This window comes from Hyla sarda, chromosome 2, assembly GCF_029499605.1.
Source record: "Hyla sarda isolate aHylSar1 chromosome 2, aHylSar1.hap1, whole genome shotgun sequence".
Classification (NCBI taxonomy): Eukaryota; Metazoa; Chordata; class Amphibia; order Anura; family Hylidae; genus Hyla; species Hyla sarda.
This window is the reverse complement of record NC_079190.1, coordinates 53,011,863-53,143,142: the sequence shown is the minus strand read 5'-3', so window position 1 is coordinate 53,143,142 and position 131,280 is coordinate 53,011,863. Positions and strand designations below refer to the sequence as shown.

Here is a 131,280-nt window from a genome sequence, read left to right as displayed (position 1 = left end):
ATAGTGATTAGTTGTACAGGGCGGTGTTATTATAGTAGTATAGTTGTACAGGGGGTGTATATATAGTGTAGTTGTACAGGGTGTATATATAGTGTAGTTGTACAGGGGTGTATATATAGTTATAGTTGTACAGGGTGTATATATAGTGTAGTTGTACAGGGTGTATATAGTGTTAGTTGTACAGGGTGTATATATAGGTAGTTGTACAGGGGTGTATATAGTGTAGGTTGTACAGGGGTTGTGTAATATAGTTAGTAGTTGTACAGGGGGTGTATATATAGTGTAGTTGTACAGGGTGTATATAGTGTAGTTGTACAGGGGTGTATATAGTGTAGTTGTACAGGGGGTGTATAGATATAGTATAGTTGTACAGGGGGTGTATATATAGTGTAGTTGTACAGGGTGTATATAGTGTAGTTGTACAGGGTGAATATACATTATAGTTGTACAGGGTGTATATAGTGTAGTTGTACAGGGGTGTATATAGTTGTAGTTGTACAGGGGTGTATAGTATAGTATATAGTAGTTGTACAGGGGTGTATATAGTGTAGTTGTACAGGGGAGTCGTGTGTGTATATAGTAATAGTTGTACAGGGGGTGTATATATAGTGTAGTTGTACAGGGGTGTATATATAGTGTAGTTGTACAGGGTGTATATATAGTGTAGTTGTACAGGGTGTATATATAGTGTAATTGTACAGGGGTGTATATATAGTGTAGTTGTACAGGGTGTATATAGTGTAGTTGTACAGGGGTGTATATATAGTGTAGTTGTACAGGGTGTATATATAGTGTAGTTGTACAGGGTGTATATATAGTGTAGTTGTACAGGGTGTATATATAGTGTAGTTGTACAGGGTGTATATATAGTGTAGTTGTACAGGGGTGTATATATAGTGTAGTTGTACAGGGTGTATTATAGTGTAGTTGTACAGGGTGTATATAGAGTGTAGTTGTACAGGTGTATATAGTGTAGTTGTACAGGTAGTATATATAGTGTAGTTGTACAGGGGTGTATATATAGTGTAGTTGTACAGGGTGTATATAGTGTAGTTGTACAGGGTGTATATAGTGTAGTTGTACAGGGTGTATATAGTGTAGTTGTACAGGGGTGTATATATAGTGTAGTTGTACAGGGTGTATATATAGTGTAGTTGTACAGGTGTATATATAGTGTAATTGTACAGGGGTGTATATTATAGTGTAGTTGTACAGGGTGTATATAGTGTAGTTGTACAGGGGTGTATATATAGTGTAGTTGTACAGGGTGTATATATAGTGTAGTTGTACAGGGTGTATATATAGTGTAGTTGTACAGGGTGTATAGTATAGTGTAGTTGTACAGGGTGTATATAGTGTAGTTGTACAGGGTGTATATATATTATAGTTGTACAGGGTGTATATAGTGTAGTTGTACAGGGGGTGTATATAGTGTAGTTGTACAGGGGGTGTATATATAGTATAGTTGTACAGGGGGTGTATATATAGTGTAGTTGTACAGGGTGTATATATAGTGTAGTTGTACAGGGTGTATATATAGTGTAGTTGTACAGGGTGTATATATAGTGTAGTTGTACAGGGTGTATATAGTGTAGTTGTACAGGGTGTATATAGTGTAGTTGTACAGGGGGTGTATATAGTGTAGTTGTACAGGGGGTGTATATAGTGTAGTTGTACAGGGGTGTATATATAGTATAGTTGTACAGGGGGTGTATATATAGTGTAGTTGTACAGGGGGTATATAGTGTAGTTGTACAGGGTGTATATATATTATAGTTGTACAGGGGTGTATATAGTGTAGTTGTACAGGGGTGTGTGTATATAGTATAGTTGTACAGGGGGTGTATATATAGTATAGTTGTACAGGGGGTGTATATATAGTGTAGTTGTACAGGGTGTATATAGTGTAGTTGTACAGGGTGTATATAGTGTAGTTGTACAGGGTGTATATATAGTATAGTTGTACAGGGTGTATATATAGTGTAGTTGTACAGGGTGTATATAGTGTAGTTGTACAGGGGGTGTATATAGTGTAGTTGTACAGGGGGTGTATATATAGTATAGTTGTACAGGGGGTGATATATATAGTGTAGTTGTACAGGGTGTATATATAGTGTAGTTGTACAGGGTGTATATATAGTGTAGCTGTACAGGGTGTATATAGTGTAGTTGTACAGGGTGTATATAGTGTAGTTGTACAGGGGGTGTATATAGTGTAGTTGTACAGGGGGTGTATATATAGTATAGTTGTACAGGGGGTGTATATATAGTGTAGTTGTACAGGGTGTATATAGTGTAGTTGTACAGGGTGTATATATATTTTAGTTGTACAGGTGTATATATATTATAGTTGTACAGGGTGTATATATATTATAGTTGTACAGGGGGTGTATATATTATAGTGTTACAGGGTGTATATATATTATAGTTGTACAGGGGGTGTATATATTATAGTGTTACAGGGTGTATATATATTATAGTTGTACAGGGGTGTATATATTATAGTTGTACAGGGTGTATATATAGTGTAGTTGTACAGGGGTGTATATAGTGAAGTTGTACAGGGGTGTATATATAGTGTAGTTTGTACAGGGTGTATATATATCTATAGTTGTACAGGGGGTGTATATATTATAGTTGTACAGGGTGTATATATATTATAGTTGTACAGGGGTGTATATATTATAGTTGTACAGGGTGTATATATATTATAGTTGTACAGGGGTGTATATAGTGTAGTTGTACAGGGGTGTATATATAGTGTAGTTGTACAGGGTGTATATAGTGTAGTTGTACAGGGTGTATATAGTGTAGTTGTACAGGGTGTATATAGTGTAGTTGTACAGGGTGTATATATAGTGTAGTTGTACAGGGGTGTATATATAGTGTAGTTGTACAGGGTGTATATAGTGTAGTTGTACAGGGTGTATATAGTGTAGTTGTACAGGGTGTATATAGTGTAGTTGTACAGGGTGGGTGTATATAGTGTAGTTGTACAGGGGTGTATATATAGTGTAGTTGTACAGGGTGTATATATAGTGTAGTTGTACAGGGTGTATATATAGTGTAATTGTACAGGGGTGTATATATAGTGTAGTTGTACAGGGTGTATATAGTGTAGTTGTACAGGGGTGTATATATAGTGTAGTTGTACAGGGTGTATATATAGTGTAGTTGTACAGGGTGTATATATATTATAGTTGTACAGGGGGTGTATATATTATAGTTGTACAGGGTGTATATATATTATAGTTGTACAGGGTGTATATAGTGTAGTTGTACAGGGGTGTATATATAGTGTAGTTGTACAGGGTGTATATAGTGTAGTTGTACAGGGTGTATATAGTGTAGTTGTACAGGGTGTATATAGTGTAGTTGTACAGGGTGTATATATAGTGTAGTTGTACAGGGGTGTATATATAGTGTAGTTGTACAGGGTGTATATAGTGTAGTTGTACAGGGTGTATATAGTGTAGTTGTACAGGGTGTATATAGTGTAGTTGTACAGGGGTGTATATATAGTGTAGTTGTACAGGGTGTATATATAGTGTAGTTGTACAGGGTGTATATATAGTGTAGTTGTACAGGGGTGTATATATAGTGTAGTTGTACAGGGTGTATATAGTGTAGTTGTACAGGGGTGTATATATAGTGTAGTTGTACAGGGTGTATATATAGTGTAGTTGTACAGGGTGTATATATAGTGTAGTTGTACAGGGTGTATATATAGTGTAGTTGTACAGGGTGTATATAGTGTAGTTGTACAGGGTGTATATATATTATAGTTGTACAGGGGTGTATATAGTGTAGTTGTACAGGGGGTGTATATAGTGTAGTTGTACAGGGGGTGTATATATAGTATAGTTGTACAGGGGGTGTATATATAGTGTAGTTGTACAGGGTGTATATATAGTGTAGTTGTACAGGGTGTATATATAGTGTAGTTGTACAGGGTGTATATATAGTGTAGTTGTACAGGGGTGTATATAGTGTAGTTGTACAGGGTGTATATAGTGTAGTTGTACAGGGGTGTATATAGTGTAGTTGTACAGGGGGTGTATATAGTGTAGTTGTACAGGGGTGTATATATAGTATAGTTGTACAGGGGGTGTATATATAGTGTAGTTGTACAGGGTGTATATAGTGTAGTTGTACAGGGTGTATATATATTATAGTTGTACAGGGTGTATATAGTGTAGTTGTACAGGGGTGTGTATATAGTATAGTTGTACAGGGGGTGTATATATAGTATAGTTGTACAGGGGGTGTATATATAGTGTAGTTGTACAGGGTGTATATAGTGTAGTTGTACAGGGTGTATATAGTGTAGTTGTACAGGGTGTATATATAGTATAGTTGTACAGGGTGTATATATAGTGTAGTTGTACAGGGTGTATATAGTGTAGTTGTACAGGGGGTGTATATAGTGTAGTTGTACAGGGGGTGTATATATAGTATAGTTGTACAGGGGGTGTATATATAGTGTAGTTGTACAGGGTGTATATATAGTGTAGTTGTACAGGGTGTATATATAGTGTAGCTGTACAGGGTGTATATAGTGTAGTTGTACAGGGTGTATATAGTGTAGTTGTACAGGGGGTGTATATAGTGTAGTTGTACAGGGGGTGTATATATAGTATAGTTGTACAGGGGGTGTATATATAGTGTAGTTGTACAGGGTGTATATAGTGTAGTTGTACAGGGTGTATATATATTATAGTTGTACAGGGTGTATATAGTGTAGTTGTACAGGGTGTATATAGTGTAGTTGTACAGGGTGTATATATAGTATAGTTGTACAGGGTGTATATATAGTGTAGTTGTACAGGGTGTATATAGTGTAGTTGTACAGGGGGTGTATATAGTGTAGTTGTACAGGGGGTGTATATATAGTATAGTTGTACAGGGGGTGTATATATAGTGTAGTTGTACAGGGTGTATATATAGTGTAGTTGTACAGGGTGTATATATAGTGTAGCTGTACAGGGTGTATATAGTGTAGTTGTACAGGGTGTATATAGTGTAGTTGTACAGGGGGTGTATATAGTGTAGTTGTACAGGGGGTGTATATATAGTATAGTTGTACAGGGGGTGTATATATAGTGTAGTTGTACAGGGTGTATATAGTGTAGTTGTACAGGGTGTATATAGTGTAGTTGTACAGGGTGTATATAGTGTAGTTGTACAGGGTGTATATAGTGTAGTTGTACAGGGTGTATATATAGTGTAGTTGTACAGGGGTGTATATATAGTGTAGTTGTACAGGGTGTATATAGTGTAGTTGTACAGGGTGTATATAGTGTAGTTGTACAGGGTGTATATAGTGTAGTTGTACAGGGGTGTATATATAGTGTAGTTGTACAGGGTGTATATATAGTGTAGTTGTACAGGGTGTATATATAGTGTAATTGTACAGGGGTGTATATATAGTGTAGTTGTACAGGGTGTATATAGTGTAGTTGTACAGGGGTGTATATATAGTGTAGTTGTACAGGGTGTATATATAGTGTAGTTGTACAGGGTGTATATATAGTGTAGTTGTACAGGGTGTATATATAGTGTAGTTGTACAGGGTGTATATAGTGTAGTTGTACAGGGTGTATATATATTATAGTTGTACAGGGTGTATATAGTGTAGTTGTACAGGGGGTGTATATAGTGTAGTTGTACAGGGGGTGTATATATAGTATAGTTGTACAGGGGGTGTATATATAGTGTAGTTGTACAGGGTGTATATATAGTGTAGTTGTACAGGGTGTATATATAGTGTAGTTGTACAGGGTGTATATATAGTGTAGTTGTACAGGGTGTATATAGTGTAGTTGTACAGGGTGTATATAGTGTAGTTGTACAGGGGGTGTATATAGTGTAGTTGTACAGGGGGTGTATATAGTGTAGTTGTACAGGGGTGTATATATAGTATAGTTGTACAGGGGGTGTATATATAGTGTAGTTGTACAGGGGGTATATAGTGTAGTTGTACAGGGTGTATATATATTATAGTTGTACAGGGTGTATATAGTGTAGTTGTACAGGGGTGTGTGTATATAGTATAGTTGTACAGGGGGTGTATATATAGTATAGTTGTACAGGGGGTGTATATATAGTGTAGTTGTACAGGGTGTATATAGTGTAGTTGTACAGGGTGTATATAGTGTAGTTGTACAGGGTGTATATATAGTATAGTTGTACAGGGTGTATATATAGTGTAGTTGTACAGGGTGTATATAGTGTAGTTGTACAGGGGGTGTATATAGTGTAGTTGTACAGGGGGTGTATATATAGTATAGTTGTACAGGGGGTGTATATATAGTGTAGTTGTACAGGGTGTATATATAGTGTAGTTGTACAGGGTGTATATATAGTGTAGCTGTACAGGGTGTATATAGTGTAGTTGTACAGGGTGTATATAGTGTAGTTGTACAGGGGGTGTATATAGTGTAGTTGTACAGGGGGTGTATATATAGTATAGTTGTACAGGGGGTGTATATATAGTGTAGTTGTACAGGGTGTATATAGTGTAGTTGTACAGGGTGTATATATATTATAGTTGTACAGGGTGTATATAGTGTAGTTGTACAGGGTGTATATAGTGTAGTTGTACAGGGTGTATATATAGTATAGTTGTACAGGGTGTATATATAGTGTAGTTGTACAGGGTGTATATAGTGTAGTTGTACAGGGGGTGTATATAGTGTAGTTGTACAGGGGGTGTATATATAGTATAGTTGTACAGGGGGTGTATATATAGTGTAGTTGTACAGGGTGTATATATAGTGTAGTTGTACAGGGTGTATATATAGTGTAGCTGTACAGGGTGTATATAGTGTAGTTGTACAGGGTGTATATAGTGTAGTTGTACAGGGGGTGTATATAGTGTAGTTGTACAGGGGGTGTATATATAGTATAGTTGTACAGGGGGTGTATATATAGTGTAGTTGTACAGGGTGTATATAGTGTAGTTGTACAGGGTGTATATAGTGTAGTTGTACAGGGTGTATATAGTGTAGTTGTACAGGGTGTATATAGTGTAGTTGTACAGGGTGTATATATAGTGTAGTTGTACAGGGGTGTATATATAGTGTAGTTGTACAGGGTGTATATAGTGTAGTTGTACAGGGTGTATATAGTGTAGTTGTACAGGGTGTATATAGTGTAGTTGTACAGGGGTGTATATATAGTGTAGTTGTACAGGGTGTATATATAGTGTAGTTGTACAGGGTGTATATATAGTGTAATTGTACAGGGGTGTATATATAGTGTAGTTGTACAGGGTGTATATAGTGTAGTTGTACAGGGGTGTATATATAGTGTAGTTGTACAGGGTGTATATATAGTGTAGTTGTACAGGGTGTATATATAGTGTAGTTGTACAGGGTGTATATATAGTGTAGTTGTACAGGGTGTATATAGTGTAGTTGTACAGGGTGTATATATATTATAGTTGTACAGGGTGTATATAGTGTAGTTGTACAGGGGGTGTATATAGTGTAGTTGTACAGGGGGTGTATATATAGTATAGTTGTACAGGGGGTGTATATATAGTGTAGTTGTACAGGGTGTATATATAGTGTAGTTGTACAGGGTGTATATATAGTGTAGTTGTACAGGGTGTATATATAGTGTAGTTGTACAGGGTGTATATAGTGTAGTTGTACAGGGTGTATATAGTGTAGTTGTACAGGGGGTGTATATAGTGTAGTTGTACAGGGGGTGTATATAGTGTAGTTGTACAGGGGTGTATATATAGTATAGTTGTACAGGGGGTGTATATATAGTGTAGTTGTACAGGGGGTATATAGTGTAGTTGTACAGGGTGTATATATATTATAGTTGTACAGGGTGTATATAGTGTAGTTGTACAGGGGTGTGTGTATATAGTATAGTTGTACAGGGGGTGTATATATAGTATAGTTGTACAGGGGGTGTATATATAGTGTAGTTGTACAGGGTGTATATAGTGTAGTTGTACAGGGTGTATATAGTGTAGTTGTACAGGGTGTATATATAGTATAGTTGTACAGGGTGTATATATAGTGTAGTTGTACAGGGTGTATATAGTGTAGTTGTACAGGGGGTGTATATAGTGTAGTTGTACAGGGGGTGTATATATAGTATAGTTGTACAGGGGGTGTATATATAGTGTAGTTGTACAGGGTGTATATATAGTGTAGTTGTACAGGGTGTATATATAGTGTAGCTGTACAGGGTGTATATAGTGTAGTTGTACAGGGTGTATATAGTGTAGTTGTACAGGGGGTGTATATAGTGTAGTTGTACAGGGGGTGTATATATAGTATAGTTGTACAGGGGGTGTATATATAGTGTAGTTGTACAGGGTGTATATAGTGTAGTTGTACAGGGTGTATATATATTATAGTTGTACAGGGTGTATATAGTGTAGTTGTACAGGGTGTATATAGTGTAGTTGTACAGGGTGTATATATAGTATAGTTGTACAGGGTGTATATATAGTGTAGTTGTACAGGGTGTATATAGTGTAGTTGTACAGGGGGTGTATATAGTGTAGTTGTACAGGGGGTGTATATATAGTATAGTTGTACAGGGGGTGTATATATAGTGTAGTTGTACAGGGTGTATATATAGTGTAGTTGTACAGGGTGTATATATAGTGTAGCTGTACAGGGTGTATATAGTGTAGTTGTACAGGGGTGTATATATAGTGTAGTTGTACAGGGTGTATATATAGTGTAGCTGTACAGGGTGTATATAGTGTAGTTGTACAGGGGGTGTATATAGTGTAGTTGTACAGGGGGTGTATATATAGTGTAGTTGTACAGGGGGTGTATATATAGTGTAGTTGTACAGGGTGTATATAGTGTAGTTGTACAGGGTGTATATATATTATAGTTGTACAGGGTGTATATAGTGTAGTTGTACAGGGTGTATATAGTGTAGTTGTACAGGGTGTATATAGTGTAGTTGTACAGGGGGTGTATATATAGTGTAGTTGTACAGGGGGTGTATATATAGTGTAGTTGTACAGGGTGTATATAGTGTAGTTGTACAGGGTGTATATATATTATAGTTGTACAGGGTGTATATAGTGTAGTTGTACAGGGTGTATATAGTGTAGTTGTACAGGGTGTATATATATTATAGTTGTACAGGGTGTATATATATTATAGTTGTACAGGGTGTATATATATTATAGTTGTACAGGGGGTGTATATATTATAGTGTTACAGGGTGTATATATATTATAGTTGTACAGGGGGTATATATAGTGTAGTTGTACAGGGTGTATATAGTGAAGTTGTACAGGGGTGTATATATAGTGTAGTTGTACAGGGTGTATATATATTATAGTTGTACAGGGGGTGTATATATTATAGTTGTACAGGGTGTATATATATTATAGTTGTACAGGGTGTATATAGTGTAGTTGTACAGGGGTGTGTGTATATATATATATATATATATATATATATATATATATATATATATATATATATATATATAGTGCTGTCGCACACGACTCCCTCATACACTGTAGCTGCACAGGGGCCTCTGCCCACACTCTATGACCACATTCACACTGTAGGGCACACGGTGCGGTTCTGCCCCCGCACACACATGTACGGTCCCCGCCTTCCCGGTTGTCGGGGCTCCGCCCAGGCTGGTCGTGCCCGCGGGTGTCGGGAGTGCGCGGCTCCGGCCTGTCTGCTGGCAGTGATAGGGGTGAAGATGGCGCCGGGCGGATGGAAATCCTAATGACAGTCTCCAGGATCGCTTCTATCTGTACCATGGTGGGTGACCGGGGCCGGGCAGCAAGCTGTGCGGGGACAGGGCTGGGTGCAGGCGGGCAGTGCTGCGGAGAAGGGAGGGACGGAGTGCGGGCTCTGCGGGCTGGGGCTGTACGAGAGGCCGGGGATGCAGTGCGGCCTAGGGTAGCTGCCAGGCTGTGGGCAGTAATGTGAACGTGTGCGGAGCCTCCTGCCCTGTGACCACAGTTGGCACCCCGGGCCCCCAGGTAGGAGGCGGCAGGTGCCCACCTGTATGTGTATGACAGCGGCTGGCTGCAGTACACAGTGCATGCGGTTTTAGGAAGACAGCTGCGGTTTATGGTCACAGGTGCAGCAGGATAAGGTAAATGCACCAAAATGACACCCAATATGCAGTGCTTCCCAACCTGTGGGTGCAAAACTACAACTCCCAGCATGCATGACAGCCTCCAGATGTTATGGGCACGATGGTGAGTCAATGCCACCTTAAGCTAAGGCAGTGTTGTCCAACAAGTGTGCCTCCAGCTGTTGCAAAACTACAACTCCCAGCATGCATGACAGCCTCCAGATCTTATGGGCACAATGGTGAGTCAATGCCACCTTAAGCTAGGGCAGTGTTTTCCAACCAGTGTGCCTCCAGCTGTTGCAAAACTACAACTCCCAGCATGTATGACAGCCTCCAGATGTTATGGGCACGATGGTGAGTCAATGCCACCTTAAGCTAGGGCAGTGTTGTCCAACAAGTGTGCCTCCAGCTGTTGCAAAACTACAACTCCCAGCATGTATGACAGCCTCCAGATGTTATGGGCACGATGGTGAGTCAATGCCACCTTAAGCTAGGGCAGTGTTTTCCAACCAGTGTGCCTCCAGCTGTTGCAAAACTACAACTCCCAGCATGCATGACAGCCTCCAGATGTTATGGGCACGATGGTGAGTCAATGCCACCTTAAGCTAGGGCAGTGTTGTCCAACAAGTGTGCCTCCAGCTGTTGCAAAATTACAACTCCCAGCATGCATGACAGCCTCCAGATCTTATGGGCACGATGGGGAGTCAATGCCACCTTAAGCTAGGGCAGTGTTTTCCAACCAGTGTGCCTCCAGCTGTTGCAAAACTACAATACCCAGCATGCATGACAGCCTCCAGATGTTATGGGCACGATGGTGAGTCAATGCCACCTTAAGCTAGGGCAGTGTTTCCCAACAAGTGTGCCTCCAGCTGTTGCAAAACTACAACTCCCAGCATGCCCGGACAGCCAACGGCTGTCCGGCCATGATGGGAGTTGTAGTTTTGCAACAGCTGGAGGCACACATGTTGGGAAACACTGGGATAGGACTACCTGGTAACTGATCGTGCGGCATGAAGATCACCTTTTGGGGTAGAAAAATCGCATCTAATGATGGTCAGTGGGGTTTGCCTTGTGATTTGCGCCATGATGCAATCGCAGCGGCCCAAAAAAATTTAACCACGCTGTTGTGTGCGCCAAAAAAAAAAAACACCTGTTACCCTATAAAAATAACAATAAAAAATAAGATATGTCAATGGGAAATGGCCTAAGCCATATGGCGCGCGTTAACTTGTGGACCGCAATAACGTGGTGTGAATGCACCATTACAGCCAGACCGCAACTTTAATAAAGTCACATGATGGCGATGTTGCAAACAGGTCGCACAAATGTTTTGATTGCGACCATGGATTGCTGTCTCGTAACACTTGCCGCCATGTAGCCCTAGTGCGCTTCTTCCCGTTCGGTCTAATGATCAAATCTTTTGACATGTCTCTGGGATGTCAAAAGTTGTATTTTAAATGACGGGGACACTTTAAAGGGGTTATCCAGGAAAAAACTTTTTTTTTTATATATATATATATATATATATATATATAGTCAACTGGCTCCAGAAATGTAAACAATTTGTAAATTACTTCTATTAAAAAATCTTAATCCTTTCAGTACTTATGAGCTTCTGAAGTTAAGGTTGTTCTTTTCTGTCTAAATCCTCTCTGATGACACCTGTCTCGGGAAACGCCCAGTTTAGAAGCAAATCCCCATAGCAAACCTCTTCTAAATTGGGCGTTTCCCGAGACAGGTGTCATCAGAGAGGATTTAGACAGAAAAGAACAACCTTAACTTCAGAAGCTCATAAGTACTGAAAGGATTAAGATTTTTTAATAGAAGTAATTTACAAATCTGTTTAACTTTCTGGCACCAGTTGATTTAAAAAAAAGTTTTTCACCAGAGTACCCCTTTAAGTTTTATGGATTTTTGTTAGAGCAACTTTTTGGGTTTGGAGAATCAGTTGCGTGGCATTGCGCCTGTGCGCGCACCCAAAATAGCCCATTGTGATTATTGATGTATTATACACTCTGTCTCCCATTGCAACACACCACTAGGTTTTGGTTGTTCAAAGGCGCTTTGCGGTTTTAGGCTGCATTCACATCTCGTTTTTGCAATACGGTTCCCGTATCCGGTTTCAGTGAAAAAAACTTATGGAACCGTATGTATAGGCATTTCATTGAAAACTGTAGCATCCGGTTCTGTACGTTTTGCATCACTGACTGTTTTATCCTTTTTTTTTCCTGTACACAAAACCGTAGTCTACTACGGTTTCATGTCCGGGTGAAAAACCGGATACAACCCGTATTTTATTTTTTTTTTAAATGGTGGTCTATGGGAACCGTACAGAACCGTATGTGCGTAGAGTTCCATCTGGTTTGCACAATACGGTTTTGCAGTTTGCACAAACTTCTTCCCACAAATAGAACAAGAAGAACTTTTATTTAATTAAGGACAAACATAAAACCGTATCCGTTTTTTTTTCTAAAAACATATTAAACCGTATGCAACTGGGCATCCATTTTCAAACCGTAGAGAGGTCTATACAGTTGTAGACGGTTCGGTCTGGTTTTGAGATATGCGCTTTTTGTTGTTGTGTTTTTTTTTTTTTTTTTTTTTAACAAAAAACCTGATACGGGAACCGTATTGCAAAAATGAGATGTGAATGCAGCCTTAAGGGATAATCCAGGATTAGAGAAAACTGAGCTCACTACTGTCCCCAATTAGTGTGATATTGTAACTCTGTTCCATTGAAGTAAATGGAGTCAAGTTGTAATAACACACACATCCTGAGGACATATGTGGCGCTGCTTTTGGATGAAGCTTTGTCTTTCTATTCCTGGATAACCCCCTTTTTGGCTGTCTTCACACGTTGTGTCTTATTACCTCATGAGTTTTTACTTCAAATGGCCAAAATTGTTGTAAAATGACAATGGTAATTTGTGGTAAAACACAACAAAAATGCATATGTTAGGCGCAACGTGTGAGTACATCCTAAAAGGGGGGTTTTAAAACGATAACGTCCAGCAAAACTACAATTCCTAGCATGTCCGGGCCTACCGGGAGTTGTAGTTTTGCAACAGTTGGAGGCACACAGGTTGGAAAGCACTAGGATAGGGGATATCTTGATTATTGGCAGTGCGACTGCTTGGATCCCCATGCTATGAGTAAGGATGACTGGATCCGAAACACGTCAGTGGGGGTGCGTTTCTTCTGTGTTATATATACCCATGATTGTCCTGTTTCACGTTGCAAAGATGTTCGCATCCCCAGGCTGAATGGATCCTGTTCTCACAGCAGCTGTGTTACCAATGTAAACCTTCCTTTTGTAGGGATATCTGTCTGCATGTCACCATTTCCCGACAATCTTCCAAGTGCAAAATGTTCAGCTAAATATATAAAGGGGTATTCTGGTGAAAACATATCAACTGGTGCCAGAAAGTTAAACAGATTTGTAAATAATTTCTATTTAAACATCTTAATCCTTCCAGTACTTATCAGCTGCTGTATGCTCCAGAGGAAGTTGTGTAGTTCTTTCCAGTCTGACCAGAGTGCTCTCTGCTGACACCTCTGTCCGTGTCAGGAATTGTTCAGAGTAGGATAGGTTTGCAATGGGGATTTGCTCCTACTCTGGACAGTTCCTGACATGGGTGTCAGCAGAGAGCACTGTGGACACTGTGTTTCCACCAGAGTACCCCATTAAAGGAGAACTCCGGCGCGCACTTTTCTCATTTTATCCCGTCCGGGCTGCAAAATAAAAGAAAACACACTTTCTCTTACCTGCCAACGAGCCCCGGTGCTCCGGTACACTCCGGTACAGGTGTTCGGTCCCCGGGCTGTATGCTTCTTACTTCCTGTTAGTCCGGCACGTCACATGGAGCTTCAGCCTATCACCGGCCGCAGCGATGTCCCGCCTCACCTGGTGATAGGCTGAAGCTCCATGTGATGTGCCGGGCTAACCGGAAGTAAGATGAATACAGCCCGGGGACCGAACACCTGTACCGGAGCTCCGCGGGCTCGTTGGCAGGTAAGAGAAAGTGTGTTTTCTTTTATTTTGCAGCCCGGACGGGATAAAAGGAAAAAAGTGCGCACCGGACTAACTCCTTTAAGAGGAATATTAAATTGAGGGTCAGCTGGAACCAGACAAAAAAAACCCCAAAAAACGAGATCCCCTATAACCATGGGATAACTAATAAAGTGGGTCTGAAGTTTCTATTTTCTTATTGACTCCTAGCGAACTGCTGACATCTGCATTTTTTGCCACACTAAAATAAGTGAAAACATATATGGGGGGGTTTATGAAAACCTGTGTAGAGGAAAGGTTGACCAGTTGCCCGTAGCAACCAATCAGATTGCTGCTTAATTTTTTTAAAAGGCCTCTGAAGAATGAAAGAAGCGATCTGATTGGTTGCTATGGGCAACTGGTCAACCTTTCCTCTGCACAGGTTTTAATAAATCTCCCCCATAGTCTTAGGGCCCATGTACACTACAGAATTTCTGAACGAAATCCAGCCCAAAAATTTGACTTGGAAATGGTTTTCTTTTGCACCGTGGACACAATGGAATTTCCACAGTGGACACATCTATGGGCCAAATTCCGGTTCCAGCTTCACTCGAAGGAATTGACATTTCTGAGCGGTCCTAGCACCGGCATGTTCTGCCCACACCTGCTGTCTGCGGAATGTCTGCCTGGAAAACGTCATCATGTGAATCTAAAAGGATTATCCAGGAATGGAAGAACAGAATTCCAAAAACCCCACCACATCTGTCCTCAGGTTGTGTGTGGTATTAGGCTGGCCTAAACCGTATCCGAAACCGTAGTCATAGAGAATGCATTGTAAACCGTATTCCAAATGTTGTGTACGGTTGCATCCGTTTTGCCTCGGATACGGTTTTGCCGATTTTTCAACCGTAGGCAAAAACGCTGTCGACCACGTTTTTGCCTCCGGTTGGAAAACCGTATGCGAACCGTATGCGGTTGTTTTAACATTGTTGTCTATGAGAACCGTACGCAGAATTTCAGAATACGGTGGCACACGGTTTTTCTAATCTGTTTTTGGAGTTGACACATGCGCAGATTGGAATTTCAATAGAACAAAAGTAACTTTATTAAATTGCTGGAAAATTTATTCCAACAAAATAGCAAAACCGTTGGCAAAAACTGATGCAAACGGATAGAACCGTACGGGGAAAAACCGTATACGTTTTAAATTGGAGTCATACGGTTGTATACAGTTGCATACGGTTTTTGCCATACGTTTTTTAGCGGAAAACAGTCTACGGTAACCGTATTTGAAAAACGTGGTGTGAACCCAGCCTTACAGCTTGGCACCATTCACTTCAACGGAACGGAGCTGCAGAACCACACACAACCTGAGGACAAGGGTGGTGCGTTTCTATGTTGTTGAAGAAATCAGCTTTGTTTTTAAAGGGGTACTCCGCTGCTGTTCCGAACAATGGCGCCGGGAGCTTGTGATGTCATAGCCCAGCCCCTGCAATGTGAGTCTATGGGAGGGGGCGTGACGGCTGTCACGCCCCCTCCCATAGACTTGCATTGAGGGGGCGGGGCTATGACATCATGAAAGGGCGGGGCTATGACGTCACGAGCTGCCGACTCCAGCGTTTAGAATAGGTTGTTCCAAACGCTGAGCAGCGGAGTACCCCTTTAAGGCTGTGTTCACGCGATGGAATTTTTATGCGGAATTCCGCATGGACATTTTTGCAGTAGCAGAGTCCCATTGAGTTTATTCTTTCTGCGGGGTCCGCAAGGAAATGCATTGCTGTCCTAGAGCCCGCATATTCTGTCAGGCGCTTCACTGTCGGTGAATTATCCCTACCAGAACAAATAATGTACAGTAGGTAGATGTGAACAAAGTTTTTAAAATGTTTATTTTTTTATATATTTTTTTATTAATTTTTTTAAATGCAGTACGATTTTTGGTTGTTTTTCCTATTACAAATCATATCATATTCTTTTATCATGTAATCAAAGGATTTCTCTTCAAGGCGGGGTTCACACTTTGTATTTCACTGAGTAAAAATGCAGCAAAAGTGTTTTATTTTTATTTTTTAATGTATTTTTTATTTTATTTTATTTTTTACAAAACGTTACGTTCACACCAGCCTAAAGCTACGACACCTTGTAACCTGACGGTTTTTGTAAGGCTGCGTTCACACGGCCGTCTAGACCCGTCCCGTTCTTCTCCTGTCAAAAATAAAAACTGACTTTACAAAAAAAAACGACAATAACTGATGCAAACGGATGTTATCCATTTGGATCAGTTTGTATCCGTTATTGTTCAGTTAATAAACCAAAAAATATATCAATTTTTTTTTTGTTTTGCGCATGCTCAGAAGTAAAAATGGATCAAAAAAACGGATGCAAACGGGTGACATTAAAGGCTCATCCGTTATCCATAGACTTTAATGTAAAATTTACTGTATCAGTATTTTTTAAATTTATTTATTTATTTTTTTGGCGGAAGAAAAAATACTGCACGTGCCGTTTTTTCTGCCGTCAAAAAAAAATGGAAATGAGTGCAGACGGGTACAAACGGATGTAAACGGATTGTAAAAAAAAATCCCATTGACATGAATGGGATTTTTTTTTAAAGCCGTTTTTAATTCGTTTACAGCCTGCAAGAACGGAACCGGATAAAAAAAAAATAAAAAAGCGGGGACAGACGGCCGTGTGAACGCACCCTAAGTCCTCTGTGTGGCCTGTCAGTCGGGTTCATTCATACAGTACACATGGTTACACCGTGACTGGCGTGGGGGTGTAAGACCTAACACCGCTGAGGGAGCAGTTAGTGCAAAGGTCACTGGTGATACAATACTCGCCCCCTCCCGTCTGTGTGTTCTTGTGATTCAGGTGTCACAAGGTGTCATTATATACACTGGGACGAATGTTTGAGGAGTGCTACATCAGCCGATTTCTGCCCTTTCATTATACATTACAATCTATTAAACACATGCATGCTCCTCTTGGCTGAGTGTGTGTGTGTTCTGAATGGGAAGAGGCGGTTACTGGACACCCCTGGCCGCGGCTTATGTCCAGGGAGAATGAAAGAATTGTTTATGATGAATTCAACCCAATTCTTTCCATTGGACACTCTCGTATGAATTAGATCAGTGTTTCCCAACGAGTGTGCCTCCAGCTGTTGCAAAACTACAACTCCCAGCATGCGGGCATGCTGGGAGTTGTAGTTTTGCAACAGCTGGAGGCACACTCGTTGGGAAACACTGCATTAGATGGTTGGCTGAATGTAATGTGAGTGGCCATTTTTGTTAGCACTTATTCACACTGATGTTCCAGAACATTTTTGGACATGTCATAGTCCTGTCAAAAGTTTTGATCCCTCAGGGTCTGGGTGCTGAGACCCTCATGGATCAATAGAAGGAGTCGGGAGGAGAGCTCAGCTAAAGGCTTCTCCCCGCCCCTCCCCCCCCCCCACTTCTTTCTTTTTGCTGCAGCAGAGAGGTTCTATAGACCATGGAGCCCGCCTCCTGTGAGGAGAGTGACGGGGAGAAGCCTTTAGCTGAGCGCTTCTCCCGACTCCTTCTATTGATCCATGAGGGATCAAAACTTTTGACAGGACTATGACATGTCCAAAAATGTTCTTAAATTCTAGTAACACTTTAAGGGTCCATTCACACGGGTGGATTACCTGCAAAATTTCCGAAGCATATTTGCTGTCAAATATCCGCAGTATATTTTCCTACCATTGACTTCAATGGGTCCGAAGGAAAATCTTCAAATCTGCCTCTACTGAGGATTTTCTGCTGACCCATTGAAATTAATGGTAGTAAAATACGCTGCAGAAATTCCGCAGGTAATCCGTCCGTGTGAACGCACCCTAAAGGGGTATTCCAGGATTTTTTTTATGTGACTATGCTACAGGGGCTGTAAAGTTAGTGTAGTTCATAATATAGTGTCTGTACCTGTGTGTGATGGGGGTCTCGCAATTCTTCTGTTATTATCGCCCCAATATTTATTTTTAAGAGCCTCCAAAATTACTCACGTCTTGGGATTTCCCAGGTTGCGGTGCGTCAAGACTAGGGATCGACCGATTATCGGCCGATATTCACGATTTTGAACATTATCGGTATCGGCAATTACCTTGCCGATATGCAGATATTGCCCCGCCCCCCGGCCAGAGACCGCCGCCCCATTGCCTCCCCCATCCCCGGTTTTATAATTACCTGTTCCCGGGGTCCGCGCTACTTCTGGCTCCTGCGGCGTCCTGCGCTATTGCTGTGCGCTGCACAATGACAAGTGACGTCCTCAACGCGACATCACAGTCAGTGCGCACAGTGACCGCTCAGGATGCCGCCGGAGCCAGAAGTATCGCGAACCCCGGGAACAGGTAATTATAATACCGGGGATGGGGGAGGCAATGGGGCAGCGGCAGGGGGAGAGAAGCGGGTGGCGGCGGTGTCTGGACAGAGGATAGGCAGGGGGAGCAGCGGTGGTGGTTGGACTAGGGATATCCCCAGGACATGCAGGGGGAGAGAAGCAGGCGATGGTCTCTGGCCCCGGCAAAAGCTGCTGCAGTTCTTTTGATTTAAAGCGCCTGCTTTAAATCAGTGATCTGCAGCGGCTTCTGCGGGGCCGGGTGGGGGGGGGGGAAATAGCCGCATCGGCCCTAAAAAAAAAATCAATATCGGTCGATCCCTAGTCGAGACCTGACATCACTAGTCAGTTGTGCAAAGGGATCCTGTCTGCTTCAATGGGTGGAGCGACCGCTGGGTGGGAGAGAGTTAATTTTGCAACAGCGGTAGGCGTAATCAACGAGTATGGACCCTATGACTATAATGCGTGGTCCCAATGCCTGTGATAACCATAGATATTATAAGACCAGAAAAAGTCACGAGAAGTATATCTCTATTAAATGCAATGGAGGACAATCTAAGACTTCACTTTTAATAGATCATATAAAGCCATAATGACAAAATAAATTGTGTAACTATCCACATCCCCAACACACACAAAACGGTGGAATCTGCATATGTCACAGAGAGAGACAGGACTGAATGGGTCAGTAGTGTCAGATGTGACCGGGGCCATGATAGATATACGGGAGGGTTTCAAAAAGTGATAACCTAGGATGAATGCCCCTTGATGATCAGATATTGATTATGATCACAGATAGAATGCACTTTCCCTTGTTCTATCACTAAGTACCCCTCCCCAGCTGTCCCTGCCTATTGAGTGACCCACCTCCTTAACAGGGTGGCCTCAACAACGGTGCCGTTCCCTGAATTACGGTAGTTTAAGTGAGGGATAAAACAACAAACCAGACAGACAACAACACGAGATAATTCAGTCCATGTCACCTGCGACATAATATATAATAAAATACACCGATTAACAAAGCTTGACTCTCAGATATCAATAAAAATCGATAACACAGTCAGTCATGATGATGAACAATTCCTGTTCCGACGTGTTTCCCCTGTCTAATTTCCAATGGGTTCATCAGGGAACCAAATTTAACCACAAAGTGTAGTAGGGCTGCAGCTAACGATTATTTTAATAATTGATTAGTTGCCGATTATTTTATCGATTAATCGGAAAAAATATCAAAATGCCAAAGGGGATCAGCTGATACTACTTGAAAAATTATGTACAATGGCCATATTAAAAGTTTCTAACATGTGATGTGACCAAACAGCAGCAATTTTGGATTTTGTTTTACGTTTACGCCGGTTGCTATACAGGATTATTATTAATGATCCTGTTCAGAAACCAGTGTAAATTTTATGCTGCCGCATGGGTAACTGTCTGAACTATTAAAATAAAATGTTAATGATTCTCTAATGTTTTTAATAGTTCAGTCATTCGGCAGTATCAAATATGTAAAAAAAAAATATATATAAATATTTATATATTTTACTTTTTTTCTATAGCAATAGGAAATGGGGGAGCAAATTTTTATTGATGGAGCGATTTATTTACAAATGCTCTGCACGTATCCCCCATGTGTATAGCAGTGTATGTACTACACATGGGGGTATGTGCAGATCATTTGCACCCTAGTGTCTGTCTGTATTACTAAAGAGTCTGTACTACAGACATGGGTCGGGTGCAATGCTCTGCATTCTGCACATTTGGGATCGACCGATTATCGGTATGGTCGATATTATCAGCCGATAATCACGATTTTGGGCATGACAGGTATCGGCAATTACCTTGCCGATAAGCCGATAATGCCCCGCACCGTGACTGCCCCGCGACCGCCCCCGAACCACCGCACCGCGTCACACTCCCCACTGTAGTGCTGGGCGGTATACCGGTATGAACCGGATACCGTTTTGTTTTTTTCTCCCACGGTATGGATTTTTGCCCATACCGCTATACCGGTCGGGCCCCTCCCCCACCCTCCGAGTCAATAAAAAAAAATTAAACTTACCTGTAATGGGGGTGGTCCGGGCCATCCATCCTTCCTGTAGTGTCCGGCGGCATTCCGGGTGGAGGGTGAACCGGTCCGGGCTGTCCTTCGGGGGTCCTCTTCTCCACTCCGGGCAGGCTCCGGCCTAGTACGCTGCATAGACGCTGCTACGCCATGACGTCAGGAGCGTCGCCGCGCAGCGGCGTCTATGCAGCGTTACTAGGCCGGAGCCTGCCGGAGTGGAGAAGAGGACCGCCGGAGAAGAAGGGCAGCCCGGACCGGTTCACCCTCCACCCGGAATGCCGCCGGACACTACAGGAAGGATGGATGGCCCGGACCACCCTCCCCGGACGGTCCCTGCAGCAACTGGGAAGGTGAGTCAGGGTTCTGGGATGGACAGGGGTCTGTATAATATACTATACCTACAGTAGGCCCTCCAGCTGTTGAGGCCCTCCAGCTGTTGCAAAACTACAACTCATGTACTGGGTTCTTTTCATATGGTTGCATTCCTTGTCTTACCCCTCATAGACTTATCGGGGGAGATTTATCAAAGGATTTAGACTGTTTTTTCCTGTCTTAATTTGTCGCACAGAAAGTCGCAGTCTAAATATGTGCGACTTTTTTGCGACTTGTGCTCTAGAGGACTTTTAGGACATGATGCATTCTCGGCAAATGCATTGGAAAATGCATTGGTGCTGAATTTATCAATAGCGACTTTTCAGCGTCAAGTCGCATCGGCTGGAAGTACGCCGAAATGTCAGACCATGCTGGGGCAGGTTTAAAGGGGTACTCCGGTGAAACCCTTTTTTATTTTAAATCAACTGGTGGCAGAAAGTTAAACATTTGTAAATTACTTCTATTAAAAAAATCTTAATCCTTCCTGCACTTATTAGCTGCTGAATGCTACAGAGGAAATTCCTTTCTTTTTGGAACACTGATGACATCACGAGCACAGTGCTCTCTGCTGACATCTCTGTCCATTTTAGCAACCATGCATAGCAGATGTATGCTACGGGCAGCATGGTGGCTCAGTGGTTAGCACTGCTGCCTTGCAGTGCTGGGGACTTGGGTTCAAATCCCACTAAGGACAACAATAAATAAAGCGTTAGTATTATTATTTTAATAACGTCAGCAGAGAGAACTGTGGTCGTGATGTCATCAGAGAGCATTCCAAAAAGAAAAGAATTTCCTCTGTAGTATTCAGCAGCTAATAAGTACAGGAAGAATTAAGATTTTTTTAATAGTAGTAATTTACAAATATGTTTAACTTTCTGCCACCAGTTGATTTTAAAGAAAAAAGGTTTTCACCGGAGTACCCCTTTAATTACAGTCTAAAGAATAGATCCCAAAGTCTGTGTGCAGAATTTATCAAGAGCCGTGCGCCTTTTGATAAATTAGGCACACAATAGACCGGCCTATCCCTCTGTAGTTTGGTCTATATTGATGCGGGACATAGACAACTTTGATAAATCGCCTTCATTGGGATTCAAACTAGCCACTAATTCCTATCTATTTGGCTAGTGATCTGTATTCTTATTGTGCAGTGGTCTTTGATTTAGAACCAATGTGGCCATCGCTGTCATTTTTTGCAACTAAATACCTTTGACCTATAATAGTGGGTCTAGATTTATATTGGTGGGCGGTGGGGTGACGACATATCAGATTATATTTTATTTTGTTATCCACTAACGGTGACAATAATCTTATTATATTGATACCCTGATACATTGCATTCAGGCTACATCTATGTTCATTAAACTATATACATTGCGGCCATACTGCATTCGGCAATACTATATCATACTACACTTTGTTGTTAAATCTGGCACCGTTGTTGAGGCCACCCTGTTAAGGAGGTGGGGCCCTCAAAAGGCAGGGACAGCTGGGGAGGGGTACTTAGTGATAGAGGGCACTTTCCCTTGTTCTATCTGTGATCATAATCAATATCTGATCATCAAGGGGAATTCATCCTAGGTCAGTGGTCTCCAACTTGTGGACCTCCAGATGTTTCAAAACTACAACTCCCAGCATGCCCGGACAGTAGTTTTCTACTCACCTCCCCTCAGTGGGAAGGATGGGTGAGCTGGTCCGGGCCAGCTGGGAGTTGGAGTGAGTGAGCCAGTCCAGAGCCCGATGGCTGTCCGGGCATGCTGGGAGTTGTAGTTTTGCAACATCTGGAGGTCCACAGGTTGAAGACCACTGAGAAGGGATTGACAGGCGGAGAGTTCACTCGAGTATAAGCCGAGGGGGCCGTCTTCAGCACGAAAAATCGTGCTGAAAAACTAGGCTTATACTCGAGTATATACGGTATCTTTAAGTGATCAAAAATGTCCCATGCAATTTACATTACACATGAGAGGAAATGTTCTCTATTGGGACCTGTCCGAGAAGTGAAGGGCTATAAATGTCAGCTCGGTGTACGCCAGTATATGGGAAGCTTTCCTATACCCAAGAGTGCGGCCCATAAATGACTAAGTAATGGCCTCCTCCACCCATGGCATCTGTATGTAGCGCTTATCCTGGACACTACCCCTGCTCTGTAAGCGCTGAATACACTTTCCAACATTACAGAAAAATCCAGGAGGACAAAGCAAGGGGGGCAGGGTAGGAATACATAACCTTCCTGGCCAGTAAAAGCTCCGTTCACCCTTGTTCGCACTTGGTTCACCTCCTTGGTCAGCTGTTTTTCGTGTCTGCTGCTTTACAGCCTGGAATGTGGCTGTGAATATTTACAAACTCTGTGTTCTAACCAATGATTCAGGGGTCAGCAGGCCTTGGTGCACGAGCAGCAGGGCTTTTTTCCCGTGCAAACCTGCTGTAGATTGTACCGTACATCATTGGGGTTTTGCTGTAGATTGTACCGTACATCATTGGGGTTTTGCTGTAGATTGTACCGTACATCATTGGGGTTTTGCTGTAGATTGTACCGTACATCATTGGGGTTTTGCTGTAGATTGTACCGTACATCATTGGGGTTTTGCTGTAGATTGTACCGTACATCATTGGGGTTTTGCTGTAGATTGTACCGTACATCATTGGGGTTTTGCTGTAGATTGTACCGTACATCATTGGGGTTTTGCTGTAGATTTCACCGTACATCATTGGGGTCTTGCTGTAGATTGTACCGTACGTCATTGGGGTCTTGCTGTAGATTGTACCGTACATCATTTGGGTCTTGCTGTAGATTGTACCGTACGTCATTGGGGTCTTGCTGTAGACTGTACCGTACGTCATTGGGGTTCCCGATGAATTCCTGACCATTACCGCCCTTTCCCGCAGTGTGAGTGTTCTGCTACCGCAACATGTGTGTCAGATGCCACCAGCTCCTACAAACATTCAGGGCTAATAATGGTGGGCATTGCAGATATGCCATTCAGGAGTTGGGGGAGATTGTCATTGATTTCTTTAACAAGTACGAGCAGGAAATTCTGGAGGCAGCTGTCAGAATTGTGAATACAGCTGTGGATGAGAATCCACTATAATACACGATGATACTGCAATCTAGAAAAAGCCATGTGTGTCCATGTGTTGTATGTTATGCTTGGTTGGATAAGCCAACGGCTGTGTGGGCATGTTGGGAGTAGTAGTTTTGCAACATCTGGAGGTCCACAGTTTGAGTCAATGTTTACGGCAGCTTGTAATCTGTGACTAGATAAGATGTGCAGCGCCTCTCATGTCTGTGGTCACTGGGTATAATCTGTCATAAGGTTAAAGGGGTACTGCCTTGGAAAATGTATTATTTTTAAATCAACTGGTGCCAGAAAGTTAAACAGATTTGTAAATTACTTCTATAAAAAAATCTTAATCCTTTCAGTACTTATGAGCTTCTGAAGTTAAGGTTGTTCTTTTCTGTCTAAGTGCTCTCTGATGACACGTGCCTCGGGAAACGCCCAGTTTAGAAGCAAATCCCCATAGCAAACCTCTTCTAAACTGGGCGTTTCCCGAGACACATGTCATCAGAGAGCACTTAGACAGAAAAGAACAACCTTAACTTCAGAAGCTCATAAGTACTGAAAGGATTAAGATTTTTTTATAGAAGTAATTTACATATCTGTTTAACTTTCTGGAGCCAGTTGAGATATATAAAAAAAAAATTCCTGGAATACCCCTTTAATCCTTCCTGTACTTATCAGCTGTTCTATGCTCCACAGGAAGTTCTTTTCTTTTTGAATTTCCTTTCTGTCTGGCCACAGTGCTCTCTGCTGATACCTCTGTCCATAGTAGGAGCACATCCCCCATAGCAAACCTCTCCTGCTCCGGACAGTTCCTGACATGGACAGAGGTGTCAGCAGAGAGCATTGTGGTCAGACAGAAAGAAAATTCAAAAAGAAAAGAACTTCCTCTGGAGCATACAGCAGCTAAGTACTGGAAGGATTAAGATTTTTAAATAGAAGTAATTTACAAATCTGTTTGACTTTCTGGCATCAGTGGATTAAAAATAAAATGATTTCCAGTGGAGTACCCCTTTTAACCATTAGAGATGAGCGAACTTACAGTAAATTCGATTCGTCACGAACTTCTCGGCTCGGCAGTTGATGACTTTTCCTGCATAAATTAGTTCAGCTTTCAGGTGCTCCCGTGGGCTGGAAAAGGTGGATACAGTCCTAGGAGACTCTTTCATACACACACATACACAATAGTGCTGGGCGGTTTGGCCTAAAATTAATATCACGGTAATTTTTTTTTATTATCGCGGTATATTTGTAAATTACTTCTATTAAAAAATATTAATTCTTCAAGGACTTATCAGCTGCGGTTATGATCCACAGGAAGTTCTCTTCTTTTTGAATTTCCTTTCTGTCTGAACACAGTGCTCTCTGCTGACACCTCTATTTATTTTAGGAACTGTCCAAAGCAGGAGAGGTTTTCTATGGGGATTTGCTCCTACACTGGACAGAGGTGTCAGTAGAGAGCACTGTGGTCAGACTGTATCCACCTAGGACTGTATCCACCTTTTCCAGCCCACGGGAGCACCTGAAAGCTGAACTAATTTATGCAGGATAAGTCATCAACTGCCGAGCCGAGAAGTTTGTGACGAATCGAATTTACTGTAAGTTCGCTCATCTCTTCCCCTAATGTCTGTGCATCTCCCTCGTATAATATGTGGCTTTCCAAAGTAGAGATGTTAGTAGAGTTTCTATTGACCCAAGAAGTAGCGAAGGCGTCTGTATCCATCACACCTGTAACATTGTGTTAGATACATTGATGCCCTGTGTGCCCGCTGTCACTGGTAATAACTGTGCACAGAACAGCAGTCCCTGGCATGACTGAAGTAGGGCACGGTTGATGGTCTTGAATTCTCTCGCTCTGACAGTCACATGGCATCGGGGAAATCATTTGTGGAAGCAGAATATTGATTGTACATTGCCCTGCGTCTCAGCCGGTGGGCACCGTCCCAGCGCGGGGATCATTTTAGTTCCTTGCATTGTGATGCCGGTTATTTGCGGTGGTAACATATTTCTGTGCAGGGTTTAATAGGTCTTTGTCTGCAGAAGATCCGGGGCTCCGGACCTAGCAGGAGGCTTCACTGCTACAGTCTACACCAGTGTCTTCCAACCAGGGTGCCTCCAGCTGTTGCAAAACTACAACTCCCAGCATGCCCAGACAGCCTTCGGCTGTCTGGGCATGCTGGGAGTTGTAGTTTTGCAACAGCTGGAGGCACCCTGGTTGGGAAACACTGGTCTACAGGAAGCTGTCAGATGAGTAAATGATATTGTATATTGGCATGGTTATTTAAAGGGATTCTCCACCATAAGGTGATTTTAGTACATACCTGGCAGACAGTAATGGACATGCTTAGGAAGGATCTGCGCTTGTCTTGGGGATAAATGGCTATGTTGTGAGATTACCATAACACTGTGGATAGCTTTTTGTGAACTGGTATTTCCTCTTAGATTTTTCTTTTTTTGCCTACAAATCCCATAATTCCATTTTCCTCCCTCACACACATCAGCCACCCCACCCATTGAAACATAAATGAGCTGCATCCATTCAAAAGACCTGTGGTTTTCAATCAGGGTGCCTACAGCTGTTGCATTAGTTGCAGATTGATCTCTCTCCCACCAAGCGATCCCTCCACCCATTGAAGCAGACAGGCTCCCTGTCATCAGCTGACTAGTGAGTCAGGTCTCGGCCGCATTGCAATTGTTGCATTGTAGCACCATTTACCGCTCAGTTTAGCTACCCAAAGTGCGCAAAGTGTAGATGACGGGGGACAGCGCTTTTGTTCTAGTGATTGTGAGGATCTCACCACCAACACAAACTTTTCACAGGTCAGAAATTTGTTGAAATGATAGGTACTGCGATCTCCATGTGCTTAAAGTGGTACTCCGCTGTCCCAGCGTTCGGACCATTTTGTTCCAAACGCTGGGTGCGGGCGACGGGGGTTGTGACATCAAGGCCACGCTCCTCGTGACGCCCCCTCAATGCAAGTCTATGGATGGGGGCATGACTGCTGCCACGATCCCTCCCATAGACTTGCACCCGCACCCAGCATCCTAAATTAATGTCGGGTGCTGCACAGAGATCGCGGGGGTCCCCTTTGGATAAGATGTCAAAGAGCGGAGTACCCCTTTTATAGCGGAGTAAACATTTTATTTCTTTTTTTTTTAAATCCACTAGTCCCAGAAAGTTAAACAGATTTCTAAATTACTTCTATTGAAAAATCTTAATCCTTCCAGTACTTATCAGCTGCTTTTATCATTCACAGGAAGTTCTTTTCTTTTTGAATTTCCTTTCTGCCTGACCACAGTGCTCTCTGCTGACACCTCTGTCCATTTTAGGAACTGTCCAGAGCCGGAGAGGTTTTCTAATGGGGATTTGCTCCTACCCTGACAGTTCCTAAAATGGACAGAGGTGTCAGCAGAGAGCACTGTGGTCAGGCAGAAAGGAAATTCCAAAAGAAAAGAACTTCCTGTGGATCAGAACAGCAGCTGATAAGTACCGGAAGGATTAAGATTTTTCAATAGAAGTCATTTACAAATCTTTTTTTTTTTGTTTTTTTTTATCAACTGGTGCCAGAAAGTTAAATAAAAAATAAATGTTTTCCAGTGAAGTACCCCTTTAATGCAATCCTTGTTGCATCTGTTAAAGGGGTTGTGCGCTGCCCTAATTTTCAGAGCTCTGCTCACAGCGTCCGGAAGTTCATTACTCCGAACGCTGTGTGCGGGCTTCCGTGTTCGCGGCCGCCGGGCGTGACGTCACGCCCGGCCGCTCGCCCGCCCCCTCGTGACGTCGCGCCCGCCCCCTCGTGACGTCGCGCCCGCCCCCTCGTGACGTCGCGCCCGCCCCCTCGTGACGTCGCGCCCGCCCCCTCGTGACGTCGCGCCCGCCCCCTCTACCAAAGTCTATGGGAAGGGGGTGGGACAGTGGTCGCGCACCCTTCCCATAGACTTTCGTTGAGGGGGCGGGCGAGACGTCGCGAGGGCCCGGCGGCTGCGAACACGGAAGCCCGCACACAGCGCTCGGAGTAATGAACTTCCGGACGCTGTGAGCGGAGCTCCGAAAGTCAGGGCAGCGCACAACCCCTTTAAGGACATTGGTTCTACTTAGCCAATAGTTTCCAAACTGTGACCTCCAGATGTTGCAAAACTACAACTCCTAGCATGCCCGGACAGCCGAAGGCTGTCCGGGCATGCTGGGAGTTGTAGTTTTGCAACAGCTGGAAGCACACGGGTTCGAACCTACCATAACAGTTTGCTTGGTCTATCCTAAATAAAGATACCTGGGGTGCCATCCCTTCCCAGGAAACTGCGCTCGCCCATTGCTCTCTATAAGTGGCGTCACTGACACAGTAATAAGGGTAATGGGCAAGGAGGAGTTGGTCCTGTTTACCGTCTGACGATTCCCGATGTCGCAGCTATAATTTTTTTTTAAGTCCCACCCATCTGCATTTTCACTAAAATCTCTTAATAGACATTTCTAGGTCTCAGCAAGATTAAAAAAAGGAAACGGAACCTTTTTTTTATGCTTGTTAATCCCATGAGCTTGAGTGGAATCATAACCATGTAACCAAGAAAACTATGTAACCAAGGCCCATCAACACGTCTGCGCCGGATCAGTCCGCCACCACCCCCCCCCCCCCCCCCCGGCCCTTACGAGATCACCTGCGTGTTCTATGAGATTTGCACAAATTCCTCTAGAGCGGTTTCTTTAATCTTTCTATTTTCTTTTATTCTTGAGATTTTTTTTTTTTTTTTTTCTATTTTCATGCGTGAATTAAAAGCTAGAATTTGACAAGATGGGAAAAAAAAAAAGAAAATTTAATTACAGGGTATGTTTACACGTGCATATTTTGCTGAAGATTTTCTGCAGCGGATTTTGCTACCCATTGAAATCAAAATGTGTAGCAAAATCTGCAGCAATATACAGAGCGAAATATGAACGTCATAAAATCGGATGCAAATTTAGCATAGAAGGCTGAAATATGGGGCTCAGCCCCCAGATGTGTGGGTGATCCGGCAGAGTTAGGCTAGGTTCACACGGCCGGCAGTAGCCGTTTCCATCTGACATCCGACCCGTTACATCGGGTACATTTTTTTTTTTTTTTAAATCAACTGGTGCCAGAAAGTTAAACAGATTTGTAAATTACTTCTTTTAAAAAATCTTAATCCTTCCAGTACCTATTAGCTGCTGAATAGTACAGAGGAAATACTTTTCTTTTTGGAACACAGTGCTCTCTGCTGACATCTCTGTCCATTTTAAGAACTGTCCAGAGTAGGAGAAAATCCCATAGAAAACATATGCTGTTCTGGACAGTTCCTAAAATGGACAGAGATGTCAGCAGAGAGCACTGTGCTCCAAAAAGAAAATAATTTCCTCTGTAGTATTCAGCAGCTAATAAGTACTAGAAGGATTAAGATTTTTTAATAGAAGTAATTTTCAAATCTGTTTAACTTTCTGGTGCCAGTTGATTACCCCTTTAAATAGGAACACAGAATGTGTCGGCAGATAAGAACCATTTGGCCCGTCTAGTCTGCCCAATAATCTGAATCCTATGAATAGTCCCTGTCCCTATCTTATATGAATGATAGCCTTATACCTATCCCTATCTTATATGAAGGATAGCCTTATGCCTATCTTTATCTTATATGAAGGATAGCCTTATGTCTATCTCTATGTTATATGAAGGATAGCCTTATACCTATCTCTATCTTATATGAAGGATAGCCTTATGTCTGCCTCTATCTTATATGAAGGATAGCCTTATGTCTATCCCTATCTTATATGAAGGATAGCCTTATACCTATCTCTATCTTATATGAAGGATAGTCTTATACCTGTCTCTATCTTATATGAAGGATAGCCTTATACCTATCCCTATCTTATATGAAGGATAGCCTTATACCTATCTCTATCTTATATGAAGGATAGTCTTATACCTATCCCTATCTTATATGAAGGATAGCCTTATACCTATCTCTATCTTATATGAAGGATAGCCTTATACCTATCTCTATCTTATATGAAGGATAGCCTTATACCTATCTCTATCTTATATGAAGGATAGCCTTATACCTGTCTCTATCTTATATGAAGGATAGCCTTATACCTATCCCTATCTTATATGAAGGATAGCCTTATACCTATCTCTATCTTATATGAAGGATAGCCTTATACCTATCTCTATATTATATGAAGGATAGCCTTATACCTGTCTCTATCTTATATGAAGGATAGCCTTATACCTATCCCTATCTTATATGAAGGATAGCCTTATGCTTATCCCATGCATGTTTAAACTCCTTCACTGTATTTGCAGCGACCACTTCTGTACAGGTTTGTAAATTACTTCTATTTAAAAATCTTAATCTTTCCAGTACTTATCAGCTGCTGTATGCTCCAGAGGTTCTTTCCTCTTTGAGTTTCCTTTCTGTTTGACCACAGTTCTCTCTGCTGACACCTCTGTCCATGTCAGGAACTGTCCAGAGCAGGAACAAATCCCCATTGCAAACCTTTCCTGCTCTGGACAGTTCCTGACATGGACAGAGGTGTCAGTAGAGAGAACTGTAGTCAGACTGGAAAGAAATTCAAAAAGAAAATAGTTTTCTCTGTAGTATACAGCAGCTGATAAGTACTGGAAGGGTAAAGATTTTTTGACCTGCAAACGGCTACTGCAGGGTCCCGATGGCCCTCATTCACTTGCATGGGTTCCGTCAGTGACCCGGTAATTTTACAGGACTTTAGCGGAGAAAAAATAGAGCTTGGGCTTTTTTTTTCTTCGCTAAACTTTCTTGATTTGTTTGGCTGGTATTTCCCTATCAGTGTGTCTCCAGCTGTTACAAAACTACAACTCCCTGCATGCCCGGACAGCCAATGGCTGTCCGGGCATGCTGGGAGTTGTAGTTTTGCAACCGCTGGGGACACCCTGGCTGGAAAACAGTGTTAGGCAATTTGTGAACAGTAAGGGGGAGATTTATCAAAACCTGTCCAGAGGAAAAGTTGCAGAGTTGCCCATAGCAACCAATCAGATCGCTTCTTTCATTTTTAACAAGGCCTCTGCAAAATGAAAGAAGCGATCTGATTGGTTGCTATGGGCACTCAAAGGGAGGGGGCGTGGCCTCACTGTGCAGGTCTCCGCCCCCTCCCTCTGTATGTTGTCTGCTCACATCTCCCCTAGCATTAGCACTAGAGATGAGCGAACTTACAGTAAATTCGATTCGTCACGAACTTCTCGGCTCAGCAGTTGATGACTTTTCCTGCATAAATTAGTTCAGCTTTCAGGTGCTCCGGTGGGCTGGAAAAGGTGGATACAGTCCTAGGAGACTCTTTCTTAGGACTGTATCCACCTTTTCCAGCCCATCGGAGCACCGGAAAGCTGAACGAAGTTATGCAGGAAAAGTCAGCAACCGCCGAGCTGAGAAGTTTGTGACGAATCGAATCTACTGTAAGTTCGCTCATCTCTAATTAGCACAACTACAACTCCCAGCTTGTCCTCACTGACAGTAGCGGGACACAAGCTGACAGTGGGAAGATTTTTCCTCCAGCTGAGACCCCTGCACTCACAGCTGTCAATCAAGGAAGTGTGTCCATGATAGGGCTGGGCTGTTTGACCAAATATGTTTATCACGGTATTTTTGTAACTTATGGCGGTTCCCCCCCAAAATTATCAGCCCAGCGCTGCACTGTACCCATCGGGGTAAATACTCACATATCATATATGGTGTCCGTGTGTGTGTGTGCGCGCGTCACTTGCGTACGGAAAAGATGGCACCAGGATGTTCTATGAGAAGAAAGAAAGATGGCAGATAATGTGATGCTCTGGGTGATGTTCTATTGGAAAACCTTGTGTCCTGGCGTTTATGTGGCTATTTCTTTGACCTGTATCACCAACTTAAAGGGATACTATAGTGGAAAAATGTTTTTTTTTTTTTTTTTTTTTTTCATATCAACTATCAAGTTAAATATATTTGTAAATGACTACTTAAAAAAAAAAAAAATCTTAATACCTTCAGTACTAATCAGCTGCTTTATGCTCCAAAGGAAGTTGAGTTGTTCTTTTCTGTGTGACCACAGTGCTCTCTGCTGACACCTCTGTCCAGAGCAGGAGAGGTTTGCTATGGGGATTTGCTTGTACTCTGGACAATTCCTGACACGGACAGAGGTGTCAGCAGAGAGCACTGTGGTCAGACTGAAAAGAACAACTCAACTTCCTGTGGAGCATACAGCAGCTAAGTACTGGAAGGATTTAGATTTTTTAAATGGAAGCAATTTACAAATCTTTCTGGCACCAGTTATTTTGGGGGGGAAAAAATGTTTTCCGCAAGAGTACCCCTTTAACCTTGTACAGATCAAGTCCCCGTCTTCATGGCAATGGCCCTTATGTGCCTTGTCCACACTGCACGGAATGATTTGAGGATCATGACTAAGATGGTGTTCATGGTGTTGACCTGGCCTCCAAATTCCCCAGATCTTAATCTGGTCAAGTATCTGTGGGATGTACAAGAAAAACAAGTCTGATCTATGGAGGCCACAAATCACGACTTACTGGACTTACAGGTTCTCTTGCCAACATCTTGGGGCCAGATACCACAGGGCACCTTCAGAGATCTGAGGGTGTCCATCCCTTGGTAGGTCCGAGCTGAGATTAGGTAGGAGGATATAATGTTTTGGCTGTGTTCTAATATTGCAGTTGAATTGACTTTAAGGAGAAGTATCAGGCATAAAAACGAATTCACACACGATAGAGGATAAGCTTTAGATCGCGATTGAATGGACAGCTTGACCCCCTCCCCGACAACCTCCTGCTTGGGCCCCCTGCTCTCCCCGAAAACAGGGCATGTCGACTCCCACATGAAGCAGTGGCCGACACACCACCTCCATATATCTCTGTAGGAGAGCCGGAGATAGCTGCCACTTCATGCGGTGTTCGGCTAGCCCCGTTATCGGTTAGAGCAGCGGGCTCGTGCTGGAGATGGCGGGTGTTCCCAGCAGTTGGACCCCCTGCGATTTAAAACTGGTCCATGCATGATCTATCTCCTTTAAGTTATGGACAGACTAGCTACACGAAGGTATTTATTAGAATGCTGTATGTACCCACTATCCCCCCAGTGGCGGCGTTGTGGGGTGGGTTTGGGTCCTGTTTTTCATATCTTCTGGTCCTGTCCCCTTATATTGTCTTACTGGCAGATGGTGCAACGCGTACGGTATGTTGGGTGTCTCGGTCTCCCTGGATCCGCTTATTACCTGTTTGATCTCTCCACTAGAGTTTTGTCCGTTTAGACTCTTCATGCACGTTGTCCTCACTGCTAAGACCCTCAGTGCGAAGTCTTGTAAGAGTACTCTTCCTCCCTCTGAGTCCGACATACTCGCCCTATACACGAGATTCGCTCTCTTGAATACCTCACAGCATCCTTGAATAATGCTTTACCCCTATTTATCTCTGTGTGGGAACCGTGGGACCGCTTTTCCGACCAACAACCCCCCGTAAACCTGTGTTGCTTTTTGTGCTGTTTTTCTTCTTTTTGTCTCTTCTTCTCTTTTCTTCTCTTATTTGTCTTGTTGGTTTCTGTGTGGGATTGTCTTCCCTTTTGTGTTGCCCTAGGGCCTTTTATGTTTTTAATTTTACTGACTACTAGTTCTTTCTAGTTTGCTCCATCCTAGCGGATGAACCTTGTTTCTCTAGAGACACAAATTTCGGTGTGGGGACAGTGTCCCCGTTTTATGTGCCTTACTAGTTTGACAATGTAACACTGTTATTACTGTTGGATTCTATCTTGCATTTTGATGGTTTTTTGGTCTTTGGCCCTTCTGCTACATGTTTTAAGTGACTTTTGTTTTTTTGTTTTATAACACTAAATTTCTCAAAAATTACAGTTTAAAAAGAAAAGATCAAAGGATAGGGAAAAAGATGTCCAATTGTCAGGTGTCCGGCCAATGGGACCCCCGTGATCTCTGGGCCGTCACTGCGGCGATCCGAACACAGAAGCTTGGGCCTCCTGTGTTTGTGAAGTCACAACCAGCCCCCTCTATTCATGTCTATGGGAGGGGTGTGATGCCTGTCTTCGAAACTGCTCTGTGTACACTGTGTCCCCGCTAATCGTATGTGTCAGCATCCCATTTTCAGTATACTGTGAACGGGAGCAGCGAACCCCATTCACTCCTAGTGAGTAGTTTGGGACTTGTCCGCTATTATACAAACTTAAAAACTGGCTGTTGCTCTTTTAAAGGGGTATTCCAGGCAAAAACTTTTTTTTATATATCAACTGGCTCCGGAAAGTTAAACAGATTTGTAAATTACTTCTATTAAAAATCTTAATCCTTCCAATAGTTATTAGCTTCTGAAGTTTTCTGTCTAACTGCTAAATGATGATGTCATGTCCCGGGAGCTGTGCATGATGGGAAAATATCCCCATAGGTGCTGCACAGCTCCTGGGACGTGAGTCATCAGAGAGCAGTTAGACAGAAAACAACAACTCAACTTCAGAAGCTAATAACTATTGGAAGGATTAAGATTTTTTAATAGAAGTAATTTACAAATCTGTTTAACTTTCCGGAGCCAGTTGATAAATATATATTAAAAAAAAAGTTTTTGTCTGGAATACCCCTTTAAAGTAGCAAATACGTCCTGAAAGAAGTTACTACCTGACTCAGTTCGGCCATGGAAGTGAACAGGGTTGGCTGCTATATGCCGGTACCCTGTTTTCTGCGGCATGCCAACGAAGACTATTCTAATGATATAGTCAGTGTTTCGGGGCTGTTTATGTTATTAGGAAATGAAAAAAGGGTTTTCTCATCTGGTACCTTATGCAATTCACCTGCAATGTGAGAACACCGCCTTTAGGGGCTTTTATATATGTAAATCTGCAGGTAAGTGCTCTGTAGAGTCAATGTGTGGGAGACCACATCTCCTTTCATTACAGAAGTACTTCGCACGCAGGAACAATATTAAAAAGTAAAACTTTGTTTTCGAACCCATATATGTAGGCGTAACCTTCATATCCTGTGATGGTAATATTAGGGGGGGGGTCCAGCCCTCACTGTACAGCTAGAAGTTATTGGTCATTTCCTATGTCAGGCCATCGCCATTTCTCGAAATTCTCACGCAGGTCCCTATTACTCATTGTATGATATTCTGCAGCAGTAGGTGGACATCTCCCCTGTTGACTCCTCGTGTCTTTCATCTATCACTAATTCGTTGTTTTGTTTTCGTTTTATTTAGTTTTTCATTTCAAATTTCTATTGAGGTTTCCCTTATTTTATTGAATGTAGTTTTAGGATGTTGGGAACTTTTGAACATGCTCCTAAATGAAGTTTTTTTTATTTATTTATTTGACCTCTCTTTTATTAGTAAAAAAGATCACTGGGGAAAAAAAACTTCAAAAACAGGATGAAAAATTTAAAGGGGTACTCCGGTGAAAAACTTTTATTTATTTATTTATTTATTTATTTTTTTAAATCAACATGTGCCAGAAAGTTAAAAAGATTTGTAAATTACTTCTATTAAAAAGAAATCTTTATCCTTACGGTACTTTTTAGCAGCTGTATGCTACAGAGGAAATTCTTTTATTTTTAAATTTCTTTTTTGTCTTGTCCACAGTGCTCTCTGCTGACACCTGATGCCCGTATCAGGAACTGTCCAGAGCAGAAGAAAATCCCCATTGCAAACTCTGCTACTCTGCTACTCTGGACAGTTCCTGACACAGACAGAGGGGTCAGCAGAGAGCACTGTGGACAAGACAAAAAAAAGAAATTCAAAAGGTAAAGTATTTCCTCTGTAGCATACAGCTGCTAATAAGTACTGGAAGGATAAAGATTTTTTTATGGAAGTAATTTACAAATCTTTTTAACTTTCTGGCACCAGTTCATAAAAAAATCAAAAGTTTTCCACCGGAGTACCCCTTAGAAGATTTCCAGTGTTATCTGCAGGATAGGGGATAAATGTCTGATCGCGGGGAGTCTGACTGCTGGGACCCCACCCCCCGCGTTCTCTTCTACGGGGCCCGGGCTCTGTACTGCCAGAGCGCATTTCATACCCAGCACGTCGGCTAGTCAAAACACGCCCCAGCGTTCTCCTCTACGGGGCCCGGGCTCTGTACTGCCAGAGCGCGTTTCGTACCCAGCACGTCGGCTAGTCGAAACACGCCCCAGCGTTCTCCTCTACGGGGCCTGGGCTCTGTACTGCCAGAGCGCGTTTCGTACCCAGCACGTCGGCTAGTCGAAACACGCCCCAGCGTTCTCCTCTACGGGGCCCGGGCTCTGTACTGCCAGAGCGCGTTTCGTACCCAGCACGTCGGCTAGTCGAAACACGCCCCAGTGTTCTCCTCTACGGGGCCCGGGCTCTGTACTGCCAGAGCGCGTTTCGTACCCAGCACGTCGGCTAGTCGAAACACACCCCTCCATTCATCTCTATGGGAGAGGCGGAGACACGGCAACGCCGTGTCTCCGTCTATTCCATAGAGATGAATGGAGGTGGTGTGTTTGTACCAGCTGACCTGCTGTGTGTGAAATGTCGTCAGGGTCGAGGGGCCCCGTACGGGAGATCGCTGGGGGGGGGGGGGGATGGTGCCGCGATCAGACACTTATCCTCTATCCTGCAAATACGGGATACATTTCTTAGCACTGGACATCTTTTTTAATAAATGACTCTGATTGTAAAGAGGAGAACCGTACCCACCTTTCGGATAAAAAAATGAAAAAAAAACCTGTAGTAATAAATTTTATAAAATTTGGGGATATGTTTGGCGCACAACAATAATAGATTGAATTAGATTTTTACATACTTTTTTCCCCCACTATTTAAATAGAGCTTTGGGAGTGAATAAGGGCTAGTGTCTCCATTTGGGGCAAGGACCCGTTATTGACGGCTTTCCTATTGACCAAAATAAAAATGGACATTGATTAGAAAACGCAACATGCTTGAAAGTGAGCATGTGCTTTACTACAGTAGTAAATGACTTGGCCATTAGTAACGTATAACTATTTGGTATATCCCTGGTCCAGCGAGCAGTTTTATTGCGTGTGTAGATAAATGCTGAGAATAAGCTCTGCACAGTCTATTTCTCTCGCTCTCAGGAGACGCCATTACTCCGGTGGTTGCCTTCTCTCCGCCCTAGCCTCCCGGGACTCTCACCTGATTAGATGGGGCACATCTGTCTTGGTAGTTGCGCTCCTTGTGCTTTTTAGCTTTTTTTCCCTTGAAGTAATTGTCTCCGTTTTCTCCTGAGAATTTGCAACCAGTTAATTTCTAGACCTGCTGTGTCTGGAAAGATGGGGCAGGGATCGAGATAGGAAGCATAATTATTGAGAATAGGACCAATCCAGCAATTTATTAATGTGAATGGAATGGCGGTAGAAACCGCTAGCACTTTGATCAGAATATGTTTATGTTCTTAGTGCTTTGTTTCCCAACTGGTGTACCTCCAGCTGTTGCAAAACCACAACTCCCAGCATGTCCGGACAGCCTTCGGCTGTCCGGCATGCTGGGAGTTGTGGTTTTGCAACAGCTGGAGACACCTTTGGTTGAGAAATACTAGCTTACTGTCTCCATCCTATGAGAGTGTACATGTGTAGCTATCTGTCTGCAAAAAAAGTCACAGCATACCCAGGGTTAAATGGGTTTTTACAGACCACAGTTCTGTACATAGTGTAGTGGCCGCTCCGGGGTACTGCAGCTCAATTGAAGTAAATGGGAGCCTTGCTGCAGTGACCCAACATGTCTGTCTGTCTGTCTCATATCTATATCCCATCTATCTATCTATCTATTTATCTCATATTTATTTCTCCATCTATCATAATCTCATATCTATATCTCTGCGTTACCTAGCGCGCGCTCTGCGTTACCTAGCGCGCGCTCTGCGTTACCTAGCGCGCGCTCTGCGTTACCTAGCGCGCGCTCTGCGTCACCTAGCGCGCGCTCTGCGTCACCTAGCGCGCGCTCTGCGTCACCTAGCGCGCGCTCTGCGTCACCTAGCGCGCGCTCTGCGTCACCTAGCGCGCGCTCTGCGTCACCTAGCGCGCGCTCTGCGTCACCTAGCGCGCGCTCTGCGTCACCTAGCGCGCGCTCTGCGTCACCTAGCGCGCGCTCTGCGTCACCTAGCGCGCGCTCTGCGTCACCTAGCGCGCGCTCTGCGTCACCTAGCGCGCGCTCTGCGTCACCTAGCGCGCGCTCTGCGTCACCTAGCGCGCGCTCTGCGTCACCTAGCGCGCGCTCTGCGTCACCTAGCGCGCGCTCTGCGTCACCTAGCGCGCGCTCTGCGTCACCTAGCGCGCGCTCTGCGTCACCTAGCGCGCGCTCTGCGCCACCTAGCGCGCGCCGAATAGACACGATTTTGTCCTACGGTTCCCGTGTACGTTTTTTGTATATAAATACTGTATGCTGCCGTATTGGAAACTGTATACATTGACTTTCCATACAAAACTGCACACCCCAAGATGGCATTGGGTTGTGTACAGTTTTGTGCTTGTATGGTTTCTTTTCCCGGACACGGACAGCAAACCGTAGTCTACTATGGTGTTATGTCCTGTTTAAAAACCATATATACCCCACATCCGTTTTTTGTTAACATTGAAGTCAATGCAAACTGTATATGTCAGCAGTGGTGTAGGTTTTTTTTTTTTTTTTTTTTGTATACGGTTTTTTCTTGACATGCTCAGAAGAAATGTTAACCTTTCTGAGAAGTACTAGAACGTGTTACTTCCCTTGGAATTTTAATAAAACAATGGAATCTTTATTGGAATCATTTTTTTAATTTCTTTCAATTAAAAAACGTATACGTAAAACCTGATACAATTGGACATCAAAATTCAAACTGCATACAGTTTAAAACCGTATACAGTTTAAATTATGAGCATGAGTTTGCATACAGTTTTGTCAGTTTTTAAAGCATATATTTTCCTTAACAAAGAAAAAAACTGATTCAAAACAGGATGGCAAAATGGTGATGTGAATGCACATAACATGGCAGGCAGTCAGATTCCTGCTGGTTTTCTGAAATCTTGAGTAGCCTGCACTGTACAAAGGATTACAAGCTGTTTTATGAGAGAATGTGCCTGCTACACCTTCCCCAGAATCCAGGCTGTTTTATGAGAGCTGGTGCGTGCTGTACCGTATACACTATATACATATCCGGTGGATGGCTACTTTGCTTTTTTTTCTTATTTTCTTTAGCTTGTGCTATTAGTGTTCATTGGCTCTCATTCCTACTTGGCAAAATAAAATAAAAAATCAAGTTTTCCTTCCATCATTTGGTACTCAGTATCCCATAATGGCAAATTAAAAACTGCATTTTTTTTTATTTCTTTTTTTTTTTTACATATATTTGCTAACTTACTAAGGGTCTATTCACCCGTACAGTATTCTGCGCAGAGTTGATGCGAAGTCATTTAGTTTACATTGAAATCTGTAGCAGAAAATCCTGCACATAAAATCTGCGCATCAAATCGGCGCAGAATACTGTGTGTGTGTGAATAGACCATTAAAAGGAAAAACTAAAATCTCACATGGACAATAAGTATTCAGACCCTTTACTCAGGACTTGTCTTTGCTGTGTTCTTAGGGTCATTACTTTGTTGGAAGGTGAAGCTTCAGCCCAGTCTGAGGTTCAGAACACCCAGTTTTTCATTCAAGTACTCATGTACCCAAGTTTTTAAATCAACTGGTGGCAGAAAGTTAAACAGATTTGTAAATTGCTTCTATTTAAAAATGTTAATGCTTCCAGTACTTATCAGCTGCTGTATGCTCCAGAGGAAGTGGTGTAGTTCTCACCAGTCTAACCACAGTGCTCTCTGCTGACACCTCTGTCCATGTCAGGAACTGTTCAGAGAGGTTTGCTATGGGGATTGGCTCCTACTCTGGACAGTTCCTTACACGGACAGAGGTGTCAGCAGAGAGCACTGTGGTCAGACTGGTGAGAACTACACCACTTCCTCTGGGGCATACGGCAGCTGATAAGTACTGGAAGAATTAAGATTTCTTTCAAAATATAAGTAATTTACAAATCTATCTTTCTGGTACCAGTTGATTTGAAAGTCCCCCCCCCCCCCCCCAGTACCCCTTTAAGAATATCTCTGTACTTTTCTTCATTCAGCTTTCCCTCAACCCTGACCAGTCTCCCTGTCCTGGCCACTGAAAAATACCCCCACAGCAAGATGCCCCACCACCATGCTTACTGTAGGGATAGTATTGGGCCGGTGATGAGCAGGGACTGGTTTCCTCCTGACATAATGCTTAGAATAGATATCAAATTCCAGGCAGCGTCCCTTAGAGGACTGGCTTCTATCTGGCCACTCTGCTATGAAGTCCAGATAGGTGGCATCTGCGGGAATCTGCACACATGGAGGGACATTTATCAATGTTTGCTTATGTATTCCTTTTTTTAGTAATTTTTTCCTTACTTTTTTTTTTTGCTTATGTGCGACTTATTTATCAACTGGTTTCAGCCTGTTGATAATTTTCTTTCACGTAAGCAATTTTTCCTTTTTTTTACTTTGGTAGTAGCTTTTTCTGCTCCATGTTTGAGCTGGAGTAAATTTAGTCAATTTTTAACGCTGTTGCGACTTTTTTTTGCGCAGTTGCGACTGTCGCAGTTAATAAATACCTGACTACCCGTAGTCCATTTTAAAATTATTACTACATAGTAAATTTTAGGAAAACTTGCTTTTCTCGCTTTCCAGTCAAAATGTCGCACAAAAAAGCATGTAGTCGCAGTTGCGACAATTTTGCGACAATTATAGTAAAGAAAACCTGACTAAACCCGTTGATAAATGTCCATAATGATCTTTGGAGCTCAGCCTGAGTGACCATTGGGTTCTTAGTGGAGATCGACCGTTTATCGGTTTGGCCAATATTCACGATTTTGGACGTTATCGGCAATTACCTTGCCGATAATGCCCCATCCCGCCCAGCCAGAGACCGCCGCTGCTCCATTGCCTCCCCATACCCGGTTTTATAATTACCTGTTCCCGGGGTCCGCGCTACTTCTGGCTTCTGCGGCGTCCTGCGCTATTGCTGTGCACTGCGCAATGACGAGTGACGTCCTCAACGCGATGTCACAGTCAGTGCGCACAATGACAGCTCAGGACTCCGCCGGAGCCAGAAGTAGCGCAGACCCTGGGAACAGGTAATTATAAAACCGGGGATGGGGAGGCAATGGGGCAGCGGTGGTGGTTGGACTCAGCACAGGCAGGGGGAGAGAAGCGGGCGGCGGCGGTGTCTGGCCAGAGGATAGGCGGGGGGTAAGCGGCGGCGGTGGTGGTTGGACTCAGGAGGACCCCAGGACAGGCAGGGAGAGAGAAGCGGGTGGCGGCGGCGGTCTCTGGCCCAGCAAAAGCTGCTGCAGTTTATTGATTTAAAGTGCCCGCTTTAAATCCTTGATCTGCAGCGGCTTCTGCGGGGCTGGGGGGGAAGGGAGGAAGTAGCCGATAACTTATACCGGAATATCTCTATAAGCTATCAGCCTGAAAGTTCACAGATTATCGTTATCTGTATCGGCCCTAAAAAAAATCTATATCGGTCGATCGCTAGTTCTTAGTCACCTCTCTTACCAAGGCCCTTTTCCCCTGATTCCGTAGCTAAGAAAAGTGCTGATTGTTCCTAACTTCTATTTAAGAATTCTGGAGGCCATTGTGCTATTAGGAATTGTCAGTGCAGCTGGCTTTTTATTTTTTGCACCTTTTAGATCTGTGCTTCCACACAATCCTGTCTCTGAGGTCTACAGGCAGTTCTTTCACCTCATGGCTATTTTTCCTTGATATACCTTGTCAGCTGTGCGATCTTATCTAGACAGGGCTGTCTCCTTCCAAATCCTGTCCAATCATCTGAATTTACCACAGGTGACTAAAAAGGTGGAAAAACATCTCAGAGATGATCAAGAGAAATGGGAGGAAGTTAAAGGGGTACTTCGCTGCTCAGTGTTTGGAACAAACTGTTCCGAACACTAGAGCCGGCGCCAGGAGTTTGTGACATCATAGCCCCGCCCCCTCATGTCACGCCCCGCCCCCTCAATGCAAGTCAATGGGAGGGGGCGTCAGCGTTCGGAACAGTTTGTTCCAAACGCTGAGTAGCAGAGTACCCCTTTAAAGTATTAGGCCGGGTCCAAATTACAGAATTTCCAACCAGAATTCTGCTTGTGAATATCTGTCGGTAATTCTGCTGCCTGAAGGTAAAATGCAGGTGAATTAGTTTTCGGTTCACCTATTCACACTGCGGAATTCTCATGGCAGAATTTCCATCAGAAAATTCTGATCTAAAAATTCTGCCAGAACTTTGAACCTGCTTTATGTTCTGGCGGAATCCATGCTGGCGTCTAGGAATTTTTCTGGCCGGAGATTCTCGGTGTGAACCTGGCCTTAATACATTTGTCCATGTGAAATTTATAGCTTTTTTTATTTTTTATTTTATTTTTTATAAAGAATTTCTAAAATTCAGTGTGCGGATTATTAAAGGGGAAAACTTTTTTTTTTCTGTTGTACAAGTCGCAACATAACAAAATATGAAAGGGTCTGAAGACTTTTTGAATGTAATTTATTTTTTTCTAAATAAAGTGTGCACGATGCATCAGGTAAACAGCTGTCGTTCTGTGTTAAGATATAGGCTCACATTAAATATATATGAATGGTTCTGAATTATGTTACTTTTATATTCACGGGAAGAAAGAAGATATATTTCTTAACAAGTTAAAATAGAAATTTGTCTTGTCTTCATTCAATATTCATTAAAATAATAACACCAATAATACCAACAAGTTATCATAACATCAGACCGACGCGTTTCGAACAGCTAGGTGCTCTTAGTCATAGTGGACTTTGATTAAGAGCACCTAGCTGCTCGAAACTTGTTGGTCTCACGTGATCTGCTTTTATGATGATTCCCATTGTATAACCTCTTGCCGCCCGCCCGTAGATTTTAATGGTCGGAATAAATGCTGCATGGCTGTTCTGAAACGGCCCCGCAGACTATTGCAGTGGCATGGAAATCGGTGACCGCAGGGCTCTCCAGACAGAAAGCTGGTGCAGTGTATGAGGGCTTGTTCAGTAAATTATTCTGTGGACCGGTGCTCTTCAAAATGATCTGGAATTGGCGCTTATTTCTGCTGCAAATTTCCACAGACATAAGTGCCGTCCCATTGACAAACGGGACTTCTTCGGGACATTCAGCTTGAAGATTGAACGCTGATTTAGAAGTTCCACTACAGAATTTTTAAAGGGTACCTCTCATCAAAAAAACTTTTGATATATTATAGATTAATGTATGCAGAGTAACTTTACAATTGCATGTTATTAAAAAATATGCTTCTTTCTATTTAATTTTCCACTTTGAAGAAATGACCACTAGGGGTCTCCCTACCAGTCCTGGCAGCAAGTATTTCAGACTCATGCTGGAGTCCTAAACACTACGAGCTGCCAGTTTGCTTTGTTCACAAAGGAGAACACTCAGAGCTGCCAGCCTGCTTTGTTCACAGCCTGTTTGGCTGTGAACAAAGCAGGCTGGCAGCTCTGAGTGTTTAGGACTCCAGCATGAGTCAGAAATGCTTGCTGACAGGACTGATCGGGAAAAATACAATAGAAAGAAGCATATTTTTCATTAACATGCTATTGGAAAGTTATTCAACATTCATTAATCTAAAATATATCTAAAGTTTATTTGATGAGAGGTAGGTTCCCTTTAACATGTGAACTGAGCAGCAGAATTCCCATTCAGATCATAGAAAGGTAGGATCAGTGCAGAATTCCTTGTGGCTATTTCACACAGATTCTCCATATTGTGAACAGGGCCAATAAATTCACTACGCCTATAAATGTATATATCTACAGTGCAGATCCTGAAATAAATAGTGCAGACGGACTCCTCCGCCGGTCACGGCCCGTACATGCGCCGTCCTCTTCTTCCAGTTTGTTCAGCTATGTATACAGTCATAGTTATATTTCGGCCGTTTGAAATAGGATTAATATATGGAGACGGCTATGTGAATATACTCTGCAAACATGACATATAATGTGCCCAGTGTGTCCCTGCCAAGACGCTGCGTCGTCATTGGGCTGGGTACTTTTTACACCCGTGTAACATAGCCCTAAGGGGACGCGCTTTGTTCACTACATAAATATATTGGCGGCTCCGTGTATACGTCATATGTTGTCCTGTGAGGAGGGACCTCAGGGCACTATTTATCAAAACCTGTGGAGAGGCACGGCTGCCCAGTTGCCCATAGCAACCAGTCAGCTTGCTTCTTTCATTCTTAACAAGGCTTGTGGAAAATGAAAGAAGCGATCTAATTGGTTGCTATGGGCAACTGTTTTACTTTGCCTCTCCACAGGTTTTGATAAATCTCCCCCCATTATGGGAGTTGTAGTTTTGCAACCGCTTGAGAGTCGCACATAGGGGGTTCCATTTTCCCGCAATTTTAGCTACAGGTCTGAATATGATGTGTAAGGACCGATCACCACAGGAAACATCTGTAGCTGATAATGTCCCATCGGGGGCAATGCAAACATTGTCAAAATAGTAAAATGTGTACCCTGTACAGTATGTTTTCCAACCAATATGCCTCCTGCTGTGGCAAAACTACAACTCCCAGCATGCCCGGACAGCCGAAGGCTGTCCGGGCATGCTGGGAGTTGTAGTTTTGCAACAGCTGGAGGCACTTGGGTTGGGTAACACTCCTATATATACTAACATTTCAGTATTCTGGGATATCTTTCTGCCTTTGTGACCAAGTCACTGTGTAGAAACGTAGGTATAAAAGTCAATATCTTGGGACTAGGCAGGTATATAGCAGATTACCTTCTCTACGTTTGGTTGGAACAAAGAGTAGACTACTCAAAGCTCCGGGTAGAGGTTACTAGGCCCTTTACAGCCATGCCATGTAAAATTTTTTTTTTTTTCCATATATACAAATGAGCACCAATTCCTGGTCTTTTCCAAGCAGGGAGGAGGTTTCTCCTGTAGCAAGCTTCTTCTCAGTCGAAAAATAAATAAATTCTACCCTAAGATAACGTCCATGCAAATCCAAATGATCTAACCCCTCTATTAGTGGTCATTCCCAAACACTGGTGCTGCGAAACGCTCGAGTGCATGGGGTCACTTAGTGGATACACGGGAAGAAAGATACATTTCTTAACAAGTTAAAATGGGAATTTTCTTCATTCAATATTCATTAAAATAATACCACCAATAATGCCATGTAATATAAAAATAAGTACATGGTATCATAACATCAGACCGACGCGTTTCGAACAGATAGGTGCTCTTAGTCATAGTGGACTTTGATTAAGCGCACCTAGCTGCTCGAAACTTGTCGGTCTCACGTGATCTGCTTTTATGATGATTCCCATTGTATAACCTCTTGCTGCCCGCCCGTAGATTTTAATGGTTGGAATAAATGCTGCATGGCTGTTCTGAAACGGCCCCGCAGACTATTGCAGTGGCATGGAAATCGGTGACCGCAGGGCTCGCCAGACAGAAAGCTGGTGCAGTTTATGAGGGCTTGTTCAGCAAATTATTCTGTGGACCGGTGCTATTCAAAATGATCTGGAATTGGCGCTTATTTCTGCTGCAAATTTCCACAGACATAAGTGCCATCCCATTGACAAACGGGGCTTCTTCGGGACATTCAGCTTGAAGATTGAACGCTGATTTAGAAGTTCCACTACAGAATTTTTAACATGTGAACTGAGCAGCAGAATTCCCATTCAGATCATAGAAAGGTAGCGCAGAATTCCTTGTGGTGATTCCACACAGATTCTCCATATTGTGAACAAGGCCTTTACCGTTTCTGAGTTCACGAATGCTGTGTATACAAAACTCAATGAGGGCTGTGGATACAGCTCAGCAGTACTGGGTATTTGCAGGAGCTGCTGGGCCTTAATCTATGTTCACACTTCGAAATGTCCAAATGGATAATCTCTGCGCAGACGCAGCAAAAAACATGTAAGGGTGCAATCCCACCTGGCTTATTTTGCTGCGTACTGGCTGCTGTGTATTTTATTTCCCATTGAAGTCAATGGGTTAGAAAATACGCAGCAGCAATTACGCAGCAAATACGCAGCAAAATACGCCAGGTGGGAACATACCCTAAAGGTAAAAAGAAAAAAGAAAAAAAACAGCCCAAAACATGCACCTAGCCCCACGCCTATATACATTCTCTATAAAGTAATGATTGTAACGGAAAAGGAATACAATTTAAAACACTTATTTACACTAAAATGAAAGTTTGGGGTGGGGTTAATAGCTCAGTGGTTAATATACTAAGATGTAAATACATTAACTCATTTGAATATAGAAGAGAGTTTAAAGCAAACATACTGCCAGCCCTACATACATAGGTTGGGAAGGGGAGTGAAGCTACTGATCGAGAAAAACTTTAAGTTCTAGAGAGCTGCCACTACAAGTGCCCAGGAGGCGGGATCTACTTGTTAGATGCCCGGAGAGCTCAGTATTACCAAGTATATTCCTGGCTCCTCCTCTCAGCTGTGGCTGATTGCTTGAGCGATCTCCTGATTGGATGATGGAGCGGTCAGTGATAGATGAGTGGAGGGACCAGGAATATTCTCTATACAGAGTGGTCTGGGCATCAAACAAGTAGATACCACCTCCTGGGCACTTGAGGTGGCTGCTGGGGGCTTAAAGAACTTCAGAAATTCATACAGGTATGGCTCCACTTCTCACAAACACCTATACGGGGCTATCAGCAGTTTTGCAAGTCCAAAACTGCTGAAGGTCCACTTTAAAGGGGTACTCTGCCTCTAGACATCTTATCCCCTATCCAAAAGATAGAGAATAAGATGTCTTACCACGGGGGTCCTGCCACTGGACCCCCTGCGATCTCCCTTTAGCACCCGGCATTTGTGTAGAACGCCGGCTGCGGCACCAGAGGCTTGTGACGTCATGGCCACGCCCCCTCAATGCAAGTCTATGGGAGGGGGAGGGATGGCCGCCATGCCCCCTCCCATAGACTTACATTGAGAGGGCGTGGTCGTGACGTCACGCCGCATCGCTAGACATAAGGCAGGGAACGAAGTACACCTCGTGCACCAGATGACCGAGCTGCCGCAGGAGAGATCATGGGGGTCCCAATGGCAGGCCCCCACTATCAGACATCTTATTCCCTTTCCTTTGGATAGGGGATAAGATGTCTAAGGGCGGAGTAACCCTTAAAGGCTATGTTCACACAACTGATGGAATTCTGCATGAATTTATAGGCAATACACTTCAATGGGATTCCTGCAGTGGAAATTCTGCTGTGTGAATGGGACAGCGGCATCTCATTGAAATGTATTGGCTATAAATTCATGTACAATTCCATCAGTGGTGTGAACATAGCCTTACATGTAGAACTAAAAAATGAAAAACCCTTTAAATATATTGTTTTTTTTTTCCCCTATGACTTTTTTGTGATGTTGGATAAAATATTTTCTTTGTCAGCCACTTCTGCCCCCATGATCACATTCCCTGATGTTAGGATAGGCCTTTGGCACAGGCAGATGGTGGTAATGGTCTATAGACAGTGGACCCCCATGAACAGGGTATCTAGAACAATCTGTGCTTTGCCTTCTCCTTGATAAGTGACTCAGAATGTCTTACTATAATCCTTACTTTTAAAAAGTAGGTGAATTTATTCTCTGCCATTACAATGTGGGCGCATTATTTTACGTCCTTCATGTAGAAATGTTAGGATGATGGAACGGTTACGGAAATAATTCCACTCTATCTCCTTCCAGCAATCTTCATCCTATTACTTTATTTGTGATAAGCCGGGAAAAATTGCAGATTAAGTTAATCGTGCTCAATTGGTGTTTTCTACTGCCAGACGCTACATTCACTACAGAAGTTTTTATTAACCCATTTTTCTCTCTCTCTCTCGCTCACTGAAACATGCAGCAGCTTAGAAATGCTCCTGTAACCAACACTATTGTTAGGTTTTGCAACCATTAGCAACACGAAAAGAGAAACATATCCGCTCATCCACCATTTGTAATTTGATCTACTTGCTTCTCAGCATAATTTCAAAAACTGACAGGTAGTTAGTATACATTTTGATCAAAAAGTACAAGCCCACTCGCCACGTCAAGGCCACCTCATTAGAGTGGGTCCCTAACCTGACACTGGCATTGCGCCCGGCGGCGACCACTGCCTCCGAGACCCCATGCCCAACGGGGGGAGCGACCCATTGGCCAGGCAGCCCCACTACTGCCTGACCAAGCCCCCGGCTCTGGGCCACTCCACCCCACAGACAGAGCATCACAGAAACAATGGCCGCCACAGAGAACCACACCAGTATGAAACCTACCATGTGCTCCCTGCCAGGGGGCTGGGAGAATGGTAGGAAGAAACCCTTTGCAACAATTAGGTTGTGAAGGCCTTGAGACAGCTCTTTGCTTTTACCCTTCATGAGATGTGTCTTGTGTGACACCTTAGCAATGAGACCTTTTTGTAGCCATCAGTTGGGACTGAACCAGTTATTTACACTGACATGAGGTTGGATTGCCTTTTAATTATTGATAGATTTCATCTGTTGTCTTGGCTTTCCATTTCTTTTTGCCCCCCCCATTCTTTGTGTTAAATACTTTTTTTCCCTGTGTCATTTCACATTATTACACGTAGGGGTAGGAACACACTACGTTTTGCCCCCCCCTTGTTAATCATATCTGTCAGCATCCTGCCGAAAACAGGATGCTGAAGTATACTGTTAACGGGCGCAGCGGACCCCATTCAATTCTATGGCCGAAAGGAGTCACCTAGTCACTCCTTTCAGGGCGTGTGCGTAGCAGTCCCTGTCATGAGTGCGTTTAAAGGGGTACTCCGGCGCTTAGACATCTTATCCCCTATCCAAAGGATAGGGGATAAGATGCCTGATCGCAGGGGTCACGCCGCTTGGGACCCCCGTGATCTTGCACACCGCACCCCATTAAAATCAGTCCCCGGAGCGTGATTATGGTCGATCACGTGGCCGGAGCATTGTGACGTCACGGCTCCGCCCCCTCAATGCAAGCCTATGGGAGGGGGCGTGACAGCTGTCATGCCCCATCCCATAGACTTGCATTGAGGGGGCGGAGCGTGATGTAACACGGTGGCGGAGTCGTGACGCCACAATCTTCCGTTCCCGTGGTCGGGAGCCAGAACCTCCAGCGCTGCCGGAAGCAGATACAGGTGGGTGTTGCATGCTATATTGCAGGGTTCCCCAGCAGCCGGACCCCCGCGATCAGACATCTTATCCCCTATCCTTTGGATAGGGGATAAGATGTCTAGGGGTGGAGTTACCCTTTTAAAATAGGATGTATGCAGGGATGTGGAAATCCTATAGCCCGACGCCCGGGACAAGTAGTTTTGGGCTTCGGGCAGGTGAATTGTTTATAGATTTAGCCCTGTATCGGGCAGGGACAGACAGACTTCCTTCCCCCTTATTTTTCTTTAATGTCGGTGTGAGGCGCAGTCTGTACCTCACACCGGCCTCAGAGTGTATGGAGGGGGCGGCGGCCTCCAGCTGACTGCAGAGCCCCCTTATCTCCCCTCCCGGAGGATGGACGGAGCTCAGAAGACACAGCAGGGGGAGAGAGAGGATGTAGACAGCTCCGTGCACAGCTCCATCCCCCGCACTCAGCTCTATCCCTCCCCCTCCCCTGCTCTGTCTAGACAGGACCTAATCCACCACGGGGCGGTTGCTTGTTTGCACAGGGAAAACACAGAGCAGGGGGGAGGGGAGGGGGAGGACGGAAATCTCACCTCACACCGGCCGGGACTACAGCTCTGATGTCCACTCATGGCGGCTCAGGTGAGGAGGCCGAGAATACAGGCGACAGGAAGGGTGGTTGTATATGTAGGGTGTGAGTGTATGTGTGATGTGTGTATGTAATGTATGATGGGGGGGCAGCGGCAGGTGTATGTATGATGTGTGCATATGTATGGTGTATATCAGTGTTTCCCAACCAGGGTGCCTCCAGCCCTGGGCATGCTGGGAGTTGTAGTTTTGCAACAGCTGGAGGCACCCTGGTTGGGAAACACTGGTGGATATGTATGGTGTGAGTGTATGTGTGTATGATGTCTATGTGTGATGTGTATGTAATGTATGATGTGTGATGTGTATGTATGTGATGTATGATGTGGGGTGGGCAGCGGCAGGTGTATGTGTGTATGTAATGTATGATGTGGGGGGGCAGTGGCTGGTGTATGTATGATATGTGTATGCATGAATGTTTTGTATAGGAGCGGACTGTCATGTCGGGCATTAGGGCAGTTGTGCCATCTAATTTTATTTATTTTTAGTGGCCCCCCCCCTTCATACTCACCCGCCAACCAAGAGCCCCACGGATGCAGACAAACACGCCCGAACCAAAACTACAACTCCCAGCATGTTGGACCATAACCTAAACTGTAGAACTATAAAGTGCAACATGCTGGGAGTTGTAGTTTTGGTTCGGGTCAGCTGCAGAGCTATAGGCTGCATCAGGGCATGCTGGGTGTTGTAGTTACTAGGGGTGTGAATCGCCAAGAATTTGGCGATTCGATTCGAATCGCGATACCAGTGTGGCGATTCGATATATCCCGATATATCGCGATACCGTCTAGGTGACGATACATCGCGATATATCGCGATATATCGCCCACCTGGGAGCATTCATAGATCCCAATAGACGCCGCTGTCAGCTTTGACAGCGGCGATCTAGTACTCCGGTGCACACTTTTCTCATGTTATCCCGTCCGGGCTGCAAAATAAAATAAAACGCACTTTATCTTACCTGCCAACGAGCCCGCGGAGCTCCGGTACACTCCGGTACAGGTGTTCGGTCCCCGGGCTGTATTCTTCTTACTTCCTGTTAGTCCGGCACGTCACATGGAGCTTCAGCCTATCACCAGCGGAGGCGGGACATCGCTGCGGCCAGTGATAGGCTGAAGCTCCATGTGACGTGCCGGACTAACAGGAAGTAAGAAGAATACAGCCCGGGGACCGAACACCTGTACCGGAGCTCCGCGGGCTCGTTGGCAGGTAAGATACGGGCGTCCGCAGATAAAAATTTCACATCCCTAAAAGAATCGATTCAAAAATATTTTGAATCGATTCTGTATCGGCAAATGAAAAATCGCGATTATCGCGAGAATCGATTTTTTCTTACATCCCTAGTAGTTACTAACTGTAATTCCCAGTATTCCTTGACATAGACTATGGCTCTGCAGCTGACACAAACCAAAACTACAACTCCCAGCATGTTACACAATAACCTTAACTGTAATACTATACGGTGCAACATGCTGCAACACCCACACAACCATAGGCTGTATCAGGGCATGCTGGGAGTTGTAGTTATCTACTAACTAAATGCAACTTCCAGCATTTTCTGACACAAAATGCACCATATAAACTGGAGAAGCAGAACCCCCCCCCAGTAACATAAGTCCCTATTGAGACTGAAAAAAAGTGATTAAAATATTTTAAAAAGTGCGTATATATGTGAATAAGCCCCTTACTAATAAGTTTCCAATTTTCTTTAAATAAAAATAATGTACAAAAATAAACATAAGTGGTATCGCTGCATGTGGAAATGTCCAGACTATTAAAATATGATGTTAATTAAACCGTACGGTGAACGGTGTAAATGTAAATAATAGTCCAGAATTGTTCATTTTTGGTCACTTCATATTAGAAATTTTTTATGGTGATCAAAAAGTTACATCTAGACTTTTCTGGTCTTGTCTGGGGTGTAAGAGGAGCTACAGCTCTCCCCCGCTAATATCCTGGCATGCTGCGATCGCCTATTAAACCATTAGATCACCGCTGTCAGCAGTGTCTAAAGGGATCTTATATCCATCCCTGGTGGTCTAGTGGGGGGGGGGGGGGGGGGGGGTCAGACTATTTTGGTTGAAATTATTTTATCTACCAGGACAAGTGGAATTTCTTGAGGGACAAGTAGATTGTGTTCAGCTTTAGTCCCTTGGACAAGTAGTTTTTTTTTTAAATTTCCACACCCCTGTGTATGTCCCAAATGGAGTTTGGAAAGTTATGCAGATTTTCAAATTACTTCTATATTACAATTTTAACCCAGTACTTCTCAGCTGCTGTATGCTCCAGAGGAAGTTGTGTAGTTCTTTCCAGTCTGACCACGGTGCTCTCTGCTGACACCTCTGTCCATGTCAGGAACTGTCCAGGGCAGGTAAGGTTTGCTATAGGAATTCGCTCCTACACTGGACACTTCGGCTGAATGTTGTGGTTTTGCAACAGCTGGAGGCACACGGGTTGGGAAACGCTGCACAAAAACACAGCCATACAAAGCAAAGCCTATATAAAAGATGCATACAAACCTATAGGGTTCTATACCCACTATCCCGATAAATCACATGGGGATGATCCATAAGTGCCAGACTCAAGAATTTGGCGCGTTCTTTGCGCGAACAGGACATCGCAGGCAGAGCTAAATTCACTATGGAGCCATAGGTCGTAACACGTTGTAATGGCCTGTTTCATCGCAATGAGGTTGTACTAGGATCCCAAATATCAATGTCTCCTGTAATGTTGTCATTCAGGTTCACATAGTAGAACAAAAGTGCAACTTTTCTAGATTCTAACTCGTGCAGCAAGGTTAATCCGGAACAGACAAGATTTAGGTGGCTAAATATGAACGACAAGATGGCCGTGTCTGAAGATCTCTTGATAAATGCTCTAATCCCCATAAAGATGAGATTTTATGTCCAGGTTTATAATAGGAGCCAGGTAGGTAGTAACACTAGAGACCTTCTACCTGCCCCCTTTTTCGTCTTAAAAAGCTTATTTTTTTGGAAGATATTGAAGTCCAGTATGTCCAATCTTTGTCCTGCTGGAGGGACAGTGCCAGGAAGCCCCTAAAAACATCATGGACAACTGATCCTGCTCTGGTGCTTTTGTCTACTTTATATGGCCAGGTAAAGCTATGTTCACATGGCGGAAATTCTGTTATTCCACTCAAATTCCGTTCTGCAAAGCTTGCTGTGAAATTTTAAATTTTTGCAAAATTTGAGCAGAATTTCAACCGAATTTCTGTGTGCTCAAAAGGCAGAATTCTGCTGAAATTCAAATTTAAAGACATGTATATGCAGAACTTCTGCTGCGGAAATTCTGCCATGTGAGTGGGACAGCGGAATCCCCATTCAAGTCAATGTGCTGTAAATTTTGTGTCAGAATTCCGTCATGTGACCATAGCCTTAAAGCGGTACTCTGTCGGAAAACATCTTATCCCCTATCCAAAGGAGGCTCTTAGGCACTTTTTGATCAAAACGTGTGTTCCCCCCCCCCCCCCCCATGCACTACGCGGAGGTGGCCTCATATTGGATGGGACCCTAACACTCACTCACCTCTGCTGGGCATACAGCCTCTGACTGGGTGATATGTTTGGATTGATAGTGGATCCAACATGTCACCCAGTCAGGGGCTTTATGCCCAGCAGAGGTGAGTGAGTGTTAGGGTCCCATCCAATGGGATGGGGGGGACACGTTTTGATCAAAAAGTGCGTTAAGAGCTTCCATTTTGTTAACCAAGTGTGCTGCTGCCATTTTCTTTTTTTTTCTTTACATTCAATTCAGTTTTACCAGTGAATGCCCATTCTGATTGGTCAGTCCTTCCAGCATTTGACATGTTTTGGAGATCTGGACTGTCTGTACATTGTATGTTGAGTCTGGTTTCAAGTTACAATGGTCCAGAAAAGACCATTATATGGTGAAAATATTGTAACCTGAGGCCATTGTAAGTTGAGGGATCACTGTATTGTATACACAAGGTTTTTTATCTATCTAGCGGTGAAAGGTACTTCAGCGTAAGGGTACGTTCAGACGAGCGGATTTGCAGCGTTTTACGGAAGGACCTCTATATGCTGGCTTTACGTGTGCCTGCTCGGAGCAGCAATACGCCGCTACATGCAGACACACTGAATTGATGTGTGAGTCGCTGCGCATGCGCGGTGTACTCGCACACATCTCGGCCGCTCCCCCTGCTCAATGAGCTGCTGCAATGTGCGAGTATACTGCGCATGCGAGCGGCGACTCGCACATCGCAGTGTGTCTCCTCCTAGCGGCGTATTGCCGCTCGAGCAGGCACATGTAAAGCCAGCATATAGAGGTCCTTCAGCGGCGCATCCGCAGTGAAATACGCTGCGAAAATCCGCTCTTCTGAACGTACCTTATGGGTGGATTCTGTTTATCTAAATGTGGTGGATTTCTGAGAGCAACATTCAGATAAATGGAATAGTTATAGAAATTTCTGCAACACATCACTTCTAAATAAATTGATTTTAATGGGATTCTACTGCACTGTGCACACTGCAGAGTTTCTGGCATGGAAATCCCGATTCCGTGCCTACAGAAAGAATAGACTTTCCAATCATTTATGCGAATTCCGCTCTTAAATGCATTGCAGTCTATGAAACTGTGCACTTCAAAGTGGTCTCAGCACCCGCCGGGTCATTCAAATTTCCGGCCGTGTGAACCCGGCTTTAGGGTTTGTTCAAAAAGACATATTTCCTGCTGATTTTCCACAGCGTATTTGCTGCATAAAATTTGCAGTGGATTTTGCTGCCATTGGCTTCAGTGGGACTGTGTAAAATTTGCAATATTGGCAGATTTACAGATTTTCCATGGACCTTATTAAGTCCATGGTATCAAATTCTGCTGAGGATTTTATGCTGTAAATACGCTGTGGAAGATCGGAAGGAAATATGCCTGTGTGAGCATGCGTATTTCATGGGACAGATACCTTGCATCATTTTTATGACAGTGCGTGTGGAAAATCCGCCATGTCTCACAGTACCAGTGATCCGAATGGGTTTCACGTGCTGCCGGAAAAAAAAAATCTACTCAGAATCCGCATAAAGGTTGTCCTGCAGTGTGGCTATTTATATCTGTTGTACTTTTCATTGAATGATACATGGAGGAGGGTTTGGTCTTATTTCAGAAAATCTTGTGAGTTCACTTTAATGGAAAAGTCCCGAGAACTTTCTCTTGTATTACTCATCAAAAACTCAGTCAGACTCTCTAATATATATATATATATATATATATATATATATATATATAATTTTTTTTTTTTTTTTAACATTGCCTCTTTACAAAAACTGCAGTAAATAGCAAATGCTAACACATTTCCATAAGAAAAGACTAGTAAGAAGATGAATAAAAAACACCCAGTTACCACTTTACGCATACGTTTCCAAGTTGCTCCAGAATTTTTTTTTTTACTTGTTTGTTCAAAAATATATTTTCACATACAAAATGGCACAAAAGACACATTAAGAACAAGGATATATTAAAAATATTCAGTGGATACGTGAAGTACAGAAAGTGCATGTGGCTGTTATAAACAAACACGCAACCAGAACATGAGAGCCGTAAGCGCCCTCCACCTCAGCCATTGGGCTCCAAGGAGCATCCCGGTAACATTAGAGAGTATGAACATGTAGACTGTCCCGTATTTGGATATACCTATGAGGGGAATAATTGGTAAAAGAGGAGTGACACAACTTTCCCACACCTTATCGAACTAGGGCCTACAACCTCAGTGTATATATGTGTATATATGTATGAATGTATGAGAGAGCAATTTGCATCTAGTGTAAAGCTTTCTGCGCCATGAACAGAGCCTTCCATGAGAAAATCAATTGGTGAGACCATTGTTCCTCGTCAAATAGCCCCAGAAGACAACCTGTAGGTTCTACAAAAATAGTACAGTGCAAAGTAGAGTACATAACATCGATTAACCCCCTCCGGGTGAATTGGTGAATATAGCGGCACGTCCACATCATATGGTAGAAATCTGATTTTGGATGCTGGCATCTATGGCATTTTGTTAGTGTATAGGATATCTACCCATCTTATGTAGCCTAACTGCAGTGAGGTATCATTGGTGGAAAATAAAGAGCTGAGTAAGCCTGTTATTAATGGCAGTAGAGACATACAGGTGAGAAGACAAAGCATCCCTCCATCTATTCTCAATTAGCAATGGGTCTCCCTGTAATTTGCCACTTCGTAAAAAGGTATATATATGGCAGATATGATACTTCGAAGAACCTGGGATTTGTAGACCCTGATAAGAGAGAAGTAGGAAGACAGAGTACCATATATACTCGAGTATAAGCCTAGTTTTTCAGCGCGATCCCCCCTCGGCTTATACTCGAGTGAACTCTCCGCCTGTCAATCCCTTCTCAGTGGTCTTCAACCTGCGGACCTCCAGATGTTGCAAAACTACAGCTCCCAGCATGCCCGGACAGCCATCGGCATGCTGGGAGTTGTAGTTTTGAAACATCTGGTGGTCCGCAAGTTGTAGACCACTGCGGCCTTCGTCATCATCCAGACCCCCCCCTTTAGTTTTCTACTAACTTCCCCTCGGAGGGAAGGAAGGGTGAGCTAGTCTGTGACGTCCCTGCGCATTAACGTCCCGGGGCCCGGGGGAGCGGAGAAGAGGGCATCCCGGTGAAGATGGACAGCCCGGACGACTAACCCTCTCCACCGGATGGTCCCATCAGCATAGATGGCCCGGACCAGCTCACCCTTCCTTCCCACCGAGGGGAGGTGAGTAGAAAACTAAAAGGGGGTCTGGATGATAATGAAGGCCGCAGTGGTCTTCAACCTGCGGACCTCCAGAGGTTTCAAAACTACAACTCCCAGCATGCCCGGACAGCCATCGGCTGTCCGGGCATGCTGGGAGTTGTAGTTTTCCAACATCTGGAGGTCCGCAGATGTTGAAGACCACTGATGAAGGGATTAACAGGCGGTGATGATGTATTTCCCACCCTAGGCTTATAGTCGAGTCAATAACTTTTCCTGGGTTTTTGGGTTGAAATTAGGGGTCTCGGCTTATATTCGGGTCGGCTTATACTCGAGTACATACGGTAGATCCCCTCAGGAGCTGGAAGGCATAGTAAGCCATAGAACGCCCTCCCCTCTTGTGTGATACAACATTATGCTAAATCCAAAATCCAAGGCAGTGGTTAAGTGGGCGAAAGGAGGCTTGTACCATAAAGACCGGTCTAACATAGTATCAAAGTACCCCAGCAGTCATTTAGCAGCTGAACAATGAAGAGGCAGCCACACCCCAGTAGAGCTGGCATTATCCTCCTATACAGGCCACAACTGCCAGAGACCAGATAATATGCCAGATGGTGATAGGGACTATACCGGCCTGTGCCCAAACCGCCAAATAATTACGTGAATTGTTATTAAATAGAAAATGTAGAGGAACTGTTGATATTAACTGTATATCTGCACTATAGAACACAAACAATTCTCCTCAAGCATCTGGGCCAAGGTGCGAATGCCACCTCGCACCCTCCTTTTTTTAAATCAACTGGTGCCAGAAAATTAAACAGATTTTGTAAATTACTTCTATTTAAAAATCTTAATCCTTCCAGTACTTATCAGCTGCTGTATACTTGACAGGAAGTTCTTTTCTTTTTGAATTTTTTTTTCTTTCTGACCACAGTGCTCTCTGCTAACACCTCTGTCCATGTCAGGAACTGTCTAGAGCAGGAGAGGTTTGCTATGGGGAATTGTTCCTGCTTTGGACAGTTCCTGACATGGACAGAGGTGTCAGCAGAGAGCACTGTGGTCAGACAGCAAAGAAATTAAAAAAAGAGCTTCCTGTCAAGTATACAGCAGCTGATAAGTACTGGAAGGATTAAGATTTTTAAATAAAGTAATTTACAAATCTGTTTAACCTTCTGGAACCAGTTGATTTAAAAAAAATAATAATTTCCACCAGAGTACCCCTTTAAGTTACTCCCCTACCTTCTCCCCTTTATCTATAGCACACCCCCAGAATTAGCCGCAGCAGCATGGGCAACATTATAAACCAGTACTGAGCAGTGTTATCTGTGAATCCAGCATGGAGTGAGATAACGCTTAATACATGCTGCTGCAGAATCTTCCTATGTCCCTCTGTCTCTCCAGCCATCCCTCTTTCTCTATAGACATATATGGGTAGCTGTAACCTGTGTTCTGATCCGTCTAAAGATGGATTTGAGCAATTTTGAAGAGTGAACAATGAGTTTATGAAAAAGGGAGCAGTAATAGATAATACAAATATTCTTACATTTGCTTGTACTGTTGATTTATGCAAAGTGTGTTAACCGTGTACTTTCATTTGCATAAGACTATTTGCAGTGTGATCTCTTATCGTGGTCATACTTTTAAAACCTGATGACTGCCTGAAAATCCAGCCTAGTAATTCATTTACAGCGCTGTAGAACAGATTTTCATCCTGCCCCTGACCGGCGTCTCTCATCGTCCTCTGTATTCTCCAGTGTTGTGAAACCCCTGGAGCCAGGAAGGTTGCAAATCTTACATAAAAATCTAATCCTCAGCCACATTTTCCCAAAAAAACCCATGTTTGAGCTCTTGTTTTCTGGCCACAGCATGAAGCGTCTGTATCATTGAGCGGCTTGACCGGCCATATTTGCAGGATATGTCTAGACTGCTCAGCAGTTCACCACAGCAGCGTCCAGATTCGTAGTCAGTCCTGACCACATAAAGATTATTTTTTTTTTTCGTCTGTGAGCTGAAATAATTTATCTCATACCAGACGAGAGCTCTTAAAATTTTGTACCGTGAGCCCTTTCCCAGCTCTTGAGTATCATCATCTCGCAGCGGGGATACCAGCAAATGATGTTTTACCGCTCGCTTTGAAATTGCTTCTGTGCTGTGACCAAGACTCCCTACAGAATCCGCTGTTATGTTCCCTTATGGAAAGAATTCATTGAACGACTTTGATGTTGAATGACAGGTCCCAGCAGCTCAGTTCTTCTTCTTTCTTTTTTTTTTCTTAAATCAACTGGTGCCAGAAAGTTAAACAGATTTGTAAATTACTTCTATAAAAAAATCTTAATCCTTCCAGTACTTATCAGCTGCTGTATGATCCACAGGAAGTTCTTTTCTTTTAAAATTTCTTTTCTGTCTGACCACAGTGCTCTCTGCTGACACCTCTGCCCATTTTAGGAACTGTCCAGAGTAGGAAAGGTTTTCTATGTGGATTTGCTCCTACTCTGGAAAGTTCCTAAAACGGACAGAGGTATCAGCAGAGAGCACTGTGGTAAGACAGAAAGGAAATTCAAAAAGAAAAGAACTTCCTGTGGATCATACATCAGCTCATAAGTACTGGAAGGATTAAAGGGGTTATCCACCATAAGGTGATTTTAGTACGTACCTGGCAGACAGTAATGGACATGCTTAGGAAGTATCTGCGCTTGTCTTGGGGCTAAATGGCTATGTCATGAGATTACCATAACACTGTGGCTAGCTTTTTGTGAACTGGTATTTCCTGTTTCTTTTCTTTTTTTTTTTTTTTTTTTTTTTTATACTACAAATCCAACAATTCCATTTCCCTCCTTCCCACACATCAGCCACCCCACTCTTGAAACATAAATGAGCTGCATCCATTCAAAAGACCTGTGCTTTTCAATCAGGGTGCCTACAGCTGTTGCATTAGTTGCAGATTGATCTCTCTCCCACCAAGCGATCGCTCCACCCATTGAAGCAGACAGGCTCCCTGTCATCAGCTGATTAGTGAGTCAGGTGTCGGCCGCATTGCAACCTGGAAAAAATCTAAGACAACAGTAATTTTGTATGCTGATAAAAATAAATATTGGAGTGAAAATCAAAGAAGAATTGTGAGAAAAAACGTCAAACTACACTAACTTTACAGCCCCTGTAGCATAGTCAAATAAAAAAAATTCCTGGAATACCTCTTTAAGATTTTTTTAAATAGAAGTAAGTAATTCACAAATCTGTTTAACTTTCTGGCACCAGTTGATTTAAAAAAAATATTTTCCAGCGAAGTACCCCTTTAAGACATTCCTCTGTTACTCTTCCTGTAAATGCATTAATAAATTAACACCGTGTTACCATCCCAGTAAAGCATGTCCTTCCACTATGGCATTGTCCGGTCAGTCAGCTGACTGACAGATTGGGGAACACTGCCCTATACACTCTATTGCTCTCCAGCTATTGCAAAACTACAACACCCATCATGCCCTGACAGCCTGCGGCTGTCAGGGCATGATAGGTGCTGTAGTTTTGCAACAACTGGACAGCGAAAGGTTGGAAAACAGTGTTATAGACTACAGGCTGTCACAGCATGATGAGAGTTGTAGTTTTGCAACAGTTTGCGATAGACTCTGTTAAAGGGGTTATCCACCAGAAGGTGACTTTAGTACTTGATAACAAGTCAAAACGCGTTGGTGCGTTTCGTTTGTGTGTTTTTTTTTAAATCTATTTTTGTGTTTGCTGCACTTGGATTTTAACCTTCTTAAAAAAAATTGGATTTGACCTTGAGTCAGGAGCCGGAAGTCCACCTTCATTTCTCGCGATGTGTTGTGAGATTACCATAACACTGAGGCTTTCACTTTGTAAAATGACTATTTCCTGTTGGAGTTTGTTCCCCCAAACTATAAGTCCTATGATTCCTTGTTTTGTAAGTGTGAGGTCACTTTTCTCCATCCCATACATCAGCCATCCCACCCATTGAAATGCATCTGTGATCCTTTCAAAGCAATAGACCAGTGTTTTCTGACCAGGGTGCCTCCAGCTGTTGCAAAACTACAATTCACTGCAGAATGATCTCCTTCCCACCCAGCGGTCCTTCTGATCTGACTAGTGATGTAATGTCTCGGGCCGCATTTGCAATCCTGGAAAACCTGAGACCTGAATGCTGCTAAAAATAAACATTGGGGCAAAAATCACAGAAAAATTGTGAGACCACTAAAAAAAAAAACACAGGTACAGACACTATATTATGGACTACACTAACTTCACAACCCCTGTAGCATAGTCAAATAAAATAATACATTTATATTTTATAATAAAAATCTTGGTATATAACTTTAGCACAAGTTAGTGCACTTAGGTGACACTTTAAGAATATGTTCACACGTACGCAGATTTGACGCACAGGATTTTCTGCTGCAGATTTCAACGTAAACTAAATGACTGAGCGCAGCTTCTAATCTGCAGTTACAAATCCTGCTCATCAAACCTGCGCAGGATCCTGTATGTGTGAACGTAACCTAAGGGTACGTTCACACATACAGGATCCTGTGCAGATTAGAAGTTGTGATCAGTCATTTAGTTTACATTCTGAGGAAGAAGTAAAAAAAGGTAGGGGCGCGCTCTCATGTGTAGTGGGGAAGTGGTTGGACGGCAAGAAACCACTGCACCCAAGGTAATGTGTTGTCCCGCTGGGGTTATCAGGGAAGTGGGTGGAGTGGAAGGCAGTCGGGGCAGTACCCCTATCCGTATCCACAAAGGGTTACGGAAACAATGGAAACAGGAAAAGGAGAAGGAAAAGGGGGTTAGGAACGAGCGCTACTGCTATTTAGAAAAGGATTCAGGATGCCACTGTAGCACAGGACAGTTTATTAAGGTTCAAAGCGATAGGACAACGCATTTCGGGACTAGCATGTGCCTTCTTCAGGTCCACAAAACAATTAATGTATGATGTCCTGTAGCCTGCGTTGTGCTAGGATGGCGTGGCACAACACAAGCTACAGGACGTCATACATAAAAAATTTTGTGGACCTGAAGAAGGCACATGCTAGTGCTGAAACGCGTTGTCCTATCGCTTTGAACCTTAATAAACTGTCCTGTGCTACAGTGGCGTCCTGAATCCTTTTCTCAATAGCAGTAGCGCTCGTTCATAACCCCCTTTTCCTTCTCCTTTTTCTGTTTCCTTAGTTTACTTTGAAATCTGCAGCAGAAAATCCTGTGCGTCAAATCCTGCGCATGAAATCTGCATACATGTGTATTGGGGTATTCCAAGTTACAACACATCCCCATTCCAACAGCCACCAGCTATTGCAAAAGTACAACTCCCAGCATGCCTGCATCCTGGTTTGCCATAAACAATAAAAGGTTCCGCGCATGCGCAACTCGCCGCTCCATTGGAAGACTCAAGACCCTGTTCTTGAGATCTCAATGGGTGCCTTATTTTATTACTTTTCTGTCCCGTCTTGTGTACATACCTACATTGGTCTCTAATGGCACTTTCTTTCTTTTCTCTTTAGGGCGCCAATGCCTCGGCTTTAGAGAAAGAGATTGGTCCGGAACAGTTTCCAGTGAATGAGCACTATTTCGGTTTGGTAAATGTAAGTCATTGAAATAACCATTTATTTATTTTTTATTTTTATTTTTTAAATAAGCTTGCCCTGTCATGCAGGAAAAAAGTCAGATTTTTAATAATTGTACTGTATTCTCTGTCCGTAGTTTTCCCATCTGAGGGTACATTCACACGTGTGGAATCTGCTGCAGATATTAATGTCAATAAATGATTAAATGCAGCAGATCCAGTACACGTGAATGTACTTTAATGTTGTGTTAAGACTGCAAAATGTCTGTGCGGGATTCCCCTATATACTGTCCCCACTTTTAGGACATTACTGTAGAGCAGGGATTTTTCACATTAAGCATCTCAGATGCTTTTTGCAGGTGAAATTGCAATTTTCCCAAAGCCTGGCGACCCCTCCAATCCACACCAGAGCCTAAAGTTGTTTCAGACCCATGATCAGACTAGTATGTATGGATACACAGGTCTCAGGATTATTCTAGTTCCTATAATTTATTGTGTAATTACTACAGTAGGAATTATTGTAGTATCCTAGTCCGTTTTATTGATGTACAGTGATCCCTCAACTTACAATGGCCTCAACATTCAATAGTTTCAACATACAATGGTCTTTTCTGGACCATTGTAACTTGACGCCAGACTCAACATACAATGCTATGAGATCTGCGAAACGTGTCAATGGCCGAAAGAACCGACCAATCAGAATGGAATTCACTGGTAAAAAAACTGTATTACTGAAGTGTATGCACTGACTGGCTGTCTGGTAGTGCCCACTACAGTAAAGGGAGGTACTACATGTTCTGTACAACTTTTAACCCATGCCATGGTTCGCTGCTCCTTTGGACACCAAGTAAGGACGGCTCCATTTTACTTTCTTAGGACATTGCATGTACTGTACAGGACCCTGAAGAAGCTCCTGTCCTCTACATAGACCAGTGTTTCCCAACGAGGGCGCCTCCAGCTGTTGCAAAACTACAACTCACAGCATGCCCGGACAGCCGAAGGCTGTCCGGGCATGCTGGGAGTTGTAGTTTTGCAACAGCTGGAGGCACCCTGGTTGGAAACCACTGAAATAGAAAGTGATTTACAGTTCCCGGCAGATCTTTCTTACTTTTATATATAAGGATTTGCTTTATCTGTATTAGTTATCTACTTATTTTTCTTTAATCCTCACTTTTTCCTATTTTTGGATGACATTTTGGGGTCTTCATAATCAATTACCAGGTTTCCATAGAGTTATGGTCTCAACATGCAATGGTTTCAACATACAATGGTCGTCCTGGAACCAATTGATATTGTAACTTGAGGGACTACTGTATTAATATTAAAGTGGAAATTTTAGCCTCAGCCACTGACACTTCACATTGGGTTTTATTTTTTAAATCAGATAATTTTTATTGAAGTTTCAAATTTTTTTTTTAACAGAAACAGTGAACATACAGTAAACCCCCCTCCACCCACCCCACAAACAAACAGACATTGGGTTTTATTGAACTATTCAGCTTCAATAGTCAGGGTGTGTTTGCCGATATATATACAAATACACTATGGGGGAGATTTATCAAAACCTGTGCAGTCAAAGTTGCCCATAGCAACCAATCAGATCGCTTCTTTCATTTTAAACAAGGCCTCTGCAAAATGAAAGCAGTGATCTGATTGGTTGCTATGGGCAACTGGGCAACTTTGCCTCTGCACAGGTTTTGATAAATCTCCCCCTATAACTTTATATAATGCCCCCAAAATAGTAGATGTCCCAGAAATATGAGAGAAATCTTTCACCCCTCTTTCTCACTTTTCATCTGAAATAAGAAAAAGCAAAAAAAAAAAAAAAACTTCAGCATTATGCTGGAGTAAAAAAACAGAGTTCAACAAGCAATGGCAGAGTTCCCAGGTGATAAACTTTATTAAAGGGGTACTCCGCCCCTAGACATCTTATCCCCTATCCAAAGGATAGGGGATAAGATGTCAGATCACCGGGGTCCCGTTGCTGGGGACCCCAGGGATTGCCGCTGCGGCACCGCGCTATCATTACAGCACAGAGCGAGTTCGCTCTGTGCGTAATGACGGGCGATACAGGGGTCGGAGCCGCGTGACGTCATGGCTCCGCCCCTCGTGACATCACGGCCCTTCCCCTTAATGCAAGTCTATGGGAGGGGGCGTGACGACCGCCGCGCCCCATCCCATAGACTTGTATTGAAAGGGGCGGGCCGTGACGTCACGAGGGGCGGAGCCGTGACGTAACGATGCTCTGGCCCCTGTATTGCCCGTCATTACGTGCAGAGCGAACTCGCTCTGTGCTGTAATGAGAGCCCAGTGCCGCAGCGGGGATCCCGGGGCTCCCCAGCAGCGGGACCGCGGCGATCTGACATCTTATCCCCTATCCTTTGGATAGGGGATAAGATGTCTAGGGGCGGAGTACCCCTTTAAGTTTGCGGCTGCACATGTGCTCTATATAACTCTTTTTTTATAACGTTTACATAAGGAACGCTGCTAGGAAAGTTTGACAGCTGGATGTCGGCTGATAATCGGCAGTGTTCTTTAGAGAGGAACTGCATAAAGGGGTACTCCGGTGGAATTTTTTTTTATCAAAACAACTGTTGCTATAAAGTTATACAGATTTGTAAATTACTTCTATTTAAAAATCTTAATCCTCCCAGTACTTATCAGCTGCTGTATGCTCCAGAGGAAGTTTGTGTAGTTTTTTTTAGGGACTGACTGATATTGATTTTTTAAAGCAGATACCGATAACTTATACCGATATTCCCCCCTTCTAGACAGCAGCCCCCCCCCCCTTTATAGACAGCAGGCCCCCCTCCTTCTCTTGTAGATAGCTCACCTGCGTCTGTCCTCGGGTGTTGCCGCTCCGCTGTCCCGTTCTCCCGATCACATCATGGCGTCCAATGGAGGAGCATGGGACATACACGTCACTCTGCTTCTGTTACGCTGGGCGCAGGGGAGGAGGAGTAACGTGTGTGTCACATGCTCCTCCATAGGATGCCGGGATGCGATCGGGAGAACGGGACAGCAGAGCGGGGCAGCACAGCAACAGGTATCGGGGGCGCACGCGCTGGACACATTATCGGCAAGGTTAGATGGCGATACCGATAACTTAAAAAATCGTGAATATCGGCTGATAATGTCGGCCAATCCGATAATCGGTCGATCCCTAGTTTTTTTTCCAATCTGACACAGTGCAGACACAGTTCTCTCTGCTGACACCTCTGTCCGTGTCAGGAACTGTCCAGAGCAGGAGAGGTTTACTATGGGGATTTTCTCCTACTCTGGACAGTTTCTGACATGGACAGAGGTGTCAGCAGAGAGCACTGTGGTCACACTTGAAATAATTACACAACTTCCTCTGGAGCATACAGCAGCTGATAAGTTCTGGAAGGGTTAAGATTTTTAAATAGAAGTAATTTACAAATCTGTCTAACATTCTGGCACCAGTGTATTTGAAATCACTTGTTCTCCACCAGAGTACCCCTTTAAGGGGGGTTTCTAGGACTGATAGGCCATCAGTCTGTTTGCTCTGACTATATGCACCCCCACAATCCGCTGATTGAAGTAGCTGTGGCCCTCTGACTCTTCAGTGTTTAGCAGGCACTGCTCCGCCCTTTTTTTCAGTGGTTGTGCCTGGTATTACAGTTCTATATCCCATTTTCAGAGGATCTGTGGTCAGTTTGTTTATCATTTTATAGCTTTCGGTACCTTGATGCTTAGGGCGCGTTCACACTAAGGAATTGGAGAGGAATCCTTGCGTAAAAATTCCGTAGCGGAATTTAAGTTTTTGGGTTTTTCCGCGTGCGAAAATCGCGTGGATTTACCATGCGGAATATAGGAGGAAACGTTTATTTTTTATTTTTTTGCAGGACTTCCACTACCAATTAGAATTTCCTTTTTTTTATTTATTTATTTTTGGTCGGAGCCCAAGTGTTTGACGCAAAGTCTGCGCAAAAACTATTTCGAGCTGAATTTTTTTTAAACATTGACTTCTGCTCGTGTAATCCGCAAGAAGAATGAGCGTGTTCTTTCTTCTAGCGGGACGTAAATTCCTCAAGCAGAATTTACGCGGTGTGAACAGTGCAGAGTAAAATACATTGAAGTCAATGGCAAAACAGATATTGATTATTTCTAAGCGGAGAATTCAAGAGGAATTACTCAATTACAGTATTTTAACTTTCTTACCACCTCCTCCATCTCACCTTGCCATAGGGTATGTTTACACTACAGTGTGTGAACGGAATCTCCGCTCGCTAAATTCAGCGAGCGGAGATTCAGCCTGGCAGCCGACAGCGGCGGTAGGACCGCGCAGCACTGAGCCGTCACCATTGACTGCTATGCAGTGATCGCGGACTTCCGCACAAAGAATGAACATGTCCATTCTCTGTGCGGAACAATTTCAGCAGCGGATTTGTCCGCCGCTGAAATTCCGCAGTGTGAACGGGTCTCGCGGAAGACCCATTCACACTAATGTTAAGTTCACACCGCGGAATTCCGTAGTGTGAACATACCCATAGTCTGTTGTGATCCTACATTTATTCCCTCATTAGGGGCTGCCATCCTACATCCAACTTCTACTCACTCTTTCATACTAATCCTCTATTGTCTTCCCCCTAATATTCCCTTATCCCATCAGATGTTTTCCACCCCTCCAACTGCTCACTACTTCTCTTCTTCTGGACATGGAAGGAGAATTTTAAAACCATCTCTTGCCGGATCCATGTCATGCACCATTGATTTCAGTAAGTCGCCCAGAGTCAGAAAGTGTCTCTGGTTAATTTTCCGACCGTATTGGTTTTTAACCAGACTGAAAAGTGCAGAAGACCACAGTTTTCAGTCCAATTAAAAAAAAAAGTAAATAAAATCTGATTAGGTCGGAAAATTAGCCAACCAGATGCACTTTCTGGTTTTGGGTGGCTAATTGAAATCAATGGGGTACGGCGTGGATCCTGCACCGATACAGCAAGAGGCAGTTTTGAATTTCTCCCACTGTACCCAGCTGCCGGATGGACAAATCGTGAATGCACCCTAAGGGTACGTACACACGGGTGGATTACCTGCGCAATTTCCGCAGCGTATCTGCTGCGGAAAATCTGCAGCAGATTTTGCTACCATTGACTTTAATGTGTCAGCAGAAAGTCAATGGTAGCAAAATCCACTGCGGATTTTCTGCAGCAAATACGCTGCAGAAATTCTGCAGGTAATCTGCCTGTGTGAACGTAACCTAAATGAGGTTTCTTTCCTCTGTCTTATGACTGCTCTGCATATTTTTCATTCATTCATTCATTCATTCATTCTTTTATTTATTTTTGAACATCTTAATTTCAAGTTTAGACAAAGTTTCTAGTAGTAGTTTCTAGTAGTGCATGCAAAATATCAAAGGACAGCAGACACACCTCTCTTAAATCTCTGAGGTTAGTGACTGTGCTTCCAACAATAGAAACATAATAAAGACCTTGTTTCAACAAGAACACGACATAACACCCCCCCCCCCCCCCCCCTACAGATGACTAGACGTGCCAATTGAGAGTTCTTCAGCATGGATGAGAACAAGGTAGTTTTAACCTACCTACCTAGGTCAGAGGTTGAGGACCACACAGGTGCCCACTTCTCTCCTGGCTCTTTCTTGTCATCAAACACTTGGGCTCCGACCAAAGTCACAGATACGTGTTAAAGGGGTACTCCACTGGAAAAACATTTTCTTTTAAATCAACTGGTGCCAGAAGGTTAAACAGATTTGTAAATTATTTCTATAAATAAAAAAATCCCAATCCTTTCAGTACTTATCAGCTGCTTTGGACTACAGAGGAAGTTCTTTTCTTTTTGAATTTCCTTTGTCTGACCACAGTGCTCTCTGCTGACACCTCTGTCCATTTTAGGACCTGTCCGGAGCAGGAGAGGGGGGGGGGGATTTGCTCCTACTCTGGACAGTTCCTAAAATGGACAGAGGTGTCAGCAGAGAGCAGTGTGGTCAGGCAGAAATGAAATTCAAAAAGGAAATAATTTCCTCTGTAGCCTACAGCAGCTGATAAGTACTGGATTTCTAAGATTCTAGATTTTTTAAATAGAGGTAATATACAAATCTGTTTAACTTTCTCGCACCAGTTGATTTAAAAAAAAAAATGTTTTCCAGTGGAGCACCCCTTTAAATACCACGAGATGCTGAAATTAAGACGCAGGTGTCACTATTTCTAGATCAGTCAAAAAGAAATAAAAAAATTCCATTCATGGAAACAATTAAAGGCACTAGCCTCCCATGTTCTTTACAGCCCTTACTCAGTTCTTTTCAGATGTTCAAATGCTTCATTTAACATCTTTTTTTTTTTTTTTTTTTATAAATAATTTTTTTATTTCCAATGACTTACAGTACCTATAAAAGTGAAAGTTGTTACACGTACTATGAGTTTTTCCATAGGCAACCATGGCTGTGTACATCACAGGATCCTCGGTTTAACTACAGTTCTGTTCACATGCAGGATTCCGCAGCAGAGTCACATTGTATTCAATGGGATTCTGCTGCGCTATGCACACGGCAGAATTTTGTTTTCCGTGTCCGCAGAAAGAATACACCTGTCCATTCTGTCTGCAGAATCCACAGGGAATGCATTGCCATCAATGAGACTGCACGTTCCTGTGCGGTCCATGTTATGCCGGCGCCCGCAGTCTGTGGACTGTCAGCACAAAGATTTTCCGTGCAGACATTCTGGACATGTGACTATAGCCTAAGACCCCCCCTTGCCCAGCCATGTGATTCTGGATATGAGAACTACATGCAGTTGTTGCTCTTAGTAGTCTATGAGCCAAGACTGGTGTGTGTGTACATAGACTTGCCGTTTCTTTTAGTCGCATACCGTATTTCTCCGAAAATAAGACCGGGTCTTATATTAATTTAAGTCACAAAAAACACACTAGGGCTTATTTTCAGGGTAGGGCTTATTTATTTACGGTATGTACCTTCAACAACATGGGGGGGCTGTAGTAGTGTGGAGGATGGGGGGCTGTAGCAGTGTGGAGGATGCCGCACCCCCCCCCCATCTTCCACACTGCTACAGCCCCCCATCCTTCCAAAGCTCCCCCATCCTCCACTCTCCTGCAGTCCCCCATCCTCCACACTCCTGCAGCCCCCTCATCCTCCACACTCCTGCAGCCCCCTCATCCTCCACTCTCCTGCAGCCCCCTCATCCTCCACACTCCTGCAGCCCCCTCATCCTCCACTCTCCTGCAGCCCCCTCATCCTCCACTCTCCTGCAGCCCCCTCATCCTCCACACTCCTGCAGCCCCCTCATCCTCCACACTCCTGCAGCCCCCTCATCCTCCACTCTCCTGCAGCCCCCTCATCCTCCACACTCCTGCAGCCCCCTCATCCTCCACACTCCTGCAGCCCCCTCATCCTCCACACTCCTGCAGCCCCCTCATCCTCCACACTCCTGCAGCCCCCTCATCCTCCACTCTCCTGCAGCCCCCTCATCCTCCACTCTCCTGCAGCCCCCTCATCCTCCACACTCCTGCAGCCCCCTCATCCTCCACTCTCCTGCAGCCCCCTCATCCTCCACTCTCCTGCAGCCCCCTCATCCTCCACACTCCTGCAGCCCCCTCATCCTCCACTCTCCTGCAGCCCCCCTCATCCTCCACACTGCTACAGCCCCCCCATCCTCCCCTTTCCCCGTCGTCCTCCACACTCCTACAGTGCCCCCCACCTGGCAGTCTGCCAGTTGATTACCCCTGGCCTAGGTCTTATTTTTGGGGTAGGGCTTATATTGCAGCCCACCCTGATAATCCTGATGGGGCTTACTTTCGAGGTAGGGTTTATTTTCAGGGAAACAGGGTAGATCAGTGGTCTCCAACCTGCGGACCTCCAGATGTTGCAAAACTACAACTCCCAGCATGCCCGGACAGCCAACGGCTGTCCGGGCATGCTGGGAGTTGTAGTTTTGCAACATCTGGAGGTTCGCAGGTTGGAGACCACTGACATAGATGATGCTACCATTATATCGTCAGATTGTCATGATTTCAGTGGCAGAACAAAACATCTGTTTACTGCTTTATTTGTAATCCAGTTTATTTTCCAGTACATCACATCAAAATCACAATTGTTGTAATATATATATAATTTTTATTTTTTTATTTTTATTTTTTTATTTTTTTACACCAGTCATTCCATTTCGCATTTACCTTATTTATCAGTCACTTATTTTGGAGAATCCAGTAAGTAGAATGGGTCGGCACACTGTCTCGTGGATAAGGAAATCCAATAATGAAAACAACTTCCGGCACTCACAACTTTTTCAGAGTGTGGTGCTTTTTTATTTTCTTGCATCAGAACAAAAGAACAATGCAACGCTCTATAAATATTAGTGATCTGGTCCCACTTAAAGGGGTACTCATCTGGTAAACTTTTTTTTTTTTTTAAATCAACTGGTGCCAGAAAGCTAAACAGATTTATAAATTACTTCTATTAAAAACTCTTAATCCTTCCAGTACTTATTAGCTGCTGTATGATCCACAAGAAGTTATTTTTGTTTAGAATTTCCTTTCTGTCTGACCACAGTGCTCTCTGCTGACACCTCTGTCCATTTAAGGAACTATCCAGAGTACAAGCAAATCCCCATAGCAAACCTATCCTGCTCTGGACAGTTCTTAAAATGGACAGAGGTGTCAGCAGAGAGCACTGTGGTCAGACAGAAAGGAAATTCAAAAAGAAAAGAACTTCCTGTGGATCATGCAGCAGCTGGAAAGATTAAAGGAAATCTGTCATCAGTATCACCCACACTAATCTCTCATACAGGCTTGTAGTGCGGGTGATACTGATCAAAATGATACTTACAATGTCCTGAATGGCCCAGCCGTTGCTCAGTTATCGTTTTTTTTGTAAATGAGGTCCCTCAGGCATAGGCGGAGTTACGACCGGAGCTCTGGGCACCCCATGTGATTTTCTGCTGTGCTCATCAACATGCAAGGATGCTCTCACGGCAGGTCTTCGGCACTGCGCATGCGCCGCTTACAGAGTACACCCGGAAGCGGCGTCAGTTTCAGCCTCATTCCTGCGGCCAGCAATGAAGTGTTAGGATGCACGAGGGGGAATGAGGCTGAAACTGCCGCTGCTTTCAGGTGTACCCTTGAAGTGGCGCATGCGCCATGGCGAAAACCTGCCGCAGGAGCAGGTAGGGAGGCCGTGCATATTGATTAGCCCGGCAGAAGATCACGTGGGGTGCCCGAGCTCCGGTCCTTACTCCGCCCGTGCCTGAGGGACCTAATTTACATTAAAAAAAAAAAACGCGATAACGGCGCAATGGCTGGGCCATTCAGGACATTGTAAGTATCATTTTTAACAGTATCACCCGCACTACAAGCCTGTATGGCAGGTTAGTGCGGGTGATACTGATAACTGATTTCCTTTAAGATTTTTAAATAGAAGTAATTTACAAATCTGTTTAACTTTCTGGCACCAGTTAGGTAAAAAAAATTGTTTTCCAGTGGAGTACCCCTTTAAGTTGACAGGTTCAAGTGTAAGAGAGAACATCCTCCCATGTGTTTAAATGGAATTTGAGTGACCTACACAAAATAATATCTGTCTCTTCTCTTTTACATCCAAAGTTCGGAAATACCTGCTACTGCAACTCTGTCCTGCAGGCACTTTATTTTTGCCGCCCTTTTCGAGAAAAAGTTCTTGCCTACAAAAGCCAACCCAGGAAGAAGGAGAACCTCCTCACCTGCTTAGCCGACCTCTTCCACAGCATAGCCACACAAAAGAAAAAAGTGGGAGTCATTCCTCCGAAGAAGTTCATTACCCGGTTACGGAAAGAAAATGGTAACTATGACTCCTCTTCTTGTATTCACAATTGTCTTTGCCTCGTTCGGTAAGCTAGGGCAGTGTTTCCCAACCAGGGTGTCTGACGCTGTTGCAAAACTACCACTCCCAGCATGCCCGGACAGCCTTTGGCTGTCCGGGCATGCTGGGAGTGGTAGTTTTGCAACAGCAGGAGGCACCCTGGTTTGGGAAACACTGAGTTAGAATAGTGTATACTGAAAAGTGAAGCTTGGAAATGTTGTGCAAATAGTTTATTTTTCTAGATATAATACAGTATAGATGGCTTATTCTTATTACAGACCTTTGTGATCAGACCCCCACTAAATAGAAGATAGAGATGAGCGAACTTGCAGTAAATTCGATTCGTCACGAACTTCTCGGCTCGGCAGTTGATGTCTTATCCTGTGTAAATTAGTTCAGCCTTCAGGTGCTCAGGTGGGCTGGAAAAGGTGGATACATTCCTAGGAAAGAGTCTCCTAGGACTGTGTCCACCTTTTCCAGCCCACCGGAGCACCTAAAAGCTGAACTAATTTATGCAGGATAAGTCATCAACTGCCGAGCTGAGAAGTTTGTGACGAATCAAATTTACTGGAAGTTCGCTCATCTCTAATTTTAAACTTCAAATTTTATGCTGCGGGTTTCAAGGTAAACTTAAAGACTGAACACAGCGTCAAATCTGAAGCATCAAATCCTGCACAAAAATGCACAGGATACTGTAGGAATGAATAGACCGTTAGGGCACGTTCACACTATTTATCAGCATATTTCCCCAGGGCTGTGGAGTCGGTAGATAAATGTTCCAACTCTGCAGTTTTTTGTACTTCCCACTCCTCTGTATTAATATTTTATCTTTTTGTGTGCTGATCTGCTGCTGAAGATAGAGCAGTGGGAGGATCCAGGAAGGGGCATTTATTATAAAACATGATTTCCCTAGTAGAATCCCATAGTCATGATTAAAGTTTAAGCTAACAATCTGAGTTTACAAGTTTTTAGCTCTTAGCTGAATGACAGCAGTATTTCCAATGGTTTACAGCTTCAGTCTTGAACTATTGACCCTCCATTCCCTTCACTTATACAAGTGTCTCTAGTCCTGCAAAGAACATATTTACTTAATCAGTGAGAGGCTAGGTTACCCATGGGTTTCCCTGTAACAGCAGAACACAACACTATGGAAAGTATAAGTATTGCCGCTCCTAATTGTACATTGCGTGCCATATAGTGAAGCACATGAAAAGCATGCTTCTTCAAGGTCACTTAACGTGTTCGTTTTGCGGTTATGTGAGGCACTGCATGCATCGGTCTTTATTCTTACAGTAGAGAAGTCATTAATTATAACTTTTCTCTATCGGCTCCATTGGGGGACACAGACCGTGGGTGTATGCTGCTGTCTCTAGGAGGTGTGACACTATGGTAATAAAAAAAGTCGGCTCCTCCCAGCAGGATATACCCGCCTTCAGGCCCTGAGCTAATCAGTTTAACCCCTTAAGGACCAAGGACGTACCGGTACGTCCTTGGTCCTGCTCTCCTGATATAACTCGGGGTTACACAGTAACCCCGCGTCATATCACGGCGGGCCCCGCGTCATAGGGAGGTGGGAACAAAGGGAAATGATGTGGCACAAGGGGTAATAATGCATGGGGGAATAAGGTGGCACAGGGTATAAAGGGGGGATGAAATGTTATTAGGGGGGGATAGGGGAAGATTAAACGGCACTGTGAGATTGTACTGTAATATTGCTTTTTATTGTGTGTTATAGATAATTACACTCTGGAGTGAGTACAGGACAGTATTCCATCATTTAGGAAGTAGGAGCCTTTTTCCCAATAGGGGACGTCTCTCACTAGTGGACACTTATTTATTCCCCGTGAATGTCCGCTTTTGGGAGATTCTACTGTAACTTGTATATGGTATTTCTCAGCAGATTTATTGGAGGGTACAAATTATTTATGGAGGGCACAGGCTTTTAATCTTTAATAATCTAAAGGCTGTCCGGGCATGCTGGGAGTTGTAGTTTGGCAATAACTGGAGGCACCCTGGTTGGGAAACAATATTCTAGTGAGACATGGGGGCTAGAACAGTAGGACCCCCAGTGATCAGCGAGTTATCACTAGTCATCTAGTGGAGAGGGTTAACTTTTAATCGTGGGATAACCCTTTTATAGGGAACACGTCACCTATTTTATGCTGCCCAAACCACAGGCTGCATGGAACAAGTGACTGGAGTGGGGTCCCATGAACACAATGATTTACTAAAATCATAGTTTAAAAAAGCAGCAGGGACCCGGGGAACTAGTCAGTGGGGCAGTTCCTGGCAGCTTCTTGCCAGTCCTCTCCCTACTCTGATAGGGCTCCAGGTTAGAGAGCAGTCATGTGACCTGCATCTCATTTGACTATTGGCGTTTTTTTTAAACTAATTTTTTAATCAAAAATCTGATTTCCTAAATGACCAAGCGTATTAGAGTAAAGCATAGTGTCCTGGCTCCCTGCACCTGTTTCTTGTTGCCCATGGAATGGGCACCATAACAGGCGACATGTTCCCTTTAAATGGCTTTAATCCAAAAACTTGATTGGCCTACAGGTATTTCTCCTGATTCCACCATAAACCTTTTCAGCCAAAGGGTGCGTTCACACTGAGGAATAGGAGAGGAATTCTGGCATAAAAATGTTGCTGGTCTACAACCAATTGGAATTTCCCTTTCATATTTTTTTTTTTTGTGCGAAATTTCCGCGCAAATTCCGTGCAAATGCTTTCAAGAGGAAATTTTTTTCCACTGACTTCAATGGACTTTCGTATTCCCCAAGAAGAATGAACATGTTCCTTCTTCTAGCGGAACGGAATTCCGCGAGCGAAATTTACGCAGTGTGAACAGTGCAGAGTAAAATAAATTGACGTCAATGGCAAAGCAGATGTTAATTATTTCTAAGCGGAGAATTCGAGTGTGAACGCACCCTAAGGCTGTCCGGGCATGCTGGGCATTATAGTTTTGCAACAGCTGGTGACACACTGTTTGGAAAACACCTGGTATATAGGGAAAGCTAACACAGGGAGAACATACAAACTCCTTGCAGATGTTGTCTTTGGTGGTCCAGTTATATAAGTGCTTCTCAACCAGGGTGCCTCCAGGTGTTGCAAAACTACAACTCCCAGCATGCCTGGACAGCCGAAGGCTGTCCAGGCATGCTGGGATTTGTAGTTTTGCAACATCTGGAGGCACCCTGGTTGGGAAACACTGAGTTATATCTTTGGCTTGCAGTTTTTTGACCTTCTCTTAAAGGGGTTCTCCGGTGGAAAACTTTTTTTTTTTTTTTTATGAACTGTTGTCAGAAAGTTAAACAGTTTTGTAAATGACTTCTATTAAAAAAATCTTTATCCTTCCAGTACTTATAGCAGTTGTATGCTACAGAGGAAATTCTTTGCTTTTTGAATTTCTTTTTTGTCTTGTCCACAGTGCTCTCTGCTGACACCTCTGTCCATTTCAGGAACTGTCCAGAGTAGCATAGGTTTGCTATGGGGATTTTCTCCTGCTCTGGACAGTTCCGGATACGGGCATCAGGTGTCAGCAGAGAGCACTGTGGACAAGACAAAAAAGAAATTCAAAAAGAAAACAATTTCCTCTGTAGCATACAGCTGCTAATAAGTACTGGAGATTTTTTTTTATAGAAATAATTTACAAATCTGGTTAACTTTCTGGCACCAGTTGATAAAAAGTTTTCCACCGGAGAATCCCTTTAACTTTCTTCATAATCCTGTTTTCAGTGGGCAGATGAGACTGTAATACTTTCCCCTGTGCCTTCTCATACTGCAGGTGTGAGCGGAATTTATATAGTTTTTTTTGCTGAACCTACAACTGTGTGATGATTATCGCTGTATTCGTAGCTTGCAGTGCATTTGTGCACATCTATTCACCTCCACAGAGGGTCAACGCGCATTAGTCCCCGTCATAGAAGATTCTCTCTGCTGAGGACAGAATGCCATTGAATTATGGTTTAAAACGGAGTATAGTGTCAATTCTGTGGTTAGTAAGAGTTCATACTCAGGTGAAGTACTGGTAGTACCCATTTAGGGCACATGACTTAGTTACAGTGTCAGGTCTTCCTTTTCTATCAGCTCTTTCTTCATTGAGATCACGTTACATTATACAGTGGTCCCTCACCATACGATGGTAATCCGTTCCAAACGAACCATCGTTAGTTGAAACCATCGTATGTTGAGGGATCCGTGCAATGTAAAGTATAGGACAGTGGTCTACAACCTGCGGACCTCCAGATGTTGCAAAACTACAACACCCAGCATGCCCGGACAGCCAACGGCTGTCCGGGCATGCTGGGAGTTGTAGTTTTGCAACATCTGGAGGTCCGCAGGTTGAAGACCACTGGTTTAGGAGGTTATACAGTACTCACCTGTCCCCGCTGCCCTAGATGTCGCCCTCCATCGCTGTCGCCGCGTCCCTGGACCATCTCTGTTGCGTCTCTTCATCGCCGTCATCACGTCGCTGCACACGCCGCTCCTATTGGATGACGTGAAGGCGTGCGTGATGACGACGATGGAGAGTGCCGGCGATGCAGGTGATCCCGAAGAGGAAGGTCCGGAGCGCCGGTACAGGTGAGTGACCCCCACCGGCGCACACGGGGCACCTTAAACAGCTATCCGGCGGCAGGTGAAGCAGTCTGCGCTGCCGGATAGCAGTCTACACGATGGCCCCGACATAAAAAAGCATCGTATGTTGATGCTGCCTTCAGCATGCGATGGCCTCTGAGAAGCCATCGCATGTTGAAATTATCATAGGTCGGGGCCGTCGTAGGTCGGGGGGGTCACTGTAAACACAGTCTGGCCGCTTTATTATGTACACCTGCTTGATTGCTTGTTAACACTAATGGCTAATCGGCCAAGCACATGGCAGCAACTCAATGCATTTATGGTGGGGGTATACAAAAAAAGAAAACGCAGAGATGGCGCCTAATAGTGCCGTTACCTTTGTATAGAAGGGGGTAGAAAAAATAATTTAAATGATGCTCACCTTTTGGAGCTGGATGTGAGCACCGCTGCCAGGCTGTTAGGATACAGGCTGGAGGGATCTGATGAAGAGAGGAATCCCCTCTAGAAACACGTTGTCCTGCGCATCTTGAATCTGTGTAACCTATATTGCCCGTGTATACTACTGTACATTGGAAAAATAAAAAGTTTCCACAGAATTCCTGCCGGAATTGTCTTTTTCATCCAGGAGAAGCGCCGCACGCAAGTCGGATTTTGGTCCGTCCCTTTCCACGGACACTCGCAACCCACTTCCAGACTCAATGCATTTAGGCATGTAGACGTGGTCAAGAGAACTTGCTGAAGTTCAGACAGCGCTTTAGACGAAAGGGTATTTAAAGGGGTACTCCGGTGGAAAATAATTTATTTTAAATCAACTGGTGCCAGAAAGTTAAACATATTTGTAAATTACTTCTATCAAAATATCTTAATCCTTCCAGTACTTATCAGCTGCTGTATACTACAGAGAAAGTTATTTTCTTTAATTTCTTTTCGGTCTGTCCACAGTGCTCTCTGCTGACACCTCTGTCCGTGTCAGGAACTGTCCAGAGCAGAATAGATTTGCTATGGGGATTTGCTCTTGGCATTGACAGAGGTGTCAGCAGAGAGCACTATGAACAGACAGAAAAATTAAAAAAGAAATGAACTTCCTCTGTAGTATACAGCAGCTGATAAGTGCTGGAAGGATTAAGATTGTTTAATAGAATTTATTTACAAATCTTTGTAACTTTCTGGCATCCGTTGATTTAAAATTATTTTCCACCGGTGTACCCCTTTAAGTTGACTATAATTAAAGTGTTGTTACCAGGCAAAATGGATCCATGCTTTCATGTTGTTTAAGCCAAATTCTGACCCAGCATCTGAATATGACAGCTGGAATCGAGACTCATCCGACAAGGCAAGGTTCTTTCGGTCTTCTATTGTCCAATTTTGGTGACCTTGTGCAAATTGTAGCCTCAGTTTCCACTTCTTAGCTGACAGGAGTGGCATCCGCTGTAGTCTTCTGCTGTTGTAGCCCATCTGCTTCAAAGTTCAATGTGTTGTGCGTTCAGAGATGGTATACTGCATACATTGGTACCTAGTAACAAGTTTTTATTTGTGTTACTGTTGCATTTCTATCATCACAAACCAGTCTGCCCATTCTCCTCTGATCATTCTCCTCTTATCCCCACAACAGCCGCTATCTTCTTTTTTGTACTATTCTCTGAGATGGTTAGAGATGATTGTGTGTGAAAATCCCAGTAGATCAGCAGTTTTTGGGGGGTTCTAAGACCAGCCCGTCTGACACAACAACAACCATGCCATGTTCAGCATCGCTTAAAGGGGTACTCCGCTGGAAAACTTTATTTTTTATTTATTTTTTTAAATCAACTGGTGCCAGAAAGTTTAAATTACTTCTATTTAAAAATCTTAATCCTTCCAGTACTTATCAGCTGCTGTATGTTCCACAGGAAGTTCTTTTCTTTTTGAATTTCCTTTCTGTCTTGTCCACAGTGCTCTCTGCTGACACCTCTGTCTGTGTCATTAACTGTGCAGAGTAGTATAGGTTCGCTATGGGGATTTGCTCCTACCCTGGATAGTTCCTGACATGGACAGAGGTGTCAGCAGAGAGCACAGTGGTTAGACTGGAAAGAGATTCAAAAAGAAAAGTACTTCCTCTGTAGTATACAGCAGCTGATAAGTACTGGAAGGATTTAGATTTTTAAAGGGGTATTCCAGGCAAAACCTTTTTTTATATACATCAACTGGCTCCGGAAAGTTAAACAGATTTGTAAATGACTTCTATTAAAAAATCTTAATCCTTCCAATAGTTATTAGCTTCTGAAGTTTTCTGTCTAACTGCTCAATGATGATGTTACGTCCCGGTAGCTGTGCATGATGGGAGAATATCCCCATAGGAACTGCACAGCTCCCGGGACGTGAGTCATCAGAAAGCAGTTAGACAGAAAACAGCAACTCAACTTCAGACGCTAATAACTATTGGAAGGATTAAGATTTTTTAATAGAAGTAATTTACAAATCTGTTTAACTTTCCGGAGCCTTTTGATATATATATATATATAAAAAAAATTTGGCCTGGAATACCCCTTTAAATAGAAGTAATTTACAAATCTTTTTAACTATCTGGCACCAGTTGATTAAAAAAAAAATAATAATAATAATAATAAAAAAAAAAAAATTATATATATATTCCACCGAAGTACCCCTTTAAATCCCCTTTCTTCTCCATTCTGATGCTCAGTTTGAACTTCAACAAGTTGTCTTGACCATGTGTACCTGCCTAAATGCATTGAGTTGCTAACTTGTGATTGGCAAGTGAACAGGTGTGCCTAATAAAGTGGCTATTAGGTGAATAGGCTACGGTCAGACAGACAGACCATTGAGTTTGTAGGGTGAAATAAACAAAATGGATCAACGTGGATCAGTAAAATGTATTTTAAAGGATCCTGGAAAATCGTGTTTTCTAAGCAGCGTGTCTCCAGCTGTTGCAAAACTACAACTCCCAGCATGCCCGGACAGCCGAAGGCTGTCCGGGCATGGTGGGAGTTGTAGTTTTGCAACAGCTGGAGACACGCTGCTTGGAAAAAAACTGCTGTAAAAGCTGAATCCTTGATGCCACAAGCTCTAGAAGTGTCTCTTATATAAGTACTTTTGACATTTAAGTAAATTTTCACATTTTTTTTTTCTTTTCCAGAACTTTTCGACAACTACATGCAACAGGACGCTCACGAGTTCCTGAACTACCTGCTCAACACGATAGCCGATATACTACAAGAAGAGCGAAAGCAGGAGAAACAAAATGGCCGCATGCCCAACGGAAACATTGACAACGAGAACAATAACAGCACACCGGACCCCACCTGGGTACACGAGATCTTTCAGGGAACGTTAACTAATGAAACCAGATGTCTTACGTGTGAGACGGTGAGGCCTTATCTTACTTTGGATTCTTTTATTTTTTTTCTATTTGTGTTTCTTATATGATAAACTCTATAGGGGGAAGATTTATCAAAACCTGTGCAGAGGAAAAGTTGCTGAGTTGCCCATAGCAACCAATCAGATCGCTTCTTTCATTTTTAACAAGGCCTCTGCAAAACGAAAGAAGCGATCTGATTGGTTGCTATGGGCAACTGGGCAACTTTTCCTCTGGACAGGCTGTGATAAATCTCCCCCTATAACTAAATACAAGATAAATAAATAAATAGATAATAATAGATAAATACTAGATACTAGGTTTTCAAGATTGCCTTTATTTCCATAACTGTGTTGCCCTATTCCTCGGTTGTTCCTAATAAATATTTGAGTAAATTGACAACTAGGCGTTACCGTTCCCCCTGTCAAACAGGGGGGACAGTCTGGTACTGCCAGTCCTGACAGGACCATAACAAACTGCATGTAGACAAACTCCTCTTTTTAAAGCACATTTGTCAATTTATTCACTATTTTGTAGAAGAAATAGGAAAACCATAAATAAAGGGGCACCCCAAAATTTATAAACGTATTCCCTATCCAAAGGGTAGGGGATAAGTGTCTGATTGCAGCGGATGTATCCGACCTCTTGGATCCCCACAATCTCCAGAATGGGACCCCAAATGTCCCCACCACCTGGAGTGCGGTGTCAGCACATTTTCTGTGCATACTCTATGGGAGCGCGGGAGATATCAGAATACAGCACTTGTTACCATAGAGAATGCATGGAGGGAATGCCAAGCCCCTGCTCCATGCAGCAGGGAGATAGGGGGGTCCCAGAGATCGGAACCCCCGCAATCAGACACTTATCCACAGGATAGAGGAATACGTTTTTTAAATGCTGGAGTACCTCTTGAAGCCTTATTCACCGTTTCACTTGATTTTTAGTGATTTTTCACAAAAAAATGTAGTGACTGAAATGGGCTGCGACATTTGGATCGGTTGTCAGCGTTTGGGTGTAAAGGATAATATTTTTATTTGCTGTTGGCGAACAGAGAAAAAGCTAAAACAAAGTATAAAAGTAATCTGCAAAACCTTTTTATTGGACAATCTTGTACAGTGGTCCCTCAACATACGATGGTAATTCGTTCCAAACGACCCATCGTTTGTCGAATCAATCGTATGTTGACCGATCCGTGCAATGTAAAAAGTGCATTTAATACTCACCTGTCCCCGCCGCTCCGGACCGCGTCCTCACTGCTCCCGATGCTTTCCCGCTGCTCCAGCATCGTCTTCGGGATCCTCCGGCTTCTTCCGCATCTTCCCCAGGGTCCGGGCCTCGCTTTCTGGTGACGTTATTACGCTGCCGGAAAGCGAGGCCCGGACCCTGGACGAGATGCAAAAGACGCAGGATGATCCCGAAGTTGACCCGGAGCAGCGGGAATAGGTAAGTGAACCTGTCCGGGATGCTTAAAGAGGTATTCCAGGCCAAAACTTTTTTTATATATCAACTGGCTCTGGAAAGTTAAACAGATTTGTAAATTACTTTGATTAAAAAATCTTAATCCTTCCAATAGTTATTAGCTTCTGGAGTTGAGTTGTTGTTTTCTGTCTAACTGCTCTCTGATGACTCACGTCCCGGGAGCTGTGCAGTTCCTATGGGGATATTTTCCCATCATGCACAGCTCCCGGGTCTTGACATCATCAATGAGCAGTTAGACAGAAAACTTCAGAAGCTAATAACTATTGGAAGGATTAAGATTTTTTAATAGAAGTAATTTATAAATCTGTTTAACTTTCCAGAGCCAGTTGATATATAAAAAAAAGTTTTTGCCTGAAATACCCCTTTAAACTGCTATCCGACAGCAGCTTAAGCATTTTGCGCTGTCGGATAGCAGTTAATGCGATGGCCCCGACATATAAAAGCATCGTTGATGTTGATTTGATCATATGTCGGGGCCATCGCATGTCGGTGGGGGTAACTGTATATACCTTTTATGATCTTTGTGATTTATGATTAAAGGGGTAGTCCAGTGGTGAAAAACTTACCCCCTATCCTAAGGATAGGGGATAAGTTTGAGATCGCGGGGGGTCCGACCGCTGGGGCCCCCTGCGATCTCTCTGTACGGGGCCCCGGCTCTCCGCCGAGATAGCGGGTGTCGACCCCCGCACGAGGCGGCGGCCGACACGCCCCCTCAATACATCTCTATGGCAGAGCCGGAGATTGCCGAAGGCAGCGCTTCGGCTCTGCCATAGAGTTGTATTGAGGGGGCGTGTCGGCCGCCGCCTCGTGCGGAGGTCGACACGCCCCCTTCCAGCGGGCTGTCGGGGCTCCGTACAGGAGATCGCGGGGGGCCCCAGGGGTCGGACCCCCCGCGATCTGCAACTTATCCCCTATCCTTAGGATAGGGGATAAGTTGCTCACCACTGAATCACCACTGGACTACTCCTTTAAGACTTATTTTATTGAGAATTTTATCCTCTTAAAATAAAAAATTTTAAATAAAATAAATCTTGTGTTTTACCATTGTGTGTTTTCGGCAGATTTGTTTTGGCAGGACTGACCTTTCGTAGAGTCTTGTTAGTCAGAATTAATAGCTTACAATTTCCTGGCTAGAATGTTACTCCCATTTCAAATACTGGCAATATTTTCACAATCATGCAACCATGTGGAATATAAATCCATTACACACATTGGTCACACCATCTGGACTGAGGCCGTATTTATTCTGGTCTAAACTGGGTATATTGGTTGAACGTCATCGATTTAGATCAACACAGCTTCACTTTACTATTGTATATTGTCATTATGATAGAGTTTCTTTAACTTTTTAAGGTTAAGCATGAGACCCCCCCCCCCAAAAAAAAAAAAAAAATTATTAGAGCCTCTCTTCCAGCTTAGCCCATTTCAGATAAAGGTGAAAGTTAAGACCCCATTCCGCCCACTCTCACTGAAAACGTAAGAAATAGAGCCTCTTATCATGTTTAATTTGGCAGCTTTAGCCCATTTCAGATAGAGCTGTAATACCTGCAACAGCCGCAAGAGTGGCACTGTTTATGGACAACATGCAGACCCCTTTTTTTTTTTTTATCTGAAACTAACCGTCTGAAGAGAGATGGCACTGTTTATGGACAACATGCAGACCCCCTTTTTTTTTTTATCTGAAACTAACCGTCTGAAGAGAGACATTCATATATTTTGCTGAGAAGAAAAACTAATACTTACTTACCCCAGTCCCGTGCAGCTGCTGTTGCTGCTGTTTTCATCCTCAATCGCCCCTGCCTGCCAATCTCTTCTCCTGCCAATCTCTTCTCTTTTAATATCAATAATAAAAATATTAATTATTAAAAAAATACCAAATATAAATATGTATGTGTGTAATATATATATATATATATATATATAAATATACATATATATATATATATATATATATATATATATATATATATAATATCCAAAAACACATTTATTTTCTATAATATTTGTGTTTATTTGTTTATATTTTATTGTTTAGAAACTGGGAAACCCATTTCTATTAGGATTGTCTGAATGGGTTGTAGAGCAGCTGTATCATGACATTTAAGCTTCTCGTTTGTCTAATTCTTGTTTTTTGTCTTCTGCAGATAAGCAGTAAAGATGAAGATTTTTTGGATCTTTCTGTAGACGTTGAACAAAATACATCGATCACACACTGTTTAAGGTAATTGTCACGCCGTTCAGGATCCATTGTTCATCATAAGGTTTTGCTGCCGCAGTAAGGGTGCGTTTACACGGGCGGATTACCTGCGGAATTTCTGAAGCGTATTTGCTGCGGAAAATCCGCTGCGGATTTTGCTACCATTGATTTCAATGGGTCAGCGTAAAATCTGCAATAGATAATGATTTGCAGATTTTCCTTCGGACGCATTAAAGCCAATGGTAGCAAAATCCACTGCGGATTTTCCTGCAGCAAATACGCTGCAAAAATTCCGCAGGTAATCCATGTAAACGTACCCTAAGACTGTAATCGGCATGTTATCCCTCTTATCTTCACTTGATTATAGCAGACCCCTGATCTATGCTGAACACCATTGCTTTTTTAAATCTAATGCAGTGTTTCTGAACCAGGGTGCCTCCAGCTGTTGCAAACCTACAACTCCTAGCATGCCCGGACAGCCGAAGGCTGTCCGGGCATGCTGGGATTTGCAGTTTTGCAACAGCTGGAGACACACTGGTTCAGAAACACTGATCTCTCTCTCCTTTTTTTGCTGTAGAAGTCTTTACATGCACTGCACGTACCCAAGATCAGTGACATCCAAGTCTATTAAGTAGCACAGACTAATTTTTGTGAATAAGTACACGGCTCTTCTTATCCCGTACCGATCCAGCAGTAAAGCATGAGTTTTCCAGCATTTCTTTCTGGATCAGTATTACACAAGGAATATTGAGGGGCATTTACTAATCTTTTACTATGTAGTCTGGTTTTTACCCTGTTTTTTTCTACTTCATTTTTGACTATGTGCGACAAATTTACTAAATTGTTGCACGGCATTAATAAATTTGGCGCACATAGGCAAAAGTGGGAAATTTACTTCATGTAGTAGAAAAAAATAGTCTGTCCCTTTTTCCTGCTGTCTGAATAGGTTTGGCTGCTGGTTTCCTTCTGGATCTTTTGTTTTTGAGTTTTTTTTAGCTTTTTCACCACATCTAAATAATTCAATAACTACAGTGGTCCCTCAAGTTACAATATTAATTGGTTCCAGGAAAACCATTGTAAGTTGAAACCATTGTATGTTGAGACCATTACTCTATGGAAACGTGGTAATTGGTTCTAAAGGCACCAAAATGTCATCCAAAATAGGAAAAAGTGACAAAGAAAAATAAGTAGATAACTAATATAGATAAAGCAAATCCTTACATATAAAAGTAATAAAGATCTGCTGGGAGCTGTAATCACTGTCTATGTCAGTGTTTCCCAAGCAGGGAGCCTCCAGCTGTTGCAAAACTATAACTCCCAGCATGCCTGGACAGCCAAAGGCTGTCCGGGCATGCTGGGAGTTGTAGTTTTGCAAAAGATGGGGCCACCCTGCTTGGCAAACACTGGTCTATGTAGAGGACAGGAGCTTCTTCAGGGGTCCTGTACAGTACAGGCAATGTCCCAAACAAGTAATGGAGTCGCCCTCACCTGGTGTCCAAAAGAGCAGCTAACCCTGATACAGGTAAAGTGTACAGAACATGTAATACCAGACACCAGTCAGTGCATACACTTCAGTAATACAGGGGTTTTACCAGTGAATGCCCATTTTGATTGGTTGGTTCTTCCAGCCATTGACACGTTTTACAGATCTGGACTGTCTGTAGCATTGTATGTTGAGTCTGGTTTCAACTTACGATGGTCCAGAAAAGACCATTGTATGTTGAAACTATTGTATGTTGAGGCCATTGTAAGTTGAGGAATCACTGTAAATTGTAGTCATGGCTCAGAAGTGGTAAACGGCGTTTAGTGTGTGTGTGTGTTTATTACATTTTTTTAACACAGTTTTTTTCTCCCTAAATGTACTTACACTTTTTTTTTTTTTTTGTTACTTCTTCTACAGATCTGTGTATCCTGTGGACTCCTTCGGATTCGGTGGACTACTTCGATGACCAGCGTTTTTCTTTGCTTGATGTTAATAAAATGGTTAACGAGGGCTTGTGGGGGAGTGTTTTTTGTAATAAATTTTTTTTAAAACCTGTTGTGTTTTATTTTTATTTTACTTTTCTTGACAGGCTTAGTAGTGGAAGCTGTCTTATAGACTGAGTCCATTACTAAGCCGGGCTTAGCGTTAGCCACAAAAACAGCTAGCGCTAACCCCCAATTATTACCCCGGTACCCAACACCACAGGGGTGCCGGGAAGAGCCGGTACCAACAGGCCCGGAGCGTCAAAAATGGCGCTCCTGGGCCTAGGCGGTAACAGGCTGGCGTTATTTAGGTTGGGGAGGGCCAGTAACAATGGTCCTCGCCCACCCTGGTAACGTCAGGCTGTTACTGTTTGGTTGGTATTTGGTTGAGAATAAAAATAGGGGGACCCTATGCGTTTTTTAAATATATTTAATTATTTATTTTAAAAAAAAAACGCATAGGGTCCCCCCTATTTTCATTCTCAGCCAAATACCAACCAAACAGTAACAGCCTGACGTTCCCAGGGTGGGCGAGGACCATTGTTACTGGCCCTCCCCAGCCTAAATAACGCCAGCCTGTTACCGCCTAGGCCCAGGAGCGCCATTTTTGACGCTCCAGGCCTGTTGGTACCGGCTCTTCCCGGCACCCCTGTGGCGTTGGGTACCGGGGTAATAATAGGGGGTTAGCGCTAGCTGTTTTTGTGGCTAGCGCTAAGCCCAGGTTAGTAATGGACTCTGTCTATAAGACAGCTTCCACTACTAAGCCTGTCTAGTAAAGTAAGAAAAAAACAACAGGTTTTAAAAAATTTTTATTACAAAAAACACTCCCCCACAAGCCCTCGTTAACCATTTTATTAAAATCAAACAAAGAAAAACGCTGGTCATCGAAGTAGTCCACCGAATCCAAAGGAGTCCACAGGATAAACGGATCTGAAATGAGAAGAAAACAAAAAAAATGGGTTAGTACATTTATTATCACCTGCTCACACATCTCCCGCCCCGCATGACTACAACTGCCAGCATGCCCTTACAGTAAGGACATGCTGGGAGTTGTAGTTGTGTGGTGCAGGAGATGTGTGGGCAAGTGACAAGCTTGTCCCCTGCCCCCAGCTGCAGGACTACAACTCCCAGCATGCCCTTACAGTAAGGTGGGGCGGAGGCCGGGCACAGTGTTTCCCAACCTGGGACTTGTAGTTTTGCAACATCTGGAGGCACCCTGGTTGGGAAACACTGTTTTAGGCCAGTGTTTCCCAACCAGGGTGCCTCCAGATGTTGCAAAACTACAAGCCCCAGCATGCCTGGACAGTCAAAGGCTGTCTAGGCATGCTGGGAGTTGTAGTTTTGCAACATCTGGAGGCAACGTGGCTGGGGAACACTGGCCTAAAACAGTGTTTCCCAACCAAGGTGCCTCCAGATGTTGCAAAACTACAAGTCCCAGCATGCCTGGACAGTCAAAGGCTGTCTAGGCATGCTGGGAGTTGTAGTTTTGCAACATCTGGAGGCAACCTGGCTGGGAAACACTGGCCTAAAACAGTGTTTCCCAACCAGGGTGCCTCCAGATGTTGCAAAACTACAAGCCCCAGCATGCCTGGACAGTCAAAGGCTGTCCAGGCATGCTGGGAGTTGTAGTCTTGCAGCATCTGGAGGCACCCTGGTTGGGAAACACTGGCCTAAAACAGTGTTTCCCAACCAGGGTGACTGTTTTAGGCCAGTGTTTCCCAACTGTTTTAGGCCAGTGTTTCCCAACCAGGGTGCCTCCAGCTGTTGCTAAACTACAACTCCCAGCATGCCTGGACAGCCAAAGGCTGTCCAGGCATGCTGGGAGTTGTAGTCTTGCAACAACTGGAGGCACCCTGGTTGGGAAGCCTGCGCAACTTACCGGCTTCCGTAGGATCCAGCGCTGCACGACACTGCCGCGCGACGATCTCCGACAGCGATCGTCGCTGGAGCCTCGGAAGGGTAAGTGAACTTCTTCGCCGGTCCCCTTCAGCTGTTTAGTTTTGCAACAGCTGGAGGACTACAGTTTACAGACCACAAACCAGTGGTCTGCAAACTGTGGCCCTCCAGCTGTTGCAAAACTACAACTCCCAGCATGCCTGGACAGCCAATGGCTGTCCAGGCATGCTGGGAGTTGTAGTCTTGCAACATCTGGAGGCACCCTGGTTGGGAAACACTGTTTTAGGCCAGTGTTTCCCAACAAGGGTGCCTCCAGCTGTTGCAAAACTACAACTCCCAGCATGCCCGGACAGCCAAAGGGTGTCCAGGCATGCTGGGAGTTGTAGTCTTGCAACATCTGGAGGCACCCTGGTTGGGAAACACTGTTTTAGGCCAGTGTTTCCCAACAAGGGTGCCTCCAGCTGTTGCAAAACTACAACTCCCAGCATGCCCGGACAGCCAAAGGGTGTCCAGGCATGCTGGGAGTTGTAGTCTTGCACCCTGGTTGGGAAGCTTGCGCAACTTACCGGCTTCCGTAGGATCCAGCGCTGCACGACACTGCCGCGCGACGATCTCCGTCAGCGATCGTCGCTGGAGCCTCGGAAGGGTAAGTGAACTTCTTCGCCGGTCCCCTTCAGCTGTTTAGTTTTGCAACAGCTGGAGGACTACAGTTTACAGACCACACACCAGTGGTCTGCAAACTGTGGCCCTCCAGCTGTTGCAAAACTACAACACCCAGCATGCCCTGACAGCCAAAGCCTATGGCTCTCAGGGCAGGAGCCCGGGCTGACATTACAGTGCAGCCGCCCGGGCTCCTCATACGGTCTCCCCGCTACCCCCCTTGTCTCCCGCCCGCGCTCCTCATACGGTCTCCCCGCTACCCCCCTTGTCTCCCGCCCGGGCTCCTCATACGGTCTCCCCGCTACCCCCCTTGTCTCCCGCCCGGGCTCCTCATACGGTCTCCCCGCTACCCCCTTGTCTCCCGCCCGGGCTCCTCATACGGCCTCCCCGCTACCCCCCCCCCCCCCTGCTCCCCTTGTCTCCCGCCCGCGCCGCTCAGCTCCCGCTGCTACAAGACTACAACTCCCAGCGTGTCCTCACTGTAAGGCCATGCTGGGACTTGTAGTCTTGCAACAGCAGACAGATGGGAGTTGTGTGGCGCTGGCAGGTGAGAGGGGGGGGGGGGGGGATATAAATCACTGCAGTGTCCCGGTAGCGCAGTGAGGGTAGCGGGGAGAAAGTATGTCGGAGCCCGGGCGGCGGTAGCTTTTCCTGCTCCATGTTGGAGCTGGAGTAAATTTAGTCAATTTTTATGGCCGTTGCGACAGTTTATTGCGCAACTGCGACTGTCTCAGTTAATAAATTCCTGACCACTGCAAGTCAAAACTGAAAACTTGCGTAAATTAAGCGGGAAATTTTTTTTTTACTTTCTAGCTCTTGCTAGGGAAAGTCGCACAATTTATAGGGTAGGCGCAATTGCGACAATTTTGCGCCAAAAATAGTCAGAAAAAAATGACTAAACCCCTTAGTAAATGCCCCCCATTCTGATTATCTGTCTAGGTAGGCACTTTCATAGGAAAGCTGTTAGGCTAGGTTCACACTAACATAATACAGACACATTTTTGCACCCGTATTATGACCACAAGTCTCAGCCTGACCGTGGGTCTGATGACTCACAGATGTCAGATGTCATTTCATGTAGCTTGCTGCCATAACACAGAAATAAGCCCTATATTTTGGTGTAAACCTAGACTGAAAGCCCCCATACACACTAGTAGCAGGCAAAAGCGAAGGAAATTGACATTTTTAAAAGCGCCAGACCCCATTAGATAGTCAGTCCGACAATTGTAGACCAAATATATAAAAATAGCATTTATTCGAAGCACATATTTACGCGTTTCCAGCCTGCAATAGGCCCTTCGTCAGGACAAGGTGCTGATCAGCACCTTGTCCTGACGAAGGGCCCATTCCGGGCCAGAAACGCGTTGAAATGTGCTTCGAATAAACGCTATTTTTATCTATTTGGTCTGCAATTGTCGGACTGACTATCTAATGGGGTCTGGCGCTTTTGAAAAGTTCAATTTCCTTTGCTTTTGCCTGCTACTCTACTACTGGACCAGAAGATTCCTGGGATCGGGGGAACCAAGCTGCAGGACTCCACTGCAATCTACATATGCTTATAGATGTTGTGCTCTCAGCGCAACACTACAGGGTGAGTGTTTCTAACCCGCAATACCCCACCTGTGTCTGACATACTTCACCAGGGGCGCTTTCGTGTCTTTTTTTTCCTTCTCCCCATACACACTAGGGCAAAGCCAGCCGAACTGGACTAATCACTTGTGTATGGGGGCTTTTGATTGTGCTGGTTGGATTTCAGAGCTCAATGTATGCTCAGCTGAGCAGAGTGTGTATAGGTGGAAGGATCAGGAGGAATTGCTAACTGTTGGGTAAGGGAACATGCAGACAACAGCTATTGAAGGTCTATGGGCACCTAGATATTTTTTTGCATGGACTGGGCTATTATACAGGGGGTGACCAGTGCAATAAATCACAAACTGCATTATCGTTGGTTATGGCTACGAATGAATCACAATAAATTTTATCTGGAGGAAAAAAAAGTTTTAAAATCAACAGGTACCAGAAAATTATACAGACTTGTAATTTACTTCTATGTAACAATCTTAATCCTTCCAGTACTTCTTAAGTGCTGTATGCCCCAGACAAAGTTGTGTAGTTCTTTACAGTCTTACCACAGTGCTCTCTGCTGAAGCCTCTGTCCATGTCAGGAATTGTCCAGAGCAGGAGAAAATCCCTATAGCAAACCTATCCTGCTCTGGACAGTTCCTGACACGGACAGAGGTGTCAGCAGAGAGCACTGTGGTCAGACTGGAAAGAAATACAGTGCTGTGGTATACAGCAACTGAAATGTACTGGAAGGATTAAGATGGGTAAATAGAAGTCATTTGCAAATCTTTTTAACTTTCTGTCACCGGTTGATTTGATCAGATCTTTTTTCCTTCGGCGTACCCCTTTAAGACTTTATTTGTTGTTTATTTTTTTTTACACAGGATTTGTTATTTTGGTGTGGGAAGGGGTGATTTTATTTCCTAATTTTTTTTTTAGTAATAATTAATTCTTTAGTCATCACCAGTTTATTTTCATCAATTATATTTCTTCATTTAGGGGTTTTAGCAACACGGAGACCCTTTGTAGTGAATATAAATATTACTGTGAAGAATGTCGCAGTAAACAGGAAGCACATAAAAGGTAATGTTTTCCATAAAGGTTTCTTTCTTTATTCTGTATGTCAGATCTTATGTCTGTAGTGTTATGTCGTTGAAGTCATAGCTGAGAATTATTCTGAAGCCGATTGCTGCATTTTTCTGTTTTGATATCTATACATGAACATGCAGAGTCACCGTGACCTTAATCTGAATAGGATCCTGTCAGCGCATTGTGCACAGATCTGTTTTAGATGTTGCCTGCGTAATGCATTTACGGAAACCAAACAATGTAGAGGAACCGCAAAAGAGGTTTCTTTCCTTGTTGCTTTCTGGCACAGCGTGGGATCTTAAATATTGATTCCTCCGCCGCCAACGATCAGGAAACGACCAGTTGTAGCAAAGTGCTATCTCTTCGTAAAAGGATTGTCTGGTTTGGTAAACCCATTTTCATTAAACCAGTCGTTTCCCAAATGTGAGTTGTAGTTTTGCAACATATGGGGGTCCACAACTTGGAGACTGTATTATTATACTCTGTTAGAGAATTCTTAAAGGGGTACTCCGCTACTCAGTTTTGGAATAAACTGTTCCAAACGCTGGAGCTGGCGCCGAGAGCTTGTGACGTCATAGCCCCGCCCCTCGTGATGTCGCGTCCCGCCCCCTCAATGCAAGTCTATGGGAGGGGGCGTGACAGCTGTCACGCCCCCTCCCATAGCCTTGCATTGAGGGGGCGGGACGTGACATCATGAGGGGCGGAGCTATGACATCACAAGCTCCGGCGTTCGGAACAGTTTGTTCCAAACGTTGAGCAGCGGAGTACCCCTTTTAAATGCAAGGGGTCCCATGTTCAGTCTGCAAACAGACTCTCTCTTCTATGGAGGACCTGTTGTATCCTTCATTATAGAGACAGCCCATTTATTTGAATGAGCACCATGTAATTCTTAAATTCTCCTGTGGTGGCGCTGCAGGACATTTAAACACTTAGGCTAGGTTCACACGATGGATTCTGCAGCTCAAAATTAGTCCGTCTGGAGATTCCGAGTGCGCCCGGCGGCGACTAATTGCCCAAAAACTGTATTGTCTTCCGCTTGGATCCCGCCTAAAGAATCAGCAAGATCATTATTTTAGTGACAGGATTTCCACTGCTGAAATTCGGTAGTGTGGACTTGGCAGTGGCATCCCTTTGACAGCAATGGGATTCTACTGCATCGGAAATTCCGTAGTGTGAACTTAGCCTTAATGCAAGGTTTCCTTACAGATAATCTCTGGGAGTCCCAGCAGGAGGCAACCTACCTCTTTTAAAGGGGACCTTTGGGAAGATAAATGTATCCCCTATCTACAGGATTGCAGGAGGCCAAATGCCTCTCCAATAAGGGGGGAGGTTCTGGGGTCCCAGCGGCAAGACCCCCCTTCCCCAAGATCAGACACTTATTCCCTATCTTGTGAATAGGGGAATCCTTTTATATACTACAGAAGAAATGCTTTTCTTTTTGGATTTCTCTGATATCATGACCACAGTGCTCTCTGCTGACATCTCTGTCCATTTTTGGAACTGTCCAGAGTAGGAGAAAACTCCCATAGCAAACATATGCTGAGCTGTACAGTTCCTAAAATGGACAGAGATGTCAGCAGAGAGCACTGTGGTCGTGACATCATAGAAATCCAAAAAGAAAAGCATTTCCTCTGTAGTATACAGCCCATAAAATGTACTGGAAGGGTAAAGATTTTTTAATAGAAGTAATTTACAAATCGGTTTAACTTTCTGGCACCAGTTGATTTAAAAAAAAAAAAAAAGTTTTCCACGGGAGTACCCCTTTAATACAGGAATATCCCCTTCAGAATAAATAAAAGTGTTGCTTCTGGGGTTTACTATTAACATTTCTCAAGCAAAATGTATCATCTTAATATGTTGCATTTGTCAATTTTAGGATGAAAGTAAAAAAGCTGCCTATGATTTTAGCTCTTCACCTAAAGAGGTTCAAATACATGGACCAGCTGCATCGATACACAAAGCTCTCCTACCGAGTAGTCTTTCCTTTAGAACTTCGACTTTTTAACACTTCGGGAGATGCCACCAACCCAGAAAGAATGTATGACCTTGTCGCTGTGGTCGTCCACTGTGGAAGGTAGGATCACACCTTGCGGAAATTAAAATATTCTTACACGCTAATAGAAGAGTGCTGGGTGCAGATGCCTTTAATAACAATATAAGGAACCCCTTAGGTCTCTCCTATGTGCAGCCGAAACCAGGCCTCAATGCGTTCACCATTGATGATGTTTCTGATAATCCTGACTAGTGATCACATGGGGGCGTAGTTTGGGTCGCATGTGTTCATTGGCCAAATTATCCACCATTAAGTTCACTGTTGCGTGTAGGCATAGTCTGAAGCTTTTTATAGCCTGCCTAGGGTTTATTCCCATATACCAGTGATTCCCAACCAGGGTGCCTCCAGCTGTTGCAAAACTGCAACTCCCAGCATGCCCGGACAGCCGAAGGCTGTCCGGGCATGTTGGGAGTTGTAGCTTTGCAACAGCTGGAGGCACCCTGGTTGTCAAACATTGGGCCCTGAATTATCAAACTGTGTGAGAGAAAAAATGGAGTGATTTTCCCACAGCAACCAATCACAGGTCAGGTTTCACTTTACCAGAGCTCGTTAGCTGAGCTGTGATTGGTTGCTGTGGGAAAATCTCCTATAGGCATAGTCTGAAGCTTTTTATAGCCTGCCTAGGGTGTATTCCCATATACCAGTGTTTCCCAAAAAGGTCGCCTCCAGCTGTAGCAAAACTGCAACTCCCAGCATGCCGGGAGTTGTAGTTTTGCAACAGCTGGAGGCACCCTAGTTTGGTATTGCTGTTATATATCCAACGATTTGACTCTGGAGGGAAACTGATGCCAGAACTGATCTAGTTGTTGTAAGCGGGGTCATGGGGGGAGCTTTGTGACGTCACCGCTGCTGTTTATTAGCAGCGGGACCCAGCAGAGAAGCAGCAGCGGTGACGTTAGGAAGCTCCGCCCATGCTCAATGTCGGCCCCTGAAAAGAAGATATGGTGGGAGAACAAGAGCACGTAACGGGACCAGGTAAGTATGGTTGTCATCAAAGTCACCTGCACTATACACCTGTAATGACAGGTAAGTGCAGGTGACCCTGATGCCAGATTTCCTTTAATAAATTCTTCTTCTTATTGCCTTTTTTTTTTCTTCTTTTAATTAATACATTTTTTTATTCTATTTTAACAGTGGTCCAAACAGAGGACATTATATTGCAATAGTGAAGAGTCATGACTTTTGGCTGTTGTTTGATGATGACATTGTAGAGGTAAGTCATTTTTCCAAGTTTTTTTTTAAACAAATAAATAGGCAGGCAGAGAGAACGATTGCCTGCCTATTATACGCTATCTAAACATCCAAGATGTCCGCCGCTGATGTGAAGCTGCGCTGTGGCCACGTCTGGGTGTACCCATTAGACACTATACAGAGCGGGGAGGTGGAGCAAGGCAGTGAATATTAATGACCCGGGCTAAGCAATAAACAGGCAACGCTGATGTCCCAGTGCCTGAGGCCAGGATCGTAACCCTGCCTGTGCCCCCGGCTGCTCATTTGCATATTGATAAAAAGGACGATAGTGGAGGAATGGAGCAACAGATCTGGGCCTGGTGAGGATCGTTTTAATCAATGCCACCCGCACTACCGGGCAGTGCCACTGGATAGTGGGGGTGACTCTTTATCACTCCCACCATAGATACATGGAGGTAGTACATGAAAGAGTTAGCCATATATTCATGGTAAGCTTATTTTGTGTGCAAGGCTCTCAAAAAAGTATCCTAGAAAATCCCAAAATTTTAAACCCTAAATAAACATCAATGCACCAAACTAAAGGCTTGTTCACAAGGCGTTTGGCATATACCGTATTTTTCGCCGTATAAGACGCACTTTTTCTTCCCCAAAACTGGGGGGGGAAAAGTCGGTGCGTCTTATACGGTGAATACACCCCTATCGCGGCGGTCCCTGAGGCCATCAACGGCCGGGACCCGCAGCTAATACAGGACATCACCGATCGCGGTGATGCCCTGTATTAACCCTTCAGACGCGGCGATCAAAGCTGACCGCCGCGTGTGAAGGGAAAGTGACACTAACCCGGCTGTTCAGTCGGGCTGTTCCGGACCGCCGCAATTTCAGTAGCTGGGGGCCGCCGCTGATAGCCAGCATGTGGCGAACGCCGCTGCTGGATATTAACCCTTTAGACCCTATTGAACCCTCTTTTGCAATAATGATATTGTTCAGTTTTTCAGAATAACAGCACAACAGGCAGACTTAAGAAAAGTAACATGGACATCAGTGTGAGGAGCTCTAACCCGCTGTCAGTTTCCTTCTGACATGTGAGCCTAGGGATGATGCCTGCCATTGTATGACATTATAGTGGTATATGTCAGAATGTAGTTTAAAATACCCAGGGCTAGAAAATGCGTCATTCCTGCTTTTGCTGATGCAAATGCTGAACATTAGGGGCTCTCTCGTTAGTCACTGTAGTGACGATCTCTGGGGCTTTGTGTTGTCCAGCTCTGCAGATGTGTCCACAGATCATCCTCTCATTGCCAGCCTCAAGTCATATCAAAGTGAAACGGAGTATCAAATGGAACAGAAATGACAATTACACACACCAATACTCATTGTATTTTGGAAACCACATAAAAAATTACAACTCTCATACTGCCTATTAACTACAATAGGAGGTTCATCACTGATGCTCCTGTTCTATATAGGTTCTTCGGAGAATTAGACTCCTTTATTATCTTTATATTATAATATATATTTATATATACATATATATATATATGTATATATATGTGTGTATGTGTATATATATATATATATATATATATATATAGATGAGGTACAATTTATATACATATATATTATGTGTGTATATATATATATATATCATTGACAATAGGCTGATATAATAGTATCTTTTTAGATACTGTTCAGTATGCGATGTGTCTCCTGTAGGGTTTGCAACAAAACTGAAAACCAGATCAGTGATTTGGACCCTTTCTTCAGATTGTTAGATTTTCTTATTACTTAGTTGTTTCTGCTTAGGAAAGCTTTAGTACAGCCAGTGTGACCATAATCGACCACTGATTTTACAGTAATAGATTATCAACTCTCATATCATTGCACAACTTTGCATAGAGTAAAGAGGTAGATGCTGAGCTTGGGGATGTATAGTTTTCAGTGTCTCCTCCAGTCACTAAATGGTCCCCCATTTCAGCAATTGGTGAGGTTCCCAGCAGCTGGACCCCAGCCTGGTAAAAAATGGGTATGCCTAGTAAAGGGGTATTGCGGGCAAAAACATCTACCATCCAAAGGATAGGGGATAAGATGTCTGATCGCGGGGCAACTGCCGCTGGGACCCCCTGCAATCTCCCTGCAGCATTCTATGCTGGGCTGCGTCTCCAGTTTCGGAAACCTCCATGTTTCCAGGACTGGAGACGTGACGTAATGCCATGCCCCATTGTAACGTCACGCCACACCCCCTCCATTCATGTCATGGCCCCTGCGATTAGACATCTTATCCCCTATCCTTTGATAGGGGATAAGATGTTTTTGCCCAGAATACCCCTTTTTCTACTTTGGTGGAAAACAATTTTTATTTTAAAATCAACTGGTGCCAGAAAGTTAAACAGATTTGTATTTTGCTTCTATTAAAAACCTTAATCCTTCTAGTACTTATCAGCTGCTGTATACTACAGAGGAAGTTCTTTTCTTTTTTAATTTCCTTTCTGTTTGACCACAAGTGCTCTCTGCTGACACTTCAGGAAAGGTTTGCTATGAGGATTTGCTCCTGCACTGGACAGTTCCTGACATGGACAGAGGTGTCAGCAGAGAGCATTGTGGTCAGACTGAAAAGAAATTCAAAAAGAAAAGAACTTCCTCTGTAGTATATATCAGCTGATTAGTACTGGAAGGGTTAAGATTATAAAACAGAAGTTTAAATCTGTTTAACTTTCTGGCACCAGTTGATTTAAAAAAATATATATATCTGTTTTCCACCGGAGTACCCACCTAAGGGTATATTCAAACATACAGGATTAACTTAACTTCAATGGGTAGCAAAATATGCAGCAAAATATGCAGCAGACTATGTATGTGTGAATGTATCCTAAGACATGAATAACCCTTGAAGCTTTAATAACCAAAAATTGTAAAACTCTATAAGCTTGCCTTTATATTTCTTGAGGTTTCTAGCAATGTGGTTATTTTATTGGGACACAACCAATAGGGTTCTAAGGCTTCTATTGGAATGGAGCATGTATTCTTTGTCTGTAGTAGCTACCGAGAACTGTACTTGGCTGTTTCAGACAGTCCTAACAAATAAATGGATACAGTGGTGGTGTTTGCACATAACCACCACTCCACTCCAATGCGTGCTTTGGGACCTTGTCCGCGAGATGGCGTGGGGCCCAGCAGTCAGACCCTACTCAGTCATAAATCTATCCCCTGTGTGTGTGTGTGTTTGTGTGTGTGTGTGTGTGTGTGTGTGCGCGTGCGTGCGTGCGTGCGTGCGTGTGTATATATATATATATATATATATATGAGAGAGAGATAGTCATGGCCATAAATGTTGGCAAGAAAATGAAGTATTTCTCATAGAAAATGATTGCAGTAACACATGTTTTGCTATACACATGTTTATTCCCTTTGTGTGTATTGGAACTAAACCAAGAAAGGGAGGAAGAAAAGCAAATTGGACATAAAGTCACACCAAACTCCAAAAATGGGCTGGACAAAATGATTGGCACCCTTAACTTAATATTTGGTTGCACACCCTTTGGAAAAAATTACAGAAATCAGTCGCTTCCTATAAGCATCAATAAGCTCCTTACACCTCTCAGCCGGAATGTTGGACCACTCTTCCTTTGCAAACTGCTCCAGGTCTCTCTTATTGGAAGGCGCCTTTTCCCAACAGCAATTTTAAGATCTCTCCACAGGTGTTCAATGGGCTTTAGATCTGGACTCATTGCTGCCACTTCAGAACTCTCCAGTGCTTTGTTGCCATCCATTTCTGGGTGCTTTTTGACGTATGTTTTGGGTCAATGTCCTGCTGGAAGACCCAAGATCTCGGACGCAAACCCAGCTTTCTAACACTGGGCTGTACAGTGCGACCCAAAATCCGTTTGTAATCCTCAGATTTCATGATTCCTTGCACACATTCAAGGCATCCAGTGCCAGAGGCAGCAAAACAACCCCAAAACATCATTGAACCTCCACCATATTTCACTGTAGGTACTGTGTTCTTTTCTTTGTATGCCTCATTCCATTTTCAGTAAACAGTAGAATGATGTGCTTTACCAAAAACCTCTATCTTGGTCTCATCTGTCCACAAGACATTTTGGCTTACTAAAGTTCATTTTGGCAAAATGTAGTCTTGCTTTTTTATGTCTCTGTGTCAACAGTGGGGTTCTCCTGGGTCTCCTGCCATAGCGTTTCATTTCATTCTTTGGAACTTGTTTGGGGCTGCTTATCCACCATCCGGACTTTCCTGCATTGACACCTTTCATCAATTTTTCTCTTCTGTCCACACCCAGGGAGATTAGCTACAGTGCCATGGGTTGCAAACCTCTTGATAATGTTGCGCACTGTGGACAAAGGCAAATGTAGATGTCTCGAGATGGACTTGTATCCTTGAGATTGTTGATATTTTTCCGCAATTTTGGTTCTCAAGTCCTCATACAGTTCTCTTCTCCTCTTTCTGTTGTCCATGCTTAGTGTGGCACACACAGACACACAATGCAAAGACTAAGTGAACTTCTCGCCTTTTTATCTGCTTTCAGGTGTGATTTTTTTATATTGCCCACATCTGTTACTTGCACCAGGTGAGTTTAAAGGAGCATCACTTGCTTGAAACAAGCATTTTTCCACAATTCTGAAAGGGTGACAATAATTTTGTGCAGGCCACTTTTGGAGTGTGGTGACATTATGTCCAATTGCTTTTTTGGCAAAATTTGCAGATGGGTGCTCTTTCCTTCTGGAGAGAGAGAGTTCTGGCTTGGCATTAATCCCGATTAGCTTTTTACATTTCGTAACTGGAGCTAAGCTGATACCAGGGAACATCGCCTGAAAAGGTGATGTAATGAGCTGATTTGCATATTCATATATATATATATATATATATATATATATATATATATATTTATTATATATATATATTTATTATATATATATATTTATTATATATATATATATATATATATATATATAATTTTTTTTTTTTTTTTTTTATATAAATAACCTTTTTGTGACTACAGTTTATTCTCTGTTTCCTTACCTCTTACACTTGTCTATTTAATTTCTAAATGTTCTGTTTCTGCAGAAAATTGATGCACAAGCTATAGAAGAATTCTACGGGTTAACATCAGACATCTCTAAGAACTCTGAATCTGGGTATATTCTCTTCTACCAGTCTCGTGACTAAAATGAGAACTGTGACAAAGACATACATTCTGCCTCATTTCTTCTTTGTACAGTTGGGACAAGGAGAAAGCACTGATAACTAGATATGTATATATACGTACACATATATGGCTAGATATGTGTATAGGTTATGTATATACGTATCTCAAGCTACAGACAAGAGAAGAAAATACATTGGAGTACTGGGAGCTCAGGGGGGCATTAGCGCAGTTTGCACACGCCGAAGCAAAGAACACGGATCAAGGAAACAAAGAAACTCATATCTGGAGAATTGATTTATTTGCTCTCAGGAATCACACTCACCATACAGTTCCATCACTACTACTGCTCTACCAGACTCTTCACCATTGGTGGATTGGACTTCCAGTCATAGATTATCGTTGTCCGTCATATTATTTTAGCTAGCTATAAGATGCGTGGAGTGTTCCTGAAACCACAAACAGAAGCCTGTGCATTTCCACACTGTCCATTCTTCACCACAAGCAAAAATATAAAAAAAAAAAAGGAAACGCTGTATAAAAAAAAAAGATAAAAAATAGATATATATATTTATATATATTTGCGCCCAGCAACCGCAATTGCCTTTCTTTAAAAGGACAGTAAAGATGAGCCCGAGTCAGGTGGTTGAATGCCTGCAGAAGCCTACAGCGTATGTTCGGATGATAAGCTTGGGATCAGTAATGGGTGTAACACCCCCCTTTCTCCTACTTTTTTTTTTTTCTCTTTTTTTTGGGGGGGAGCAGTGGAGGTGCAAGAAATATTGATAATTTATTTTCGCACAAATGTTGAAATGTTGGCGCCTACGGTTGGAATCAAGGTCTTATTTTCTAGCTGAAAATATAGTCACAAAATTTAATGTAAATTTGTTGTTTAATTTATTGGTCGGAAGATGGCAGAGGCACATCATAGTCGTTCACAAGGAGTTAAAAAAAAAAAAAAAAAATATGATAGATATCTATATACACACGGGAAAATTCCTTCATTTTGGCAAAATAAACCCGGCAGCTCTTTCTGTCATGTCTGTTTTAGTCAAATGCTACTATTTGCAATTCTGCATTGTCTTGTCTTAGAGCTTTGCATTAAAACGTTCCTCTGTTACTCTTCCTGGAAATGCATGAACAAATTAACATCACATTGTTAGCATTCTAATTAAGCATCCACTATGGCATTGTCCAGTTTAAGCTGACTGGGACAGATAGAGGACAGTTTTCCCCAATTAATGGCTCTTCAGTTGTTGCAAAACTACAGCGCCCATCATGCCCTGACAGCCTGCGGCTGTCAGGGCATGATGGGTGCTGTAGTTTTACAACAACTAGAGAGCCACAGGTTGGAAAACAGTGTTATAGACCATGATAGGAAAGTCAATGGCTTTCAGGGCATGATGAGAGTGGTTACACAGTTTAGGGTGGTGTCACATGTAGCGTATCCCCAGCGTGTTTCACGCAGGACACGGTTGCAGCAGGGATCTCACTCTAGTGACGGTCATTGGCGCACCTGCAGCGTGAAAAACGCTACGGATGCACTACGTGTGACCCTACCCTTAAAGAGGGTCCTCTACAACGCATCCTCTATTCAACAGCCTCCAGCTGTTATATAAACTACAACTCTCAGCATGGACAGACAGCCTTTAGCTGGAGGCATCCGCGATGGGAAGCACTGCCATAGACAAAAGGCGCTGTGCCGCGCATGCGCAACTTGCCTCTCCATTAGCAACCAAAACCTTGTCCCAGCAGTTTCACCCTGTCTCAATTTTAAACTTAGAGGATAAGTACTATAGGATTAAAGGCATATTTTATGTTACAATTCCAGGAAGAATAGCAAAGGGACGTCATGATACGGAGATTTAAAGGGGTACTCCACTGGAAAACATTTTCTTTTAAATCAACTGGTGCCAGAAAGTTAAACAGTACTTTTTAGATGATGTATACTACAGAGGAAGTTCTTTTCTTTTTGAATTTCCTTTCTGTCTGACCACAGTGCTCTCTGCTGACACCTCAGTCCATGTCAGGAACTGTCCAGAGTAGGATAGGTTTTCTATGGGGATTTGCTCTTACTCTGGGCAATTCCTAAAATGGACAGAGGTGTCAGCAGAGAGCACTGTGGTCAGACAGAAAGGAAATTCTAAAAGAAAAGAACTTCCTCTGTAGTATACAGCAGCTGATAAGTACTGGAAGGATTGGGATTTTTTAATAGAAGTAATTTATAAATCTGTTTAACTTTCTGGCACCAGTTGATTTAAAAGAAAATGTTTTCCAGTGGAGTATGCCTTTAAGAAAGATGCTTTAGAATCGTTCTATCATTAGGAAAGATGACAGGTTCCTTTTTAACCAGATCTGGTAGGTGCAGAATGATTAGATTTTCTGCATTATGAGAATTAAAGAAAATAATGTAAAAAATTGGTTTGTATGGGTGTTTTTCAGCACAAAAATTGCTAATATAAAATATGCCACTATAATTTAATGTTTTCAATCTATGGAGTCTAATGTCTTTCTATGCCCAGACCACTTGTTCTGATCTTCCATATTATTTGCACACAAGAATTTCTTGCTTATTGGATGCCCAATATAAGGAATTTTACTGAGTTTTATGTATATCTGTAGGTATATGTGTGACCTATATGTACTCACACATATATCTTACGCTCAAACATACATGCAGTGTGTTTGGGATCCCTTTTCAGTGGGATTTACGTGTAACAAAGATGGTGAAAAGATAAATCTGTGTTGGTAAATGTGTGCTATGTTCTAGGTTACGCTAGTTCATGACTTCTTACATTCTGAGATGCTGTTTCTATGCTGAATTACGTACCAAAGTTAGAGTTGTCAGCCTTTATTACATCAGCTGTTAATACGTAGCCATTGGACTTACATGCTGGGAAGTACTGTTCGCTTTGGCTGCGGTGATAGGAGCCTGACTCCCCCCATGGTAGCCGCATACACTTGTGGCACTAGAATTTTGTACATTTTGCATAATGTGTTTACTCTTTTTCTTATGAATCCCTCTGTATTCTGCTACATTTAAAGGGAAACTGACAGCGGATTCACCTGCACTAAAATACACTGGTTTATAGTGTGGATGAAACTGATTACAATGAGGTATCACTTCCAAGTCCAAGATACCGGTTCCGGAGATACCCGTTTTATTATCTGGAAATGGACTGCTTTGCCCATTGGAGGTGGGACCCGGCATACCCAACTCTCCTGCCTCTGTCCCCTCTGCACAGATATACCTGCCCACCTTGCACTCGCATGGATGGAATACAATGAATAGTGATAAGCTGGGTGTGCATATCGGCGCAGAGGGGACAGAAGTAGTAGTTGGGTATGCCGACTCCTGCCACCATTGCATAGGACCTGGCCATTTCTAGATTAGCAATGCTTGCTAATACAATGGGTATCACCGGAACCTCTAATCCGGGTAAGATGTACCTCATTGTAATCCAGCTCACCTGCACTGTAACCCGTGTATTGGGTTTAGTGCAGGTGAACCTGCTCTCTGTTTCCCTTTAAGAGACCACCACTGAAAAACATCATGAGAACATTGTGAAATGCAACTTTACAATGAGTATCCACCTTCTTAATATTTTATCTAAGCCTAAATTCACATTGCTGTTCTGAGTCCGTTCGGCTCCTTTTTTTTTTTCCACCTAACTAACCCAACCAGGTCCCGGCAGATCCCATTGACTTGAATGGCGTCCGTCTGGAATTCGGTAGTTTATTGGAGAAAAAAAAATGCATGCATGCCGCTAAACTCTCGTTCCGACTGATTTGGTGATGGAGCTCCATATAGCGGAGCACGATGGCAATGTGAACAAGTACTAAAACTGAACTGTTCATTAGTATTGAGCCCTCTTGACTGTCGCATGTATAGTACAGGGAGTGGAGTAAAAACATACCCAAGGTTTATGGTCATGTAGGTTGCATGCACAGGAAATACCTCCTTTTAGTATCCCGAGCATCTTAAGAGCCTAGGAGGTGCACTTTTCATGCTAGGTGCTTAGGAGGTGGACCTTTCATGCTAGGTGCCTAGGAGGTGGACCCTTTTATGCTAGGTGCCTAGGAGGTGGACCCTTTTATGCTAGGTGCCTAGGAGGTGGACCCTTTTATGCTAGGTGCCTAGGAGGTGGACACTTTTATGCTAGGTGCCTAGGAGGTGGACCCTTTTATGCTAGGTGCCTAGGAGGTGGACCCTTTTATTCTAGGTGCCTAGGAGGCGGACCCTTTTATGCTAGGTGCCTAGGAGGTGGACCTTTCTGTAAACTGAGCACTTCCCTGGCCACTCCTCCTCAGTGTTGAGTGACAGCTGTAGTATCCAATCAGGAGACTATTATGGGCTGAGAGGAGTGGCCGCAGAGCTTTTGACACTTTTTTTAATAAGACGTCTGCCTTTCATGCTAAAAGATAATTTCTGCATGATTATAAGGCTTTGTTCACATTCTAGAATTTGTGCATGGAATTTTTCATTAAAATTCAGCATGAATTTATAGCCAATACACTTCAATGGGATTCCCATTCATGCAGAAGAATTTCTGCTGCAAAATTTCCGCTGCAGGAATTCCTTTCGATGTGAATGGACAATTTACTGCAGAATTTTTATGCAGAATTCCGTGCAGAGATTCTGCTGTGTGAACGTAGCCTAACTAGGTACCTTTTTATTCCTTTCTCTGGACTGAAAGGGAAACGGTCATCGCTTTAGATCATTATTATAGACAAATATTCGGTGCTTATTCATTTCTTCAAGGGGTTTTTCCATCTTTGCCCCCTTTCTAAATTCGCCCCCAAGTATCATGGTCCCTGTTTCCTACCAGGCCAGGGCCAGAACTCTTTATTTCTGATATAGAGCATCATGGATTCAGCTTTTACAGCAGTGTTTTCCAACCAGTGCGTCTGCAGCTGTTGCAAAACTACAACTCCCAGCATGCCCGGACAGCCGAAGTCTGTCCGGGCATGCTGGGATTTGCAGTTTTGCAACAGCTGGAGACACTCTGGTTAGGAAACACAGCTGTAGAGAATAAATGGAGCACTGGCTTGCGCCTATTCTAGGGATAACTTTTATCATGTGAGAACCCTTATAAGAAGTTACTCTGCACAGAATTGGGAATTTGAAAAGAAGAAATGGTATTGGAGGGTGGACCATATACGTTCAGTGGAACAAAAAAAAATTAAAAAGCAATTTTTGGGTGGAAGGGTGCAGGAACAAAACTGAAAGTTATGAGCGACCTGGTAGGGAGACAGCATAGTAAGAGGAGATAGGCTTTAAGGTTCCGAAAACTTAAATGCTAAATGCTGGTGCAAGGTTAATGTTTCCTTTAATGCCGGGCCTAGTAAGTTTATGCAGATCATGTTATTTTTCCTTAGATTACTTTATAACGCCTAAAAAGAATAGCTTAAAAATAATTTTTTTCTTTTTGTAAAGCATTTCCTATCAGTAGAATTTTTTTTGGCATAGATCTGTAGGATATATGAAACTTTGTAATATATCCTATCAGGGGAGGGAAAGTGTCCTCTTCCTTGCCTTCCAGCAGTCTTTAGTTTCCCTTTTCCTGTTTGAAGGATCTCTAAAAATATTGAGGCAGGGTTCATACTGAGGAATTTCCAATTTCTTTGAAATTCCACTTGGAAATTCCACTGCAGCAGAATCCCATCCCAACAGAATATCGGCGACAGAATATCCACCATGATACAATGATCTTATCACTCTTTCGGGGGGATACAGCGACGTCTATTGGGGCGGCAATGTTTGCGCAGTCCTAGAGCTAACATTCCGTCGGCACAGGCCGCTCCAGCTGGAAAAATTCTGTACGGAGATTCCTCAGTATGAACCCTGCCTTAGCGATGTCACACGGCGAAATCTGTGGAATATATTCGCCCGTAAAACACGGTTGGATATTCTGCACATTTGCTTGATTTGGCAGCTCTAGGACCGCCTGGAAATGTCTTCATAGACGGCAATGCATTTCCAAGCGGAATCTGTATTTCTGATGTCAAAACGTCTTCTGGAGACATTCCGACACGTGCAGTGCAGCAGAACCCCATTGAAATTAATGGGACTCTGCTGCAGTGGAATTTCCAAGTGGAATATTCCTGCAGAATTGCACTCGGAAATTCCGCCGTGTGAACATAACCTTGGAGCTGCAGGAAATGCATTTACAAAACCAGCAAGAGGAAAAGCAAAAAAGTATGTGAAATATGCAGATAAGTCATATTTCTGGCCGCACTACATCGAATATAAATCTACAGCTGCCAAAGCAGGGTTGTGATTTTTTCTTTTGTGTAACTATAGGTACTGTTTGAAGTGGTTGTGCAGGATTAAAATAGAGTTTAGAATTATTAAAATTTTTATACTTCTTTTTCCAGAAGCTGTGACACTTTTGTCCATGGCCAATTTCTAGTATTACAGCACAGCACCATGCGACTGAATGAGGCTGAGCTGCAATGCAAAAATAAGGCACTGTGTACACTATGAGAAATCCACTTAATTTAATCGGCGCTATGACCGCGCAGATACGCGCCGTCCCCATTGACGGCAATGCAGTTCCGTGCGGTATTCTGGCAAAAGGAGGAACAGAATGAGTACAAAATTGAAAGCAATGGGAGGCTGCTGCATCAGAATCTTTGCACAAAATTCCGTATTGTGCTTTGGGCCTTAAAGGGGTACTCTGATGGAAAACCCTTTTTTTTTTTTTAAACAACAGATGCCAGAAAGTTAAACAAATCTGTAAATTGCTTCCAGTACTTATCAGCTGCTGTATGCTCCACAGGAAGTTGAGTTGTTATTTTCTGTCTGACCACAGTGCTCTCCGCTGACACCTCTGTCCATGTCAGGAACTGCCCAGAGCAGGAACAGTTTGCTATGGGAATTTGCTCCTACTCTGGACAGTTCCTGATACGGACAGAGGTGTCAGTAGAGAGCACTGTGGTCAGACAGAAAAGAACAACTCAACTTCCTCTGAAACCTACAGCAGCTGAAAAGTACTGGAAGGATTAAGATTTTTTAATAGAAGCAATTTACAAATCTGTTTAACTTTCTGGAACCAGTTGATTTGAAGAAGAAGAAAAAAAAGAAAAATGATTAATCAACGCTAGGTTATCATTGCCGGTCCACATAGATGGTGTTTTATTTTTTTAATTTTTTTTTTGTGTGCATAGTGTGAAGTAGAATCCCATTGACAGCAAAGGGACTCGGCTGCACCTGAATTTTCAAGCGTAGTTTCAAATTCCATAGCCTAAGAGTGGCGCAGTTTCTGGAGGGGGGGGGGGGGAGGGGGTAAATGTAAAAGGCTCTTTCTAACCCTAAACAACATCTTTTTAAGTAAAAACTATTCTGGTACAACAATGACTGTACCGCATACTTTAACAGTATCACATGTTATTATTTTTTTTTTTTTGTAGTGATTAACTGTTTATTCATGACCCTTGTGTATAATCTGACCGTGTCTGAATGTAGCTTGCCCGGAAAAAGTGGGTGAATTTGCAGCCAAGTCATTGTCCGTTCAGCTTTGATATCCTGCGTTACCATTCCTTTTTTCCGTATAGTGTGGTAAGACTTTATACCATAGATTTTTGAGGATTGTGTTGTACATAGATCATATTTTTGGCCTGTTGGAGATGAGGCCATATTTACTAAAGACAAACTGATTCTAGAGCAGTGGTGTCAAACTGTGGCACCACTGGTCTACTGGTGATAGTAAATAGCGATTACTGCTGCTAAATCCTTCTTAGGCTGGGTCCACACTACGTTTTGTCCCATACGGGAGCGCATACGGCAGGAGGGAGCTAAAACCTCGCGCTCCCGTATGTTACCGTATGCGCTCCCGTATGCCATTCACTTCAATGAGCCGACCGGAGTGAAACGTTCGGTCCGGTCGGCTCATTTTTGCGCCGTATGCGCTTTTACAACCGGACCTAAAACCGTGGTTGACCACAGTTTTAGGTCCGGTTTAAAAGCGCATACGGCGCAAAAATGAGCCGACCGGACCGAACGTTTCACTCCGGTCGGCTCATTGAAGTGAATGGCATACGGGAACGCATACGGTCACATACGGGAGCGCGAGGTTTTAGCTCCCTCCTGCCGTATGCGCTCCCGTATGGGACAAAACGTAGTGTGGACCCAGCCTTATTCTGATAACGTGTAATACTTCTATTGGCTCAGGAACCACCCTTCTGAAGTTCTGGTCCAATGATTCTCTAAAATTACATAGAACCTATAGGCCAAGTGATATTGAGTGTGAGGTCTAAGAGCTCTGCTAAGGCTGAGACAATCTCTGACGTACAAGTAGTGTTCTGAATGCATGTACAAATCTTTTTTCTTTTCTACTTTCTTATATTTTTTTTTCTTTTTAACAGGATCTATATATAATTTTTTTGTATTTTTGTGAAATTTCGCCCTAAAATAAGTCACCAGAACAAAGGCTGTTGCTCAAAACAGTTTGGGGCTCACATAAGATCTGACTCCAAACTTAAAGGAGTATTCTGGGATACATAAAATGATCCCCTTAGGCTAAGTTTCCACTTGGTTTTTTTTCTGGCAGTTTTTGGAAAACTACCACTGCAGTTTTTGTGCCAAAGTCAGAAGTGGATCCATAAGGGAGGAGAAGTGTAAGTCCTTCCGTTATATGTCCTATTCCTTTTGAATACACTTTTGGCTTTAGCTTAAAAACTTCAGTGATGGATATCCAAAAACTGCCCCCCAAAAAAAGCAAAAAAGTGGAAACTTAGCCTAAGGATAGAAGATAAGTTTAGATCGCGGGGGTCCGACCGCTGGGGCCCCCTCCGAAATTCTGTATGGGGCCCTGGCCCACCCCCTCAATGCAGCTCTATAGGCGAGCCGGAGCACTGCACTAAGCAGTGTCCGGCTCTCCCATAGAGCTGCATTGTGTGTTGGCTACCGTTTCGGGGAGTGGTTGACACGTTCCATTTGGAAGGAGAGCCAATGCCCCATAAGGGAGATTGGATGGGGGGGGCAGCAGTCGGACCCCGTGATCTGACACTTATCCCCCATCCTTAGGATAGGGGATAATTTTGTGTTTCCCGGAGTACCTCTTTAAGCTAAACATAGACAGACATTAGATTCAAATCGTCTGAACCTGCTAATTTTGGCAGGACTGGTAGACCATCTAATGTATATGGTGACTTCCCTACACTCCCCCGATGGCATATGTTCATAGAAAGAAATATCTGGGTAGTTACATTTCAATATGCCCCATCCCTTTGTTCTGGAGGGACATAGGGTACCCCCAGAGGAGTTACAACAACTTTCTCTTCTCTCGGGGCGCGTCACATGTATGAAGGGGTTTGCCAGATAATTATTTGAACCAACAGCTATTTAAATTGCATGGCCAACCTTAGTGTTTTTTTCCCCAACGTTAAAACTTATTTGTTATTTAAACCTATATGTTTATTTTATTACCTTTTTATGGCCTTTCATGCTTTTTAGTTTTTTGCTTCTGATGCAAACTGATCCATTGCCTTCATTACCCCACTTCCTGTCTAGTGTACATCCAGTAATGGACCTCCTGTTCCTGATATACACTCAAGCAGTTTAGCCAACGTTATTTTCCAACCACTATACCTTCTAGGTTATAACCATTACCAGTATGTCCACATGGTGAAAGGGAAGGTAGAGCTGGTGGAAATCCCAGGTAGAGTGTACAGCAGGAACAGGAGGTCTGTTACAGGATGCACAGTAGACGTGGGGCATGTGAGAGAACAGAGCAGACCATTTGCATCAGAAACTGAAATTATCTATGAAAGACCACAGAAAGCTAGTAAAATTATTTATAATAATTAATGTTGATTTATTAGACAGCTAAAAATGGCTTGTATCATTGGAAAACCCCTTTAAGGGTATGTTCACACCTGCATGTTTTGCTGCAAATTTTCAGCAGAAGATTTTGCCATTGATGTCAACGGGTACCAAAATCTGCTTTATAATTGATGTGTGTGAAGGCACCCTAACATAGTCCCTGCTTACACTACCATGTAAAACTGCCAGATTCTACGGTAATTGGTCAAAACTAAAATTTATATAGTTCTTCTGTGTTATGATTCTATACTGACAGCTTTTTTTTTTTTTTTCATTTGCTCAAAAAAAAAAAAAAAAAAAAAAAAATATATATATATATATATATATATATATATATATATATACATAATTTTTATTTTTTTTATTATTTAACTTGGTTATAATGGGGTCAGTCAGGGTTTTGGTATTTTTTTGACTACAAGAAAAAACATTGGAACCCTGAAAGAACGTGAAACGAAGGAGGAAATTATCAATGGTTACACCTGAAAGCGGGTGTAAAAAGTCATACTCTAAATTTTTTGTCAAAACAAAAGTAGCAACGTTTTGACCAAGAAGAGGCTTGTGCAAAAATTTGCTACTTTTTACGTGAGAAAATTGGCAAGCAAGCCTTGATAATTCCCCCCCCCCCCCCCCCCCCTCAAGGTGAACAGAGCTTAACTTTAAATGAATATATATATATATATATATATATATATATAAAAATAAAATCTCTTTAAGAGTTTTAAAAGATTAGTAGAGGGGCCCGCTTTTTAGCGCTATTTCTATCAGCGTATTGTCTGATATTGCAACTAAGTCCGTTTTCACTTGAGTGGACACGAGCTGCAATACCATGCACAGTCTATAGATGAGGGTGGCACTGTTTCCAAATAATATTTAAAAAGAATTTTTTTTTTTCTAACGCTTAGTGAACCCCCTTCATGTTTAATATTTAACAAGACTGCCGTGATGTCAGAAGGCCTGCTCGTCACTGAACAGATGGTAGATCGGTTTTTACCATTATACCATTGATTTTAAGAAACTGACAATTTAAATAAGAATTAATCCTTTTTTTTGCCGGACATTAATTTTGTTAAGCCTGTGATAAAAGTTGTGTAGGATGATTTTATTTTTACTTCAAATATTTGTTGCCCATTTCATAAATGTATATTTTATTTTCATTCTGAGGTGATGGTTCTGAGTTTTTCTTTGTTTTTGTTTTTTTCACTTCTAGTGCAGCTGAAAAAAAATCTTGAAATGTTAATATCAGAATTAAGCAACTTATTAAAAAAAATAAATAAATAAATAAAATTAATTATATTAACCAAGTAAAAAATAAAATAAAAAAAATGACCAACATATGAAGCATTATAGAACTATTTTTTAGGGGGTAGTCAAGACAGGGGAATTTTCTGTTGTAAATAGTGGAACTGATTGCTGTGTAACTATATAATTGTCAATTTAAACAACAGTTCATTTATTTTGTATATTGGAAATAAAAATTTATTAAATATGTATGTTATTTGTTAACATACTAGATGTATTAAACAACCTATAAATTATAAAACGTTGCACTTTTGATACAGATTTATAGATGTTTGGCGGGTGTATTAAAGGGCTTGCTTGAAATAACCAGTTGTGTTGTTATGATTTCCTGTTCTAAAGAAATAAAAGTGTAAAGCAACACAAACCCGGAAATGTGTGTGTCCTTACTGTCCGACGAATGATTTGACTTTACGCCTTCAGACGACTTGTACACGGTTGGCATTCTGCAGATTTATACAACGCTCATACTTACAGTAAATTCGATTCGTCACGAACTTCTCCGCTCGGCAGTTGATAACTTTTCCTGCATAAATTAGTTCAGCTTTCCGGTGCTCCGGTGGGCTGGAAAAGGTGGATACAGTCCTAGGAGACTCTTTCCAAGGACTGTATCCACCTTTTCCAGCCCACCGGAGCACCTGAAAGCTGAACTAATTTATGCAGGAAAAGTCATCAACTGCCGAGCTGAGAAGTTTGTGACGAATCGAATTTACTGTAAGTTCGCTCATCTCTAATAGCAATATTTACAGATGTGCTCATCGACCCGCAGGGGATGGGTTTCCTCCTCACCAGCAATGAGAAGCTTTCTCATAGAAATCCCCCCCAAAAATACCTGTACATACCCCCGCTGCTCCGGTAATTCTACTCCCCCGGTGCTGGGGGTGTCCCACCTTAAAGGTGTACTCCCCTGCCCCACGTTCCGAACGCTGGGTGCTGGCAGTGGGGGTTGTGACGTCACGCCACGCCCCCTCAATGCAAGTCTATGGGAGGGGGCGTGGCAGCTGCCACGCCCCCTCCCATAGACTTGCATTGAGGGGGCGTGGCGTGACGTCACAACCCCCACAGCCAGCACCCAGCGTTGGGAACAAAATGTTCCAAACGCTCAGGCAGGGGAGTACCCCTTTAACCAGTAATTGGCAGTGGGGCAATGTGACGTATTGGACTCGGCCACGCTCCTCTTCCTGGTGCTGGGACCAATATGTCACATTGCGCTCAGCCTGAGCTGGAACACTACTTTGGCCAGTGGTTATCGGAGCGGGAATGGATATACTGACCCCTAGTACCTGGAAGAGGAGGGCATTGGACATGGGGAGCAACATTATAGGAGGCAGTGTTGAAGCGCAATGTAGGGATGCCTTTTTTTTTTTCATCTTTAAATTAAGAAAAAAAAAATCACCTAGAGTACCCCTTTAAATGTAGTTCTGGGTAAAAAGGCCTTTAGTGGGTGTTTCCATCTTGGTCGTATATAACGTATTCTCAACATATTCCATAAATAGGGGGAACCCCATTCTCATAAGGTCTGGTTCTGGCAGCTTGAATGGATTTTTCTTACAAAATCAGCCACGTAGCCTGTTTTATACAGTTTCTGCATCTATCTGACATTTACAGTACATCCTCTGTGTATGCCATAAATGTCTAAGGTGGGAATACCCTTTTAGGGTATGTTTGCAGGTACATTATCAGCTGCAGATTTTGTTGCTACCCGTTGACTTTAAAGGGGTACTCCACTGGAAAACATTCTTTTATAAACCAACTGGTTTCAGAAAGTTAAACAGATTTGTAAATTACTTCTATTAAAAAATGTAAATCCTTTCAGTACTTATCAGCTGCTGTTATGATCCATGGAAAGTTCTTTTTCTTTTTGAATTTCCTTTCTGTCTGACCACAGTGCTCTCTGCTGACACCTCTGTCTATTTTAGGAACTGTCCAGATTAGGAGAACATCCCCATAGAAAACCTCTCCTGCTCTGGACAGTTCCTGACATGGACAGAGGTGTCAGCAGAGAGCACTGTGGTCAGACGAAAAGGAAATGCAAAAAGGAAATAACTTCCTGTGGATCATAACAGCAGCTGATAAGTACTGGAAGGGTTAACATTTTTTTTAATAGAAGTAATTTACAAATATGTTTAACTTTCTGGCACTAGTTGATTAAAAAAAATGTTTTCCAGTGGAGTACCCCTTTAATAAGTCTGCAGCGAATCTGCAAATCCTCAACTACTATTGCTGATTTGCGGCAGAACCAGTAAAGTGAATGAATAGCAGCAATTACGCACGTGCAAAGATACACTTAGGGTACATTCGTACACACCTGGTCTCTTGCAGATTTCATGCTGACAAATCAATACAAATACATTGTTGAACGCAGCTTATAAATATATATATATATATATTTATTTCACACTGTTTTAAGACAATTAGATTTTTTTTTTTACTTTTGTTGTAGAATAAGTCAAATAAATGATTACATTATAAAGGTGGTTCCAATTCCAATTGGAATAAACTGTCTCTAAGGAATCCGAGAACCTGGAAAGTGGAACGACTTTTTTACAAGACTAAATGATTAGACATTTGGGTTTTTTGGCTGTTACTGTCGATTACTTCAACTCTATTTACCTCTCCTTTCAAAAGAATGGAATAAAAAGTGATGAAAAAGTCATCTTCACCCCAAAATGGCAAAAATAAAAGCTACAGCACTCACTGCCATAAAAATGCTCTTGCACAGGTCAAACAATGGAAAGTTTAAAGGAGAACTCCAGAATACAAAAATTGTCCTCCATACTGCCTGCAGTAAAAAAAATAAACAGGTACATACCTTCCTTCGCTCCTCCGGTAACCGCCTTCGGTCTCCGCCACGATCTTCTTTCTGGTTGCTGGTGGTCGGTGAGTATTACTGCACTCAGCCAATCACCGGCCGCAGTGAAGTCCCGACTTGGCCGGCGATAGGCTGAGTGGCAGTGTGAGAACGCTTCAAGACACACAATTCTTCACTACACTGACACCTGCTGCCGGGGCCGAAAACATCACACTGCCGCTCAGCCTATCGTCGGCCGAGTCGGGACTTCACTGCGGCCGGTGATTGGCTGAGTGCAGTATGACTCACCGACCACCAGCAACCAGGAAGAGGATCGCGGCGGAGACCGGAGCCGGTTACCGGAGGCACCGGGGGAGCAAAGGAAGGTATGTATCTATTTTTTTTTTTCTACTGCCGGCAGTATGGGGGACAATTTTTGTATTCTGGAGTTCTCCTTTAAAGTTATGGGTCTTAGAATATGGAGCCACAAAGCAAATGCTTATTAGCGAAGATTTTTTTTTTTTTTTTTTTATTGGTAAAGCATAATAAACTATAGAAATGTCATTACCTTAATCATACTGAAATCTAGTTTATACTTGTTTAACACGTGCATATTTTTTTCCACATCACCCCGCAAATAATCTTTTTTTATATTGTACCGGACATGTCACAAAAAAATAATGCTTATATATCTTACTCACTAGGTCATGCATTCTTTACATGTCTTTTTGTGTGTGTGTGTGTGTGTCTTGCATCTGTATTTGGCTGACAAATCCCTCCGGTTCTACTCACTCATTCTGACATCCACTGCTCAGGAAGGGGCGTGTCCAAGGCCAGAACTGAGCCCGCCCTCACCAAGCATTCACTTCCTCTCTAAGTCTGCTGCACAGTTCCGGGTATCTTCATTCAATCACTGCACACTGCTCTGTAACCCCTTCATCTCTGTTTTCATATTGCGGTCTGATAGGAAAGGAGTGAGCACAGAGGAGTGCTAGTCCCGCCGTCATTTATGGGACTTTGTCCCAGCCTGTGCTTCAGCAGGGATAAAGATGATGCTGCAGCCGAACAGAATTATGATCTGGAGGGTATGGGGACCCCTAGTGGTCTTTATTTTTTTTTTGTTTTTTTTATATATAAGCCATGATTTCTATAAAAAGGAGATAAAAAAAAATGTATGAAGTATATAACAAGAGTAAATGTTTTGCTAATATTTATAAGCTATAATACATTTTTTGTTCTGACAGTGTCTATATAAACATTTGATATTTTGTGGTTAAAAGTTATTGTTGTTATAATAATAATCACAGCTTTGGCTTCTATGTGTGCTTTATCTCATTTTATCTCAGTATCTGATATACTGTAAACTCTAGAATAGTAGCATGCTCCCAGCTTGCAGTGCACATCTTAAACCTGACAAAGTATCACTTACAGGAACGTTACAAAGTTGTTTGCCAACAACCCATGACAACCAGCAGTCATCCTAATAAAGTTCTGTGAAACAATGACGAACGTGGCGGAGATTTACACTGCAAGTGAGATAATCATATAATGGCTCAATGAGCGTTGAAAAGGTATTGAAAACAGGTCGGAGTAATTATTCTGATCTTATATGGAAGGTTATTGTAAGAGAGACTAAACATCCGGATTCCGACTCTGGGCGCACACTGTGCTGCTCTCACATAGTGTTACATATGCAATACCAACCTAATATTTATACTGTGCCTGTCTTGGAATGTGAAGCATGTCAAAACCATAATAGTAATGTAGATACACTTTTGAATGCATTTGATCTTAAATATAGAATTCTTCTAACTAAGGAGTAAAAAGTTATTTCAAAATTCTAATAAAACACAACATAATTCATTTGTAATGCCGGCGATTGTAATGCTGGTGCTCCTGCCCCTCCCTGTCACCGGGTCTCTGTCCATGCTCCTCTCTTTATCTCTGGCTGCCACCATGCTGCTTAGGCTGGGTTCACACTACGTTTTTCAACTACGGTTCCCGCATACATTTTCATTAGTGAAAATGTATGGAACGGTATTGAAAACCGTATACGTAGGCAAAGCATTGCAAACCGTATACACCCTGATGCATACGTTTGTGTACGGTTTGCTTGCAATATGTTTTTAAACAGTACTCCAAACCGTGTTTCACCACGGTTTTGACTCTGTTTTAAAAACTGTACTGCAACCACATACATTTTTTTTTTAACATGGACGTCAATGGGAAACGCACGGTTCCATACGGCAAAACCGTATGCGTTTTTTCTTTGCACATGTGCATTTGCATCCTAAAGTCCCCAACCCAATACCCCTCCCATTAAAAATGGACAGAATTTTCAAAAAACTGTTTTTTTTTAAATAAAAACGGACGGAACTGTATGCACTTTTAAAAACAATATACTGTTTAAAATGCATACGGTTTACTTTTTCCCATACTGTTCCATCAGTTTTTTTCCCCATACGGTTTTTTATAGAAAACGTATGCGGGAACTGTAGTTGAAAAACGTAGTGTGAACCCAGCCTTACTCCTCTAAGGCTGCTTCTACTATTTCCTATAGGGGAAGAAACAGAGCTGCTCAAAATATTGTGAATTGATAATGAATCTTTATTAAACATAAAGTTAAAAATACATGATTAAAACAGGAGGAAATCGACACAGACAGGCGGCATACCTGGGACATATATATCAGTCTTCTAAGACTTGAGCTTGTAGTAGTTCTATTTATCCAGCAGTCACAAACACCATCTCTAGCTAGCATGTTCTGCACTTCATTGATGCCCACATATATTTATGTCCTAGGTATGCCGCCTGTCTGTGTCGATTTCCTCCTGTTTTAATCATATATTTTTTACTTTATGCTCAATAAAGATTCATTATTAATTCACAATATTTTGAGTAGCTCTGTTTCTTTGTTTATTTATCAATTTTGGAGTCTATTATTTAGGCTTATTCTACTAGTAAAGGGGCATTGCATATAGTCACTATATGTAGCCACTGTTATAGGGCACATTATCACAGTACAATCATTTGTTCCCCGTATATGTAGATCTTTTTTGCATGTTTTACATACCTATTTCCTATAGGGATCAGGTGACTGCTCTGTTTACGATTAGTGATGAACGACATAGGCCATATTCGAATTTGCGATATTTCGCAAATATTCACAATATTCGTGCCCTTTTTTTTTATGCGAAAATTCGTCATAAAATTTGCATGAGCAATATCGGCGTGATCTTCTTCCGCAACTTGTTACTCTACTCCTATGCGCAGTTTCCTGTGACTGAGCAAACATGGAGGGGAGCAAATTTACCAAGAAGGATGAAAAACTATTGATCGATGTAAGTATTTTCACATTACAGCAGTGTATTTGATTACACTTCAAATGCATGTTAGATCAGCAGCAGCATGAGTAAACCATATAGTAGCAGAATGACACAGGCTTTTGAGGTGGCAGCAGCATGAGTAGACCATAAAGTGGACGAATGACACAGGCTTGAGATGGCAGCAGCATGAGGAGAGCACATAGTGGCAGAATGACACAGGCATGTGGTGGCAGCATTAGGAGACTAAAGTGGCAGAATCACTCAGGCTTGAGGTGGCAGCAGCATTAGCAAACCATATAGTGGCAGAATAACACAGGCTTGAGGTGGCAGCAGCATTAGGAGACCATATAGTGGCAGAATGAGTAGACCATATAGAGGCAGAATGACACAGGCTTGAGGTGGCAGCAGCATGAGTAGACCATATAGTGGCAGAATGACACAGGCTTGAGGTGGCAGCAGCATGAGTAGACCATATAGTAACAGAATGACACAGGCTTGAGGTGGCAGCAGCATTAGAAGACCATATAATGGGAGATCGACACAGGCTTGAGGGTCGGCAGCATGAGTAGACCATATAGTGGCAGAATCACTGAGGTTTGAGGTGGCAGCAGCATTAGCAAACCATATAGTGGCAGAATAACATAGGCTTGAGGTAGCATCAGCATTAGGAGACCATATAGTGGCAGAATGACACAGGCTTGAGGTGGCAGCAGCATGAGTAGACCATATAGTGGCAGAATCACTCATGCTTGAGGTGACAGCAGTATGAGTACACCATATAGTGGTAGAATCACTCAGGCTTGAGGTGGCAGCAGCATGAATAGACCATATAGTGGAAGAATGACACAGGCTTGAGGTGGCAGCAGCATGAGTAGACCATATGGTGGCAGAATCACTCAGGCTTGAGGTGGCAGCTGCATGAGTAGACCATATAGTGGAAGAATGACACAGGCTTGAGGTGGCAGCAGCATGAGTAGACCATATGGTGGCAGAATCACTCAGGCTTGAGGTGGCAGCTGCATGAGTAGACCATATAGTGGCAGAATTACACAGGCTTGAGGTGGCAGCAGCATTAGTAGACCATATAGTGGCAGAATCACTCAGGCTTAAGGTGGCAGCAGCATTAGGAGACCATATAGTGGCAGAATGACACAGGCTTGAGGTGGCAGTAGCATGAGGAGACCATAAAGGGGTAGAATCACTCAGGCTTGAGGTGGCAACAGCATTAGGAGACCATATAGTTGCAGAGTGAGACAGGCTTGAGCTGGCAGCGGCATGAGTAGACCATATAATGGCAGAATCACTCAGCCTGGAGGTGGCAGCAGCATGAGTAGACCATATAGTGTCAGAATCACTCAGGCTTGAAGTGGCAGCAGCAAGAGTAGGCCATATAGTGGCATAATCACTCAGCCTTTAGGTGGCAGCACCATTTGGAAACCATATAGTGGCAGAATGACACAGGTTTGAGGTGCAGCAGCATGAGTAGAGCATATAGTGGCAGAATCATTCAGGCTTGAGGTAGCAGCAGCATGAGTAGGCCATATAGTAGTAGGATCACTCAGGCTTGAGGTAGCAGCAGCATTAGGAGACCATATAGTGGCAGAATGAGACAGGCTTGAGGTGGGAGCAGCATTAGGATACCATATAGGGGCAGAATGACACAGGCTTGAGCTGGCAGCAGTGTGAGTAGACCATATAATGGCAGAATCACTCAGCCTGGAGGTGGCAGCAGCATGAGTAGACCATATAGTTGCAGAATGACACAGGCTTGAGGTGGCAGCAGCATGAGTAGACAATATAGTGGCAGAATCACTCAGGCTTGAGGTGGCAGCAGCATGAGTAGACCATATTGTAACAGAATGACACAGGCTTGAGGTGGCAGCAGCATTAGGAGACCATGTAATGGGAGATCAACACAGGCTTGAGGGGGGTGGCAGCATGAGTAGACCATATAGTGGCAGAATCACTCAGGCTTAAGGTGGCAGCAGCATTAGCAAACCATATAGTGGCAGAATAACACAGACTTGAGGTGGCATCAGCATTAGGAGACCATATAGTGGCAGAATCACTCAGGCTTGAGGTGGCAGCAGCATGAGTAGACCATATAGTGGCAGAATCACTCAGGCTTGAGGTGGCAGCAGCATGAGTACACCATATAGTGGCAGAATCACTCAGGCTGGAGGGGGCAGCAGCATTATGAGACCATATAGTGGAAGAATGACACAGGCTTGAGGGGGCAGCAGTTTTAGGAGACCATATAGTGGCAGAATGACACAAGCTTGAGGTGGCAGCAGCATGAGTAGACCATATAGGGTTTGAATCACTCAGCCTTTAGGTGGCAGCAGCATTATTAGACCATATAGTGGCAGAATTACACAGGCTTGAGGTGGCAGCAGCATTAGGAGCCCATATAGTGGCAGAATTAAACAGGCTTGAGCTGGCAGCAGCATGAGTAGACCATATAATGGCAGAATCACTCAGCCTGGAGGTGGCAGCAGCATGAGTAGACCATATAGTGGCAGAATGACACAGGCTTGAGGTGGCAGCAGCATGAGTAGACCATATAGTGTCAGAATCACTTAGGCTTGAGATGGCAGCAGCATTAGGAAACCATATAGTGGTAGAATGACACAGGCTTGAGGTGGCAGCAGTATTAGGAGACTATATAGTGGTAGAATTACTCAGGCTTGAGGTGGCAGTAGCATGAGTAGACCATATAGTGGTAGAATTACTCATGCTTGAGGTGGCAGCTGAATTAGGAGACCATATAGTGGCAGAATGACACAGGCTTGAGGTGGCAGCAGCATTAGGAGACCATATAGTGGCAGAATTACACAGGCTGGACATGGCAGCAGCATGAGTAGACAGTGTAGGGGCAGAATGACACAGGCTTGAGGTGGTAGCAGCATGAGTAGACCATATAGGGGCACAATGACAGGCTTGAGGTGGCAGCAGCATAAGGAGACCATATAGTGGCAGAATCACTTTGCCTGGGAGGTGGCAGCATCATGAGTAGACCATATAGGGGCAGAATGACACAGGCTTGAAGTGGTAGCAGCATGAGTAGACCATATGGGGGCAGAATGACACAGGCTTGAGGTGGTAGCAGCATGAGTAGATCATATAGGGGCAGAATGACACAGGCTTGAGGTGGTAGCAGCATGAGTAGACCATATAGGGGCAGAATGACACAGCCTTGAGGTGGCAGCAGCATTGGGAGGCCATATAGTGGCAGAATGACACAGGCTTGAGGTGGCAGCAGCATTACGAGACCATATAGTGGCAGAATGACACAGGCTTGAGGTGGCAGCAGCATTACAAGACCGTGTAGGGGCAGAATGACACAGGCTTGAGGTGGTAGCAGCATGAGTAGACCATATAGGGGCACAATGACAGGCTTGAGGTGGCAGCAGCATAAGGAGACCATATAGTGGCAGAATCACTTTGCCTGGGAGGTGGCAGCATCATGAGTAGACCATATAGGGGCAGAATGACACAGGCTTGAAGTGGTAGCAGCATGAGTAGACCATATGGGGGCAGAATGACACAGGCTTGAGGTGGTAGCAGCATGAGTAGATCATATAGGGGCAGAATGACACAGGCTTGAGGTGGTAGCAGCATGAGTAGACCATATAGGGGCAGAATGACACAGCCTTGAGGTGGCAGCAGCATTGGGAGGCCATATAGTGGCAGAATGACACAGGCTTGAGGTGGCAGCAGCATTACGAGACCATATAGTGGCAGAATGACACAGGCTTGAGGTGGCAGCAGCATTACAAGACCATATAGTGGAGAATGACACAGGCTTGAGGTGCTAGCAGCATAAGGAGACCATATAGTGGCAGAATCACTTTGCCTGGAGGTGGCAGCAGCAAGGGTAGACCATATAGGGGCAGAATGACACAGACTTGAGGTGGTAGCAGCATGAGTAGACCATATAGGGGCAGAATGACACAGGCTTGAGGTGGCAGCAGCATTGGGAGACCATATAGGGGCAGAATGACACAGGCTTGAGGTGGCAGCAGCATGAGTAGACCATATAGTGTCAGAATCACTCTGGTTTGAGGTGGCAGCAGCATAAGTGGACTATATAGTAACAGAATGACACAGGATTGAGGTGGCAGCAGCATTAGGAGACCATATAGTGGCAGAATGACAATGGCTTGAGGTGGCAGCAGCATGAGTAGACCATATAGTGGTAGAATCACTCAGGCTTGAGGTGGCAGCAGCATGAGTAGACTATATAGTAACAGAATGATACAGGCTTGAGGTGGCAGCAGCATTAGGAGACCATATAGTGGCAGAATGACAATGGCTTGAGGTGGCAGCAGCACGAGTAGACCATATAGTAGCAAAGGGACACAGGCTTGCGATGGCAGCAGCATGAGTAGACCATATAGTTGCAGAGTGAGACAGGCTTGAGATGGCTGCAGCATGAGTAGACCGTATAGTGGCAGAATGACAGGCTTGAGGTGGCAGCAGCATTAGGAGACCATATAGTGGCAGAATGACAATGGCTTGAGGTGGCAGCAGCATGAGTAGACCATATAGTGGTAGAATCACTCAGGCTTGAGGTGGCAGCAGCATGAGTAGACTATATAGTAACAGAATGACACAGGCTTGAGGTGGCAGCAGCATTAGACCATATAGTGGCAGAATGACAATGGCTTGAGGTGGCAGCAGCACGAGTAGACCATATAGTAGCAAAGGGACACAGGCTTGCAATGGCAGCAGCATGAGTAGACCATATAGTTGCAGAGTGAGACAGGCTTGAGATGGCTGCAGCATGAGTAGACCGTATAGTGGCAGAATGACAGGCTTGAGGTGGCAGCGGCATTAGGAGACCATATAGTGGCAGAATGACACAGGCTTGAGGTGGTAAAAGCATTAGGAGACCATATAGTGGCAGAATGACAAAGGCTTGAGGTGGCAGCAGCATTAGGAGACCATAGAGTGGCAGAATCACTCAGGCTTGAGGTGGCAGCAGCATGGGTAGACCATATAGTGCAGAATGACACAGGCTTGTGGTGGCAGCAATATTAGGAGACCATATAGTGGCAGAACGACACAGCCTGGAGGTATTTATGGCCTTTAACAATAACTGGCCCCTATGAGTTTAACAGGAAAAAATGTGAAAGCGCTAAGTGCGTATATTACACTTACAGGTTAGAGAAATAAAAAACAAAACCCGAAACCTCCAGGACCTTACCAGAAATACTGGTGCTTGATTGTGGTATGATAATAAAATATGAGGAGACCGTGCTTTAAATTTTGAATAAGATTTTTTTATACTAACAAACTAAAAACTGTAGATACACCCTATTACTGCAATTATAATTAGAGATGAGCGAAGTTGCAATGATTCGATTCATCACGAACTTCTGCTCGGCAGTTGCTGACTTTAGCCGCCTGCATAAATTAGTTCAGCTTTCAGTTGCTCCGGTGGGCTGGAAAAGATAGATATAGTCCTAGGAGGCTCTTTCCTAGGACTGTATCCACCTTTTCCAGCCCAATGGAGCACCTGAAAGCTGAACTAATTTATGCAGGCTAAAGTCAGCAACTGCTAAGCTGAGAAGTTCGTGATGAATCGAATCATTGTAACTTCACTCATCTCTAATTATAATGTATATTATAGGCTTAACCCCTTAAGGACTCAGCCCATTTTGGCCTTAAGGACTCAGACAATTTAATTTTTACATTTTCATTTTTTCCTCCTCGCCTTCTAAAAATCATAACTCTTTTATATTTTCATCCACAGACTAGTATGAGGGCTTGTTTTTTGCGCGACCAGTTGTCCTTTGTAATGACATCACTCATTATATCATAAAATGTATGGCGCAACCAAAAAACACTATTTTTGTGGGGAAATTAAAACGAAAAACGCAATTTTGCTAATTTTGGAAGGTTTTGTTTTCACGCCGTACAATTTCTGGTAAAAATGACATGTGTTCTTTATTCTGAGGGTCAATACGATTAAAATGATACCCATTATTATATACTTTTATATTATTGTTGCGCTTAAAAAAAATCACAAACTTTTTAACCAAATTAGTACGTTTATAATCCCTTTATTTTGATGACCTATAACTTTTTTATTTTTCCGTATAAGCGGCGGTATGTGGGCTCATTTTTTGCGCCATGATCTGTACTTTTTTTTGATACCACATTTGCATATAAAAAACTTTTAATAAATTTTTTATAATTTTTTTTTTAATAAAATGTATTAAAAAAGTAGGAATTTTGGACTTTTTAAATTTTTTTTCGTTCACGCCGTTCACCGTATGGGATCATTAACATTTTATTTTAATAGTTCGGACATTTACGCACGCAGCGATACCAAATATGTCTATAAAAAATGTTTTTTACGCTTTTTGGGGGTAAAATAGGAAAAAACGGACGTTTTACTTTTTTATTGGGGGAGGGGATTTTTCACTTTTTTTTTTACTTTTACTTTTACATTTTTTTACATTTTTTTTTACACTTGAATAGTCCCCATAGGGGACTATTCATAGCAATACCATGATTGCTAATACTGATCTGTTCTATGTATAGGACATAGAACAGATCAGTATTATCGGTCATCTTCTGCTCTGGTCTGCTCGATCACAGACCAGAGCAGGAGACGCCGGGAGCCGCACGGAGGAAGGAGAGGGGACCTCCGTGCGGCGTTATGAATGATCGGATCCCCGCAGCAGCGCTGCGGGCGATCCGATCGTTCATTTTAATCGCGAACTGCCGCAGATGCCGGGATCTGTATTGATCCCGGCACCTGAGGGGTTAATGGCGGACGCCCGCGAGATCGCGGCCGTCGGCCATTGCCGGCGGGTCCCTGGCTGCAATCAGCAGCCGGGATCAGCCGCGCATGACACGGGCATCGCTCCGATGCCCGCGGTTATGCTTAGGACGTAAATGTACATCCTGGTGCGTTAAGTACCACCTCACCAGGACGTACATTTACGTCCTGCGTCCTTAAGGGGTTAATATACACTTGATCAAGTTTCCGTTGAATATAACTTAATCAGGCATCTGCTACTTCAGCACTGGTGGCAGGAGATGGTTAAAAGTCTGTGGCTATCAGCCTAAATGCTTCACACTCACCGACACAAGATACGTGTCTAAAGAATGGTATATAGAAGTACTTATTGATAATCTCACCAAATATGTTGTGAACGTCCTGTATAAGGTCAGCTCTAACAGCGGGAAGATGTCTGGCACTGTCTGCGATGGGCCGTAAGATGGATTATATCACACCAGCTACACTGCACCGTTGCCACACTCCATCTTGGTTAGCGGAGAATAGACACTTGTTACTCCGATTGGCAAGACAGGAGCTCCGGTGGAGTGGCGTCTGATGTCAGGACAAGGTCTACATGGGGTGAGATGTTGGGAGCAAAGGCCGGCTGTTTGATTGAAAGTGCATGAACCGGATGCTGCTATTCACTCCGGGCAACAAAAGAATAGCTTTTCCAAAGATTGCAAATTTCTTGCAGTAGTAGTACGTATTCAAAAGTCCACAATCTAAACGCATTTTAGGGTACTCATACACAACCCCTTCCTCATGTATATGTTATATATTTTATTATCATACCACAATCACACAATCATGCACCAGTATCTCTGGTGAGGTCCTGGAGGTTTCGGATTTCAGTTTTCTTTATCTAATCCAGGGGTCCTCAAACTTTTTAAACGGGGGGCCAGTTCACGGTCCCTCAGACCGTTGGAGGGCCGGACAATAGATAACAAAACATGAACAAATTCCTATGAACACTTATATATCTTATTAGTGGACTACCACTTTAAGTACGCAGCACAGTTCCCCCCACATTAGGTTAGCAGAATAGATCCCCCACATTAGGTTGTAGTTCCCACACATTAGGGTTGGCAGTACAGTTCCCCCACATTAGGGTTGGCAGTACAGTTCCCCCACATTAGGTTAGCAGTACAATTCCCCCACATTAGGTGCAGTACAGTTCCCACACATTAGTGCAGTACAGTTCCCCCACATTAGGTGCAGTACAGTTTCCCAACATTAGGTGCAGTAAAGTTCCCCCACATTAGGTGCAGTACAGTTCCCCAACATTAGGTGCAGTACAGTTCCCCCACATTAGGTGCAGTACAATTCCCCCACATTAGGTGCAGTACAGTTCCCCCACATTAGGTGCAGTACAATTCCCCCACATTAGGTGCAGTACAGTTCCCCCACATTAGGTGCAGTACAATTCCCCCACATTAGGTGCAGTACAATTCCCCCACATTAGGTGCAGTACAATTCCCCCACATTAGGTGCAGTATTATGTTCCCCCACATTAGGTGCAGTATAATGTTCCCCAACATTAGGTGCAGTATAATGTTCCCCAACATTAGGTGCAGTATAATGTTCCCCCACATTAGGTGCAGTATAATGTTCCCCCACATTAGGTGCAGTATAGATCCCCCCACATTAGGTGCAGTATAGATCTCCCCACATTATGTGCAGTATAGTTCTCCCCACATTAGGTGCAGTATAGCTCCCCCACATTAGGTGCAGTATAGATCTCCCACATTAGGTGCAGTATAATGTTCCCCCACATTAGGTGCAGTATAGATCCCCCCACATTAGGTGCAGTATAGATCTCCCCACATTATGTGCAGTATAGTTCTCCCCACATTAGGTGCAGTATAGCTCCCCCACATTAGGTGCAGTATAGCTCCCCACATTAGGTGCAGTGCAGTTCCACAACATTAGGTGCAGTATAATGTTCCCCCACATTAGGTGCAGTATAATGTTCCCCCACATTAGGTGCAGTATAATGTTCCCCCACATTAGGCGCAGTATAATGTTCCCCCACATTAGGTGCAGTATAGTTCTCCCCACATTAGGTGCAGTATAGCTCCCCCACATTAGGTGCAGTATAGCTCCCCCACATTAGGTGCAGTATAGATCTCCCACATTAGGTGCAGTATAGATCCCCCAAATTAGGTGCAGTATAGCTCCCCACATTAGGTGCAGTATAGCACCCCACATTAGGTGCAGAATGTTCCCCCACATTAGGTGCAGGATAGATCCCCCACATTAGGTGCAGTATAGATCCCCCACATTAGGTGCAGTATAGATCCCCCAAATTAGGTGCAGTATAGCTCTCCACATTAGGTGCAGTGTTCCCCCACATTAGGTGCAGTATGTTCCCCCACAGACATTCAGCCTCCAGCCATACAGTGTATGGCTGGAGGCTGTATGCCTGTGTTCTGCCCCACTTCAGAGCTCCGACCACCGCTCCTCCGGTCCGGACATAGCAGTAAGTGCCGGTACCGAAGGAGCGGTGGTCGGAGTACCGAAGCTGACGTGCTGCTGGTAACACTTACCTAGCTGGCCAGCGCACGTCCTCATCACTGCCCCGCTCCTTCGCTGCTATGGGCGCACGCACGGCGTCAGTGACGTCCCTGTGTGCGTCACCTTCCCGACGGCCCCTGCGTTTTAAAAGTAAACGCAGGATCTCCGAGAGCGCATCCCTGTGTCCCGAAAACATCTTTCGGGACACAGGGATGTCCCAGGCAGCCGCGGGCCGGATAAATGTCCTCGGCGGGCTGCATGTGGTCCGTGGGCTGTAGTTTGAGGACCCCTGGACTAATCTTTTTAATAGCACCTAGGGGTATAGGTGAACATACGATCAAGCCTCTGAGCTTTGTAGCTGTGAGCTGCACACATTGTTTTTTGTCTTTACTGCTTATATTACACCTAGGACAGAAAAAATGAATTGTTATGTAAATTGTCAGTGCTTTAACAAATACTCTACACAATGCACTAGTTATATCTTTTTCATTGAAAGTAATTTTACTTTTTTTTTTATTTATTTTTTTATCCTAACAGTTCTTTCTGAATTAATAAAAGTAACAAGCCAGCTGTCACTGGACCACAAGGCAGCACTGCTGGAAATTAAGGACCAGCAAAGGAGGATCCAGCAGCAGAGGCGCTTCTGGATGCAGAAGGTGCTGGACCTCCAGAAGAAGCTTAACCGATAACGACCATGGACGAGTATAGACGTCCAGGTTGGCGGCCGTTCCGGCACCTGGATGTCTATACTCGTCCATGCTTCTCGTGGGTGCTGCTCAGTGCACCCACGAGATAGCGGCAGGGACTCTGCTGTAACACACAGCCGGGACCCTGCCGCACTGCCGGGAACGAAGTAAACTTCGGTCACGGCAGTTTAACCATTACAGCCACGGTCGGAAGTGACTGTGGGCTGTAAGTGTTATGACAGAGGGAGCTCCCTCTGTCTTCCCTGCAGCACCCCGCAGTGCGATCGCGGGGTGCTGTGTGTAATCCCCGGCGGGCGGAACCTGCCGCACTGCCGGGACTGAAGACAACTTCAGTCCTGGCAGTTTAACCCTTACAGCCGCGAGCTGTAAGGAGTTTTGACAGAGGGAGGGGGCTCCCTCTGTCTCTCTCCTGCAGCACCCCGCAACAATCGCGGGGTGCTGCTGGTTACCTGGGCAGCCGGGGGTCTTTACAAGGACCCCCAGGTTTGTCCCGGTTGTTGCCTGATATGCTGCCTGCTAGTGTAAAACTAGCAGGCAGCATATATCTGCAATGCTTTGGAATACTAAGTATTCCAAAGCATTAAAAAAAGTGAAAAAAATATAAAATAAATAAAAGTGTTTAAAAAAAAAAAAACAAGTATAAAAAAAGTAAAAAAAAAGTGTAAAAAAAAATAAAATAAAAATATATTTATTAAATATGATGAAAAATAAAAATGTATAATGTGTAGGATCACATGGCGCACCTCTGCAGCATATTACGTGCTGCGGATGCCCGCCAACAGTCACGATAATGAGCTCCCTGCTGCGGCTTGGTAGCTTTGTGTGTCCACTCATAGTGGCGGATTTCCCACTGGCAGTCATGAGCAGACACACTGAGCTACCCAGCCACAGCAGTGATCTCACCCTTGTGACTGCTGGGGGGCATCCACGGTGTGAAATATGCTGCGGATGTGCTCTATGTGACCCTACATTGCGTCCCGTTCATGCTGCCTTTCCGCAGTGTTAGAGGTATCCATCAGCATCATGTCAAAAAGAGTGATGCTGACGTATACTATAGCAGCTCTGTTCATTTCTGAATAAGACTGCTACAGTATACATTGGCATCCCTTATTTGACATGACAACGGACACCTATACTGCAGAAATGCAGTATTGATGGGGACTATTCATATAATGATGCCCTGAAAGACAAAGGGGGCTCCTCTCCTTCTTGGTCCTACCAGGCAGTTAGGCAACCAGATATGGCCTAAGTAGGGGTACTTCCCAGCCCGGCCCGAACTGCGTGATAAAATATGGGACTTATTTCCTCCATTTCAAAAGCGACTTACCAAAATGATGTCCCACAAATAAATAATTTGTGGGAAAAAAAGCTAATTGCAATTTTTTTTCCACTGATTTTTAAATAATTCTAGCCACACAATAAGGCCTCAAAGTACTCACTTTTGCTCCAAGTTGAATACTTTAGGGTGTGTAGTTTCGAAAATGGGGTCACTTCTGGGGGTGCAGTATTGTTCTGACAGCTAGAATGCTTTTCAAGATGAAGTGCGGCCTAAAATTTGTATAATGATATCCTGAAAGCCAAATGGTGCTCCTCTCCTTTTGGGTCCCACCATGTGGCCATGCAACCAAATATGGCCTAAGTGGGGTATTACCGAACATGGGACAAACAGCATAATAAAATATGAGGCGCATTTTCTACTTTTCAGATGCAATGTGCAAAAAATATGTCCCCCAAATGATGCATTTGTGAAAAAAAAGAAAATTAAAAATTTTCCATTGACTTTGTATCCATTCCAGCCACACAAAAAGGACTCAAAGTACTCACTTTTGGTCTAGGTGAATACTTTAGGGGGTGTAGTTTCCAAAATGGGGTCACTTGTGGGGGTTCTGTATAGTTCTGGCAGCCAAAACCCTTTGCAGGCATGAAGTACAGCCTATAATCCATTCGGCCTAAAATGATGCCCTGAAAGCCAAATAGTGCTCCTCTCCTTCTGGGTCCTACCATGCAGCCAAGGAACCAAATATGGCCTAAGTGGGGGTATTTCCAAACACGGGCCGAGCAGATTAATAAAATATAGGGAGCATTTCTTTCAATATCAGAAGCAATGTACCAAAAATATGTCCCACAAATGATGCATTTGTGAAAAAAATGCAAATTTTTAATTTTTAACACTGACTTTGTAATAATTCCTGCCCAAAAACTACGGTGTTAAAATACTCACTGTAATCCCTAGTGAATACCTTTGGGGGTCTAGTTTTTATAATGGTGCCATTTGGGGGGTGTTCCTATGTTCTACCACCTTCAAATTTCTGCAAACCTTGCATAGCACATAAAAAAAAAGATGTACTTTTCAAATTTTCAAAATTTCAAGTTAAATTGTTAGGCTTCTAACTAATGTACATGGAGGACAACTTGTGACAAAAAAAACAATGTCAGAATTATCGTGATTGGCAAAACGTTACCAGAGTTATCCTCTAATAAAAACAGACATCCCCGATTTGAAAAAAAAAAAAGGCCTGGTCTTTCAGGGGCGTACAGGTTTATTTGTATTGGTCCTTAATGGGTTAAAGAGCTGCCATAGAGGCTTTTTTTATTTTTAATTTTTTGTTATTATATATTTGTTTTAAATATTTCTTTTGGTTAAAACATGTGCTTTCTTTTTTTGATATTATATTTTTCACCAATACATAGAACTGCAGGTAAACATAATGCACAAAATGAATGCAGCCCTGCTTCATCTCTGTCAAAACTGAGATCCGTTAGGTTCATGAAAAACGTACAGGTGTGGGTGTCTTGGTGAACAAATAGTGCCTTCTGAACAGACTACAAGCTCCACTATGCTGTATGACAGTGTTGGTATGGACGGCGTGTTGACCATATAATTAAATAAGATGTTCAATTATTGGAAAAATTGATAAACTCATTGATTGGAAAAAAGATAAATACATTCACCGATAGATACATAAATAAATAAAATCATGTATAAAGAAATATATAAATTAATTAATCAATAAACTAATGAATAAAAAAAATCATCAAAAATGTAAGACATTCATCTATGATTACAAAAAAATAAATACATTCATAGATATATACAAAAAAATATATATAAATAAAATAAAAAGTTAAAAAACAACAGTTTTATTGGAGGGAGAGCCAAAGAGAGGGATTGACAAGGGACCCTTTAGCGCCCAGAACCGACGGCGGGGGCAAAGAAGTCGCCGCCAATCCAGAACTCATTAATTTTTATGAATGTGAGTCTGTCCACGGAGTCTGTGGATAGACGGGTTCGCTTGTCAGTGACTACCCCACCTGCCGCACTGAATGTCCGCTCAGACAGTACGCTGGAGGGGGGCAAGATAGTAACTCCAGCTCATACTGAGCGAGCTCGCGGCAGGTGTCCAGATGGCAACCCAGTACTCCATGGGGTGGTCGGTGCTCATGCTGTCGGAAGCACCAACGGACCCCATGTAGTCTGCCACCATGCGGGCCAGCTGCTGGTGGTGACTGCTGCTACTGGGTCGCGCAGGCTGGTAGAACAGCCTCATCCCACCCATAAGGTCACCTGCTCGGCTGGTGCTGCTGGGTCCAGCCACATGTTGGGTTAGATGGGCGGGGAGGCCTGGGAGTTGCCTGCTCCAACTGCAGTTAATCCATCCGGTCCTGCCTCCAGCTGGCTGGGATGAACTGCTCCAGTTTCCCCTTGCAGCGGGGGTCTAAAAGGGTGGCCAACCAGTACTCATCCCTCTCCTTAATGTCCCTGATCCGGTAGTTTTCTGAGGCATGGCAGCATGTGGGCAGCCATGGGGAAGAGGACAGCCTGCTGTGACTCTTCATAGCTGCCCAGGACCATGACCTCTTGGTCCTCCTGCAGCTATCGCTGCTACTCCCCGTGGGAGCTACCCCACTCCCAGACTAACGGTGCCCCCAACACCGGCTCTCCCTCCCGACCAGGCCCAGACTCCTGGACGTCAACAGACTCTTCCTCCTCCTCCTCATCCTGGGCCTGGTCTTGGTGGAGCAGTGTTGCCTCCTCTTGCTCCACCAAGGCACTTTCCCCAGCCTCAAGCAGGCGATCTAGTTTCCTGTGTGTGGGGAGCACTTCATTAAGGCCAACATGCTCCCCGCTGACCATCTTGGTCGCCTGCTCGAATGGGGCTAACACTCCAAATTAGTGATGTAAGGGCGTTGGTGGGATGGCCCTGGAGTGCCTTGTTCAAGCAGGTACTCCCTCACCACCCGTCGCTGCTCCCACAACCTCTGCAGCATGTGGAGTGTGGAATTCTACTTCGTCATGCTGTCCACAATCAGCCTGTGAGGGGGCAGGCTGTTGTTCCGCTGCAGTTTGTACAGGGATGTGGTGGCTGTTGGGGAGCGTCGGAAGTGGCTGGCAATCCTCCATACCCTTTGCACCATGTCACCCAACCTTGGACATGTGTGCAGGAACTTCTGTACCACAAGGTTGAGGACATGTGCCAGGCAGGGCATGTGGGTGAGACTGCCAGCATGGAGGACGGCGAGTAGGTTGCAGCCGTTGTCACAGACAACCATACCTGCTTCTAGCCTGCAGGGTGTCCACCACTTCTGGACCTGAGCCTGTAGTGTGGCCAGAACATCAGGTCCAGTGTGTCTCCTTTCCCCTAAGCTCACAAGCTGGAGCACGACCTGGCAGTACATGTGCAGCACACTAGCCTACCTACGGGGACGCTTGGTGGGGGGCTCAGCAGCCGTGGAGATATTGTATTGCAGAAGAGCAACAGTTCTCCCCTGGCTCCCCCCCCCCCCCCCCCCGGGCGGCACCACAAACACAGATGCCTCCAATCCCTCCCTGGCACCTTGGAGGGAAACCCAATGGGCAATAAAACTAAGATATAGTCCCTGCCCATGTCTGCATGTCCAACCATCCATTGTCAGATGCACCCTGTTGCTGACAGCGTGATCCAGCGACAGGGATACATTCTGCACAATGTGATGGTGTAGGGCAGTGACACTGGTCCTGGCAAAGAAATGGCGGCTGGGGACATGCCATCTGGGTTGGGCTTTCTCCAACATC

General features: G+C 43.5%; 1 protein-coding gene across 1 annotated transcript; it reads left to right on the top strand.

Annotated features, from left to right (window-relative positions):
• Positions 1-9,616: 9,616 nt before the first annotated feature.
• On the top strand, positions 9,617-105,773 carry USP12 (ubiquitin specific peptidase 12). The gene is made up of 9 exons (XM_056561798.1): positions 9,617-9,770; positions 61,908-61,988; positions 71,561-71,774; positions 79,501-79,730; positions 83,343-83,419; positions 90,479-90,562; positions 92,445-92,642; positions 93,756-93,834; positions 98,890-105,773. Exons 1-9 carry the CDS (start codon positions 9,723-9,725, stop codon positions 98,989-98,991), a joined length of 1,113 nt encoding a protein of 370 aa, XP_056417773.1. The 5' UTR covers positions 9,617-9,722; the 3' UTR covers positions 98,992-105,773.
• The last annotated feature ends 25,507 nt before the right edge of the window (positions 105,774-131,280 follow it).

Excerpts from the sequence above, each read along its gene's own strand:
- USP12 (XM_056561798.1), top strand. The coding sequence starts at position 9,723 with ATGGAAATCCTAATGACAGTCTCCAGGATCGCTTCTATCTGTACCATG. Across the intron at positions 79,731-83,342 it reads GATGTCTTACGTGTGAGACG|ATAAGCAGTAAAGATGAAGA; the intron begins GTGAGGCCTTAT and ends TGTCTTCTGCAG. Across the intron at positions 90,563-92,444 it reads AAACAGGAAGCACATAAAAG|GATGAAAGTAAAAAAGCTGC; the intron begins GTAATGTTTTCC and ends TGTCAATTTTAG.